This window comes from Chiroxiphia lanceolata, chromosome 3 (genome assembly GCF_009829145.1).
Source record: "Chiroxiphia lanceolata isolate bChiLan1 chromosome 3, bChiLan1.pri, whole genome shotgun sequence".
In the NCBI taxonomy this organism is placed as follows: Eukaryota; Metazoa; Chordata; class Aves; order Passeriformes; family Pipridae; genus Chiroxiphia; species Chiroxiphia lanceolata.
Genome location: NC_045639.1, coordinates 18,015,218 through 18,159,396, shown reverse-complemented (window position 1 = coordinate 18,159,396; position 144,179 = coordinate 18,015,218). Strand labels below are relative to the sequence as shown.

The 144,179-nt window shown below is 42.7% G+C and overlaps 3 protein-coding genes across 6 annotated transcripts; 1 reads left to right on the top strand and 2 right to left on the bottom strand.

Moving 5' to 3' along the window:
* Positions 1–29,093: 29,093 nt before the first annotated feature.
* Positions 29,094–58,867, bottom strand: CAPN8 (calpain 8). Of its 2 annotated transcripts, XM_032682589.1 has the most exons (21): positions 58,615–58,867; positions 55,861–55,930; positions 47,954–48,072; positions 46,726–46,859; positions 46,258–46,426; positions 45,277–45,360; positions 44,391–44,476; positions 42,961–43,035; positions 41,798–41,958; positions 40,941–41,116; positions 39,176–39,187; positions 37,339–37,550; positions 36,723–36,759; positions 36,001–36,066; positions 35,042–35,099; positions 34,490–34,554; positions 33,245–33,313; positions 31,880–31,958; positions 30,852–30,968; positions 30,201–30,259; positions 29,094–29,274 (listed from the first exon to the last, which is right to left on the bottom strand). In XM_032682589.1, the coding sequence occupies exons 1-21, from the start codon at positions 58,849–58,851 to the stop codon at positions 29,251–29,253; spliced, it is 2,109 nt and encodes a 702-aa protein (XP_032538480.1). In that variant the 5' UTR covers positions 58,852–58,867; the 3' UTR covers positions 29,094–29,250. The 2 variants fall into 2 exon arrangements, with proteins under 2 accessions (XP_032538480.1, XP_032538481.1); XM_032682590.1 differs by lacking the exons at positions 29,094–29,274; positions 30,201–30,259; positions 30,852–30,968 and adding an exon at positions 31,162–31,237.
* A 6,670-nt stretch (positions 58,868–65,537) lies between these two features.
* Positions 65,538–91,604, top strand: CAPN2 (calpain 2). Of its 2 annotated transcripts, XM_032682102.1 has the most exons (21): positions 66,063–66,299; positions 67,115–67,184; positions 73,381–73,499; positions 73,873–74,006; positions 74,882–75,050; positions 76,977–77,060; positions 78,564–78,649; positions 79,326–79,400; positions 79,624–79,784; positions 80,101–80,270; positions 81,459–81,470; positions 83,003–83,214; positions 84,470–84,506; positions 85,120–85,185; positions 85,698–85,755; positions 86,768–86,832; positions 87,973–88,041; positions 88,557–88,635; positions 89,620–89,736; positions 90,161–90,219; positions 90,864–91,604. In XM_032682102.1, exons 1-21 carry the CDS (start codon positions 66,063–66,065, stop codon positions 90,885–90,887), a joined length of 2,103 nt encoding a protein of 700 aa, XP_032537993.1. In that variant the 3' UTR covers positions 90,888–91,604. The 2 variants fall into 2 exon arrangements, with proteins under 2 accessions (XP_032537994.1, XP_032537993.1); XM_032682103.1 differs by lacking the exons at positions 66,063–66,299; positions 67,115–67,184 and adding an exon at positions 65,538–65,610.
* Positions 91,605–92,107: 503 nt separating this feature from the next.
* Positions 92,108–141,603, bottom strand: TP53BP2 (tumor protein p53 binding protein 2). 2 transcript variants are annotated; one of them, XM_032682100.1, is made up of 18 exons: positions 141,453–141,603; positions 122,070–122,217; positions 116,412–116,525; positions 114,774–114,853; positions 113,734–113,835; positions 110,723–110,897; positions 109,103–109,284; positions 108,574–108,738; positions 107,920–108,157; positions 106,093–106,221; positions 105,593–105,729; positions 104,334–104,823; positions 103,169–103,950; positions 101,128–101,265; positions 100,389–100,522; positions 99,193–99,359; positions 95,919–96,118; positions 92,108–93,174 (listed from the first exon to the last, which is right to left on the bottom strand). In XM_032682100.1, exons 1-18 carry the CDS (start codon positions 141,477–141,479, stop codon positions 93,133–93,135), a joined length of 3,450 nt encoding a protein of 1,149 aa, XP_032537991.1. In that variant the 5' UTR covers positions 141,480–141,603; the 3' UTR covers positions 92,108–93,132. The 2 variants fall into 2 exon arrangements, with proteins under 2 accessions (XP_032537991.1, XP_032537992.1); XM_032682101.1 differs by lacking the exon at positions 141,453–141,603 and adding an exon at positions 128,478–128,621 and having other exon boundaries at positions 93,085–93,174.
* Positions 141,604–144,179: the final 2,576 nt, after the last annotated feature.

The following is a 144,179-nucleotide window of genomic DNA, read 5'->3' as shown; positions in this document are numbered from 1 at the left end:
GAATTGTTCTGTGAGCAGGGGGATTAATGTTGCATCCATGTCCTTCAAGCCCCCTCCCATCCCAGGCATCCCATCTCTCTGCTTCCTTTAGCAGCCCATGGCTTGGCTGGGGAAGAGCTGCAAACATTCCAGCCATTGCTGCTGGTTCCAGACAAAACCTGCAATGGACTGATTCTACAGCTAAAACCAGCATGCACAAAAGAAGAAACAACTGGTTAACTGTCCTGGTAGAGAGAGGCTTTCTTTTCCTGAAACCTTCTCTAGTTAATCTATTCTCATTGCTATCCAAGCAAAGGCAGGATTGCCAGGATGGCTTTAGGCATCTGCAGGAAACCAAGATCACAGGTCCTTTATAATTCATGGGGATTTGCCTCTGGCCTCAGTAGTTAGAGGATTGTTATTGAAATCTTCCCAAAGTCTGTTTGCTCCTGGTTGTACTAGCACAGGTTATCTTTTTTGTACCTCCTATGCTTGATCACAGGTAAGTACACATTCCAGCATTACAAACAGAAAAGTCCTTGGGAATATGCAATTCTGAGAATATACAATTTACAGTTTCACCTTATCTGTGCTCTGCTGTGACTACAAGGAAACGAATCATAAAGAAAAAGGCAACAACAAAAAGGAGTACAGTGGGGTGAAATTCTGTTTTCTCACCCTGGAATCACTCTCTGGGGCTATGAAGCTAAAGTAAGTGGATTTACACTCAAGTAGATTAGAGCAGATTTAATTCCTAGACTGTCACCCATATCTGTCTCTTATCTCATCATTGTCATGGTTGCACTACACTGTTAAAACTGTTGAGGAATGATACCTTCATTTAACATTGTCTACAGATCTGTAATTTCAACTGTACTGTTTTATCTGCTGCCAAATTAGGTCTCTACTTTGGTTCTTTAAGAAAAAAAGATGTTTGTAGCCCTAACATTTTGCCTAAGCATGATTCATAGTGCTTCTCGCTCATATCAGTACTACTTTGACTCTGATCAAGCAACATCTTGGATGGCTTTAGAAAAGGAGAAATACGAAGTGGCTTCTGATCTTTCTAGTAGCAGAGCAAATTAGGAACCTCCCTGGAAGTGATTAGAGTTACTGCAACGGAAACTACCATTAAGCCAACTCCTAAGACAGGAAATAGTGTCTAATTACACACCACTGATGGGAAAGAGAATGATCTCACACACTTGCACCTTGCTTCTAGCAATCATAGAAAACAGGATTGGAAAGAACCTGAAGAGGTTCTCTGTGACTTTCTGCATCATTGGTATGTGATTCTGTGGTATCCCTCAGAAGTATGTGACATTCACTGTGGATATGGAAACCAGATCATTCCCACCATCTTTGTAACTTCTCCCTAGGCAGTAGCTGAAGACTTAGTCGTAACTAACCTATATCATACTTCAGTCTTCTCCAGTGTAACCTCCGCCACTCCTTCAGTATTTTCTTACATGTCTTTTTTTCCTAGATCTTTCATCATTGTCTTTACCTTCTTCCAAATTCTCACCAGTTGGTTTAGATCTGTTTGCACTATGGTACAAGGAGCTGAGCACAGAAACTTGAAATCAAAATGACAGTGTACCCCACTAGGTGTGGCTGCCTTTTTAGGGAGCATGGTCCAAGGCACACGTCTGGAAGACAGCATCATAGGTCTTCTAAACTATGTGACTTTCTTTCCAGCCTCTGCAGTATCTTTATCAGCTCTGGTTGTTACACTGCCTATCCACCTGTGATAATAATTGTGGCATCATTGTAAGCTCTTATTTCTTGATGTTCAGGTGCAATTTTTGTCAATAATTCTAAAATAGGAGAGTTCCTGCACTCTGAGAGAAGCTGGACTAGTTAATGCCCTGAGACTGAGTATCTCCCTCTGGCTGAATTCTCTTGGTATTTAGATTGGCCCTGCCTGCTCTTCACTGAAAAGTTTGCTGCCAGCTTTGTTTATCAGACTGCAAGAATTAATTTCCTTTTACTTTCCTGTGATGATGGATTAACCTTTTTAAGGATCTGAGGGAAAACTCCAGCTGTGAAAAGCACAGCTAATGAGGGCATTGTCATTTGCAGGCACCAAGGAAGTCTGAGAGTCTGCTGCCTGCTCAGAGAATCCCTGAGTGGGCATTCCCATGTAAAGTGCTTCACATCATTCTCAATTGCCTAGAATTGGAGATTGGAAAGTTATCAATTGCCTAGAATTGCAGATTGGAAAGTTAAACGCTGTGCATAGACAGCAGTAAAATAAAAGTTTTTTACACACAACAGAAGAAATACCTGACCACCTTACAGTACAGTATTTAGTATTTGAATTAGTATTTGAATTAACCCCGTTCAAACTGCAAGAGGAGGAAACCCATTAAAATCAAATCACATTATAGTGTTTATGCTTATATCTTGCATAAATGTCTTGCTCTCTATAAAGTTTGACTCTGATGAGAAGGAAAGATGTGCTAGGAATGATTATGTGCTTATTTCCATAGAAATGATCCACCAGTTTCTGATCAAAACAATAGAGAAGCATGCTTTAAAGATACCAGCTCTTATATCAGCTTGCCACACTCATTTTCTTCTACAAAGTCTTGGGATAAATCTGAAAGTTCTTTAATATCTCAGAAAAAATATATGTTCTCAACTGTGGAATGGTAAGTTTGATACTGAAAACTCAAGAAGCTATGGAACAACATCCTTTTGTGGCAATATTTAGGTTTATGTCTTGTTTGGGGTGCAGTTACTAAAGAATCTGATCTATGACAGCAAAGTGGATATAATACCCTCTATGAAGCAGTCAGACATGAATTCATTTTGACAGAGAAGCCAACAAGCTGCTGATTCTCTCTCTTTATTCTCTCCCCACTGTCTAAAACACATATAGCAAATAAACCCAACCCAAGCCCCAAAGCTAAACAAAATACAAATGTAGTTCTACATTTAATTTAAATAACCATTTGTATGAAACCTTACAAGCCTTCATATCCAGCAGCATTAGAAAGCCTAAAGCAGAAAACATAAAAAGCAATCATAGCTCATATCCAGGTAAAAAAGGCTGCTATCCATGTGCAGTTCACCAAGACTTATTCAAATAACTTCTGAAAACACTGCCCAACATTCTACTGCAAATCCCATAAAAAAGAATAAAAATGTAACTTCGCATATATCTCAACAATCTCATTTAGTTGGACTTGAAGAGAATAAGGTATTTTCTAAGTGTCTTGGACAAGATATTCAAAATTTAAATCCATATAGGGTCATTAGACATCTTGGAAAATTTTAACATTTTCCCTCTTCATCTGTAGTATTGCATTTACAGTAAACAGTGAAGATCTCATACTTCTAGTGCTGAGATCTTGGTCTTCTCCTAGATAATGCCCTGCAGATTTGCTGGACAGGGACATAATCTGCAGTTTCTTCTGAGGTGTATCATAGCTCCCACTGCTATGAGGATACTCACTGAGTACATCAATGCTCTTCTGTGTTGTTGCAGAGAATTTGAATAGCTCAGTACTCAGATCATTTATTTCCTTTCAAAGTCTATATGGCTGAATTATACAGCACAGAACAAATATCTTACATTTAAATAAACGGGGAATACCACAGTGGTATGATGACATGAATTTGTTTGTTTAGCAGGAACGTTGTTTGCTACAACCATTTCAATAGAAAGATAACTAGATGAGTTTGCATGTTATTAATTCCTTTTCACTGTGAAAAAAACTAGTGATAATGTATTTTACTTTGCCTTTTTTAAAATGAGCTTGAGTTTTCTTTAGTTGAATCCCTAAACATCAGGGGAACTTAGTTCAGCTGAACTGGTCATGATGAGTCATAACAATTCAAAAATTGAACAGACAAAAATCTAGTTATCCCCTGGCTCTCACAGTAGATCAAGTCTCTCTGGGCAAAGGTTGGTGAATATGACTAAATGACATCTGAAATCTTATCCATCCAGATCCTTCTACCTAGTTATTTTACTAGGATCAAGTAATTGTCCCAAACTCCAGTTTTCACGTTGCCTCCTGCGCTTTCAAAGTAACTGGGTGTAATCTGATCATACAGATGAATCTGTATCCTTTTTAAATGGCATTTGCAAATTATGTCTGCTTTATCTAAAACAATTGCAGCCAAGAAGAGGCGTGTACTTAAAGCTATCAAAGTAGCGTGGCTGCATCTTCAAGGGATGTGTTGCTGATATGCAAGGCAGGTTACATCAGTGGAGCAGTTCTCTGTAAATCAAGTACTCCAAAGTGCCCATGCCTCCTTGTGGCTGTTCACCAGGTGAGATCAGGCTTGTTTGCAGAAATCCTCTCCTCTTTCTTCAGTATTGATCACCACAGCTGGCGTGCAACCCAGCGCTTAAGAGTAAGACTGAGGTACTCCCAGTGTTTTCCCTGTGTCCTGGACACTTCTATAAGCAAAACCCTAAGAAAAAGGATCACTGACCTTGAGAAACTTCAGACTCTGGGGTTGACATGTCTGGAGGATACAGAGCAAGGCAGTTTTGAATAGAATCTGGGAAAAGAATCAACCAAAGCACCCTCTGAACCTATTCAAGAAGACACATGGCTATTTCTAAAAGTGGGAGTCTTGGCTCATGTCACTCAGCCCAGCAGCCTGGATGCTGCCTCTGTCACACAGAAGAGCAGAGTGGAGGTCTGTACACTACATCTTTGCAGTCCTTGCTTAGATAGAAGTGAACCCACTCTATTCATGCTAACATAGAGACCTGGTGTTATCTCGCAGCAGAATTTGATAATACAGGTCTATTTCATTAATCCAGACTTACAGACAGGTCTGGACACAAAACAAGTTATCTCCTAACCACCCCCACAAGAACAAGGGCTCTGGCCACATCAAACATGAACAAGGACCTTGAGCCAATGCACTTATTTACCACAGAAACTAGTGGCAATTTCCTTGGCATCTGGGGTTCACTCGGAGTCTGACTCGAGCAGTAGCCATGAACTACCCTGGAAAAGAAGTATTTTCCATCACTTCAGCAGTTTCCTAAGATATCTATGATGTCTGACACAGCACACAGATCACAATGTGATGTCTCACTATGTGATGTCTCACTCCTAAAGGTCATTGACCGTTAATTATTATTTTACTGTACATCCATCTTTTGAGGGATATCTCCTCAGCTTGCCATCTGGAAGGTTAATAACAGACAGATTTACAGACCGTGCTGCAACACTCAGATCCAAAGATGAATTTCAGACACTACTGATTGCTGCAGCTGATCAGAACTGCATTTTGTATGGTTTGCAGAGAAAGGGCCCCTTCTGAAAGTTGGGTTCAGTGTCAAGGCTTTAACAGGGTCCGATTCCAGTGCTGGAGACGCTAATGTTGATGACTCTAATGCTAGGCATGTCAATAATAAGAAAGGGTCATGTGAAAAGATAACAAGGGATTCCCTGTGGCCATCTGAGTGGAGAGAGGAACTGGGTCTCCTGGATGGACACCACTTGAGGCTGCTTTGACAAGCAAACAGCTTCAGCCAGTATTTGTTATCGTCTTCCCTTACATGATGTTGAGCCTCAGGGTTGGAATTCATGTGCAGATAATAACACAGGCAGGTTACATCTTCTCTTTTATCATCAGAGAGAGAAAGATTAGCAAAAGCTTCCTGAACAGTGGACTATTATAGCTCCTCAGTGACTGTTTGGAATGTTTTGGGGGAGTTGCTGGCTATGGCGCTGGAAACACATAATCCCTGGGATGGCATTCGTAAGCATGTGTAACCCAAACTCCTTCCATGGTCTCAGCCCCCTCCTTTCCAAAGAACATCTCACTTCATTATATCTCTTAGCATTAAAGAACTGGTGTTTGTTTGTGCCTGGCATTTGTAAAGGTCTCTGAATCAACAAACCCTATGCTTCAATATTGGTTTGTTGCTTTGGCTGTGTCTTACAACCTCAACTGATTTAACCATTTTTTGCATCCAAGCTATTGTCTAAGCAGTACAGAGGAGCACAATGACATATAACCCAGGAATGCTGTTCATACCTGGAAAATGATGTTGCACACTTCACCCTACAACCCATGTAGACCTACAGTCTTTTACCACACACAGATTATCAGCCACTGAAGGGCAAAGATGCTTGATCATGCTGAATTGTCCCATGCGCATGGACTCTTGTTTCCTCGTAACATGTTACAGCCCATATAATAGAAAAAAAGCACTGTAGGCAGAGTTCCCCTGAGAGGAAAAATTTGCAGCTGGAGAAAAGGCTGCTATTTGGTACATTATTCTGGCACTGCTTAGCATTCTACTCTATTTCTGCTTGCAAAGACAGCTCACGATGAAGAAGGTCTCACCTTATCAGCAACGGACAGCAGCTGCTGCACAGGGAAGGGAGGTCTTTAGGTGATCAGCTGCACTGGGAATAACTTGAAGAGATGAGAGTTAATTAGTCCAGGATAAACCAAGAAGAGATCTGATTAGCCAGAGTACTAAAAGCCAATTACTTACAGAACATAGCTAAATGGCTTTACAAAGCTAAGAAAAGACAACATCTGATAGCTTTTCCAACACGTGAGCTCCGATCACTAAAAAACCTACCTCTTCTTGCCCTCCACCAGAAAATTTAGTTCTGGATGAGGGCAGATTTGGGAAGGGGTTTGCTTTTTTTTAGTAAGTAATTTCTACAGGGGTTTGTAAGATACCCAGCTATTCGTTGGCGGGCTTTAATGTAGAGAAAAACTCATCACCACAAAGCATGATTTTTTGGAGAACCACTATTATGAGCAAACTGATCTCCACTGTGAACCCAAGTTGTCCCTTCTTCAACTGGAGTCGGCACTCAGGCAATCTGGCCACCCTGGTAACTGCATCAGGTCAGCCTCCTACCAGCTGACCTCTTCTCTGACAAGAAGAAAATGTCCTGTGTGTAACTAATGACCTGATGATTTCCTTCCCATGGGTTGTGCATTAATATATCTACTAACTCTGCCTCTGGTCTTAGCCCATAGCTGAAGTGCTAAGGAATGCATTTATGCACATTTGTACACATTCAGTAACTTGCATAGCATTTATATAAAAAACAAAGGATGATCAGGGCAGGCAAAGCTAAAAATGTGAGCAAGAAGCAGACCATCTGTGGGCTGGTGTGTGGCTGCCTCTGCGGCTGCTAACACTCAATTCCAGCTGGACTGTCAGCTCCTTTCGTGTAAGCATAGTGTCAATGTAAATTGACAGGAATCCCCGGGATCTGAGCCTCAGAATGTACTCTCTTATGAAACACTAATTGTTCACAACAGGACAGATACCACAGGAGAGGATGTTTGACTAATTGCATATCAAATTGCACCGAAGCCAAAAAGCAGTCACAGAAGAGGCAGTATGCAATTTCAGATAGGGTGAAATGGGATCATGTGAATGTATGAACTCAGCCACTTAGGTTCTGCTTAAATTTTTACTGTAAATACCCAGCAGAATTTGCAAGGCCATAAACTGCTGCTCTGCGTGAATGTGGATTGCATCCATAGCATGTATGAACCATGTCTTGTATAATTCATGAGAATAGCCACACGGGGTCATACCACAGGTTCATTTAGCTCAGCATCCTCTCCCTGAGTCTAAGTCTGAACAGTGAAAGGTATGTAGGAAAAGAGCATAAAAAATGGGATAAGCATAGCATGCGCTTTCCTCTGGTGTACTCTCTATTTGCTGATAGTCACTAGTTCAGGGACTTCTGGAGGCTGTTACTGCTTCCAGGAGCTTAATGGCCCATGAGAGACCTTTCTTACTGATTCTGTCTAATTGCTTCTTCTGCCCATTCCTGCTTATATCCAAAACATCCGCTGGCAAGGAGGTGCACAATTTAATTATATATTGTGTGCAGATGTTCTTCTTTTCATTTATTGTGATTAATAATTTAATGTGTTTCTCACTAATTCCTGTGTTATAAGAAAGAGTGGACGATGTTTCCTTACTTATTTTTTCAATTTCCACCTCTTCCCATAGATTGCTCTATGTTATTTGGAGAAAATTAAACCTTGAACTGTCTGATCTCAGATATTAAGGTGATAAGACATTACACCTTTTTGTTAACTTCCAGCTGTATACAGTGGACCTGCTCTGAATTCCAGGTACTACAAATGGTCTCTCTTTAGTGTTCAGCCTTTGAATACAAATTACAGCATAAACCTGCCTCCAGCATTATTATCCATTGGGCTATTGGGATTTAGAAACTCTTTGTATCTTGTCTGGTTACTATGACCATTCTCAAAGTCTGCTGAGTCTGTACGTTGTATCAGATGTACAAGTGTAAGGCTGGGCTTTTTGTTGCCTTAAAAGGTACAGCAATGAAAGTCTCTCTATGTTCAGACACAGAAGTTTCAGCAGGCCCCTGGATGTGAAGACCATAAAGAACCCAAAAATCTTGGATCTAAAAGAAAAACAATCCTGTTTCCCCTTTTTTCTCATCTTCATACGTAACATTGTGCAAAACGCTGCTATAAAGGTCTCCCACTGCAACTGCTCCACCCACCATTGGCTTATCCATCCTATTCAAAGTTTCAAATGTATCTAGTCTCATTTTATGCAATGTACCCATCTACTAATACTGTACAGATGCATCTTCCTGATTGCTTGCCATGGGCAACCTTTTTCCTCAGGGGAAAGCCATATTCATACATCAATTCTCCACCTTCATGCCAGAGACTCTCTCCCTTACTTCTTGTTTTCAAAGCCCCTCATATGAAATGCACAATAGGTAAGAAATGACAGAAAATCAGAGTACTTGCATTTTGTATTCATCTGGCACTAGTTTTGAGTGGCTGAGCAAAAACACAAGCTTGGAGGTTTTAGGCCCCCAGCTCTCATCACCCTCATAGCTCTGTTTCTGTTACACGTTTTTTCCCTTTACCCTATCTGAATTTGACTCACAAAGGCAGGAAAAAGTGATATTTACAGTGCTTCGTTTCTTACTACCAGTGTCTGGAAATATTAACATGTCAGTAAACTCTGACAACGGTTTGCTTCAAGTGTGGAGCATTACCATTCTCATCAAGGGCAAAGAACTTAATGCAGTTCCCAAGAGCTCGGGTTTTTTAAGCTCCTTTGTAAAATTACATTTCTGCAGACAACAGAACATTTAGTTGAGTCATTTTGTGCAACTGAATGAAATCTTCCAGTTGCAGTTCTGTGTGATCAGTGGGGGGTGCATAATCTGAGGGGAATATTTAAACTACCCCACATGGAAGTTTATGTCTGGCAGTGGCCTGGCAGGAACCTGGGCAGCAGCAGATGGGCTCCACCACAGAGCAAAGGGTTAGGGCAGGCTACTCCTTCTCCTCCTGCTATCCCTCCAGCTGCAAAGGAAAAGAGAGAAAGATCCCATCAGTGGAGACCACCAGACAAGTACTTCCAGGGCTTGCCTTGCCCTGTCTTCAGCACAGGGCTGAGCCGTGCAGCAGGACAGGCCCGGAGCTGGCAGCTGGAACCATGGCTCTGGCTCGGAGGCTCCTGAGAGATGACACACTACCAGGACAGCCTGTCCCAGCCCTTGCCTGCCCTCCTCAAAGTCGTGTGTCTCCAAGAACCACAACCAGCAGCCACTGCCCAGCAGCTGTCCTTGCTTTTCTGGGTGACATCCTCCATTGAGGTGCCGCACCTGCATGGCAACATGCAGGGGACAAGTGAACTCACCTCCTCACGGATTCAGCTGATGAACAGGGACCCGTCCACCTGAATCTGGGGACAGAGCTGAGGCAGGCAGCACTTTGCTCAACTTTATTGAAGGGTCCTGAGGGTTCATCTCTCTCCTGCTGCAGCATGATGAGCACTGACTTCCTCCAGGTGAAGGGCAGCAGCAACAGCAGCATCCTCCTCAGTCCTGCAGACATGCTGGTTCAGGAGAAAAAAAGAACCATCCTGCCTTTTTTTCCAAAATTGACCTAGTGAGCAGCAAAGTCCCCTGCCATTTCCAGATGGGACCATTGGAAACCCTCACTTGGAATCATCCTGCGAGAACCAGGCTGTGTTTAGAGAGCAGCCCTGTGGCACAAAGGATCACTGGCAAGCTGTCACCCAGCACCAGCAGCCTGAGTGTGGCACAGCTGGGACCTTCTGCCCTCTCGGGCTTTCAGACCCACATGTCAGGTTTCCTCCCAACGCCACTAGGAAGGCTGTACCAGTGAGTCCAGCAGCTCCCCAACCCTCTATGTTTCCTAAATGCCACTGCAGAACCCTCTCTCTCTCCTTCCTGCACAAGCCCACCCCACTGGCCACACATCGCTGGCACCCTGGCAAAGCCAGAGGCAGATGAGAGACAGCCATTCTCACCTCTCCTCCAGGCTCCTGGCACAGAATGTCCTCCACTGGGCAAGAGAAATAGTGGGAGAAGATGAGCAGTGATGCCTCTGCTGCTTGGTTGGAGCAGCAATGCTCAGGGACAGAGCCCAGAGCAGAGACACTCACAGCATAGTGGCAGCTCATCTCCTTCTCCACAAATTTGATATAGGTGGGGGAGATGGATCACTCAGGCTTTCTTCACTCCTGAGAGTGTACTGTGCACCAGGAAGGGACAGGGAGAGAGCTGACTGAGCCTCAAGCTGTTTCTCCTCTCTTGTCAGGCAGCTCTGCCCAAGAGCTGTCCGCAGCCACAGGGGCACCTTTCCCAAGCTGGGCACCTGTGCTCCCACCTCCAGCTGCTCCTCAAGCATCCCCCTGGATGGCTTACTCCAGCAATGTGCCCACCCACAGCTGCAGAAAGAGAGGAGAACCAGCATCAGGTCCCACTGCCTCCCCCCCGAATGTAGGCATGCATGTGCCTGCACAGTCCTGCTCCATGGGGAAGAACACAGGAGCAGGACAAAGCCTGATAGTGAGGGCTGACAGAGGCACTGCCCAAGCCCTAGATCCCTCTGTTCTGCTTTTCGTGTTCCCTTCTGGGGACCAAAATGTGACCAGGGACTGTAGGATGTGGAAATGTACTCATTCCTCCCTGCTGGCATGCTGCCCACTCCCTGTTCAGGGTCTGCACAGAGGGCAGAGCTCATTCACAAGGTGGTGTGGACATGGCTTGGAGCCTCTCCTGACTGCAGCTGCCAAAGCCCAGACAGGACAGGGGCCACCACTGCACTGCATCACCCAACCCTGCTGTGGGACATATTACCCTGACTCACTTGAAAATGTCAAGGCAGAAGCCAGTGGGCCAGACAAGGATGAGGAAATTGCTATCCTTGCTGCTGCCATCATCCATTTCTTCTTCCTTCCCCACCTCCTCCTTTCCACTGCTCAGCAACCACAGTTCTCAGGGCAGAGCTCAGACCAGAGAGACACAGCCTGGTGGCATCTCATCTCCTTCTCAAGGAATGTGATGGATGGCAGACACACCAGAGGGGAATCAGGACACAGAAAAAGGGGAAAGTTCACCTCCCTCCACCTGTTGGCAATGCCCCTTGCCTTGGGCTTCACTGCTGGTTCCTTTGGGCCACCACCCTTTGGACCCTGCCACTCAGATTGTTTTCCACCCACCTCCCAGTCTGCTGAAGCAGCCCATGAGATTTCTCCATGAGGCTGTTCTGGCAGACAGTTAGAAAGTCTTCCTGCAGTGGACAATGGCCACTGCACTCCCCTCATGTCCAAGGCCAGTCATTTCACCACAGGAGTTTATTAGGTTGGGCAAGCAGGGTTTCCCTTGCTGAATCCATGCTGACACCTAGTAGAAATCATCTTCATGTCCTTCATATCTCCAGGATGTGCTGTGCTATTCCCAGCACCTCCCTGAACATAGGAACCCCTTTTCTTATAAAATACAATAATAAGTTCAGGGTGAGCTTGGTCTTTTTTTTTTTTTTTTTTTAAAGCCTCTCCAACAATGTGGCTGTGAACACTACAGTAAACATTTAACAAGAAGTGTGGGCTGTGTCCTCATTAGTCTAAACAACAGAGAAGAAGCAGCAGATGCATGCAGAGCAGGCATTGCTGAATGTCATGAAGGTAATTTGAGTTTGGATGAAGGGAGCCTTTGACTGGCAGACAGCCCTACATACTAAAGAGCAGTGATGTGAACCAACACATGTGAGCCCTCAGCCACATTTCACTGCCTATTGCTCCAGGGCCTTTCACTGGAATCTGATTTGGAAATACCCAAAAAAGCCAACAGCAACTGGAAAAGAAATTTTAGATCAGCTTGTCATCAAAGTAATTTTAAACCTGAATTTACCTTGTGTTTGAGAGTGTATTTCCTTAAGTAGTGTTCACAGAGCTCATTATGATAACGTACAATCAAGGCATTTTTTCCTTGAAGGCTTGCTGTAATATCACCCACATTCTACAGAAAGAAAACAGAGATACAGGGGGAGACTTGCTCAAGGTCGGAGCAGGCTGGCGTGGTGGAAATGAAAAAAGCATAGAAACAATGAGGAAAAGATGGGTCTGATATGTACAGGAGGCACTTGAATGACAGTGATTTATACAAGTATTTATATCAAGTCTGAAATGAAAACACAGTATCAAGACTATTTACATTATCTTTATTCTTAATAATGGCAATGATGTGGCTTGAAAATAGAATTAGTTTGACCTTAAACATTGAGTTGATATTTTCCTTAGGGATTTTTAACTTCTGATTATCATTCCTTACACTTCTCATCCTCTTTCCCCGTCTCAAATTAACTGCCATTTATTTATGACACTATCCATGTCTGAGCTGCCAGGATGTCTCCTCTGAGCAATATTCCCAAAGCATTTTCCACCAAGGTTTAGGAGCACACTTCTTCCCTAAGTTGAGCCACAACTGCCTCCCTTTATTACAAGAAGATCCAGATTCAGTCACTATTTTCAGAGAAGTTCATGAACCCTAAGCAATTGCATGTAGTATTTTGTACAAGACCACTAAAACAGACTCCTCCACCTGCATGCCATTTAGCTTGGGGGTAGGTTGAAGTCAGTCCCATACACAAGGTGACACACCACAGTTCTCTCCAGCTGAATGGGATTTCCCAAGGAGCACCTGGGGCTAGCTAGCACTGTTGCATGTAACAGTCTAATACACAGTGGGGAAAGAAAATCCATTTTGTTGAAAAGAACCAAAGATACAGGCATCAACTCTGAGGTGCTTTAAGTCCTGCTGAGAGGCATTATGCCACCAGCAACAGTCCGGAGCCAACAGTGATGTACATCTTGCCCTCAGATCCATCATAAGACCACAGAGATTTGAATACAGACTCCAGATCCAAGTGACAAGACTAAAACTCTCTCTGCTTCCTTGGGTAGATCTGTCTCAAATGAGGGTGATATGACAACAATACCATATGAAGAAAAAGATGTGAAAACTATGTAGCCCAGGGAGGAGAAAAATGAGAAAGACCCTAATGCTGCAGAGAAGACCACTGTGCCTGTGTGAAGTGAATGAGAAAAACCATCCATTTTAGATTAGTCCCTTGTCAAATGTATAGTTGTTGTTCAGTCCTATTGCACAGAACATAAAGCATCTGCCTGGACTCTGTAGTCCTTCAATGTGCTCTGTAAAAGAGCCATTTAGCTAGTGTCCCTAACCTATGTTAGCAGCTAGAGAGAAGAAGTCAGCGCTGAAGGTCATGACATCTCTCTGTTTCACTTCTATTCCTGATGCAGAAAGACAGCATGATAACTTGAGCTAGAACACAAATTACAGCAGCTCCTACCACCATTTTGGTTTCCAATTAGGAGCATTCAGGCCTCCCATAAACTCAAAAATTAATAGATAGAAGTGTTGAGAGTTTGTTGATTTGCATAACTTTGGCTTGTTGTGGGTAAAATGGGAGCTTCAGACAAAGTTATTATCGGAGAAGCCCTCCTGTTGAGTCACAAGATACAGAAAGGACCCTCTTGCTTTCTATACTCCTTTTGGGAGAGGAGTCTAGCTGTGATTGGTCTAATCTCAGCCCCAGACTTTGTCAGTGGTTTATGACTAAAGGATTATGTAGGTGCAATTGAACCTTTATACAGTTTTGTCCCACAGGATTAAGTATGACAAACCAAATATATTAATATAAAAATAAATAATTATAATTAGACTAAAAGATCTTAATCAGAATTACTTGCTACACAGTATAGGTAGCTATAACTATTAGTATAGTGCAATATTGAAGGAATTGTATTGCAGCTAGCAAAACCAGTTATTAAGTAGAGATTAATGTTACTCTCCCCATACCAACAACCATGGGCAAATCTCTTTTGCTCAGCCTTGAGGAGTAACCCTGAGGGGCATCCCCACTCAAGGGAGGAATCTCCCTTGTTTCAAGAAGGATTATATTAGAAGACATGAGCACTGGCACAGTTTGCCCAGAGAAGTTGTAGATGCCTCATCCCTGGCAGTGTTCAAGGCCAGGTTGTACAGGGCTATGAGAAAAGTGGTCTAGTGGAAGTGTCCCTGCCCATGTCAGGGCGGTTGGAACTAGATGATCTTTAAGGTCCCTTCTAGCCTAAGTTATTCTATGACTCTAAGAAGACCATACCGTTAAAAAGTGGGTCTGGGCTTTTATATTACAGAGTGATTATCTTCAGTCATGTCTCCAGGCTGGCTGTGTCAGCCCAGCATCTTTAGATAAGTTATCAGTAGTATCACTTGCTTGTACTGTATCAGGAACTTTATCAGGTCTGCCACATCTTCACTTCACTATCAGGATGTTTAACTTTGGGATTGATGAGTCAGGCTGGCTTCGCATTATTCAACACCAAAAGCAGCATGATGCCCCCTTCTGCATTCACTACTGATACCTTCACGCATAGGGTATTGTTCGAGTTGTTTTACCCCAGATTCCAGGCAGAGCATCCTGCTACAACTGCCCTTCTGAGCAGACGCTAAAACTCATTTACTTTGCCTAGAGACCCAAGTCTATAATTCATTCCTATCACTTCTATCAACCTTGAATTCAGATCAAACTTTTTGAAAACATCTAATAGCAGTTGCCAGTTAAGTCATTAGGCTCAGTTATCTTAAACAGATGCAAATTTTACTGCAAAAACTATAAACAGCTGTTGAGAGAGGAGATCTCTTATACTACAAGTGATAAAATACTGCTAACTGGGCAATGTTTCATTTTCTTAGGGTGAAAATGTGACTGCTGGGAGGATACTAATCCCAAGGAACTTGATCTGATTCCTGCAGCTTCTTCTGAACTCCTGTGCCTCTTGAACTTTTCTACTCTCTCTCTTCAGAGAAAAACTTCTGCAAAAGGGAAGAACATTAGTTAACCTTGTTCTTCTTTTAGACCTCATCAGCAAGAGTGGTTACTGGTCTGAAGGGAGGAAATCCTTCTTAGAATGACTCCAGAGAGTGACCTGAAGGATTGCTGTAATGTAGCATCTCGTACACAGTTTGTGATGGCAGCTGCTTGCCCCCCTTTGTACTTAATTGCAATTGAAATTTCTGTCCAGCTTGTAGCATACCAGGCCATAATTGGTGGGGAATATTTTGCTGCCCCGAGAGAGTTACCATTACTTTGATTATCCCTGCTTGTCCTTTATTCTAAATCAAGGTTTAAAAGGCAAAACCACGAGGGGCTTTTGCTTGAAGATTATATTAAAAGTATGTCAATATTTTGATTTCAAACACTTTTCCTGTAAATTAAAATTTTGAGGAAAAAAAATTACATTGATTCATTGATATTCCCATTCTACTTCAGCTCTCCTCTGAGACTGAAAATGCAGTAAAACTGATTTGTTTCAACACAGAGGCGCTTTCTGACAAAAAGAGCATTTTGAAGAATCATTTCTCAAGTAGCTGTTACACAGGCAGGCTGAAAGCCTTCCAAGTTCTCCCTCTGCCCACTCTGCTACATGACTATTACTGAAACCCTCCTCTCTCCAAGTTGTCAGTGCCATTCATATTATCGGGATATCAAAATAAAGGGACTACTTTATCAGCCAGCAGACTCTGGGCTTATCAAAATGGTCAAGGGAGCTGCTTTGAAAGAGTTGTATATAGGAGACCTGAGTCACAAACTCCATTTGGGTTGCACTCTCGTATGCCTATATAGTCTGGAATAGCTGAGGTGCCCGTGACAACCTCAATGGGAGGCATGTGCAATTGTGGGATGGCATCAGGCAGCGCTAAATGAGAACAAAAGTGTTCTCTGGCTTTCCCTGCACAGTGAGTCTTGTTCATCAGGATTTCAGGAGGTCAGAGAGGTACCAATAGCAGGTGACACAAAGAGACAGTCAGCATCAGCTGGTGCTCAAGCACACATAGCTTTATCTGTAATATATTCAGTCCTGATAGAGTAATCCAAGATAAGATAGGAGAAAATCAGAGCTGGTCTTATTAGGATGTCATATAATTAATTTAAAATTATTTATTTAGTGAGATTGTGATGATCAGTGTTGTGTTTTCTCTCCAGATGATGGGGTTATTAGCTTCAGGCTGCCTGAGCACATGAAGCAGGAAGGAACTGTAGTTAAATAACAGACACGTACATGTCACACATAGTACATTAATACACCTTCCCTTTTTATTTCCTTTCATGCCCTTTGGCCATATCTCCTTGGTCTTTTACTTGTTTGACCTCTTACATATAGTAAAAAACCACTGACAATCAAGGGGTGATACAGCCGCTTACTACTGCTTGTGAACAATATTAATCAGAATTTAATTTCAGCTGCTGCAACACAGTGTGAAATAGAAGCATTTTCTTCAAACGTGTCCTGAGTGTTCTCTCCCAACCTCTAAATTTCATTAAAACTACCCAACTGAACTTCATCTTGCAGTGTTCAGGTCACATACACAAAATGTGTAACAAATAAGAAAAAATTAAAAAAGCCCCAAACTAACCCCAAATAAAAACAGGCTAAGAAATTAATACAATAAAGACATGAAATGTCAGCATTGGTGTACAGTAAAGGCATAGAAAGGGATTCAAATCAGCAATAAAAAAGATTCTATTTATTCTCCAAAATGTAAACATTTTTTTCATAGTAACATTCAACTGCTCATAAAAAACAATAATGCAGTCCTAAGAGTTAGTCTAATGGAACTCCTTTGTATTCCCTCACCCTGAACTACTTAATTACTTATGGTTCATCCATCTCCATGCCCCATGGTACCTTTCCCCACAAGATGACAAGTCTTCCAGGAAGGACTGTGGCTGACAGGTCTCTCAGACTCTGGCTCCCTGTCATGGGGTGCAGAGCTGGAGGACCCAGACAGGGGACCAGTGTTGCCCGCACTCCAGGTGTACGTGCTGGGGCCAACTTGCTGGGAAGCAGCTCCACAGAGAAGGACCTGGGGGGTCCTGGTGCACAAGTTGTCCATGAGTCAACAGTGTGCCCCGTGGCCAAGTAGGCCAATGGCATCCTGGGGTGCATTAGGAAGAGTATTGCCAGCAGTTCGAGGGAGGTGATCCTGCCCCTCTACTCAGCCCTACTGAGGTTGAGTGCTGTGGAGTGCTGGAGTGCTGTGTCCAGTTCTGGGCTCCTGGAGTGAGTTCAGTGGAGGGGAACAAAGATCTTTAAGGGACTGAAGCAACTCCTTTATAAGGAAAGGTTGAGGGAGATGGGCCAGTTCAGTCTTGAGAAGAGACGACTGAGAGGGAACCTCACTGATGTCTGTAAGTATCTGAAAGTGGGTATCAAGATCCAGGCTCTTCTCAGTGGTGCCAAGCAATAGGACAAGAGGCAATGGGCAGAAACTGATGCACAGGAAGTTCCACCTGAATATGAGGAAGAACTTCCTTACTGTGGGAGTGACAGCACACTGGAACAGATTGTCCAGAGACATTTATATCCGCCCTCACTTGGAATATTCCAGAACTGTCTAGACACAATCCCGTACCATGTGCTCTGGGATGATCCCACTTGAGCAGGGAGGTTGGACCAGATGACCCACTGTGGTCCCTCCCAACCTGACCCATTCTGTGATTCTGTGACAGGACACTCAGAGTCAGACCTTGCTTCCTCTCCCCCAGCCATGTGCCAGGGCTCACCCAAAACCTGTGCCTCGGTAGAGGTTTGCTTCAAAGCAGTTGATGCAAGTCAGGATTGGGGTCATGCTTGGGATCCATCCTGTGCTAATAGTTTAATTCTGCACTCACATCTCTAAGACAGTTCCAGTACTGGTGGAGTCAGTGGCAGCGTGGTTGTATTGAATACAAAGTTAGGGGCACTGCTTTCTAGCTGGAAATAAAGGATACAGCAACCTGGAAAGCTGGGGGCAATGCTTTATTCTAACTGACTTGTCAGACATCATTGAGCCCCCTGTCATATCACTTCTTTTTTTTCTAAAGACAAAAAGATATGTGTCTCTATAATGTTCAAATTTGGTTATCATAAGGTTTATGTTATATTTTAAATGGTACCTACCAAATTTAACATGTTTCAATGGAGTTCTTTTTTAGAACAAATTCAAAATCTTCTTTACATGTGCTCAGAAATTATCTCTAATTTAAAGTTCAGTGTCAACAAAATCAATACCTAGTAGCTTTTGCAATCTTTCCATGTCTCTTTAAAGACAGAAAATACTACATAGAGGATAGAAATGGACATAATGAATTCCACAAGTAAAAAACCACTCAAACCAAAACCAAGCAAACCAACCCAACAAAAACAAAAAACCAACCAACCAAACAAAAAACCAAAACCCCAAACCCACTAGAATGTCAACCATTAAAATGAGACCATTTCAGCAAGGATAGATCAGACTATGTCACTCAAATCTCAAGTATCTCTGGGAGAGGAGATGTTTACAACACCTCTCCATCATTTATACATATTTGGCTAATTCTGGCCATGTTTCTAAATCAGGTTTCTCAGTAGAGGAGCTTTAAAATTGGGTGGACGTTTCTGTGAGGGTCTTTGACCTTTATTTTCCTCTGATACAGCTTGTTCTGAACTCCAAGGCAGCTCATATCTCTTCAGTAGCACCACGCACCAGCTGAACAAGAGCACCCAGCACCACATTATGGCAGAGCCCATGGGGAGCTAAAGTTCTCTTCTATTTGTGAGTAAAACTTCCAGAAAAGTTCTGCTTAAAAATATCTGGGCCCTGCCAAAAGGAGCTGACACATCATCTTTTCAATAGTCCTGCCATGAACAAGTACTCATTGAATCTCTGCAGTTAAACAGTTCCAGCTTTGAAATTGCTTTTGAAAACAAGTGATACTAACTCGTTCATCTGAGTATGTACCGGTGACATCCCCTTGACTCTTCCCTGTGTAGTGAGTCATGATCCTCATAGTTCAACTCATGTCCAAAACTAAAATGAATCATGCTTATTATTTTTAGAGCTAGCCATGGGCACTGGCATATGTGAGTATATTCAACAAGGTTGTTTTGAGGATTAAAGCACCCTCCTAATCTGCACTGGAAAGAATGAACTCTTTTATTAGCTGATCTGACCTTTGCTTGTATTAGAGTCAAGCTTGTGACTCCAGTGATAACTCATGTTTTATTGCTCTTTATTCCTGTTACTCCTATAAACCCTGAAAAGTGTGGTCCAGATTTTATTTCCCTTCTTTATCACCAGGGAAATCGTGTACTGAGTACCCAAACACTTCTACTCTCTAAATTCACTTAAAGTAAAGATGTCACTCAGGGTCCAGGCTGAAAAAAGCATCAGGGCCTATTTTGTTTTGTGGAACTTGTATTCATCATGATGGTCTTAGACACCTGCCCAGGTTGATGAGTGTCACTGAGAAAGTTAACAACTCACTTGTTTGGAAACTGAGCATATAATTCTATATGGGTGACAAAAGACACAGGGCTCTGCCAGCCTGCATGCAGAAGAGCTTTCTCCTTTTAAAAGAGGACTCTTTTCTAAAACTCGACACCAAGAGGCATGGTATTGCACTTCCAGTATAGCAGACTGTCACACACCAAGAGATCCCAACCTGATGATTGAATCACAGTGTTTGCAGACATGTGGGCTGAGCAGCATTTTATGTCTAGTTCATGTAGACGGGAGACCCAACCTGCTGAAGAAAGACAGCAAATATGAGAGAACTGGGGACCCCAACAGAGATGAAATGACTTTCCCAAAATCAAGCCAGTCAAATGTGGCACAATTGAGGGTTCAACCCAAATGTCCCAAGTCCTATTCTAATAGCAACCTCGTAACCAGCCTTTGCTTTCACAGCCTGCCATCCTCCATCCATGCGCTCAGAAAGCACAGTGGTGGGAAAGCCACTGGCAGTGCTCTCTGAAGTGCATTGCAGAGGGCAAGCAATAAGATGGATCTCGAGGCCCAGGCAGCCCTTGCTGCTGTTTTATACTGGTTTTAATCAGGCTGTGCTGAAAGGCAATTTTTGGATTTCACTGTTTGCTCAGTGCTCATGGATGTGGCACCTGGTACATGTCTTATCCAATTTGAAAGCAGATCTGTCTCACAGATCTTGGTTGCTGGAATGGATGACAGGGAAAATCTCGGGCCGAAGCCATGTGTTGCTGTGTTTGTGTTAAAAGGGCTAGATGAAAAGGAAGCATTACAGCTTGTATATCATCACTAAAAAACATGTTTGCAGACAGATATATTTATCTCTTTGGGCACCCAGGTGCTTCCCCTTTGGGGATTGATCCCTGTCAGGATAGCTATTTAAATTCTAACGGGTTTTCTTTCAATCCTACAAGTAATTTTCTAGAGCTGTTAGAAAACAGGAGTTAGGAAGGGATATTTTCGGGTGATGTGGGGACTATAGTCACCATTATCATATCTGAAAATCAGAGCCATGAGCTATCCCCATGCTGTGCTTCCTGAGGGAGCCCTAGGGACCCAGGGAGGTTTTGCTCAGTTGGCAGAGAGCATGATTATGTGAAATATTTTTAATATATGTCTTAGTGTCCTCAAGCACTAATTACACTTCTATAAGTTGTCTTCTGCTTTAGAGTGATTGTTACTTGTCAAACATTATTTCAGCCAATTCAGTAATTGGCCAGAACTGGGCTTTGCAAATACCTTTCACGGTTTCCATTGCCATATAAATCTATAAACAAAGAATAAACAGCTGACTTAGCACTCAGTTGTGTTTATTTAGGATGCAGTAAAAGCACCAAAGGAAGGAGGAAGAAAAGTGAAATCTTTTTGAGAGGGAACACGTTCCTTCTTCTCTGTGTGACAGTAAAGCAGAAGCTTTAAAAAGACATGTGACTACTGTCAACACAGAGTGATAAAGTACAAAGCACTGGTGGTGCCTGAACAGCAGATGGGTACAAGTCTATTTGACACAATGTGAAGCAAGCACTGGTTTCCTGGAAGTGATCTGTGGTCAGTCCAGTGGACCATCCTATTTCAAAATGTCCAGGATTGAGTATTTCAGAGTAAGCACACAGATGGAAGGTTATTTTAAACTTCACAGCAGGTTTGCTTTCAATCTCTAATATTAGTGGGCAGCTTAGAGTCGGAAATCAGGATGTTTCATAATTTTCCAAAAGATGTTTTAGCAATAATTATTTAAACAAAAACACTGATTGCCCTTTTTGTCCATACAGATGTCTGATCCCTTTTCTCATCTTGCCAAATACTGTAGACCAACAATATCCAGTGACCATAAGCTCTGCATTTTAGTTAGCATTTTGTAAAATATATTTCCTATGATCAGGTTTAAGTGTGTTGCTTCAATATTATATTGAACAACTTCTTCTCCCAGAGTGAAGCGGATGTTTTTTGGGAGAGCTCCTGCTAACCCATTGGCTAAGAAGTCAGGTTTTACAAAATTTGAAAACAGGAGGAGGAGAGATACCAAGCATCAGTATGAAATTTTTGGTTGGTTTCAGCAAAGTATGGGGATAGGGCAAAAAGGACACAGACTCCAGCTATCCCCTAGTAGTGCTGAAAACCCAGAGGCACCAATGCTGTGAAAAAGCACATCGGTGCCGGTGAAAAACGTGGAATAAACTTCAGGTATTTAACCTCAGTCAAGTGCATAGCCAAGTGAAACAGAAAGTGCACCGCTACCTAGCAGATATATTTGGCAGCACTGGGATGAGTGTTCCTTCAAAACCAGACTCCTCACACTGGGATTTTGGTTTGCCTGTCTTTTTGAATGGTCTCACTAGGTACCTGCTGTGGTGGTGCCACACTGTAGCGTATTCCGGTTACAACAGTGGGATGAGTGGAGGTGGCTGGAGGTATGGTGTTTATGTCAGCATCAAGTGAAAATGGCTAATTTAGGGGCTGATTGTGCTCCTTGTTTCAGGAGTGTGCTATCTTCTGACAAGGATTTAGTTATTCCCCAAATTAGGTGGTACTCAGGACCACACAGTCTATCTCCTGGGTATTGTAGGACCAATAAAACTGTGGATGTGCACTGCCAATGGCTTCCTCTGGCTGTTGTTTATAGGAGATCTTAACAACACCCTTATATCACGCAGTAAGTGTCTCCACATTGATAGCAATGGCACTACTCAGCTAGTAACTCAGTGTGAATAAGGGTATCCATCTGGTCCTCGGAGATGTAGCTGCATCAGTTGAAGGATCTGCCAAGCATTCCCCAAGCAGTCTGTGTGCATAGACATACGGGCTAGCACAAAATTAGGCTGGGGAATATGCTGATACAGAGACAACCAGAATAATCTGAGCAATAGATAAAGACCCTGTTACAATCTGAGAGTGGTTCCCCAGTGTAACTAGGAAGTGCACTGTTATGCAATTAAGAAAATTAATTAGATGTAGACATAGGGAATGCAGGTTGAAGGCATGTTACAGCACAGGCTTGTCTAGCTCTGTGGTACTTCTAAGAACTGTTGGTGTTATAATTGGTTTTACAGTGTCTCTGAATGAGCTGTGTTCCCAGATTTCTCTATTGACCACTCCAGTGATATTGAGAATAATTTACCACATACAACTGAATATTTCCACCTATCAAAACCAATATCAAAACTTGTTGAGCACTTTTTGTTCAGTGCAGTGAACCTCTTCACTTTAGCCAGGTTCACTCATCTTCTAGCTAAGTTCTGATTTAGCTGTCTCCATCCCTCCACGTAATGATCTTTTACTTAGGGATGGAAACATCAAGTGTCCTCAAACCAGTTATCACTATCTTGCCAGCCACTTTCAAATGAAATGAAGGAGACCTGACTAACAGTATTTTACTTACCTTTTTCTCCCAGGAATCCCAAACCAGAAGTATTTATTCAGAGGAAACCAAAACAACAAAAAAAAATCATCTGAGGAAATTTTATCTGTTCTATGTGTAGGAATTCAGAGAAGCAATACCATGATTTGACAAACGCCATGTTTTTCAAGACATTCTCATGTATACACTGTTCCCAAAATGTACCTTGTGTTAAAAAAGATGTACCTCTCTAGAGACAATAGGATATCGTCATTACACAGCTCCGTTTTATCACAAAATGTGATAGGACATCAGGTACTGAAGAGAGATGTCCCTTAGATTAGAACAGTATTTGTAGTCCTGTGGACAGAGATGGCTCAAAGATTCTTATGAGGACAGGCAAAATTAAATCAGTCAGTACTAGGGTCATCTATTACTTGGTACCTGGTTAGCCTTGAGTCTGAGCCAAAATCTGAACTGAAATCTGAGCCAAGTCTGAGTATTTATGCCAAAATCTGAAAATTGTCAAATGTGAGTATTTTTCCCCATTTAGAGAGACACAGTTTTAGGGGACCTCAGCAGCTCCAATACAAAATCTATGGCACCTCTGAATGGAGGCAGGCAGCATCTGAACACAAGCAAATCTAAGCAGTGCAGCTTTGGAGTTGGGGTCTAAATGGAGATGGGGGACAGCTTAAGTGAATACCCCAAAGATAATCTGGAAGTCACTAGTGAAGAGAAATGAACGTCAAGTTCCTAATTCGTAAAGCTGCACTTAGCCTTTCTACTAACTTGACAGAACACACAGGAAATCTCTGGTGTGAACCACATAATTTTAAAGATCATGATTTTTTTCTTGTTACTCACATTACCAATATCACCATACAATGCAAGGTATAAACTGTGAAATTAATTTTATTTTCTCTCTCCAAAAATCTTGTTCATTGTTTGTTCTCTAGTCAGCTTGGACATTAAAATTTGGTTAGGTAATTTCTCATTCAAGCTTTCATGCACCAGACCAGCATGTCTGAAATTCAAACATAATCAGCACGTATAAAAGCACACACAGACACAAAAATCCCAACCCAAAACTGAGACGAGTTCAAATTAAATTAACATGTAGAAGGCTGGCACTCTCTGCTGGAATCGACTTCATTATTATTAAGTTCACCACTGCTGTTTCAGATGGCTCCCTCTCTCAGGGTTTTGGCTAAAGGTGCTTTACAAATTAGAGGTCAGGTTGGTACTCCATAATTTTCTCATTTTTCCTTCAATCTCCTTTTTTTTTTTTTCTGTTTAATAAATTCTACAGTGATTCTTACTGAAACTGAATACATTTTCCTAGTTTTCAGTATTCACAGTTGCCCTCTCCCAGGCAAGGCTTCTTCAGCAGAAGATTCTTTCACCCAAGGCAGAGGGGAGCATCCTTCATGTGACACAACCTGCACATCGGAACATTCCCTGGCAATGCCACTGCCCTCCATCCCAGGGATCCTATGGGATGCCCCACTGTCTCCCACAACACCCACCACCAGCAGTAATCAATCCTGTGTTTGACAAGCACCACTTTTCCTGCAAATTAATGAGCAAATATGATGAGCTTTTAAATAAAATGTAGCAAAACACAATTTGCCATAAACTGTGTTGGTCACAAAGCCCCTTAAAATCCCAAGAGATCATACCTACTTCAGCATGTGTACTGGGTAAATTTACACAGCAGTCTAAGAGTGTGATTACAGCTTCAGAAAACATACACAGTTTTACAAACACACAGAGTTTTAATCTACCTGGCTTAGTGACAGCACCAGATATCTTGCTCGTATCAGTTACCAAATAGATCTCTTCAAATAAAAGGAAATATTTTCTTTTCTGATCAAGCATATATGGATGACATTAAAGACAGATATCATTGAATTCCATGTATCCAGAGAGCTATGCCCAAGAACTGGCCTAGGAGTGCTGGCTAATTAAGCAGTTAAGATGTGTAGAGAAAATCAGACACAGAAACGAAAAATCTCTGGATATGTCAAATTCTGCACTGTCTCTAACTAAGCTGTGGCAAAAGGATTCCATTCATTACTAAAGAGAGCACCGATGATTTTACCACTAAAAGCAATGCCTCACTGCCTCAGTCTACTCTCTTTCTTCAAGCTTCATCAGACAAACAAGTAACCTGACTTCTTTCAGAGGTGTTAAAGGCAATTTGAGCTACAAGTACCTAGCAATAAATCAGCTTTTTTGCTTTTCTGTCTAAATACATGTCCTTAATGGCAAGACTATGAATTTTCTCTTCATAGTCTGTGATGCTACTGCCAGGGCACCAGCATTTGTAGTGGGAAGTGGTGTTCAAGTAAAGACACAGAGGAAACACCCACTTATACTGAAATGTGTTTAATGTACTCATGTGTCTATGATGCAATGAAGACACATCTTTGGAAAGATCTGTGGTGATTTCTACACGGACAGACTAAAAGTTTTCATTGTGACTCTGTGCCCCACGTACCTGTGTTATGTGAGCTGCTTCAAAGTGGCTTGTGGCCTCAGCAGAGCACCTGGATGATGTTTGCCAGTAATTGTAGCTATTCCTGCTGCTCCACCTCAGCAACCGATGGTGATATGCCAGGTCTGGAGCAGTATAGACCCCGTGATCTGGGTGTGGCTTGTGTCCTGACTGGCAGGGAGTGAACAACTGAGGACGATAATGAAAATTCCCCTTCAAAACCTCAGTTAATGAGTGGCCAACAGTAACAAGTGAAGTAATTTGCTCTATTAAAGAAAGAGGATTTTATGCTGTACGTGCCAGTTATAGAGAGAGAGACAGACACCATGGCAACAAGCTTGTCACGCAGTAGCAGGGCACTACTTTAAGATTAACTATCACTGGGGACATCATTAGTGGTAGAGAAACTTTGAAAGCCTTGGAATTTGGGTTCCTTTTGCACCCAGGATCTCACTTGCTTTTATGGAATTTGAATCCCCAGTCTATAGACTTAGCCTGGGATAGCGACAATAGGAGGCTGGGATGATGGATGCATCCTGAAAAACAGGGAAAGGAAAATTGTGACTACAGTATCTCAGTGCTTCCAGGCCTGCCAGTTTGTCTGAACTGTATGGAAATGAAGAACGAAAATGTACCATTGAGTCAGATTTAGCAGGTTTTTCTGAAGTAAAGAATGAAAAAGAGTTTGAAAAGGACTGCTCCTTCTGTGCTTACTCATATGCCATGTATCTGGTCATTAGCCTGCAGCCATGGAAAGGAGAGATCCCTCTGTAAATCTCCCATTCTGGGAGGGCAAGCAGGTGATACATAATTGCACATACAATGTTGATTCTTTTTTTCTCGTAGCTCATAGGCAGAATCCCAAATACTCGTGATTGTCTTGTACCTGATGCAGACATTTACTCTGGTGCAAAGCTGGTGTCAGATGCTGATGGGGTAGGATTTATACCCATGGGGAGTTCCTCTGTAGACAACCACAAGGCAATTAGTGTACAAGGCATTTGGAACTCCGAATGTGGTCTAATTTGAATCTCATTTTACAGGAGCAACATACAGAGTTCAAGTTTCCAGTTCATGAGGCTGCAGGGGAAAGTGGAGAGACAAAGGAAAGATTGAAGAACTGTAGCAGAGTTTCTGTGGGATTCTCTTTTGCCCCACCATATCTATAAAGTGCTGAGGATGCCATGCAGTACGGTTTTCATAGTGACAGGGAACATATCACAAATTCATGAACCTTTGTGACTTGCCTGCATTATAATTCCCCATGACTGAGCTACTCAAATCTAAAGAGAGCTGCAGTGCTTCACAGCTCCAAAAATGAAGCAGAGCCAACATGCAGGGTATAAGAGTGCAGAGGCAAGATGGCCAAACCCTGGCTCAGCCCACCGTGCCCCACTACTTCCACGGGAGCTGCTGCAGGCATTATAGTGAACAGCTATTTTAGCCCCATCAGGACTAACTGGGAGAACTGACGAGTGCAGACATTTGCTCAGCTTGCAGCATAAGGAAGGAAAATCAGGTGGACATTAATCATCTTTTTGCAGATGCGTCAAGTAAAAAGGAGGAGCGCGTTCAATCCCATGAAAAGGCTTATTTTTGAGCAGTTGTTCCCTCAGACCTGATAGCCAAGTGCTGTGCTCAAAGAACAAATGAAAGAGGACGTGGCTCCTCTGGAGCTGCCTGCTTCCCAAAGATAAAGGAAGATGGAGTGCAGCACTCTGCCCATCCTGTACAGGAGGGTGAGAGTCATTGAGATAACTGTGAGAATTATTTGGGGGGGGGCATCTGGTTTGATGTAAAGGGAGAAAAAGTGGGAGCATGTAGTGGATTTCTGCATATGTTTGCGTTTCCCAGTCCTATGGAGAGAGGCCTCTCTGACCGTAATTGGAATGAACTCAAGAATAGCACATGTGAGCAGAAAGCAAATCTGAAGCTGCAAGCAGTCAGCTCACCCTGCTGCATGGTTAGTAAGGAGACGTGTTGCATACTCAAGGTATAGGGCAGGGAAGGACACGTTCGTTTTGCTGAACAGGCAGAGCATTCACCAGAAAATTCTCAAGGTTTTGGAGACCTCAGCTTGCCCCAGGTAGCTCTCTCTTCCAGGTAGGTGGAGGTACATAGATGTCTGTTGTTGGTCTGCAGGCAAATATCTGCCTTGAAAAACTGATGGCAACCTATGACAGCTGCATGTATGTCATGGTCAGTGACACAGGCAGAGGGACAGCATGGGGAAAGTGGTTCCTACACTGGCTGCTTTTATCCTGCAACCTGAACTGAGAGAGGACCTCTAAATGAGCAGTAAATACCATCTATTAGAAAGGCAGAGGCGTGCACTGAAACAGGTCACACATCCCTTTTAGTCAGACAGCTGTAGCCAGCAGCAAAAAAAGGGCTGGGAGATGTCAAGTGGAGATTTGGGGTTTCTCATGAGGAATTCTGCATTCAGAGATTGGAACCAAACAACAGCTTTCTTCCTGCTCAAAGAAAGAGCTTAGGAATAAGCAGGTATGGAGGATCCTGTATCCAGAATTCTTGAACACTGCCTCTTTCAAACACAGCACTGAAGAGAAAAGGGAACAGTCTTGTCTCCATATCTGCCTTGGGGACACAGATTTCTGCCTCCACTCCTTCCACTCCCAGGTAGAAGTGTCAAATACATATCATGACCATGACATGCATGGTTTCATCAGATCATTACTGCAAGTTACAGAGATATTTTCTGATTGCTAATAAAGACTGCTAGATTGTCTTGCCAGCATTACTATGCTATTACTCTTTATAATGCTGTGAAATTCAATGTAGAGAGGGTTTTTTAAAGGACAAATGTTTTACAAGCTCTTAGAAGAGCATAGCACTGTTAGCCAGTGTAAAGTTTAAGGCAGTTGAAGCCAGTTAGCTTCAGTTTCTTCTTTAAATAATGACCCACATTAGCACATCCCTCACACACTCAAGCTCCTAGACCCCCTACATTTAAATTTTATGGTCCTCCCCTCGCCCTTGTCTTCTTGAGATTCTGAGCTCCAGTCACTCACAAAACTAAAACTCCAAATCCCATCTTCAGGCATGCATATGGACAAGTATTCACAGGAAAAGATCTCAGCTGAAATAATTGCAGAAAATTGTACATGATCTACCATCCTCTCTCCTCCTCCTGGAAGACTGAGCCAAGACTCGTGCAGGAGTGCCACCACATTTTGCTGATTCCCAGTTCACGCTCAGGGCTGTGTCTATGCTCAATTCCTCTGTGTGCTCAGCAGCTCATCATCTGCCTCCGAGCTCCTCACCCCCAGCTTCTGCAGACGCCTGGCAGAGCCACAGAGGACAATCGTCTGCTGCCAGAGCAGCAACACAAATTTGCCCACACTCTTGAGCATGGGTTTCTCTCTGTAATGCATATGCTGGATATTGCAGGCAGTGGAGACCCCTTCTAGGATTTTGAACACTGCTGAACTTTGATGCACAGTCAGAAGTCAAATGAAAGCCCCCTGGGTCCATCTGTGCTAAGTCAAAATTTAGGAGATTTCAGCATAACACAGAGCAGTAGTCTTTAGGTAGAAAAAGTAAAAGAGGTCAGTTTGGGGGTTGTTTGTTTATTTGTTTATCTTTCTATGTTTAAGAGTGCATTTATTTTGTAGCTGACAGGAGGTCATTTTTAGTGGCTTAAAATAACTTGTCAGTAGTAAAAAAAAAAGTTTCTCTCTCATTTTTTCATAACAAAGAGATGCCAAACAAATGGTTCCATGTTCAGAAGAGCCTCAGAGGTCTCTGCTGAATTGATCAACCGTGGTTCAAACCAGTGTGCAGCACAGCCACTGAGGGAGAAACAGAACAAGGAGTCAGGCCATCTGGAAGGTCTACAGAATCCCACTGGGGCACTCTACCATGGCTATGGGAGAACAAACTGGGAAAGTCTAGAGTTGCATTTTAATCTCTTATACGTGAAGGATCCATCTGCTCTGGAACTTTAGGGAAATCTATTGCCAGGATCAGTCTCAGACATTGCAAATGAGGTCTCTTCCAAAGGAAGACCAGTTCTCCAGGGCAAGCTGGAGAAACCTTCAACTTTCAACCTTGAAAAATTCTAAGATGGGTGTATGGAATGTACAATGTCAGCTAGATTTCACTAACTGTGACTGAGGGTCAGAGGGCTTCCTGGCCATCCTCCTCCTTTCGAGCCAGTCTTCAGCTGAGAGGACTAATTGGATGGACCACTTGGGGCTCCTTCCAGCTGTTTCCTGAGATATATTTGTATTCTGCAAAGGGAAGACTCAAGCTGATGCCTTTTATAACAGCTTCAACAGGAGTAATTTGCATTAAAAACCATGTGGGGAAAAAAAGACCTGGCATCTTAAAAGGTTTCTTCTAATTCTGGCAGGTTGATCAGTACATTTTCTTCCAGACAAGAATAGTTCCCTGCTGTGTGTTTTCTAATGAACTGACCACTGGTCTCTAAAAGAAGATAGTGAAATGCACTGTGTAAGCATCTTTTCAATCAGCCTTAGGAGCTCTGAATGTGTCTTTACTTTTTTGCTCATATAAGGTAAATGTTCATTCTATTAATTCAGACAGGCCTTCTGAGCTAAGAACCTTTTCACATAAACTTGCCCTTTGAATCGCTATCACATTTACCTTATAATAGTGATTAAAGCACTTATAATAGTGATTTTGAATAAATGTATTTTAGTGTGATCCACTGCTGCAGCTTGAAAAGGTGGTATTTCAATCTGACCAGCCTTACCTCAGCCAGAGAGAGCTGGATGACTCCATTCTTGTCTTTATCCAGGAGATGGAATACTTCTGAAATGCAGGATAGGGAAGAAAAAACTTGGAAATAAACCACAGAGTTTGGCATATAGAGAATCACTGTCTGACAAAATGTAAAGGTCTGGATTTTTGCCATGACCTGCTGGAAATCTAGACTGCTTCTGTAAGATTACAGCTGTTCTTCTTTTCTAAGCTGCTTCATGGGGAAGAATAGATCTACAGCAGCAAACTAAGAGTTGGTAGCAGGACAACTATAAAATCTGATGTGGTAGCACCTGGTATGGTCTGGTAACAAACCTGTAAATCTGGTCTGAGTAAGGACTGTAAACAATAGGTGGTACCATTTATAGGAGCTGGGACAATGTGGGAGCCAGAGCACTGACCACAAGTTACTGATGATTCCAAAGCAGACGAAAATGATATTGTATGTTATGGAAACATGTCCATGGTCATTCAGACAGAAAGGCTTTTGCTGTTTCTCTGCTGATTTCTCCAACAGATGGACCCAGATACAATTTTGCTGGCATCCTGACATTTCCATTCAATTTGCTACATTCGCAGTTAAAAGACACCAAAGCCCAAAGTTTTCAGGAATTCCCCTTGGCTGATGAACAGAGGCACTTACTGAACAGGGTCTCCAAGCGGATCATACAGGCCACAAAGCCATCAAAGTCGATGGTCAACTTGCTGCAGGCGTAGCGGGTGACGATGCTGTGCTGCACCTGATCGTTGAGCATGAAACCTGAAGGCAGGAAAGCACAGGAATCTCTGACACAGCACATTAATATGCTGTCTTTGATGTGACTTATCCCTGGGCTGCTGCAGCTGCAGGCAGACCTGGTTGAAGGTCAGAACTATTCCTTTCAAAAGGCCTGTTGGACTCCATCACCCACCTCTGTGGTCCTTTCCAAAAGGAATTATGCCATTGTGCTGGGTGAAGAGAGGCATAAAGTTCTCCCACAGCATTTTGTCAGACTGCATATTTCACATTGTTTCACAGCATAACCAGTCCTATGTTCCCCAGATAAACCCCTAATTAGTGAGTCTTGGCACTGCAGCTGAATAGCAGTGATTGCAGCAGAGCCAATTGCTCACATAACACATTGGGCTCTATTCAGGCCCATATTAGTGCTATTTCTGTCTCTGGATCATTCACATAAACTCCACTGAGCACAAGACAAATCAAAAAAACAGTGCTCCTCTCGATGCCCCCGAGCTGGCAAGCACTGCTACAAAAGTTAATAGTACACATCACAGAGGACATCGTTGGGGCATGCCTTGATCAGGCTTGCACCTTCTCTAGTGTAGAGAAAGGTGGTGGGAGGAAATGATGGAAAAAGAGAGTTTGGGCATAGCTCTGAAAGAGGACAATTAGGATTAGGAAATAATGAGGCCAAAAATAGAGCAAGTAATAATCAGATGGATAAGCAACGGTCACAGCATGGACAAAAGTATCAGTGGTTCATAATGCAGAACAGAGGACAGGGTTTGATGTATATAACAGCAAAAGATACAGCAGTACGTGACTCTCAGGAAGGGAGAATGGCACTGGCAGTGCTGTGATCTAGGTGACCGGAGAAAAGAAAAGCCATTAAAAGTCTCCACTGTTCTTCCAATGTTTGGTGATCTGGCAGTGTTCCCAAGCACACTCACCTGCCTCTCTGAGGGCATTTCGCATCTCATGGGAGTCCATGGTACCAGAGTAGTCCCTGTCCACTTTCTTATAGATTGCCTGCAGCAGAGGGGAAGGAGGGAATACAGAGAGGGCACTTCAGTGTGTGCCCACGCAGCAACGTGACGGTGTGGGCACAGGGAGGCAGGCTTGGGCTTTCCCAGCTGGGTCACCGCAGCAGTGAAGACATGTTAACACAAGGCTTATCAGGGGTTAGAAACCAAAATGGACTAACCAGAGGGCTCCTCTAAGGTTTAACCTTGGTTTGCTAGTCCCCTCTGCAGTCCGTGCCGTGCCATCCTCCCTGCTCGTGTAGCTAGATTAATGCCAGGTTAACGCCAGGACAATCATGCCCACCTCTGCTGTGTCCACAGTCACTGTTGTGCAGACACAGCCTTGGGTTTCTGATGCCTGGGACAGGGGTTGCCCCTACCAGCCCAAGCTCCTACTCTTTGAAACATTAATGAGGAAGGGAAACATTTCAAGTAGCTGGCAAGCAAGGCAGACTGGGAAACATGTTCCCATGGGCTGGCAGCCTGCCTGCCTTCATATTATATGGTGGCAGACAGGCCATTGAGGAAAATACCTATCATTTGGCAAACACTGCAAGAGAGAAAGTCCATTTTGCTTCATATTTTGGACACAATGACAGATGCTTCCTACTGCCACTGTGTTTATTATCCAGAATTAGATGCCACCTAGACCTACAGATAATACTTGATTTGGGTCTCAAGGCTTGCTTTGCTGACAATCCCTAGGACAGAGCTAGGGCTTCATCAAACTCAGGACAGATGCTCTGTGATGGCCAGCATCAAGTATGGTGGCTGCAGGCTTGTCTGAAAGGGATGTCACACAAAGAAGGTCCAAAATTGACCTTCCTTTAAACTGCTTGATTCTAGGTGAACTTCTTGGGATATTAAATGCTCTGCCAGAAAAATCATTCAGCATTTCTACAAGATTTAAAAAATAAAAAAAACAGGCTTTTGTAGGTCCTAAAAATATGTTTCCTGTGTTTGCTTATGCCCAGCCAGCAATCCAACATATTGCAACAGCAGAGATATGTTCATATGAGCTTTAATAGAGCAGGCAGCAGAGAGAGCTGTCTTTGCCAACAATGAAAGAGGGTTAATCTGTCTTTCCATAAGGAGAGTGGTGGGGCCAAGGAGAAAGAGAATTTTCTTGTGCACTGTTGAATGACTGGTGTTTCAGAGGCCTGGAGCAAACTCCAGCCGGGAGAAGGAGGGCTTCAAAATATTTCTGCCTGTGATGGTTTAACCCTATCTCAGTTTTGGATCTGTTCTTCAGAGCTAAGAGGGAAGGTGAAACAGTCAGAAATGTTATGTTACCAAATACTTTTGAATCTTCATCCAAAGTGTCTTGAATTCTAGAAGTCCCAAGGTGCCGGTCCCATCAGTCTGGGCCATGTTAAGGCATGGTTCAAAAATCAGGATTCCTCTATCCTTAACAAAACTGGAGAACAATCAGTTCTGATAAAAACATATCACCATCACAGTGTCATCTTAATGCCAGTTTAGTTCTAATTTGTAATGCATCTCCATCTCCCACAGACATGCCCACAGCTTTACATTTGCTTAGCTAGAGGCATGCCAAGAATTTCTAGGCTATCTGCACTCTCAAGGAATGATATATGGGATTGCTAAATATATAAGCATGATTAGATCCACTCACATTTTGTACAGTTAACAGTAGATTAGAGTCCTCAGGGAAAAAAGAGACTGGCCTCACCACGGACAATTTTTAGAAACCAGAGGCAGGCACTGCAGGGGAAGAGTCAATAGGAGGCTAAAGTCTTCCTCCACATCCTTCAGGGCCTTGAACATCCCTTCCAGTGGGAAATTATGCAGAAACAGGGATCTGGAGTCCATGACACTGTACTTACTGAGTTTCCCATTAGCTTGGGGAGCCTGTGGAGTGTAGGGAATGGCATCACTTCTCCTAACAGCCAGTTATCCACAAGATCCACAGCTAATCCCTACTGGCCTCAATATGACCATGCCATGAGACCAACATCACCATGATCCTGGCAGCATGGCTTTTGACTCTCCCAGTGCACCTTCTCAGCATATCAAAGGAGTACGAGCACATGTGTTTGACCTCTCCTTTTCCCTTGGCTACTTAAACCTTATAAGCTCCCATGTGTCCTCCCAGATGAGCAGAAGGGAGGGAGGCTCAGCATGTCCTTGTGGAAGGCTCCCCAGGCTGTCTCTGCTGCTGCAAGCTCAGTGCTCCATAGGCTGGACCTGACTTTGAGATGGCAGATAAAGATGTGCTTAAAACCTGTGTCCTGACAAGCATCAGGTGCATCCAGCCAGAAAGTCTCTGTTTCTTCTCCCTCCTTTTTTTAGGAAAAAGTTTGAGCAATGAGACATGCAGAGAAGGTGAGAGAAGCAGCTGACTGTTAAATGGTTCAGATTTCTGCCACCCTGAGCTGATAGAGCTGCTTGGCTGAATTTTTTGCCTTCAGCCATGTGGCTGGACAATTGAAGTGTAAACTTAGCCCATCTTGTCAGGGAGTTTTGCAAAGGAGATCCAGAAACCTTAGAGGTGGTGAAATGACCTTCAAAGGATACATCTAAAAGGCTGATCATCTCCCTGCAAGTGCTAATGTTGAATCCATCACTTTTAACATCCGTTCCTGTACAAAAAGGAAGTAAAAGTCCAAGTCCGAAATACTTTTAGAGAGGTATTTTTCTGCAGTCAACCTTAAAATCTTGGCAGCAAAGCAAATGCTTTGCCATTTCTTCCCCTATTTCCCTTCAGTTGATTAATATGGCTTCTCTTTTTTTTTATTTTTTTTGCATAGGGGGAGGGAATGCTATTGGGTTTGGTGATGCTGAGCCTTTATCTGTCCACATCTCCCATGGTGGTTCTCCAAAGAAAGTACAGGGAACATTGTGCCTCTGCAGAACATCTTCTGGCAGCACTCTGAAGGGGAGCGCCAGGTAGTATTACCTCCACTGCCCCCCCAACCCCGTATTTAGATGTTCTACAAGCCAGGAGAAACTCAGCTGGGGGCAGACACAAACTCAGTTTTTCATCATCCTTAGCTGATAGAGCTGGGATTTGACAGCAGAGATCCCGTTCCCAGCTCCATCCAATGGGAACTACATAACGTTACTTACTCTTTGCCAAAACCCGGTTTAGGATAGTTTGAAGTTCAACTGCAGTCACTTCACAGTCCTGGACAGAAAGCAAGACATACTTTAGGTATTAACACAAAAATTACTTGAAACAAGTTATATTCATTTGCTGTCAGACATTCAGAGACTATTTCCCTTCCATATCTAGGGCATGTAAACCCTTTAAGCTTTTTCTAACACTATATATTTACCCTCAGATATCAAAGGGAGAAGATCTTCAAAAACAATTAATATTTTCTAGGCATTTAAGTGGGAAATAAGTGGTTTGTTAGTGACATGACCCAGTAAATGGCAACTTTTTAACAGGTTTTGACTGAATAAAGAGGTTCAGGAGAACATTTGAGATTTTCCATGTATGAAAACTACAACCAAACAATACTAAAATTGCCCTCTCAAAATTCAAAAAGGTCTTTTAAACTAACTAGATGTTTTCCCTCTCTGATACCAGTGTCCACCTGTTCATTAAGAGAAAATCTGACGTGACAGCCACAGGCTAGCTCAGCAAGGCTTTGTAGATACTATTTTTCAAATACAATAAATAGAGAAAAAGCTCAGCTAACAGTTTTCTGATTCCTGGGGCTAAAGAAAAAGGAAGGAATTGGCCAGCTAGGCAATTGTCAGAATTATATGATAACTCCACAGGTAATTTATTTCACCATGGGATAATATTTTTACAGTCCTCACTTCTATCACCCCTGTTTTCAAAGTTATTCCCTGCCCTGTATTACTGAGGGGAAAAATCACATTTTGCACCAATAAGAGGAACAATGTAGAAAATCTTCTCTGTTGTAAAATAAATTGAACTGAAGCTGTGAATTAATAAAAGGGGAGAAATACTTGGTTTTTTGAAGACCAGTCAGCAAAAGGAATTGGCAAGTCAAATATTTGCCTAATCTTAACAGACAGGTCTTCGTCTTTTTTGTTCACCTTAATCCACTTACCTCTCCGGAGAGCTTTTGGAACAGAGTCTTGAACTCATCATCTATATCTTTGTTATCAACACGAGGCTAGAGGACAGAGATGACCAAGAGCGTGGTTAACAAGGTGGTTCTTGAAAGCAAGCTGTGGATATCGTACAGACACTGTACAGGGGCCTATTCACAGCAACAGCAAAGGAGCACTTGCTCTGCAGTCCTGGCAAAACAGAGGCACTACTTAAATCATGAGCAGCCAGGGGCTGGCTTCATTTGAGGGTAAATACTTCCTAAGGCTGATGAAAAAGTTTTCTCCTTCTACCAAGATAGTTTTATAAAATAGCCACAGGGAAAACATTGCTGCACTCGGCCACAGTAATTCTTTGGAAGTCTGCTTCTGCAGTTTCTCTCAGGCTTCAGGAAGATTTTGTTTTTATAGGAAGGATCGTTCTGTGCCCTTCCTGCCTTCTCCTACCTGTGCTAGAGGGAAAGACAATCTAATGTGTTCCAGCTCAGTCTACAAGGGTGCAGTTTCTGTGCTACGTGACCCACGTACATGAATGCGAAACTAAGACCTGGATATATGAAAAGAACCTCCACAAATAAAAAAGTATTTCTCCTGAGCATAAAAACATACTGTAACCCTGGGTCAGGTAAGAAATTAAAGTCTTGATCCTGTTTTACCCCCCCTTATGAAGGAAAAGTTTGCCAAGAAAAAAAAAGAGATCTGCCCAGTTAAGTCATCTAACCTCATATGGTTTTGCAGACACCACATCACCCACCATCCTAAGGAAAAAAAAAAAAAAAAGACAAAAATAAAACAACTAGAAATTATGAGTCTACTATAATTAGCAAAACAAGTTGTTTGACTATAAGGTGTTAACAAATGCACAGAACAAGCCCCCAAGTTTCCTGCTTCCCATGCTCCCTATCCCCCACCTCTGTTTGCCCCAATTCTGTGAAGATATTTCCCTTTGGAAATCCAGCCTTGTTGTTCTTGTCTTGCATTCAGACTCCTGTTTTTTCCTTCAATGGCTGCTATTGATACAAACATTTTTCAAACCATCTCCTCATCATCATGCTCCCAAATCCTGCACTCTTTAACTGTGGTAATTTCTACTTCACAAACCTGAGGGACCTAGTTACCACCTCAGTGCTTTGTAGAGGCCATCTGAAGAGCCATCACTCTCTTCCATGGGTGTGTGTGTCACATATGGTAGATTAGGTAAGAAGATTAGTCCTAGAAATGGGCCTATTTTGCTGGTTAAGAGCAAAGATTTAGCACAGAGTGTGGGTGCAACACCCAAGCTTTTCCTTCATGCGCCTCACCAGGAAAAGAGAAGGCTTTACAGAGAAGGTACCCACTGTGTTTTAGCCTGTTTCTCAGCAAAAACTCGTAGGCAGAACTCTCCATTTTTGTAAGGCTCAAAAGTGGATGGCACAATGAGATACTCTCCCCGGGGCAACTTCATGCGACAGGAGACTTCACGCAGGTTCATATAAGGATCAGTCCGGGCTGCTGGTTGGTGCCTTGCAAAGAATGCACGGCTTGCATGAATATCTGTGTCGTTCTCCAGCTGTGAGAAATGTGTTTTTGTTAGGAACCATTTGGCAATTCCCTGGTAAGCCAGCCACCATATTTAGATTTCAGTGCTTGAAAGCCAGCTCAAGTTTTTCTTCACGTAAAACAATAAATCTGTGAGTGACGGCACAAAGATAACCACCAGGGTTCTGTCATGGGAAACAGGCAGATAATTAGAAAGGGCAAGGATCTTTCTCTATAAAGATTATCTTTTCACATGCCTTGTTACAACTGGTAATATAAAATAAATAGAAATATCATAATGTGTGCTCATATCTGATCAAATTAGTACACTGTAAGTTGTCTATGTCTTGAGCATTTTTTGCTTTCATAGCCTGTTTGTTTCAGAATATTTTTGAGCAATTTGTGGTATGTAATAAATCTCCTAATTGCACAGGAATTGTAGTCCCTGATTTCTTTAAACAGACAGAAAAAAATAGCAAACAGGATGGAGTAGTAGTCACAAGAGTGAGACTTTTGAGGCCACAATACCCAACTTCTATTAGTTTTGCAGAAAACAGTACTTAATTTTTCCTTAATACCAATATTCTCTTAAGGAAGTGAAATGTTGCACAGCTCATAAAATAAAACACTGACATAAGAAGAAACAGTAGTGTAAGAATAACATCTCTGCTATAAAACTCCTATTCATGACTTTTGCTGCACAAAGATGTCTTTCAAAAAGTGATTCAATGACACAAGAAGAGTGCTATGTGGGATACAGGGTGGGAAGCATCGCGTAGGCATAAGGTTTCTGTCTAAGACCAAAGCATACAAAGATGTTACTAAACATTGTATTATCATCAGTTTTTCCACTGTAAACTGTAGAAAAATATGAATTTTTTCCTCTTTTGTTCTGAAGGTAAGATCAAATTTGGTATTTATTTAACAGCCCCATCCTTTCCCCTCAGTCAATATTAAGCTAAGTGGAGCTGCAAAGATTAAGAAGACAGATCCATATCTTTTTCAATATATAAAGTTGATTTTTCCTTTGCATTTGCAAGGTTGCTAAAAGAACACACTTAATTGCTACATGGCCACACATTCATTTACTGAGAGAGGAAAAGGGCTGAAAAGACAAAGAAAAATTGGCAGCATAGGCTGCTGGACCTCAGTAATGAGTATAGGCTATTCCTGCTGCCAGACACCCCTGGGGTCTCTTTCTTCAGCAATGAAAAGTCTCTTTGCCTCAGTATTGACATCTGGGAGGATTAGAGAAGGTTGAGCAGGGTTTGTTCATTACCAAGAGCCCCCAGCTCAGAACTGTAAAAGAAATGGATCCACAGAGTTTGGTATTTCTTCTAAACAACATCGGCTACATTTTAGAGTGCAGAGATCCTGTTCTGCCTTCACCTGAACTAAACAGACAAATTCTGACCTCTGTTATACAAACTTAGTGGAAACCAAATTTCAACAAGTATAAATGAGGTAAAGATTGGGAGTCAGATATCTGTAATAAATCCTTGTGCCCCAGTCCCTTGAACATGGTTATTCAGAACTTGAGACATTGGTACAGTGAGATGTCATTAGTAAGGAAGAAGTCTTCCCAGCAGCTAAACTCTCCAGTGCAAGAGGAGGTGCCCATCTGGAGGCTAGAAGTCTTCAGCAGAAATTACATACCTCTTGAGGAATCTGAAAGGAAAGGAAAGAGCCAGTGTTAAAGGGCTGTTATACCCTTGCATCTAAAAGTAGGGGAAAAAAGTTGGCTAAAGCCTCCCTCAGACACATTTTTTTAATTTTCATTTACAACCACATATTATAATATCAGATATGCTGGAAGTTCTATCTTGTCCTAGAGCTGTTCCAAAAGAAAACCAGAATTTTCATCCAGAGGAATCTATAGAATATTTAATTGTTTTTCTCCAGACATGGTGGTGAATTACACTGATGGTTGGAAATATTTGAGTAAGCCTTTAAATGCTCAGTCAGGAAGGTCAACATGTTAGCCCCACTTAGTTAACAAAAACCAGAGAATTTATTACAGCAGACCTAAAAGCTACTAGCCTACTGTTACTGGAATATGATACTGGAATCAGCCTGAGGATGATGAGATTGTTGTGAGGCAATTATAACAAGTAGCAGTTTTCAAGATTTAGCCCTTCTTAAATTAACTAAATTGCTATGTTAACTTGTATCTCCAAAAATAAGGTAGCATTTTGAAACTAATTAAGTCATCATGAGAGCACAGATTCCAGTGAGAGCCAAAGAGAATGTCCTACCAAGACCTGAAAGAGCCTTTAAAAATATCACCCATACAATGATTGTGGGGCCTGAGTGGCCCCTAGAGACCTCAGGTGTTGTCCCCTATAATCAGCAGGATTATCAGAAGGAAGGAGCTGGATGACAGGAACACTTACAGTTATTGTCGGTAGGCATTTTGAGCTACATGACTTAAAAAAGCATCTTAAGAGTCACTTAAGTGACTTAAGAGTCTACTATGGATAGGATCACAGAGGATGCAGATGGAACATATTAGATGCAAAGCACAAAAGGTTCTTCAGCATTGTATTCAGTGAAACAAGCAAACAGACATCCATAATGTGCAAATTCAAATGCCAATAGGTGAGAGTGGTTGGCACCATGGAGGTGGCAGCCCCATATGCTCAGTGAGAACCATGTGTGCATGAAGACACTTAGGCACCAGGGAAAACCTTTCCTAGTTTTGAACCATCTTACACAAGATCTATTAGCAGAAGTCAGCCATTCCCATCTGCTCCAACCTGTGCTGGCAACCAATCTTCATCCAATGGAATCTATACAACATCTAATTGCTTTTCTCCACATATGATATTGGGAATGATAGTACTGGTTGGAAATTTTTATGTTTGCTTCTCCCCTCTCATATCACAGAAATTAGAGGTTACACTGTAGACTTTTTTCCCCTACATTATATTTTCAGAGACAGAAGCAACACTGGGAAAATCGGGAAAAAAAGCCCCAAAATTACTGAATCAGAGCAATAGCATATGGTAGACAATGAATCAAAAAAAATTAATAATAAATTTAATAAAAATATTAATGAAAAAGAAAGTGACTACTGAGTGGTAGTGATAGACTGTAATCAGAAACATTTATCTGGAATTGTCAGGCACCCTGAACATGCCCCCATTCAGATTTTGTAAGAGAAGACTCTCAACAAGACTGCAGCTAAATTATTGGCTATAGTTTTTACATTGTCATCCTGTTAAAGTGGGACAAAAATTGAACCCAGATTTATTTGAATCTTCCCATATTGCGTGGATCAGGAAGGCAGGGGAGAAGAATTTTGCAAAATCCAGTTCTTATTGAAGTTTGGTGCTGAATGTCAAGATGTAACACATTGCTGATTCTTTTCCAACGTAACACAACAGGGAATAAAGTCTTTAAAATCAGGAACAGACTTTACCTGATAGAGTGAATAACCAATACTAAGCAGATCTTCTCCCATTCTCTTCTGTCTCCTGCGGTTCTTCTGCATCAAGCCCACCAGTATAGTACAGCATGGCTCATTCAAACTCCCTTCATGGTCATCATCTGGTTCATCCAACCGGATTTTAAACTGGGGATTGGTCCAGTATGTTGCTAAGAATTCCCAAGGCAAGACAAAAAGGAGAAGATTTTGTTGTCATTGTAGCCAAGATGGCTGTCACTAGATCTACAGAGAACCTCTCTTTGGAAGGCCTTTTTCCTGGAGTTTCTCCAGTTCTTTCCATTGAGGTATATGGGGTTATGTTTTCACATCTATGCTGAGTATCCATTGGAGCCATGGGAAATCAAAGCACCAAAGTATTTCCTGGGAACTAATGACCGGCTGGGAGGAGCCGTTAATTTCAGACAGTCATTTATCTCCAGGAAATGTCCTTGGCTGAGGGTGTTATTGTTGCAAGAGGGCCAAATGCCAGACAGCCTCTCCAGAGGTCTAACCTGAAAATGAATGGGAAACAACACTGCCACTGAACTGTGTTACTTTCCTGGCCTGCCCAACCCTTCAGAGGATTGCTCCAGCCAGTAGCAAAAGCCATGTAAGCAGGAAGAGCAGGTAGAGGAAAAAAGAAGAATATAGCCACAAATTAACTGCTTAGTGGGTTGGTAATCCCTGATGAGGAAATAAGCGTGAATTAGGTCTCCATTTAGACTGCCAAGCTTTTGCTTACAGAAATTGCTGCTGCCCTTCCCACCAAAGCTCCCTTCAGCTCACAAGCATTTATTTTTCAAATGTTTTGTTTGGGATTTCATCAAATGCCCATTTGGCTGGGTCTTCACCTTGGTAGTTCTGGCAGCCCCCAGCAGTTGAACCCCGTCTCCACTGTCCATTAAACAGGGTCAGGTCCCATTTATTGACCGCGTTGCTTGTCAGTGTGTCAGGAGTCAAGTTGCAGATCTCAAGGCGGGAGAACTGTCTTTGAAAATCTGCGAACGCCATCCTGGCACACAAAAAGACCAGGGTTAGTCCATCAACCTGCAACAGATGAGGCAACTGCAACTGGGCACCTCTCCGAACAGGGCAGCAAAGGTTGGTACTACAGAGCTGCCCAAAGCCACATTTAATAGAACTCTGGAACTCAGAACTGGCTTTTGGGAAACAAAATTACCCACTCCCTAAATGAGGTGTATCTTCTGGAGACAGTCTTTCTCAATGGCTGTTACACATTATGGGCTCAGTCATACCATTTTGTCATCCCCAGTTGGGGGAATCCCTCATGGATCATGTTTCATAAGTAAATTCACTGAAACTGCTGAAACAATATGTGCGAGGAGATTCCATTTAAAGGGAGTAAGACTTGGCCCTTGTGAAAGCATCACTCTATAGGAAAGCAGTCTCAGTTTGGTGTTTTGCTTTAGTCCTATCTTTGGTGTTTGTTTTCACCATTCCTAGTAGGTTTGTATGAGTGACAGACCTTGATTGCTTCATGCTGCCAGCAGAGGTCTGTTCTCATTTCCCAGTGCCTTATGGCCCACAACGCTGATTGCACTGGAAAACAGTGGCCATTTATCTTTCAAGTCTAGGACAGAGTGATATAGGTTCAGTACTGATCCATATAATCAAATAACCGGGGTAGGATAGGCTTTCTACTAGTTCTGAGTAAACAGACTCTTCCCAAGCTAGTAATCTGACCTTTTTCATTAGTGTGTTGCATTTAGGCAAAAAAAAAAACAAACCTCAAAATGTAGAGCAGCTGAGGTTCATTCTTGCCACCTCATTAATTTTATTACCATCTGGTCTCTATATTTTGGATAAGCACCGAGTTATGCAAGCTCTAATAAAAGGTAATATTTGAATAAAAAGGGAGATAAATAAGAGTCTAACAATGCACACATGTCATTATTAACCCCCTTGCTGCTGACAGTTTTTCTCCATCCAACTGAAAGGACTGCCTAAAGCACAAAAAATGTCCAAAACAGTAAGCTAAATGAACAATTCTCACCAAAACTCTCCGTCATCTACTTGCTTATCCAGAGCCTGTTTTTGTTTGGGATCAACATAATTCCATTCAGGAGCGCTGCACACAAAGCACAAAAGCAAGCTGTTCAGTTGTTGCATTTTATTCTACAATGAGATCAGAGTAAGATTCTTTCTTAGGCTGATAAAGGAGTATATATTTCTTCAACAAATACGCTTTGTGCCCCTCCAAATAACAGTACACACTGCAAACTGACTATGTTGAGCTGGAATCAGACTGCAACCACATTTGCAACAAATAAGCATTAAATTGAATCATCCCTGCCAGATGCCAGAAACATTGCAGACGGGCTGGATTAGGAAATTCACAACCTGAAAGTCAGTCAGAGCTTCTCCACTGAAAGATATATTGGGGTGCCTGATATTCTCCCTAGGGAAAAGATAAAAGGTCCATTTTGGGGTCACAAAAGAACTGGAAAGCAAAAAGGTGGAATTAGAAAATATACTGCAGAACACAGCATTGCTCTCTTCCCATTCTGATGTTAATTTGCTCAAGATGGATTCTGCTCTGATCTGCTTCCACGTGACAATGCAGTTCTGCACCTGCCTCAGCAGAGTTGTCCCATGGTAAAACAGGTGTGACAAAATCAGGATATGGCATGTGTGTGTGCCTGAGGCACCTTATCTTGGGGCTGAGCAAAGCAGCTCTGATAAAAGTAAGACTAATTGTAATGTTTATCTCTATATTCTGTCCTTAATTATGATACATCAGCACCCAGGCTGCAGTCAGTCAGGACAGGAAACTGAAATCTCAGAGTGTTGCAGAAAAAAATATATCGTGGCCCAAAAGAAAGTAAAATTTATGTCATTCTAAATACAAAAATAAAGGAGGTGTTGTCACTGTCACACTCCTGAGATTCCAAGATAGTTGAAGCCCAGGCAGCTTCAGAGGGATTTTCAAACTTCTGTGTCCTTAGGTTAGTCAACCTCCCTATTTTTTCAAGATTCTGAAGTAGATACCAAATACAGGTCTGATTTAGAACCAAGCAACCTTAGAGTTGAAGCAGAGGCACAATGGTTTAACCTTGCTGTAACTCCCAGGAATAGGACTGGTTTGTATATTTTACTAAGGTCCTGGTACCATCGGTAGGATCAATTTGAGAAAAGTTGTCCTGAAAAATGAGATGTGTATGGTTTGCATTGGGCTGCTCACAAGTAAAAGAAGGCCTGTTCTCTCTTATTAGAAAGCTCAGCCTGAGGCAGGTAATAATGCCCACTGGACAGAATGGATCAATAGCTAACCCTGGTAATAAATTAATAGTGTTTTATTCCAACTGATTTAGTATCTCTCCTAAATGTGCTTTGTGATTGGATTAACTGCATAGTCCCAATTTAATTTTTAATAGATTCCAAAATACACCACAGACAGAGAAGTAGGGACATATAAAAACCTACTTATCACTCCAAGCTCCAGTCCATTCTACTTCACCCCAGGGATTTCTAAGCCTCACTAGTTTCTCTGGCCGTCCTCGGTAATATACCTAAAAGATCCACAACAAACAGAGCCTGAGCACTTCCATTATTCCAATCATCACAGGGCAATTGCTTTTCACACAGGATAAAACATGATTTGTACTTGAGTGATGCAGTCCATTACAATTTGCAACAGTTAAAAGACACCTAGATGCCTTCCACCCTTATTTTACATTATCCTGTGCCACCAAGTGAGCCATTAGCTGCAGCACTCACCATTTCATACCATGACAGCAAACTGCAAGGAAAAACATGAGCTAGAAAACAGCAGAATATCTATATCCTCAAAAGCAGAAGACATTGCACAACACAGTAAGGTTGGAAAGAGGTTATCTGCATGGACATCTCTGTAATGATTCCAGTTTCAGAGGAGCAGGAATATCTGGGGCTCACTGCGAAGGTGAGACCAACAGCAGAGTTTATGAAAGAGACTTTTACTCCTTTCCTATCAATGCTGACTGGTAAAGTATTTGCTCCCACACACAGTATAAACACGTGGGAAATGGCTGCCTACTCTCCTGCTTCTCCTTTCTGTACCTTCCATTTTGGTAACAGCTTGGCACACCTTTACATGTTGTATCCTAGCCGTTGGTACAATACAGGTTGCTGACTGCACATTGTACTACAAGCACAGAGCTTCTGACCCAGCTAAGTACTGTAGGTACTTCCTTTTTTTCTCTGTAAGAGGGTGCACAAGACAGCAACATTTTTATTTGGTCAGTCACAGCAAGACATCAGAAAGTTGAAGGCACTGCAGTATTGCACCCCCAAGCTGTTTTGCACGATGGCCCCAGAGAGGCTGGCTTACCTCCTCTGCTCCAGTGATAGAATAAGCATGTCCTTTTACCAGCTTCAGACTTGTGATTGCTTCTATTTCAGCTGCAGCAGTTATCTGAGGCAATAAAAGTGTGCACATTTATGACTATATATTGTGTATGAATTCAACTTTCATGAACAACTTAATATGGGGGAAGACATCCAAAGTGGTATGCACAATGAATACCAACATTCTTGATGCAAAGTATATTAAATAAAGGTGAGATCTACAGCAAAAACTCAACTCTACAGTTTCATGCCCCTTAATATGCAGCCCTAGCACAGAAGAAATTCAAAAATGTACAATGAAATCTAAATCTAAATCCAACTCCCAGATCAGGCTACAGACCCAGTCATCTGCAAAGACATGTTCATATGAACGTAGGCCTAGCCTGCCTCAGTCAAGATCTAATATACCAAACTTTGAACTCTAGTAATTCTATATGCCATATACCAGGATTTCAAACAAGATAATGAAACAGGATGTGAAAGATGTGAAATTTCCAAAACATGTTCAAACATCCTCTGTAACTTGAGAGTGTTTGTAGTACAGGTGTTAATAATCTTTAGGACTGAAAAACAAAGCCAGAATCAGCTACAGGCTCCAACAAAGTGTCTCAAAGAGTTTGTCTGTGGTAGTTGAGTGTCTGGAGCTGAAATTACACAAAATTTGAACGTGAAAAGATAGAGAATGAAAATGGAGTTCAAGAAGACCAGTACAGAAGAGCAGTTGGTGGTTCTAGGTATTATCCTACGCTGTCTTGTAAATAGGGAGTCACGACAAGAGATGGCTATTTAGAACCTCATCCGAAAGTTTTGTTACTGAAATCAATAAAGGGCTGACATTAGTTGTGGTTTGCTTTTATATCAGACCTTCCTACCTACATCTAACACTGATCTGAGCTTTTGTTACAGTATGGACCAGAGTCCTGAGAAGAGGAGGAAGGAGAGTAAAGCTTTGTCAGTCTCTTACATCGATGGAGCAGCCAAGCAGCGACCCAGCTCTCAGAGCCTTCTGGATGATTTGGTACAGGTTTGAAGGAGCCCTCCGCAGCTCATAGGACTCAGAGATGCCTCCAGTAAAATCCTCAAAGCCCTCCATAGTGGACCCTCCTGTGAGAGCTTCATAAGAGCCATTCAACCTGTGGGAGAGATGACAAGACCTATTCAAGGGATCATCTCCACCTGTAAGCACAAGGCACCGCAGAAAGAAGGATTTATCATTTAGTATCTCTCAGTCTGGGTGATCATCAGGGGCACCAGAATTAAAGCCCCTTGAAACAGACAGTTGGCAACACGCTTTATGGACCTAGAGGGAATTGTAAATAATGGGTGGAATGGGGGCTGCATTTGAATGAAGTGTGTGGTGACTAACATCACAATGCCTGGCCCACCAACAGCTGCACACCCAGGAGTGCTGCCTCCTGCTTAGCCACCATACTTGGCATAGGCCTTCTCCAGCAGCGCGCTCCAGAACTCGTTGCCTTCCTCGGAGTGCACGAAGACCAGCTTCCCATTCTTGGTGGGCAGCCTGTCGTCCACCACGACGTCCACCCACTCCCCGTACTGCCAGAACTGACAAAAAGAAGAAAGGAAAAGGTGGTGAGTGTTGGTGTGCCCATAATAGCTCCACACTACCATCCTCCTACCCCTTCACCGGTCATCAGTTCCTCCTGCATAAGTCACTGTAAGGTTTCATTCCCATGTTGGATTCCCCTCCTTTGTAATAGAGGCAAACTCCTCCCAGCCCTGTGGAGCATTCAGCAGGCTTCTTAATGCTATATTAAATTTTGCTGATAGACAATATTAACAGCATCTTGTTGCACATAACATCAAAAACACTCACTATGCTCCATGCAGAGTTTACATGGTGGAGAGTCCAGAAAGCTAGTGTGTAGACAGGTTACTCTAAACTGTCTTAAGGCTCAATTCTTAAGAAGAAAAAACAATTCCCCTGCAAAAATGCTGCAAGGAGGGGTCATCTGAAGGGGAAGCACTCAATAGCATTAATCCCTTCTGTAAATACTGAGAAACATGTGAAACGTTGCTAATGCTAAGTTTTGGCCTCAAAGCTAGCAATATTTATTCCAGAATTTGATGCAGTACTGAAAGGAGAGAAGATAATTCACACCGTAACACTCTAAGGTGAGCTGGTAAAAGGTGTGTGTTTTATAAATCCTTTCCTCACCAGACCAGCTCCTTTCACTTTGCAGGTTGAATCCACACTGCTCACACTTGAGCCTAACCTCTACTCGAAGCAGGCTGGCTAAATCCCAACACACTGGGTCTGCAGGCAAGGAAATACAGGCATAACCACAGGGAGGGGAGGAGAAGGAATCACATTAACCTGAATTCACTCTCAACATTTGGCAGCAACAGAGTTTGGTTTGGGCTCACACAGCCTGATGGTTCAGCTGAGTTTACAAAAACTGTTTAATTCCCCAGAGCCCTATCAGCTGTAAGACAGCAGAACCTAGCCAGTGAGCAGGTCTCATTTCATATTATTTAACTCTGTTCTTCTTTTCTTTCTCTCTCCTCCATCAATTTCACTTACACACTGTAATTCTTGACTGTTTTGCTTGTTACAACAAAAACCCCAAAACAATCTGCTTCTGGCTAAAGACTAGAATTTTCCTCTTTTATTCTCAATACCTTGTTCATATAGATACCTGGAAATGAAAGATTCCAGCATAGTCCTTCTGGAAACTCTGATCCTTGGGAACAACACGGTACAGAACATCTGGATTCAAAGTGAGAGATGCAATGGCAGCTAGGAGCCAGCAATCACCTAAAAACACACACGTTACAAGGCAGAAAAGTTCACTAATAAATAGGGGGTTTGCTAAGCTGATCCCCACACCATTAAGTCATGCTCTCACCTAGACTAAAATGCCAGCATTAAGAGCTATGTATGGTCCTGCCAGACTCAGTATTGGTTCAGCAATCCATTATTTTCGTTTTTATCTCTTTTCCTCGTTTTCCACTCACCCAAACCACACAGGTACCTTGGGCCTCTGAGGTTGACCATGGTGGTAATTTTGATGGTCTAGTTCGTGCTTTGCTATTTTGATTTTTTAATAAAGTTGTGAAAACAAGCTGCTTTGCTAAGCTTGTTAATGCCCTCAGGAGATCAAGAATGCAGCCAGAGGGGGAAGACATTTGGGGTACGTGGGTTGCAAAGCGTGGCTGGGCAGGACACAGTTAATCACCTGCAGTACTTTGACTAAACTCAAGCCAGCAGACCCGGGGGAGACAAGGACTTAGAAGATGTCTGGAAGAGGGCAAAAGCTCCTTGTTTATAGAAGGACGGTGTGACTTCCACTCCTATCTTTTGGAGAATATTCAATGGACAGCAGGAACATTTGGGGGCCTATTTCTTCTTAACCCTTTCTTTGAAGGCCTGAACTTGAACCAGCACAGCAGGGCTACTACCAGAGATTTGCTCAGGAGTGTAATGGAAGCTGAAGTCTCCTGGGACCTTTGCAAGGAGGTGAGTGCTTTCTCTGGCCCACTCCTTATCCTGGAAAGGCTGGCCATGCCCAGCCCTCTCTGGAACCTGCGTCTCACAGCTGGAGCTGTTTGCTGGGTTGGTTGCCCGGTAAGCAGAAGGTGGTGCCCCTGGGAAACTCAGTGACTCACAGGTTTCTCGTAGTGTTTGCATACTGCAAACAGCAGGAGGAACTTTTGTGATTCTGTATTATTCTGAGGCATGCAGAAAGTCTAGGAAAACAAAACTGCTCTGAAGGTACTAACATTTTCCTGGTTCCCTGTGGATTATCTGTGCCAAGACATAGTTTCTTTGTGCAGGTGCATATTCTGCAGAAGGAATTGGCATAAGAGCTCTTGCATCAGAGGAAATAAGCTAATTGAGAAACCAAGGAAAGAGTTTAATCTGTAGCATGATGGAATACCCTAGAGCAGCAGTTAATTCTTTATATTGACCCAGACTTTACGATTTAGTGTCATGATGAATACAACTGCAAAAGTAAGATATGGGAGCTGGGTGCTCTCTGCTACCTGTACCGCACTGGAGGGCACCCAGATGCCTCCTGTGAGCTGAGCAAGAAGCAGCTGTTTTGAGTTAGGTAAGCAGGGACTTTGGAAACACCTGTGAAGAAGCGCCCCTGGTATGACGACCTGTAACCATCTGAGCTGGCTGATGGCATTATGGATCCAAAACTGTGACCCACCCACTGTGCCAGCTCAAGCATTTCCAAAGAGGAGGGAAAACCCAGGATTAGTATGTGAAATGCTGCTTGAGCCTTCACCCAGGTTTGCTCTGCCTTATCTTGGCTGCCACGTTCAGGAAAGAGCATTCAAGCTGGAAGGGGGCAGAAAATGGCTGGATTACCCCTTTCTCCCCATCCACCTGCATTTCTTATGAGAAGAGGTTAAAAAAAATTGTCCTGCTCATCCTACACAAGTGGTGTTTGAAGAAGTGTGAAGCAGGTTAAATGCTCCTTTGCAGAAAAGCTCTTTTAGGCAAGACCTCTTAGTTGAAAGATAATATTTCCTTTGCAGAAGAGAAGATAAAATAAAAGGGTTGTGACATGTTTAAAGTGGAAATTGAGAAAAATTGGTACTGTGCATAAAGAAAGTCCAGAAGAGTCAGCCTCTAGAACAACTATGAGCAAAAAACCTTCTCAAGCTCATCTTCAAACTAATTATTTTACGAGCTATTTTTCATTCTGTGGGAGAGGAAGCTGGCCTGGAAGTTTCCTCCCACCCTTAGGTACCTATGTATAAAATAAGAAAAATTATGAGAGCACAAGGTGTGAGGGAAAAAAGGCTTTAAGGACCTCCTCTGCCAAGGAAATGTAGATGTAGGGAAAAATGAGTCTAAGATAGATCTGCTTTGTGTTTATTTCTTTGAGGTTTTCCTTGGTACAGGTGTATGCCTTAAGCTGTTATAATTTTGTTTTCCTTGGAGAGGTAGAAATAATGGTGATAAGTGTGGGGAAAGGATTTTCAGGGGAGGAAGATGAAAAGCCTTATCAAGTTAGAACTGAAATCCTCATTTTCTCAATTACTCCAAATTTTCTTGCTGCTCTGGCTGTTCCTGGTATGCTGTGAAGCGCAGAACATTATTTCTGAGAAGGTGGCAAGATGGGGGACCCTGGTGTCCCTGTCATGTCCCTCCACCCCCGCAGAGGCCAGAGAAGGCCTGTAGCAGTGACAAGTTGGTGCTCTCCCAATGTGTAACACGTGGAAGGGTTTCCCCTTCCTGGTCCAGGCCAAGATTTTATAGTCAGTGAACAAGAAACTACTGCAGGCTTTGCTGAAGATGGTGTATGTTTGATGCGCAATTAGGCAGAAGATTCAGTGAAATGAGGGGGGTTTCCTTAAATACGTTATTTACTTCCCTGACTCAGAACTGAACAATTTCAGAATCTCAACCCCATAAGATGCCAAATGCAGCGTGAAATCCTTTACAGCTATCTTACAGCATGAATTAACTTCTCATAGTCTGGGAGAGTGAGTGATGTGGGTGCTCCTGCCTCTCTCAAACACACCATGCAGTCCAACCTCCCAGGGAAGCATTTAGGGGCAAGTCTGCTCAAAGCAAGCCTGGAAAGAATTGTGCTGGAAGAACTGCAGCGGTGAACTTGGCCTTAAAAGTAGCTATGCCTGCCTTAAGCAATGCAGAGTCCTGTCTCTAAACCTTACTTTGGGGCCTAATATCTTTGACTAAGCTTGTGCCTGAACAAATATCAACCGTGCCTTCTGAAAGGAACTAACTGGGAATTGGCTGCTGTGCAGTAACTTGATAAAAATGAAGGTTTGCATGGGGTGTCTGAATGTAGATGGTTTGGGGGCATCTTTATGTAGCAGTGATGCGTGACATTCAAGCTCCTGTGATATTTACTTTAAGACAAATTAAAGAGGATGTAGAAATCTGTCCATATCAAGGAGCTTCCATGATGGAGCCTAAACTGCACAGTTTGCCTCTTACTTTCTTATACACCACAATGGGATCATGACCTATTAATAAGCCTTCTCAGCCCCACTGGATAATAGATTACTAGTTTTAAAAAAGTACAACTTGACAGTCCATGTTCCTTTTTTCGAAGTTTAACATAATTTTGTGGGCAATAAATTTTGGAGTTTTGTTTGTGATTATGACAAAAGGACAGTGCAACAGCACAAGTTCCCTAGATAGACAAATTTTATAGGACCACGCAAACTTGCCCTGATTCAGCTAAAGGTTATGAGTAATCTTTCAAACTGTAAGGAAATTATTTTTATTCCTTTCAAAAAAAGTGATTTTTTTGAGGGAAAGGAAAAGAGGCCAATTGACCAATTAATTAAATTAATTATTTAGAATGTATTTCCAATAAACATATAGTCTGAAAAATGACAATATCAAAAAGCATGTCTGCTCACCCTATGTGTTTGAAGTTGTAGCCTTTTAGCTTATAAAAAGAATTATTTTTCTAAAAAAACCTCTCAACATTAGCCCTGTGAAGCTATATCACCTATGGGCATATAGCTGCTTCTGCTCAGTCTCATAGATCATGAGCAGAAGTTTCAGACAAGTGCCAATTACAGTGTTTGCTGTTGCTGCTGAATGTCCGAAAAAGAAGCCAGCTCATTGCATGGATATGAAGTTATTTGAAATGGTCGTAAAGGGTAATTTATTTATTTATTTTTTATTAAGCAATTCTGACCTTGAGTTTGTAGTGAAAAGGGTAAACATGAATCTTAGCTGTGCCTAGCTCCTGTGTCTGTGTCCATATACAGAGAATTACTTTGACTGTTAGTGCACTTGAAATAAAATCACTTGCTGCTCACAGATGTACTGAGATGGTTCGTGTTCTCAGTGCTACTCAGTCACCTCCCGGTTTAGAGAGATAATCGAATTGCTGCAGAGAATACTGAATCCTTAGTGACCTGGGAGCTGAGCGACTGCTCTGTATTGATGATGTTTACCCAAGCATGCTGCACTTGCAGAGGCCATAAAATAAATGAGAAATTTGATTAGTTTCAGTTGCTACAGAGCAGTGCTCGGTTTTTGTTTAGCTACCATTGAAGTGTCTAGACGCAGAATATCTGAACTCTTCTTTGACCTAGAGATGGTGAGTTTTAGCCAAAAGTCCAAGTGTTTGGTTCCAAGACCTAACTGGACAGCACAAAGGCATTTCTGTCCTGACTGTATTCTGGCTTATTGCTATTTCAGCGATGCCTGGTGTTCAGAAGGGATCCAAATACAATGCTCTGGCTCTTGCCTCCCGGATTGTCAAGCAGCATTGACTCTCAGCTTTAGTCTCTGCTGGAAGCCCTTCTTCAGAGCTCATAGTACCTGGGGCATCATACCAGACATCAAGGAAGCACTGACCCACTAGCTTATCATTTATAGCAATGCAGACTGCCTCTGCTTTGAGATTTCTAAAGGTTTCCTGAGGTTTTCTGTGGAAATGAATTATGCTCTGCAGCTGTGTACAGAAAGGCAAAGGAGAACCCAGCAAAGAAACAGGCTTTCTTCTCTTTGAGGTCTCAGAGTTCTCAGTGAATGTATTTTTTGACAGCTACAAGATATATCTGCTAAAACTCCAATGCCCCTTAGCCATGGCACTGAACGTCAGAAGGGCCATACATTAACGTCTAACAGCAAAATAAGTGAACAAACCCAATATTATTAAGTACTGTCCTACCTACACCCGCTTCATAGGTTCCCTCAACAGGTATCAGATCTGTCTCAGAGCTGTCAGGCTTTGGTTTGTTCTGTACCTGTAATCTCTCTAAATCTGCCTGTAGGACAAGACATGCACAAAGCATGCATGGGGTGGGCTCCTCAGCTGGTGTGAACTCGTGCATCTGCCTTGGCTTCAGGGGACTCCTCCAGCTGACAGCCCGGGCCAAAGGAGCTGCAGTGCCTGGAGTAGCCTCTGAGCATTCAGAACAAAAGGCAGCTCATGAATATAAATAGTGTGGATCTGGAAAGCTAATATTAAACTGAGGGGTTTTCAGTATGTTTTATATTATTAAAATTAAATTTATGCCACTTGCTTCTTAAGAACTTCTGCAAACAGTTCTAATGTTAACTTATTCAGATAGCTGCAAGAAAACTTCATAAGTCACCTTTAATAACTAAGACTATGTGACTGCATTTCAAGTTGTTACTAGGCTATCAAAAAGATACGGTTCAAAGAACGTTTAAAATATTTCAGGTCTTTCAAGTTCCCATCAAACTTCCCAAGCTGATATTCATCTAGCTTACTCTGTTGTCAAAGAAATAAGTTTATTGGAGTGAGACTAACTCTGTTTTTTCTTGTTCCTTTTGTTCATATAAACCCAGACCTGCAGTTTTATTTTTAAAAGAAAAGAAACATGTCAGAAAAGATTATTGAAAATAGGCTCTTTTTCCCTCAAGGACTTGTTAACCGGTCACATACGTGGCTTATGTAAATATGTACTAAGGGTCTGTTTCAATTGAAGTGTTTTACATGAGGGTTTTAGTAACAAGGACTTTGATATTCAAGGTATTGGATCAAATACCAAAAAAGCTTAGTATGCCTTGGAGATGTAAAGCAAACACCTGAATGCTAGAAGGGAAGTCCCATGCCTGAAGTTTGTTTTTGTTAAGGGTCAGTTGTGTAGAAGCAATTGTAAGCAGCCTTACAGAAACAAATTGGATTATCTTTTTTTTTTTCTTGGTGAGAGAGTAAGAGAGAGAAAAGCAAGCTCCTAATAAAAGCAGAATTAAATTTCGGTACTTTTCTTCTAGGTTTGGAGCAGCTTTCAGAACTAGCACTTGGGGTACTGCCCACCAAAAGCTGGCCTCAGAAAACCCAGAGCCAGACACTAACCCCAGATTCACAGGAGGAGTTTGGGTCCAGTTCTGTTGTTACCACTATTTGATGGATTTTGGCAGCAGTCTCTAATGAAAGCCCATTGAACATAAAGAACTGGAACTCCACAGAGACATTCAGCAGGTGACAGAAGTAGAAAAGGACTCAGAGTATTTGTATTCAGTTTCCAGACTAAACACAAATAACACACTGACCTCTTCTAGTTTAAGAATAGGTAATATTCTTCACTCCTATAGCTTGTACACTGTCAAGGAAAATGAGGTTTTATGTCAGGCATGTGATCTCTTTTTTTTGTTTTAATGCTATTATAGAAACTTCCCAAATAGAAGGTGACAAGAAATGTCTCTTTTATTACTTATCTGAACCATTTTCCTAAAGTAGAGTAAGTGATCTCCCCAGCATCCACCAAATAAATATCCTGGAGCAAGTATATGATTGGGCATCTTATTTTTAGCATTTGGAGTATAAGCCCACACACCAGGGAATTTTTCAGCAATTGCTTTAATGGTGCTGTGTTCACAAGACCAGCATTGGTATTATTTATTGCCAATGACTTGCAGAAATTGTTTGAATCTCATTTGCACAATGGATGGGCTGGAAAACCAGTGAGGTCAGGAGTACTGCAGTTAGCAGCACAGGAGGGAGAAAGGCTGATTTCTCTGTGTCTAATCTATCAAATTCTCATTACAAGAGCTTCAGCCTTCCCGCCTCTATATGTAGTCAGGAGAGGTTGCTGCTGCTGTCTTCTGCAGCTGGATCTTATCAGTGAGGCAGGCAGGGAAGGCAGCTGCTGCAGCAGCTATTTGAGGGGGGAATCAAGTCCCTTTGCAGCTCCCTTCTGGCCGCTTGCACAGCAGCTCTGTTAAGCCAACGGCAAGCACTGGAGAAAAACGTGTAAGAAAGTTTTTCTGTGATGGATCTCCAGGAGAGGATGAGTGCTACCTGAGAGACATCTCCTCTGCATCAGGCCTTAATTTGGGGAGCTGAGCAACACTGTCTTTTCTATCTGAGCTTGCATGGTGTGGCTGGTGCCCAGTTGCTCCTGTCCCCACTTGCAGCTCTGTGCCAAATGCTGTACAAGCAGAAAGAGCATTCAGCATGAAGGCCTTGGAACATTTTGCCGTTGTGGATCATATTATGAGGTTTATGTGCTCTGTTCATTTTTTATTATGTGGTCTTTGTTTCTAACTCCTGCCTGGACCACCCTGCTCGGCACAAAATGATCATAGACCCAGCCTCTCTACTAAACCAGTTCCTGCTCTATTCCTTGGTTGTTGTGTATTTGTTTTGTGTGAAACTGAGGCTGGAACTTGCTCTGCCTCCCAGATAAAAACCTCTAGGGACTAGGCTACAGGGTGTAGCCCTGGTGTCCCTTGTCCCCAGAGTCTTTGAAGCTGCTCTTGCTGGGATGGGCACAAAGCCCACTCTCTTGCTTCAAGGCAAGTGTTCTCATGATTAGGTTGGTGTCCAACTCTATCTTAAGATGTCAAGAGCAAGCCAGTCTTCTGCTCCACATAATTAGCTTCCCTCCTCCAGGAGACAGTCTGCTGTCTTCCAACTTTGACATAGCTCTTACAAGCCCATGTATATACCCTGTCTCAGGCAGCAATGCTGGTACATTGGTCCCCTTCTTGGGTATCTGCTTCTCTCCATACTACATCTGGGAGATAGCCAATAAAATAAAATGGTCCGTGTACGAGGAACTTTTAAATGAATCTGCATTTTTTTTCTTCTTACAAACCAAAATTCAGAAGCGCTGCACATACCCAGCTCTCCTTGGCAGACATCTGTTCGAGTAGCTCCTCCAACTATAAACTGAGGGTTGGCACATAATTCCTGAAAAGACATAATTTCAGAGTTTGCATCACCCCTTCTGGTCTGAGAAGTTCCCTTTTCTTGTTCCTTGTTTCAATATTCAAAAAATATTAAACACTTTCAACATTTCTTATAAAATATATCTTTTCTCTTCTCTCTGATTAACGTGGTCCCAGAACAACGTTTCTGTAAAAAAATGAGGACTGCTTGTATTTTTTGAGGCAAATCCTGCTACTTGAGACTGTCAGTGATATTAGTGAGAATTTTTGCTACTGTGGAGACAGGCAAAAATTCAACCTCGGTGTTTACAACTTACTTTATCTTGCTGAGATTTTGGTTCAAGCAGTGCAAGTGAGTTTGTGACTGTTGCTGCTGCGTGTGCCACTGGAGCTCTGCTGAGTTTCCACTGCCAACAGCGTGGAGGATGTTCCCCAACCCTGACCCCGCTTCCTGGGAGGCCAACCACGCAAATGCTTTTATTAGCAACAACCCTCCTTTCTTCCTGGCCCTTTGGGGACAGCCAAGTAGGTTATGGCAATGACTGTCACTCCTGTCCCAACTCTGAGCTCTCCAACAATTCATGGCCTATATTAGGAAGTTAATATTGTCTCTCTAGAGACAAAAGCCTTCTCTGTTTTCTTGAGCATTTTCCACGAGCTTCTGGATGGCAGCAAGGGGCAGTTTATAGGAAGGCTAACTTGGCAAGCAGGGCTGAGGACAGTTTAGGCAGTCACTGGCTCTCACAGAGAGCAGAAGTTGTCAGCTTTGGGCATCCTGCGGAGAGACAGGGGCAACCCAGGACTACTTGTCTGCATGTGTGTGACAAAGAGCCAATTTCCTCTTGCAATAGGTGGCATCTCAGCTACCTCTTTTTGCTTCTGTTCAGTGGATAGGAGTCAGGAGCAGGTTACCCACCACACAGAAATAGGGGTTTTGTAGGTTTTTCTCTCCTCCCTCCAAAGCAGTGCACCTGGTGTCAGTCAGCTGCATATGACTTATTACTCACCTAGACACCTGCCCTTTCTGAGCCACTCCTAAGTGCCACATACACCTTTCACACAGCTGACTTTCCATCTTTTCTCTTTCTATAAACCCACTGTTGAAATCAGAAAATAAGTCTGTGGTGGCAGTATCTGACACTCGCTGTCCACAAAGCAGCAGTCACAGTGTGACGGGGGTTGATATTAGCAGATATTTGGGTTGCAGGGGGCACTTCTCCAGCAGGTTTCCTCCCAGTTACCCACTGGTTCTGGTTTGGATGCAGACAGGGGAGTGGTGATCCTGTCAGTCTGCAATCACAGGCAGAGTTTGCAGATGGAAACCTGCTGACCAGTAGAAAAAGTCTGAGAAATGAGCAGGGTGTGGCCTCCAAGAGGAGTCACCCACAACACATAAAAACAGATTAGATCCAGGTCCCTCCAAAGAGAGCAAAGCAGAGAGTTTGTGTCACCTTGCAGCAGAGTTGGGCTTTGACTCCTGCATAGGGATAAACCAGTGGGTCCCAGTACTTGTGGATTAAGTGTCCATAAATTGCTTGTGTCTCTGCTGAGTGCCGGGAAGGCAGAGGGGTCCCATGAGGGCAGGTCTCTAGCAGGCAGGACTGGAACATTTAACCCTGTTGGATCTCAGACCTCAGTTATTCCTTACCTTGATACGTTTGTGGGGGTGTCTGCCTGCAGCAGGCTCAGTGTTGTAGCCCAAGTCTAATTTAATGAGTTTCCTGAGGCTGACCTTCTCCAGAAGGAGAGGCAAAGCCAAGAGACACATCCATGGTACTTGTTTCTGTAACACCTGGGTGCCAGAGTAAGGTGCTTATGGACAAATGGGATTGCCAGGGTTATTAGGCCTGGAGTTATTAAACCTGCAAATTTCTGTTTCTCACTTTTCAGGTGAAAAAAACCAATAAAAATCAAAGTCTTGAAATCTATTGTTCTTCTCATTTTCCTTGCCCCCATCAGAGGGAGGTAAGTAGTTTGGAGATTTTTCCTTCCTTCCTCAGTTTTTTAATATTTCTTGATGTTACAAGAAGGGCCAAAATGACAAAGGAGGAGCAAAGTAGAGACAGAAACAAATGACTGAAAAAATGAAAGTGCAGAAAAATCTCTGAAGCCCTGATTTTGCAGTTTTAAAAAAAAAATCATCATCTAATCTTTCCTAATGAAAATTACTTTCTTAAAATCAGAGACCATTTGTAGGATATACGTATTTGGGTAATAGCAATTCCAGTCAATTGCTATTTAACTGTTATATGTAGCTGGAAGTGAGACAGAGGATTTTATTTACATATTAGCCTGATTTCCTGAGGTGCACAGTGGCAAGACGCTGGTGTGGGTACTTTTACAATTGACGGTTGATGGCTCCAGGGGTGCCCCATGGTCTGTCTGGATACACATGGAGCTTTTCAATCCATCTCTGGATTGCACCCTGGACCTGGAGCTCTGAGGATCTGGGATGGACAGAGAGGAAGCCTGTTCCCATGAAGTAGGTTCCCACAGTCTCCTTGCTTTATAACGGGCCTAGAAGACGATGATTTTTTTCCCCACCCCCTTTCCAGCCTTGCTTCTGCCAACCATGGAGGTAATGCAAGATAGAATTAAAGAAGAAAACATACAGGAATAGAGGATATTCAGGCTCACCACTGATTTAGCATGCATGTTCAGGTGGGCTTTGATTAGATTTGAACCCAGTAAAATAGACACTCTTACCATGGGGCGCTTCCAGATTATCCCCTGGGTTTTGAAAGAGTATGGTCCCAGGTCCCGGTAGCCCAGAGCAGAAGGACAGGCTGGGAACTCCTCATCCTTGAACAGGGTGCCAGTCTGCAGGCATTGCTGCTTCAGGGCTTCATAGTCCTGCTTCAAATACTTGATGGCATTCTTGTTGGATCCGAGCCCATCCGCCACTGCTCTTTCTTGGCACAGCCTTGCCGCGACCCTGGACATGCCTGCCCACCCTCCCAGTGTGTGGTGCAGCTCTGTCTTTGCCTCCTGGGAGAGGAGGTCAGTATAGGCAGGTAGCAGGCTCGGGTGGAGCCAAGGACTGCTCTAAGTGCTCCAGCAGCCCTGGAGGGAGGAGGCACCAGAAGTGCAAATATGTACCTGAGAGACACAGGCAGGAGCTGGCGGGAGCCACAGCCAGCGTGGCTGGGATTGTGGGCACTGACTGGTGCTACTCCCATGCTATTTGCTTGTTTTGCAGTCCCTTTTTAAAGTACTCTTTTAACAAGGAGCAAGGGAAAACAATGTTTTTGCAGACACACCTGTTTACACACGGAAAATGATTGTGTGAGTTTAGTGTGCTGAAAGTCAGGTTTGAGGATCAGTACATTAAAAATCCAGGTGAAGATGGTTTAAAACTCCTTTCCTCCTTCTGAGGTTGGACTCTGTGCTGTTGGAGGGTTGCACAGCCACAAAACCTGGAGCTGGGCATCTATTGCTACAGCTTACATGGCTATGGAGATGCCATGGAGCTTTAAAGGTAGGGAAAAGTTGAACACACTTTTGGCTTAAGTGATGGGTATTTTCAAAAGGTCCCCTCTCTTTAGTACTCTCAAAGCAGTAGGAATTTTTAATTTAATTTATTATCAATAAAAGGTGTGAACTTGACAGAATTAAAGCTGACCTACTTGACTATATGATCTGCAGAGGGCAAGGATACAATCCAGGAGCCAAAAATGGGAAATTGTTTCACCAGATAGAACGTAAGCCCTGCTATTCATGCCCAGTGTGACCTTGGGCAGAAATTATACCTTCCTCATCTCAGCAAGTGAGAAGTCAGCCATCCTATTTACAGTTTTTTGGTGGTATTTCCTGCATATAAAATATTTACAAGCAGAAAAATATTATGGTGTAAAAGGCAGTATAAAACCTTTAAAAATAGTGGTTCCTGTTCTCATAGTAGAAAAACTCCAGGTTTCTACCTCAGAAACCCCATTTTGTACTGACACAGGGGTGCACACCTTCCCGGAAAGGTGGCTGAAAATGTCTGTAGGTTCAAGAACTGAAGGAAGAAATATTTTACGTGGAGCACAGCTGCTCTCTGCTGTCTTCCTATATAATGGCCAGGATTCCCCAGCAAAGCCCACTGCATGTCCAGCAAACAGCTGGGTAAACAGTGACTTTGTTTGCCAAAGAGCATGTTTGATGACTACCCCTTGGTAAATTTAGACAGAAGGTGTGGGGAAGGGAAGAGAGAATTTTTAAGGACTGAAACCTGTTGAGATAAGGTGTTCAAACAGAGGCTAGCCGGGTTGCTTGTCTGCAAATATTTGAAGAGAGGGAATGCAAAGGAGGAAACAAAATTACTTGGTCAGTTCCAGGTGGGCACAGGTAGTGAAGGCTGGGATGAGGGAATTAATATGTCAGCTACCCCAAAATTAAACTAGTACTGTTGAAATCGAGTAAAGGAGAAGGATGGCCAGCTTTTTATCCCTGTTACATTTCAATACTTCTATGCATGTCTGTGTACTGAACCAGAGTGAGGAGCAGAATAATAAAGCATTGAGGTGACGGTTTTTTTCTTTACAGGGTGCAATTTTTTTTCCTGATAAATAGACCCACCCTGAGGTACCCACTTTCTTTGCTGTAAGCACAAGCTTTGGCAAGATTCTTCATGGAAAAGTATGGCGCTCCAGCAATTGGAAAAGGCCATTTTGATCAGGAATCTTCTGTTCTTCCATGTATTTTTTGAGAAGTACAGTTGAAACGCTGTGTGCTCTGTAACTCTAGTTGCCACCAGACACGAGTAGGCACAGCAGAGGTGAACATCATCAGGGTATTACAGTGTAAGGTAGAGAAATTTTAGGAGCACCTCTCCTATGAAGACAGGCTGAGAGAGTTGGGGTTGTTCAGACTGGAAAAAAGAAGGCTCCAGGGAGACCTTATAGCACTTTCCAGTACCTAAAGGGGGCCTAGAAGAATGCTGGAGAGTGACTTTTTACAAGTGCATGTAGTGATAGAACAACGGGGAATGGCTTTAAAGTGACAGAGAGGAGGTTAAGATTAAATATTAGTTAGAAATTCTTGACTGTGAGGGTGGTGAGGCACTGGAACAGGTTGCCCAGAGAAGCTGTGGATGCCCCATCCCTGACAGTGTTGAAGGCCAGGTCGAATCGGCCTTTGAGCAACCTGGTCTAGTGAAACATGTCCCTGCCCACAGCCCCGGAGCTGGAACAAGATGACATTTAAGGTTCCTTCCAATCCAAACTATTCTATGATTCTTTGAAATACAATCAGATTTTAATCATAAATTTCAGTATATGTGCCATAGAAATTTTTCTGTCCTGTACCTCACATCTGGAAAGCGGCTGAGGACAACCATTTTCTCTGAGGAGTGTTGGACCAGATAACCACCCACTGTGTCCACCACTACCCTCTGCTCCTAGTGATCTGTAGCACAACAGTTCAAATCCATTTTCCAAGCTTGATAAACAGCAGCATGAGTTGTTTTGTGTAGAAAGTGATACACAAGCACCATCTAGAGGATATAAAGAAGAGGAAAAGATGAGACTATAGTTGACTACAGCAACAGCTGTAGATAATAGTATAGAGGGAAAAGCTTTCAGGTTCCCCATGACTCTCCAAAACTGCTGATGAAGTGACATTAACCTCTAGAGAAACATGAACCAGAAAAAAAATAGGTTTAACAATTAACCTGATCTTTCTTGCTTCTGGGACTTGCAGAATATTTTTGCCTGGCTCTTCCTGCTTTCCTTCCCCTTTCTTGACAATAGCAAGAGGGTGAGAAAAATAGAGAAGAACAAAATAAATCAGGAAAATGCATCATCTAGGTTTCAAAGAAAAGTCTGCAAATTCTATGCAGTCAAGACTGTTCTGTATCTTTATAGACAAATGTGGAAATTTTTAGAAGAAAATAACTGCCAATTACCTAGCAGTTCTAGATATATTTCTGATATAGTGCATTAGAGAGAACTGAAATGGCTCTCCTGTACTGCAGCACTTTACTAATGAGGATTAAAGCTGCTTAGCTGTATTGTAGACCCTGCAGCATGAAAATGGATTAGTTCAATTTAGAGAGCTTGGCTTCTCCTATTCTGGATGTATGGGCTCCTACCCACCCTATTACTGTGAAAATGGAGAGACTATTAATAGTCAACCTAGTAGGAGCTGTGAAAGGTCCTAAATGTTGTCTATAAGGTTATTGTCTTAGAGGTTGCAATATTTTACCTAAGTGTTTGAGGAGGGGAGAGAAGGCTTGCTACAAGCTGAAGCCTAGTGGGTTCCCTATAGGGAAACACACTGAAATTAGCTGTGATCCTGCCTGACTGTTTTATAAATGCCAGAAAATTGTTAGTGCCTGAAGAGGAGGAACATGACATACTACAGTGGTAATGCCTGCATACCAGGTGTGAAGCTCCACAGCACAAGTGAGCTGCTCCAGGAGTGATGGTTCAGCACTGTAAGGAGCTGGAAAAGACACATGCACTTTTCAGGGTGATCCAGGTCTTTCTGACACCTCACACTGTGTTAGCTGGGGCTACAGCCAGTCTTGTGATGTTGAGGAAAGATCAATACCTCTCCAGATCCCAGATCCAGACAGGAAAGCAATTGCCTTGTGAAACATCATCACTGCTGCTGCAAGCCTGGAAAACCATCCTCATCCTAGTGAGGACAGGGCAGTTCCTGTAAAGAAGAACAGAACCCCTGCAGGTACATGGCCCCATCTCTTCCTTCCTGAGCTGTTGGCAAGTTGCTCCCCATTGTTCCCCAATATCTGAGTATAGTGGAGGGCAGATGAACAGGAGAGAGGACAGATATTGCAAGGCAGAGCAGCTCTGAGCTACTCACAACTGCTGAGTGTGGACATACAGGGAAGCAGAAACCCATCCTGCCTGGAAATCCATGCTGCAAGTGGCAACTGGATGCTTCTTATCAGGCACCAGCATGAGCTGCAGCAGTAACAGCTGAAACCACTTTACTTGTGAAATGTGAGAGTTGGTGACTCTTTTGAAGAGCTGCAGGTGTGCAGGGAGATTAAGAAAAAGTCAGATTTCTTTTTCCTTCTGAAGTTGCCTGGTTTTAGGGAGACAGGAGTGGGTAACTACTCTTGGCACTGCTATTTTATCTCAGAGCATTACACTAGTCTCACAGTCAAATGGAAATCACACCTTTCTTTAAAGAAAATGGGCATATTGTGTGAGTATGTAGAAGATCAAGGAACTGGCTCCTGTAGTCCTCAAAAGAACTTCCCTCCCTCTAACTGTGGAGTCATCCACATCTGCTGCTGGGCTGGAAGTAGGTGACTTGTTGATTTAACTGCAAAGGTCTTTGTGGGTAGGCTGTTCAGGTGGCTGCTGGGACAACCAACTTCCCATATAGTAAGAGAATTTCTGTATTACACCAACATGTCCTTGTCCGTCCTTAAACCACCGGGGCCACTACAGTCCCCATATGTTTGGGACCAGTCTAACAATCATCACGGCTGGGCTTCGCAAAGGGAGATTTGGGGAGGGCTCTACTCACGTTTGTCACAAGCGCATTGGTGGCTAAAAAGGCCAGTAAGAGACAGGCATATCCAGTTGCAAAAGGCACAGCAGAAAGACTCCTTAGGTGGTAAATTCTACAAGACACGATTCTTTCTGCACTGTCTTTTCTCCTCAAGAGTGATCCTGCGTGCTTTCTCAAAAGCATCAGCAGCGTTATAGATGGTGTGTCTCTAGACCTCCCTGTTGGAGGCCAGACTAGACCAGTTATGTTGATCAATATGGCCAAGGCTGAGATGTTGTTTCAGGGAGTCCTTGTATCTCCTCTTTGGGGCTCCTCTCATGCGGCAGCCAGTGGCAAGTTTGGGACCAGTCTAACAAGCCATGACGTCAAATATACCTCTTCCCTGCATTGCCCCAGGTACCTCTCCCACTGCCTAATTGAATCCTTGCTTGTTCAATTTCTGTCTTTGCTGTCATCTGTTCATCTCCTTTTCTGTTTGGCTCAGTCTCAAGTCCCATTGCACCACAGAGACCCTAAGAAAACTCAGGTAACTCTGAACAGAGCGACCACATAACATGTTTGTATACACTTGATCTTCTTGACTGTTGTCCAAGCAGAGGCTGTTGACATGCAGCCACCAGACCCCAGAGTGGTCTGTGAATATCGTCTATGGGACGCAAGGGAGACGACTAAGAAAAGCAAAGTAATTACATTACAAACTTCAACCCAGCTTAAACTTCTGCATCTGCTGGAAAATGGCTCCAGTAGAGGAGTTCACAAACCAAACTTGGTTTTGTGGGTCATTGCTTTGAACTGACACTGTTTTGCTTTTACCCTGACTCTTGAAAAACCAGAGAAGTCTGACCTGTGGCAGCTGTACAGAATTGAACCACTGCGTGGAGCCAAATAAACACTTTTTGAGCAGCTCTACAGCTCCCAGATCTGTCTGGGATGTTGGGATACAACACTAGTGAGTTACACTCCTGCATAGTGAGGTGCTGTTATCTTCCAGTCTCCTGGTTCAGTAGAAAGCCTTGCCTGTGAGATAATTCAGCAGTGCCTAGTGAATATAAGCAGTTTAGCAAAACCATCCTCCAGTGTCATACTGTGTCCTGGTTGAGCTTCAGCACAGCCATGCTGGAGACCTTGGCTAACGATGTACCAGTAATTGGGTGCACACAGCATGTCCCAGCTCCACTCAGAGAGCACTTACAGCACATAACATTAATTGATCTGCTGCCAGTTCTCCATGTGTTATTGATTTGCCACGTGCCTCAATATGCTGCCAAAAATACCATTATCCTCTTTATTCAGAGAGCCCTTCTGACCATGGGAGGAGGAGACACCTTCAAAGCACAGCAACGTTTGTCTGTGCCTGGCCAGTTTTGGACAAACAGATGATATCAGGGCTGCTTCCTTGCATGGCCATGATCTACAGAGACATAGCTGGCTGGTGCATCTCTCACCACTCAGATCTAACTTCAAAAAGATTTTAGGGACCTCCTCTGCTACACTAGGAACTGAATGAACAATGCTTAGCTTTTTTTCTTGTTTAATGGCAATGGCTTCCCATGAATTGTGCTAGTAGGATCCATGTTGAGTCTAGGAAGAGGAATCATAAGTGATTGAAGTCCAAAACTACTAAGCAACCAGACAGTGTTTCACAGTGCATTGGAGCACTGTGTATCAGCAATGAAGAAAAACTTCTGATTTATAATTTTCAAGGAAAATGTCCCACCACATCTCAGCAAATGGTACAGCTGGGTAATTTATGATTCTTTGAACATTTTTGAAACAGTAATGTTCTTTTTTTTTCCAGATAGGATGGATCCAAACGATTGTTTTGGGCATCCAGTGCTTGGGATACAATGTGCAAAAAGAGGTGCCTGTCCTTCCAAGGCAGCTGGGCAGCCAGCACGGGCAGTGGGTGCAGCACAAAGGGCTCTCAGCCTCTGCATGCTGCCCGGGACCGCTGCCTGGTGCCCAGCATGTCTTGAGTCAGATCTAAAATATGAAACAAATGGTTTGAAATCTCCCTTGGAGGGCTGCTGTGCTATGCGGGTGCCAGCAGCAGCATTTCAGCCATTCTTGGCAGCAGCTCGCTGCCAAAACAGAGACACTCCTTTTCCCTGCAGTGTATGCCGGGGGTGCGTGTTGGGGGGGAACTCGTTGTGTGCGGTTTAGGCTGTGCAGGGTGTGTACATTGTTCCATGCCGGCAGTGACACGTGCTTTGGTTACCACCAGCAAATCAAGCTGTAAGTGAACATTATTGTGTGCAGTGTTCAAGGCTGTAACAGGGTGACAATACGGGGTACATAGTCATATTAGTTTTTTCCCCTTCGTCTTTCTTTCTAAACGTACAGATTTGGAGAGGGCTGGCTCTGGTTTTTACACAGGAAATATCAGTGTTTTTAAATGGATGAGTACGTGTGGCAATACGGGAGCCAGGGCTGACGCAGGTGTGGAGCTGATGAGGCGCCCAGCTGCGTGACAGGGATGTTCTCTGTGGCACCACGAAGATGGAGAGAGGGAGGGGAAGTCTCTTCGTCAGTGACTCCTGGCGTGGAGGGACTGGAGCAAAGCAGGGGATGCCGTGAGCAGTGGCGTGGCCCCCGCTGGAGGTGGGGGGATGACAGAGCGGCCCGGGCGGGGCCGGGCTGTGCCGTGCCGTGCCGCGCCGGGGCGGGGCGGTGGCAGTGGTGGGGCGATGGCGGGGATGGCGGAGGCCGTGGCGAAGGAGCGGGCGGCGGCGGCGGGCGCGGGGCGGCACGGCCACGCCGTGCCCTACCTGGGGCAGCACTTCGGGGCGCTGCGCCGGGAGTGCCTGGAAGAGAGGCGGCTCTTCCAGGACCCCTCCTTCCCCGCTGGCCCCGCCGCCCTCGGCTACCGAGAGCTGGGACCCCGCTCCGCCAAGACGCAGGGCGTCGTCTGGCGCAGACCCACGGTAAGGCGGTGGAGGGTGGAGGGATCCCGAGAGCATCGTTCCGCGGCACCGCCGTGTCGCCCGACTTTTCTTCCTCCCCCCCACCCTGTAAATTTGGGTTGATTTAATTGTGCGGGGGCGGCGGGTCGGGGCGCGGCTGCCGAGCGCTGTGCGGGCAGTCCCGGGCTCAGACCCGCTCCCGCAGCCTCCCCGGGCTGCAGAATCCCGGGATTGTGAAGGTGCGGATGCTCAGAGCACTGGAGGCTTCCCTTTGCGAGGGTACAGGCTGGCAGAGTGACGTGCTCTGTCTGGAAAACAAACAAAGCAGAAAAGCCTTTTTCCTCTCCATCCTGAACTCTCCGTGTGGAGAAACTGCTTGCCTTGGGCAGCGTTCGGAGCTGTCGCTTCGGGTTAACTCTTTCCCTTAGCAGCAGAGCGTTGAGCTGACCACCGTGTGGTTTCCTGCCGAAGCAGCCCTGCCAGCCACGGGAGCCGTGGGGTCAGGTGGACTCCGGGGTGCCTAGGTGCTGCTGAAAGACTTTGACCTAGTCAGTGGCTGGGAGGTAATAGTAGAGTGGTGTGTGCACGTGTGTGAAAATGCAGTGGACACCCTAGCACGTACTGTGAATTGAGATGGCTGCCCACAAGCTTTGGTCACCAGCTCCTGTTCTCACTGTGCTTAGTGTGTCTGGTGCTCACACTCTCATTCCTGACCTGCTCCATCTCTGTGATGTTCGTCTGCTGTGGTCAGTGGCTTGTTTAATTTGCTGCAGGTGGGACTTTGTTGCCTCCCTTACCTGTGGCTATATGTAACGCAAGGCTTGTTTTGTTCCCAGGAGCTGTGTTCCAGCCCCCAGTTCATAGCAGGTGGAGCCACTCGCACTGACATCTGCCAAGGGGCCTTAGGTAAGGTGGAGCCGGGAAGCCGAGTTTTCCGTGCAGGTGTTGCCCCAGGACACCGTGGTTTATACTAGGCTGTACATGTCCTTTTGCATCCTACCACCTCTCTGCACATCAACTCAGACCCTTCTTGCCTTTCCTTGGCATTTGCAGGTAGGGACCATGTGCATTTGGCCACTGAGCACAGCCTTTCTGCATGCACCAAGCAGGAATGACACAGACTGTTTTCCTGATGGCTTTTCTGATCATGACCAGTTCCTTTCATGTTCACATCTGTGTGCCTGAAAGCAGAGTGACTAATTTCTGCCTTGAACAATCTGCTTAGAAGAGCAGTTACATGCGTAGTGGGGCGTTTCTGCAGTGGAAGAGAGTGTTGCAGAGCAGGGGGGGACCCCCTGAAATCTGGAAAGATGCAGTACAGAGAAAACAAGTTGTGTAGGGGATTCCCTGCTGGTCATCAACTCTCAAGGAAAACAAAACCAGGGTGTTTCAGGAGGGATGGGCCAGCCTGTGAGCTGAAGCTTTTGCCATGGCTTCTGCTCAGTTTGTGCAATGGCAGCCTCAGTCAGGCTCTTTTGGAGGACCCCTGGGAGCTGCAGGGAAGCCCCAGGGGACAGCTGGGAGTGAGTGGCTTAGCCTGGCTATTTGTGCACAGATATCCCAGTCTGGAAGCCTCTCTCCTGCCTTGCCTGCCAGAGAGGGTTTTAGGTGAGTGCCATTGTGGCTGTCCACCCAGAAGGCAGCGTGGAGGCTGGCAAGAAGGATATCTGTATAAACATGAGAAGAAATAAAGTGAAGTGAAAGCAGTAGACTCCTATTTATTCCTATTATAGCGGTAGTGAGAGGGTTTCAGATTAGACAGCACAGTTGAGGGAAAGCTCTTGGTGTAGGGAAACATGGCTAATACGTGCTGTGTGTTCTGTTTGTTTGCTTTCAAACAGCATATTAGCCACATTGTGGCTTCTTAGTTTCTAGTCCTGCTGCTATTTGTGTTTTCATGTCCAAAAATACAACAGACGGGGAAGCTTATATTTTGTGCTTCTGTTTTCATTCATAAGTTTTTAGGTTAGTGCTTTGACAACTAGGTACAATTTGTGTAAAAAGCCCTGACAATAAAAATACTTAGATTATTTACTTAGTTCTCCTCGTGCCCCAATACCATCTGTGGCATGGGTTAGGCTCTGTTGTGTCATGGTTTGTTGTCATGTCACCAGCTTCTTTTCTGTGCCCTCTCCACCCAATATCATGTCTCCCACCATGACTGTTTTGGCACAAAACATGTCCTAGTGCTTAACACACGTGCCAGACATCTGTCTTCTCTTTTTATTGTGAAACTTTGCAGCTACGGAGTTCTTCAACTAGAAATGACAGTTTATTGTAATGCCATTTCAATATCTGGCATTTTGTAGAGATGCTGGTTTCTGAAGGCGCTTAGTTGCTTCCTGCCGTCTGCAGGCTTCCAACTTCTATGTCAAGATGCTGTGACAGCAAGAGCATGGGAATGAAAGATTTGTAACTTCATTTTCAAGTTGTGAAGTTGCTGTTGCTAATGCCAAACCCTGTTTTAGACTGATAAAAGCATTTGTTGCCTTAATGGTCTTTGGACCAGTCAGATGTTCCCATGAGGTTGTATGGTATCACCAAAGGATGTGAACTCACTCACAGCTGGTATTATTTTACCTCCTCAAACTATATTTCAGTTGGATGTTGTTAGCGCTCTTGTTTGTCTTAATGTTTTCACCATGACTAAGTACTGTGATGACTCACCCCACTATCTTTCCATGAATCTGGGCAGGATTTTGGTATTGTGTGACAGTCCCGTGGTTGATTAAAAATTAGATGCTATTGATCTTATCTCTGTATTGCCATTGAGTTACTAAGAGCCTGTATGGAATCCCTGCTTTTTACACAGTGAGGATAGCAGATGTGCTGTGCACATGCTTTTTTTTAAGCAGATGCTTTTTTTTAATTATTTTTGTCACTGCCTCACCTGACACCAGCATTTATATCAATACAATGTAAAGCCTCCATTTACTTGAATTTTGTGTGCTGACATTGATGTCCCATGGCATTTTAGGATGTTACAGAGAAGATTGCACTGGAAGATGTCAGGTGCTTTGGAAAACCTGTACTTTTCATTATGCTGGGGTTTTTTCCATAGGAAGCTTTTGTAGCCTTATTTATCTCCCAAAAGGCTTGATCACAAAGGAACAGGCTTATACCCATGTGGAGCTTCACTGCGGTTGCTAAGCCCTTCAGAACATCTGGGAGTACTGCAGGGACAGATGAGGCATCCAAAACACATGTACCCATCAGTGCTGCAACAGGCTTCTTGGCAGGGGAAACTTTTAAAGGCAAGTATTTGACGTTAGTTTTGCAGTATCAGATCTGAAGTCAGTGATGGTTTTTGGCTCCAAATGGCAGCACATGGGATGTGGTGACTCATTACAGCAGAGGGGAGGATCCAAAGCCAGAGAAACTGTGTTCACCCTTAACCGCCTTTTTTGGAGGGGGTGTCACCATGATATCACAACACTGGAGAGTAAACAGTACAGTGTCTCTCATCTGCTGTTTGGATGCAAGTGTCTCCTCCTTACATAAAAATCTGTGAAAAAAGAACTAATTGAATAGGACGAATTTAGGAAATTAGATCCATGGTTTTCTCATGCTGACAACCCCTCCGCTGTCAGTGGGTTGCCACAACCTCATGTTTTTAACCAGAAAGCTTCCTGGATTCATGTGGTGTTAATATAAATACATTCAGCAGCTGTTAATCTATAGCTATGAATGTTTTAACAGTGACTAGTCTGTGATTGGCAGAATGTACATTACAATGTACTTTTTTTTTTTACTCCATATTTTTACATGGGCTGTGCAGAGACCAGAGGAACTGCCTTTTGCTTACAGCCCTTCAGGCACTTCCTGAGTGTGTTTTGCCTGCCTTTTCTTTCCAGAATGGCCAATTTTAAGCCCTTAAGGCTATTTATGTGTACCTTGCAGTTACTTTTTTTTTTTCTAACATTCTGGTTGTAGCTGGAGATTAGGTAAATGCAGAGATAAGGGTATAGAAATAAGAAGTAAAACATTGAAAATGGCAAAAAGGAAGCAGGACAGGAAAAAAATAGTACTTCTTGTCCATATAAATACACTACAAATAAACTCACAGCCTGTGAGTTTTTTATTCCCTCTTCTTTTTCTACCTATTGTTCATTTATAAAAATTCTCTATGATTAACGTAGCCTTGCTAACACTGCTTTCAAAGTCTTTTTATAAGTAACCTGTCTGTCAGCCTCTTCTTAATTTTCCTTCTCTATCAAAGGAAAGTCACTGCCAAAACCTTACAGAAGTACAAGTTCTGATAGTTTAGACTATTTGGTAAGGACCCTGCTCATTCTTACTTAGCGCGGGCTAAATTTCCAGATCTATTCTCATCTAGGCTTTGAATTATCAAGTTTACTTTTTGTGATGGCTGTTCAGAAAGGAAGAGATGATATATTGGCTGTTGAGCACTTTTAAATGTGAAAACCAAAGGATGAGGTGTCTCCCATATATGCTGCATCTGCCTTTAAACCTCAAGAAGACCTTGCCCAGAGTTGTCCGAGTTAAGATTTGTGTTTGTCAGACTCTAAACCAAGAGATTTTACAAGAGTCTGACTTGATGAAACAGCCAGAAAGTAAAGGAAATTCTTTATAGACTCTGCTTATTGGCATAGAGGTCCTCTGGGGGGAGTTTCTCCTTGAATTCCTGTGCTTCTTACCTACAGGGGAAATATGACCCAAAGATATGTTATATCATTGAAGGGTGTATGCTCTTAATCTAGATGCCTGATCATCTTCTTGACCCAGGCTTCCTGAGCTACTGTGGTCATGTTGAATTGTTCATTTATTCTTTCTGTGCTGCTCTCTGCCTGCCCAGCCCCTGCCTTGTGTATGGAATAGAAATGCTAATATTTCTTGGGAAGAATAGTGGGACAGCTGCCCTCTGAGCCAGACTTGCTACTAATTTAAATCAACACAGTTTTTCTGAGGTTAGTAACACCAATGTCAAATATTTTGGGGTTCTCTTGGAGCATAGGTCTGAGATGCCAGAGAACTGCTTTACCTCTGAGTTGCATGAATCTGTCTATAAAAGCCTTGTAGAGCATGGGGTGCGTGCTGGGGTTGTTCAGATGCTCAGACAGGCACCTCTCTATGGGTTCTCTGTTATTTGGCCTCTGTGCTGAGATGAGACAGGTTAAACTATCAGTTTGTCTATTTGTGACTTGTCTCATGCCTTATGGGTTCCTTCCAACTTAAGATACTCTGTGAGAACTGCTGTAAAGGGTAGCTGCTGAATCCCTTGCATGACTGGAGGAGAGAGGATCCATAACTGTAGATTAGCCCATCTCAAAATGCCTCTTAATATCTTCTCACCCCAGTCTCTTTCCTGGCAAGCACCTCTGCGGTGTGTGGCAATACCTGTGGATGCACTACAGCACCAGAGGATGCACAGTTCCCAGAGAAGAGGGTTTCAGCACCTTGAAGGAGGCTGTAAGAGGAGTTCCTATTTTGCAGGGTGACATGGACATGCTGTTGCAGAGGAGGGAGGGGAACATCCTTGTTGCTTCATAACCTGTCACAGCAGAATACCAAGGTGACTTTCCTGTTTGAAAACTCTGACACAATGATTTTTCCATTGCAGTACAAGCAGCCAGAGGCAAGGCTGAAGGGAAAGTTTTATATTCAGTTCTTCCCATCTAGGTAATGAAACAGTAAAAGCACCATGGGTTTTGAAATTGTTCTGTAATTTCATATCTCCCCCCTTTCATGAACTGTGAAAAGGGCCATGGGACAGATGTCATTCATGTGGCTGCTGCTGGGGGTCAGCTATGAAAAGCAAGGGGCAGCCTGGAGGGAGCTGCAGGTTGCCTGTGTTCCTGCTAGTGCTGTCTGACCAGTGATGGATTTGGGCCCGAGGGTGGACCTCGAGGGTTGCTTTAGAGTTAACTTGCCCTGAGACTTTCTCCCATTTGGATCTCAAGTTCTCACCTGTAAGCTTTGAGCCTTTTCCTATGGGAGAGAGAAGACTGTATAGGGACTTCTGCTTTGCTGGCCTCTGGCTTGCTGGCAGCTGCAGCTGGTTCATGCTTCTTCAACCTACAATCCTCCAGTATCGTTCTGTGGGATCTGATGTGTAATACCAGCTACACTGTTCACAAAGGAACAGTGGATCTGGTAATGCTAACAAGGGGTTTTGTGTTGGGCTGTGGCAGTCAGGGGATCATCTGGGTCTGTAAATCTCTGCCTTGCTAACAGGCTGCAGGAAGCCCATAGCTGAGCAGAAGGGTAACTGCCCTGTTAAAGTAACACTGGGTTCTGAAAATAATTACAGAAAATAGAGGTGTAGTGTTTATAGAGCTGTGGTCTCTTCCTCCCTCTGCGTGGCAGGAGATGGTGTGGAAAAACACTGTCCAGGCAGCCTGTGCCCTGGAGCTGTGGTGTGCAGGCTCGGTGTATGTTGGCTCCATCCCAGGCAGGGTGAAGAGGTGTGTGGGACTGGGAAACAGTGCCTGCCTTCAGGCCTTTCCTGTCTCTCTGGTGACTAGAGCCAGAGACGAAATGTGGGACTAGACAGAGAGGCCTCAAGCAAGAGCCTCTGGGAATGTCTAAGGTGAAAGGAGCTCCTGTTTGGAGGGAGGCTGGCAAGAGACCTTAAAGGGAGCTTGTCCAGAGGACAGGTCTCTGGATGGCAAAGCAACAGGCATTTATTAAACATGGAGGAGAGAAAGGAATGTAGCCTATGCTTGAGAAAACACTGTCCTTTTGAAGAGAAACTGCACCCCTAATACCTGCCTGTGACCACAGGCTCTTTGCCTTTTCCCCATGCTGCTTCCAAACGTGTAAGCACTCAGTTGAATATTAAGTTTTCTTTCAAATAATCCCAGAGTGGGTGATAACTTTGGTGGTAGATCAGAAGAAGCCTGCTTTGGGTTTTTTTTTTTAATGACTTTGGTCTTGAGGAAGCACTTGCCTGCAACTGGAGGGTGTTTGTGTTCATACATTTGATCTGTCTTAGAGGTAAGGTGATGTTAGGGATCATCATATCCCAGCTGAGGGGCTTATTGGTTATAATACACAATCCCTATGCAGTACAAAAACTAAAGAATAAAGTTTGAATATTGAACTTAATTCTTATTTTTTTTCTTTTCTTTTGTTTTTACAGGGGACTGTTGGCTCTTGGCTGCCATTGCTTCTCTCACCCTAAATGAAGAAATTTTGGCCCGTGTTGTTCCCAAAGACCAGAGCTTCCAGGATAAATATGCAGGAATTTTCCATTTCCAGGTATGTGGAAAACAGCCTTCTCCCCCCAGTACTGTTGGCCAGGAGCCGGTGACTGGCTGTGTCTCTGTGGGGGGGTTTCCTGGAATGGTTTTGTGGGATGTCAAAGAGCCAGACAGAAAAAGGGAGACAGCTAAGGAGGGTGATGGTGGTGGAAGGAATAAGACCATTAACCAAAGAGCTGGGAACAGGCTCAACCTTTGTGGTCCTTCCTCCATCAGCACAGCCAGCTGGGTACTTGCATCCCTGAACAGGACGGATGAAGGGAGATTGCTTTTTCTCTAGGAAATTTGCCGCTAGCAGATAAAGCTCCTGGTGACCGGAGTGCACAGTGTGATCACTGTGTGGTGACAAGGTGTCTGTACTCTCTTTTCAGTTCTGGCAGTACGGGGAGTGGGTGGATGTGGTGGTGGACGACAGGCTGCCCACCAAGAACGGGGAGCTGCTCTTCGTGCACTCGGTGGAGGGCAGCGAGTTCTGGAGCGCGCTGCTGGAGAAGGCCTATGCCAAGTGAGTCGAGGCCAGGCTTTCACCCCATTCAAATCGCTGCTTCCCCATAGCATCCTCAATTGTATGAATAATATGCATTTAAAGTGTCAGCCTATTATTAGCCTTTACAGCTTCTGGGGTATCCCACAATGGCTGCTTTAATGAAGCTTTGTTGATAGGTGCCTAAGACAAGTAGACAAAGTATTGGCTATGTTGCTAGCCAAAAGAAGCAGCTCTTGCATCTCGTGGTGAGGCTGTTCCTAGAGTGGTCTCCTGTCACCGGGGCCTGGGAAACTCCGTTTCTTGTGTTCTGTGCACCTGTGAGAGCTTGCAGCTGCAGTGCTTCAGTGTGCAAAGCGCATCAGTCCGCATGCTCAGGTCTGTGTTAGAGGCAAAGACATTCATATCTGAATCTCAATTTTTGGGTTGACCAGAGAGGAATTCTTCCCTCTGACATTACAGTTTTGAATTTACTTAAGAAATTTAGATCAGCTGAGAATCAGACCCATAATTGTTAAGGGGATTAAAAGACTGTGGAACTCGAGAGACTGTGGAACTCGAATGCTGGGTCTTGATTCTTTTTTTTTATTATATTTTTTTTTCTTCAAATGGCATTCATGAATTTTGTCATTGATATGACTGAACTTGCAACCTGTATCCATGATTGTATAAGATTTTATGCTGGGCTTTCCAAGTACAAGATGCAAAGCTGAAGGGAGAGCGCATTTGTAATTCATAGCTGCTGTAGCGCTGTTGAAAGCAGAAATGCCGTCACAGTTGGCACATTGAGTGCCTCTACTGAAGAGAAGAGGAGAACAGGGAAACCTGATGGCTGTGTGTGTGAGAAGAGGAAAACAAGCAGCATGATGGTTGTGTGTGTCCCTCGTTTTGTGCAGGCTGAATGGATCGTATGAGGCTCTTTCTGGTGGCACCACCACCGAAGGTTTCGAGGACTTCACCGGTGGAATTGCAGAATGGTATGAGCTGCGGACGGCACCTCCCAACCTCTTCAAAATCATTCAGAAGGCCCTTCAGAAAGGCTCTCTCCTTGGCTGCTCCATTGATGTGAGTTAGCAGGCTTATTGCTGGGCACTCAGCTCTTGCTGTGCACACAGGCAGCTGGGGGGTGGACCATCCACAGGAACTGCACACAGGATGCAGCTCCCCTCTACTGTGGTTCTCTGCTCTACTTGTGCCTAGAGAGTTTGACCCGCAAACGTGACTCAGGCACATGCTTTCATGGGGGTTAGATTGAAACATAGACTTCATTAGTAAAAACCCTTTGCCTCCTTCATGTTTCTTCCTTGAGACTTAGAGCTTTTGGTGTTTTGTAAGTTCATGGTAATGAATCATACAGGGAACTCATTAGGGATCCTGAGGTACATCTTTGTTCCTAAGAAAGCTGGTAGCTTGGCAGCAGGATGGTACGGGGTGCGTAGATTTGGACAGAAAACTGCTGCTAATGGCTCCTGCAGATTCTCAGAGGCAACCTCCACCCTTGCTGCAGCATTTTTGACACACAAGTTGCACCTAATATGTTCCCAAAAAATCTGGACAGATCTGAATGTTCCCAGAAAATCTGAAGTAGAGAGACTCAGACTGTTGCCAGGTCTTTAAAAAGATTTATGAGAAAACACATTGTCAAAAGCTGGACCTGCATGAGAAGGAAAAGAGGAGCTTTGGCCCTGCCTGCAAGGATTCAGCATGGCTTTTAGCCTTACTGAAATGAATCTAGGTATTGTTATTGTGTTAATCACCCTCCTCCCAAATGAGATTGCATCTTAGTTATGTCTAAAGGAAATGTAAATTGTTTACAAGAACTCCATTCATAATATAAATGTAAATGTTTCCTCCCATTTTTCAAGTTAAATCAGAGTCCCAGGAGAGGGAAGCTTCACAGCAGGAAAAGTACTTGGTTAATATCAGTGTTTGACTTCATGGTACTTTGGAGGCCTGTTTTACTTGTTTGCATTTAGATAAGAATCTGACATCTGGATTTTTGTCCCACAGTACAAATGTCTTGTTGAAGGTGGAGGAGAGTAAATATATTGTGTTGTTAAGTACTGGCAATTTCTGTAGTGTAAATTTTTTGTTACTGAGTTTAGCCTTTGGAAAAAATCTTTTAAAATCATCTGTGAGAGAAATAGGGACACAGAGATTAAGCATTACATGGAGAATGTATTGCAGGGCAGTAATAGGGCGTGAATTGACAGTAGGAATCTGCCTGCTCAATCCCATCCTCTCTGTTTTCTTAAGGTTCCAATGTGCTTGTTTAGAGATCGCACACTTTCTGAAATGGTGGGAAGACAATGATAGCCTTGTGTTTCATAGGTGGTTAAACATTCGCTGTCTAGCAAGAAGTGACTTTTCTCTGCAGTGTTTAAAGGCCAGACTGCCCAAGTATTCTAATGGCTATGAAAAAGTGAGAGGGTGATGTGCCTTCAGCTTCCAGTGGCATCTAAAATTCAGCCTTGCTGTCCTGCATGGCAGGTTCCAGGGTGGCAGTGCTAGGGAAAACAAAGACAACCTCCCACCCTGCTGTGGAGCTGAAGGGAGTGTTTTATCCCTGAAGGAAAGCACTGGGGCTTGCTGGACCTGGGTGTGATCCCTGGTGATGCCTAGGTAGCCTCAGGCCAGTCACTCCCTGTTTTTTCCTGGTTACCTTGACAATATGGAGTTTATTGTGTGTATCCCCACTGGAGATGCACAAGAGGGGATGCACCACACCAAGTGTTTTGGAGCCAAGAGGGAGCTGCCCTGTGGTGCAGAGCTTCTGGTGTGCACCCTTTGCCATGAACATGGCATCTGGAGCTCCAGCACCACCACCCATGCTCCTGTTCCCTCACCCCACTCTTGTTGCCTCTGTGCAGCAGCTAAACCACCCCTGCAGCCTGCCAGAGAGATTAAAGCTCCATTGAAGGGGGAAGTTTTCCTTTGCTGGATCCCCTCCACATGGGAAGCCACGCTCACCGACGTTCTTTGCTCCTCCAGATCACCAGCGCAGCAGAGACAGAGGCAGTCACTTCCCAGAAGCTGGTGAAGGGACACGCGTACTCGGTCACCGGGGCAGAGGAGGTAGGTGTGCCACCCCAAAGGGGGTTTGTGTGTGGCAGCCACAAATCCATCTTCAACACTGCAAATTCTTGAGTGTCACTCATTTTACTGAATCGGGTTTTGAGTCCCCTCTTTCTGAAGGAATGCTGAATGAGTTGGTGTGTTTTGGACAAACAGAAATTTGTCTTCTTGGTGGTCTGACTGAAAAAAACCCTATTTTTCCATAAACATTGCTTTTTCCCCGTGAGCGGGGCAGTGGGCAGCTCTGTGCAGAGGGCACACTACCCTCTGCTGGTGACCAGGCCCTTCAACTCGGTTCTGCATAATAGGCAGCACTGTAACTTAAATGCACAAGATGAGAGATGTGCACCAAGCAAGCAAAATATCTATTATTGTCTTTTAAGTGCCTGCCAAACCACTTTTCAGCAGGACATGGTATTTGAATGCAAGGTGCCTACTGAAGAGTGGGTGATTGCTGAGGGTAAGACAAGTGAAAACAAAAGAAGAGCTTGTGGTGTCCTTAGACATGTCTAGGGAGTTTTTAGGGTTACTTCACCAATAATTGGTTCTGAAATAATTTCTGAAACTTGAGTGAGATGTAGAGAGCTGCTGACATGCTGTGCTGAGGTGGACACTGCTAACAGGGAGGTTTGTGGGTGTTCATTTGGTCCTCTTCTCACAGCAAAAGCAGTAAAGAGGGAGTTTGTTGTCCTCAATCCGCAAACAGGCATGACTTAGCCAGGCTTTTCCGTTGAAGATCTGTGTGGACTTTGTAAGGATAGTTCATCTTGGGGTGTCTGTCATCTCTGGACTCTGTGTTGCTGCTGCTCTGCAGTTTTCTTGGCTTCCGGCTCTAGAGGTGCACCAGCTCCTTCCTCACATGGGTGCTGTGTGTTCCCCGGAAAGAGTGGGTGTTTCCACTGAAATTTGAACAGCTGTGCTTGGCCTGGCCTCAGTGTGTGCAGAGACAGCAGATGACAAGCCACAGCCTTGGCACAGTGTGAGGAGGGGCCGATGCTGCTGCGCTGCAGGGCATTAGTGCAGCCAGAGGGGTTGTGGCCAGTCTGAGAATCCCGTCTCTTGTAACAGGTTCATCTAATATATAAGGAGGGGAGAAAAAGGCATTTGAATGTAAAAAGACAGTTTATACATAAATGATGACTTAGAGAAATATCTCTTTGTACCTGCTTTTTGGCAGTCCTGTAGCAGTTTTACATTCCCTTTGCTTGGAATCTTATCAGAGATAATTTTTTAGTGGCACAAAACAGACATTTTTGTTATCATGAGCTTTGGTTTGTGCATGTTATAAAGCTTCTCTGGACAAACTTGGGTGCATGAAGCATATTCAGAATCAGTTTGACTTGTGTCTTTTGGACAAGATGTGTGCATGTTTGTGTGTATACTTTGTCATGCAGAACACCAAGATACTTGCTTTGTCATGTTTTTTAATTACTGTAGAAGAGGGAGGAGGGAGCACAGTACTGTGTCCCTGAGTAACTCTCCATATACTTCTGATCACATCAGGTGAACTTCCGAGGAACAGTGCAGAAGCTGATCAGAATCCGAAATCCCTGGGGGGAAGTGGAGTGGACTGGGAAATGGAACGACAAGTGAGTTGATGGCTTACACACTGCCAATAGGCTTTTACTGCAGGGGTGCAGTCATGTTTCTGCTGTTGTCTGTCTTTTCCATACCTCAGATTCCTCTGTAAGTCACACCTGGATGTGATGTTCACTCTGAACTGTTTCAGAGAGAAGCATCCCATCACTGTTTTCTCCCTTGTGGGTGTCACAATATGTCGTGCCTTTCATGCAAACACCTGCCTTTACATAAGATGCAGTGATTTGGTTGGTGATTTCTATAAACCTCACTATAGTTTCTGCTTATTTAAAAGCCTGTATTCAGTCGTGACCCTCTGAAAACTTACTTTCTAAAGGGGCTTTAAAAATCTGTTTCTGTTGTTAACAATGAAAATTGGAGTTTACTCACTTGTGTGGCTGAGACTTTCTTTTGCTAATACAAAGCTCTGCCTCAGTCAGGGCATTAGCACTTTCTGAAAATAGAACTCTGCTCCTCATCCTTACCTTGGATATTTGAGAAGCAAGATATCTTATAGGCCAGGTCCATCTATTTTTAATTCTACAGTGGTTTGAGAGTTCTGGAGCTGCTATTATTTAGATCTTGTGGAATATTGCAATTATGGAAAGTGAAATCATTGTGCCAGAACAGCCAAATTAGGATTTAACCTGTACCATATGCTGTAGCTGATGCGGGGTTCTCTTTCAGCTGCCCAAACTGGAGTGGCGTTGACCCTGAGGTGCGGGAGCGGCTGACCAGGAGGCATGAAGATGGGGAATTTTGGTAAATACCACTAGGTTTCCATTTTGGCAGCAGGGAATGTCATCTGCCCAGCTTTTTTTCACACAAAGTAACCTCTCCAAGTATGGTCTCCAAGATGAGTCTACAAAATCACCCCAAATCCTAGTGCTAAATCACAGTAAGTGAGAGGGAGGATAGGCAGGTTGGTTGTATGGAAAACCTGTCCATCCTGAGGAGACGTTGCCAGTGGCATTGCCTCCCACAGGATGGCGTTCAACGACTTCTTGAGGCATTACTCCCGCCTGGAGATCTGCAACCTGACTCCAGACACCCTGGCAAGTGACAGGTACAAGAAGTGGAGCCTGCTGAAGCTGGATGGGAACTGGAGGCGAGGAGCCACTGCAGGGGGTTGCAGGAATTACCCAAGTAAGAAAAACTGGAGAAATGTTTTACTTGTCCTCTTGTACTTTCTGTGAGAGCTTCTGGGAGATGGGTTGGGGTGGCTTATGGAGGAGGAGAATGTACCCGGGATATCTAGGACTAATATCCAAAAAATGCAGGGATTTGGGAGATGCGACCCCCTGATGAGGGTCAAGTTGTGGTTGTAAAGGTGAGGGGAGGAGTTTTTCCTTCTCACAGATGATTTTTGAAGTCAGAGCCATGTCTGTCCTAGCTGACATGTACATCAACACACTTTCTTTCAAAGAAGTCTCTGAGCAGTTTGCATAAATCCACTTCCCAGACACTTTCTGGACAAATCCGCAATATTTAATCAAGCTGGAGGAAGAAGATGAGGATCCTGATGATCCAGAGGGGGGCTGCACTTTCCTCATTGGGCTGATTCAAAAGCACCGGCGGAAGCAGAGGAAGATGGGAGAGGACATGCACACCATTGGCTTTGCAATTTATGAGGCAAGTAAGGCTGTACAGATGCACCTGTAAACAGGGTAGTGCAGTTCTCAGACTGGGCTTTCTATCAAAACTCAGATGACGAGTCAGCAGCTGCAGCAAGGCAAATTCCATTTAGATGTTTAGAAAATTATCCTCCATAAAAATAGCAGTCAAGCATGGGCACAGGTACCTAGAGAGACAATGGAATCTATGATTCTGGAGATATTCAGACCTAGGCTGGAAAAGGTACTGAGCAAAATAATTAACTTTGATATCAGCCTTGCTTTGAGTAGGGGGTTGGACCAGATTACCTACAGAGGCCACTTCCCACCTTCTAAATGGAAGAGCAGAAAAACTGTTTAAAAAACAAGAAGTGCAGAAATCCAGTCTCCCTTTCACTTGTCAGGCTATGGTGAAAGCAACAGAATGGGAGCATCTGTAGTAGAGTTGTGACCTTAGCTGGGACACCTGCGCTACCTTGGGAAGTGTGAAACCAGCAGCAGAACCAACAAAAACACCTGTAAAGCTCCTTCTGCTGAGTGAAGGGTCAGAGATGTGTCTATGGTAGCTCCTGAAGCAGGACAGATCTGCAAAGCAGCGGCGCTTACGTGGCAGTGAAAATAGGAATGATGATCTTGTCTACGAGTTGCTCTGTAACCACAGGCAATACGTGCAACTGCTTGTTTTGTCAGTATCCCAGCTTTGAAAAGCTTATCAAAGGATCTGGTCCCCACAGGATAATAAGGTCTAAAGCCCTGAAGCCCTAAGTCCCCTGAAGCCTTAAAGAAACAGAAAGTTGCATTATTTCCTTGCTCAGTCACTGCCTCCTCTCCTGATGGTGGAGAGGTCAGAGGGGGAGGAAGGTGAAAGAAGAGGTGGGAAGAAATAGTAGAGAAATTGAGCCTACAAAAAAAAATCACAATGGGCTGCAGGGAGGAGAGTCAGCAGGAAGCCATGACCAGCCTGTCTGTGTCTGTGTCAGGCTGTGCCCACGCTGCCCCAGGTGAGCCTCACCTGCCTCCAGGATGGAGCTGGGAGCTGAGCCAACACTCAGCATTGTGTGGCATGGGCTCAGCATTCACCTTCCCCTCAAGCCTTTTTTTTTTTTTTCTTTTTTCAAGTGTGGATGTACCTGCTAAGTAACTGAAAAGAAATAGCCCTGGAGCTGCCGTTCAACAAGCAAATAACTCTCTCCTTTTCTCCTTGCAGGTGCCCCCAGAGGTATGTAGTGTTTATTGATGGAGTTGAGGCTGAAGGGCTTGTGGGAAGAAAAGGTTCAGAGGATCCTCCTGTCCACAGGACAACACGACTGCACAGAGCCTAAACTTAGAGGCCATTTATTCTGAAAGGGGCCTTGAGCCCATGTTGCATTTTCAGAGTGCCTTGGATTGGGATAAGAGTGCTCTGTACTGCAGAAACTCACCAAAGCAGCTCTTCCACTGCTCTTATCCCAGCCCAGCCCCACATCTGCTCCCCCAGAGCACAGCTGCTTTTCCCAGCTCTGCACAGAGTTCATGTTTGACACATGAATAATATTCCAAGGAAGTGTTTATATTCATTTCCCCAAGCACCACCTTCATTAGTTTCTCCCTGTTTCTACCTGCAGATAGCTAATAGTACACCCTGGGGAGTCAGAGAGGAGTGGCAATGCAGCACTGCCTATGCAGTATGAGGAGGGCTGCAGGTACCTCTGAGCTGTTGCTCCTCAGAGGAATGACTGAAGTTGAGCAAAATGCCGAGGTGACCCCATTACTGTTTTTGCTGTACCTGCGAGGGTGCAAGCAAAGCCACTAGGGTACCCCATGGTGCCTGAAACTATGCTCAAACCAGCTACTTTTGTGTAAAATGTGGTTTCATCAGGGAAAAATATGGTGCTACCGGTTAATTAAATTTCTTATGTACCTTTTAGCAGTACTGTCAGCCACTCAGCTCTCACCCTTGTGGCTGAAAAATCTCATTTCCTTAAAAAAAGAGGTTCTAGCTACCAGTGCCCATGACTTTTCCTTTGCCCAAAGGGTGGAATTTTATCTCCCACTACAGCAGCAGGTCTGACAGGTTTTGCATTCTTAAAAACCTGGCAGGACAGGAAGGAGGAGGATTCTGAAACATCCACATTCCTGATGTTGGAATCATCAAGGATTTCCTAGAGCTGAAATAGCCCACCTGTAAGACCCTGCACAGAAAAGTTTTATCTGGACAATCATAGAATTATAGAACGGTTTGGGTTGAAAGGGACCTTAAAGATCATCTACTTCCAATGCCCCTGCCATGGGCAGGGATACCTTTCACTAGGTGTTACACTCAAAATATTTTATTTTATTCTGGAGCCCTCCATAAGTGAGGTCTCTGCCTTAAGGCAGCCTGACCTCAGAGGCAGATCCAAGCTGTGGTCTCCAGGTGGCACCAGCTCCGGGGACCAGATGGACAAGGCTCCTATGCCATATCACTCTAAAGAGAAACGGTGGAAGAATTTGCAAATGTCTTCAGACACCCTTCCTCATCTGCAAAACAAAAGCAGGACCTGAATGATTTATTGTGATGATCTGCAAAATACATTTGCGGCCGCATCTCAGGAGTCCTGTGGTGGGGTGCACCCACCCCCTTTCTCTTCTCTTTCAGTTCTGTAGAGCTGACAATTTTTTCTTCCCCTTCCCCTCCATACATAGCTAATTGATATATCTATTATATTTTTAATTTCTGAATGCAAGTGCATGCAGACTGTGAGTTTTTCCACTTTCTTTGCTTGGCATAAGTTTTCTGGCCAGACAAATATTCATCTGAGCAAAAACTTCTTCCTGACCAACAAAGCAAGAGAAAAATCAAACACCTTTATCAACCTCCGGGAAGTGCTCAACCGGTTCAAGCTCCCTGCAGGAGAATATATCGTTGTGCCCTCCACCTTTGAACCCAACAAGAACGGGGATTTCTGTCTGCGGGTCTTCTCTGAAAAAAACGCAAACTCCATGTACGTACCCCTTTTTCTGTGAGAGTGGTACGAGCACATGGGCAATCTCTGGTCCCTCTTGCAGGCATGGAAGGATGGAACAGCCCAGGGATGGGGTACATCCACTTCCCAGGAAGGAAGGGGGGATGCACAGTGACCCTGTGTGGATGGCATCATGGCGGTTCTTGTTTGTCCCCAGTTTCCTCATGGGCAACTAAGGAAAATTTGAGTAAATTTAGCAGGAAGAAATGGTGGAAGAAAAGTAATAATATTTAGTACAACTTTTTATTACTGTTGTTGTCATAGTTATCCCTGCCTGAGCAGACATTTGTAGTTACGGGGCCTTGGGCAGGTGGGTGCTACAACACAGTTAAGTCTGTGGCGAGAAGAAAGCCCCGGGGGGGGGGGGGGGGGGCAGGTTGGGCTGTCCCCTTGGGAGACAGAAATGCCGGTGCTTTCAGTTGCCTGGGAACACACAGATCGCCACAACTGATCTCACACCATTGAGATCAGACTGGAAAAATTTCAAGATACTTGCTCAACCAAATGATACCTTTGATGAAGTTAAAATGGGTTTTAACAGAACTGGCTCAAACCACACTGTTAGCTGTAAAACCATGAAAAAATTTAGATCTTAAAGAGCACATCTTAAAGAGCAGCTGGGCTAAAGCCTCAGGAAAGGATGTGACATCTTTTGTATTAAGTTCCCTGATTCAAAGCAAGCAAAATCCTTTTTCTATCCTGTAATATTTTGCCGCATGTTTCTGCTGTGGTGAGAAAGCTGGGATGTCTGTTGTGTGAGAACACATTCAGCTTTGGTTGGGCCCTTAGCAGTGCTTAAGTAGGTGTGGTGCTCCCACAGCACCTGGGGGACAGCATGAAACACATCACAGTTTAGGGCTCTCACTTTTTTCTGTTTTAAAGGAAAAAGCAAGAAAAAAAAAGGGACTAGATAAAGTTTGATTTGCACCCAAGAGCCTGGTCCTGGGCTAAGGTCTCTAGGCAGTGACACTGAGTGACCCAAAGAGTTATGTGTGGCCCAAAATCCTACCTGTGGCTCTGCAGGACATTGCACAGCTTGTAATGTGTTGCCATAGCTGGCAAAATACTGCTTTCCCTGTGTTATGCAGTGTCTGTCACTGATTAATCCAGTAACTTTTGAATACTAATTATTATTTCCATATTTTAAAGAATCTCTCTTTAACTGAAGCTTGAAGGAAAAGCATCATAAAGGTGATTTGTTTTGATTTTAATATTGATTTCTTTATCTTTCTAGGGTGATAGACGATGAAATTGAGGCCAATTTTGAAGAGGTATCAAATGTTTTAAATTGAGGTAGTTTTGTTGTCAATAAGCAGGGGTTGGAGTGCCTGTTCCTTTTGCAGAACAATATTTTTCAATAGGCATTATCAAGAACTTTGGGAAAAGATCTTTCAGTATCCATAACTGAGTGTCAAGCAAGTGGAAATATCATAAGCAGTGTAATGGAAACGTGCTTTATCCAGATTTTGGACTTCCTAGGTGGAGGAGGTCAGGTACACTCTGAAGGGTTAACTGGAGCCACAGGAAATTCCCTTTGCTCTCCAGGAATCCGAGAGCAAGCGAAGCTTTCAGCCCTAGGGGTGTTTTTGCAGGTGATGTTGTTTCCACAAGTAACTAGTAGCTCACCATATGTTTAGTCCTGCTGGAGCTGGGGATGTTTTGCCTACTAATGCATGTACCCCATGTGTGATATTTTTTTCCAGCGTTTGCAATGCTGGCATTTTGAGGTGTCCCTGAAAATAAAACTGATTAAAATCATAGCAAAAACACTCTACCTTCAACTTTGCCATTTTAATTGTGTTTTCCTAGGGGCAAGGAAATGCACAACGTCTTTCTCAGGCAGAAAATTTCCTCCTTTCCACATTCTCTATTTCTGTCTTTTAGACCGAGATCAGTGAAGATGACATCGAACCCAACTTTAAAAGGCTTTTTGGACAGCTAGCAGGAAGTGTGAGTATTTTTCTGGTAATATCTTAATGGCATCATGGGTGAGTGGGTAAGAGAGACACCTCCCCCAGGACAGAGTTTAGTTCTTGGGCTGAGTCAGATTTCAAGTGCGTGCATAATTGTGCGTGCTGTGATTTGTGAGCACTCCTGGTGAACAGTCTTTAGCTCTCTTTGAACTGCAGGCTCGACTTTTATCTCTGCAGGGCCCTAATTCTGTCCTTGGGCAGAGCACATGGTGCAGGCACAGGGGTGCCTCGAGGGCTGGGCTGTGCCTTCTCTCCCAGCTGCCCTTGGCTGCCTGGGGGCTCGGGCACAGCTTGCTGGGTGTGCTAATGTCTGGGAATTGGTAGTGCTCCTGGGAATGGGAGGTTGGGAGAGCTTAGTGCTTGCGTTTCCACCCAAGGGAAATGAACTCGAAGGGATGTTTGAACTTGGCCAGCTCACGCAAAGGAGACAGAGGCTGCAGGTGGTGTCTGCAGCTCACAGTGAAAAATTTGTTTTCCTCTTCTCCACAGGATGCAGAGATCTCAGCCTTTGAACTGCGCAGCATCTTGAATAAAATCATGGCTAAACGTAAGTACTTTCCTCCAACAGCAGCTTCAGTTGGCCACCAGTGGGTTTCCAGCGTGGCTGTGGGAGTACAGAGTGCACCACCAGCCTGGGCAGACTCAAAGCCCAGGGCTCTACCCCAGACCTGCCCTTGGCTCTCCGTGTGGCCACAGCCACATGCTCTCTCTGCTGCTTCAGGGGGCTGCAGAAACGCTGGGGCTGTGCCAGCCCAGAAGGTGTTTCACAGGATGTGTGCTTTGGCAGGGTACGTAAGGGTGTCTTTTATCCCAGCATCTGCCACTGGGAATTGGCAACCAGGAAGATGGACAGATGTGATTAGTGCTTGATAATAATCAAGAGAGGTATGGCTGCTACTTCAGTATTGAACCACTCCTGAGTGGTTCAAACAGTAGCCCAGCCAATGGTCTGCAGTGTCCCTAAGGAGGAGGAGAAACTTTGAAGCTCTGGGCTGCTTTTTCTGTAAAGCGACTCCTAGCTTGGCTCTGCATTATTTTCCTTTCCATTAAACAGTGCTCAAGAAATAAGTGCTTACAGAAATGTGTCTCTTTAATTTCCAAAGTGAAATCCTATCCAGATGGTCAGGACTGTGTTGTATGTCTGTGTACCCCAGCCAGTTAGCAATGGGGTATTGCTGGTTACCAAGCTTGATTTGATATTCAGCCCTTGCATGAAGCTACGGACTGCTCACCTCTGTAAGTTAAAAGTCCATGTTGTCCACAGAAGTCTACACTTGTCTTTGAAGGCAGACAGTAAGGGCAGGAAAGCTTTTATCTCTGTCTCTTGCTTCTGTAGCACAACTTCTGACTAGACTAACTGGGCTGTTTGCTTGGGGAAACATCCCAGCTGACTCTCACCCAAAGCCTCTTCATCAGCTGCAAAGGAAGCCACCAATCTCACGGAAGCAAATAAGGGCTGGTGTGTGTGTCTACACTGGTTAGAGAGCTCGTGAGCTATTTAGGAAGGTGCTGTGGTACAGCATGCAATGATAATCCTGTCTTTTGCTCTTTCTTTACAGGCCAAGATATTAAATCAGATGGCTTTAGTGTTGAGACATGCAAAATAATGGTTGACCTGTTAGATGTATCCTTTAAGGCCATTCCTAGGTGATATTCCTCTACCTGTGCTGAAGTAGGTGAGCTGCCTTTGCTGCCTGGTCGGTCCATCCTTATGTAGTAATGACACCTGAGGTAGAGAAGCTGGTTTTACCCTGGTTCCTCTGAAAAAGCAGGCCCTTGCTATTAATGCTCAACACGTGCATTCTCCCAGGCAGCAGGGAAAATCCATTATCAGATGTTACGATCTGCTTTGAAACCTTCCCAGCTCTTGCGTGTTCTGGTTTAGCTGTGGACAAAGTGGTGTTTGTGCTGGGAAAAGTCACCTGGCTCTCAGCATGGAGTGGATGGCCTTGGCTGTAGAGTTGTACGTGCATATCTAGGTGCACTTCACCTCTCTGCTATCTGGCTGGAGTTGGTAAGAGCATCATAAAGCCATGAGGACCTAGCAAATGGAAAATGAGGGAAACATACAGGAAGCTGAGACTACACAAGATTTTAGGAGCTTTTATTCCTCAGAATATAGGAAAAAGTGTAGGATGAAGGTTCAAGTCTAAGAATAGTTGTGTTCAGCTTCTCTGTGCAGTGGGAGTTGAATTGCAGAGTTAGAAAAAGGGAAAATTACCAACACAAGGTGATGCTCTGCTATAATTTGGTGTAAAATATGGCAGTCCCTAAGGACTCCTTAGCAGATTTTGGGAGCGATGCCACAACCGGGTTCTTTTGTTAGCTGTTTGCACAAGAACTTAAGTTCTGCAAATAGCAGGCTTGGTTGTGGCTTTTCCTGTTTATAATCCAGACTTAGGACTTGTGCTCCTGTAACTGCAGGTGTTGAACGAACTACACAGAACAAAATGGCATCACCTCAGCTCTTTTATACTTGTAGAGGAAAGATAGAGAGCTGCAAAGGGGAGCAGAAAGATCTTGTGAACTGGTCACAGTTTAAATTAATCAGCTTACTGATTGAGACAGACATCTTGGATGACAATTGTGTATGCAACAGGACAAATCCTGCAGAGAGGACAAGTCCTTCAGAGAAGACTTGCATCCTTCTTTTACTTGCAAATTTTTTTTTTTAAAGTCACAACTGTCCATGTAAGGAAATTTGGCACAGGGAGAGAAAACCCCTTTTTCTTCCCTCCAAAGAAATTTCCTTAACTCAGAGAAGAATGATGGGAGTGGTAAACTGGGACTGAAGGAGTTCTACACCCTCTGGACAAAGATTCAGAAATACCAGGTGAGATGCAATCTCTTTGGGAGAAACATGTAGAGGTGGCTTTAGATTGATTTGCCTCATACAGTGTGCACAGTCTCATTTCCCAAAGCAGCGGTTTGTGTCCTCAGTCCCTCGGGTTTTGTCCGTTGGAGTCCAAAGGTGTGAATGCTTGTCCTTCAGGTGCTGGGGTGAAGGGCTGAAGGAGGGGCTGCTTCTCTTCCTGCCATACTCTGGGGGGGGCTTTCTGTTTTAATTCTCATCCAGATATTTAACTCGCCTACTTAAGAGTGTGAGTTTGGTGTCAGCCTTTCCACTTTGGTAGTGATAGTGCCATAGGTGTTCAAGGAATTCTCCAGAGTAAAGGACTTACTTTCTGAAGCTGCTTTTAGATGAAATCGACACCAAGTCCTTCAGACCAACATTGTAAATGCTCCTAAGTTACACACAGGCTGCATTTCAAAATGTTTCACTTCTGACAAAAGCCAAACCACGCTGAATTATTGTCAAGGTTTGACTTTGGATTCTGTGTTTTGCAGAAAATTTACAGGGAAATTGATGTGGATCGATCTGGTACCATGAACTCCTACGAGATGAGGAGGGCGCTGGAAGCAGCAGGTATTTATATTGATCTGTCTCTTTATAGGATTATATCAGTTTCAAGCTGGGTTGATAGATGCTCACTAGTCTCCTGTATATCACTTGTAAGCAGAAAAATCCTGTGTTCCCAGACCTGAAGGCCTCCATGTGATTGAGATGCTCAGCTTGGGCTCTTGTCTTGCCAGGCAGGCTCACTAAAAGCATCTCAAAGTAGTGGCAGGTTTGCACTTATTTTCTTTAGTGATCAGCTTTTGGAGAGGCACAAATAATTGCAACAATCTGGTCTTGTAACAGCATACTCTTGTCTTTCAGTGAGTCTCTCTGAGTATATTTATGTGGGTTTGGCATAAGCTGGTAGAACTGGGATGTGTGACCTAGGGAATGGAAGTGGCTTGACCAAGGGGTGATGCTTACAAAGGTGTTAGGAGTCAGTTTGCTACTGCAAACACTGAAAAATCAAATCTGAGTTATGAGGGAGATGCCACCAACCCATACAATCCTAAATTAACTTATCATGTGGGGCCATCCTAATGTCCATTTTGGGCACTCTGAAACTTTCCCCTTTCGTCACCATGTAAGATGAGGCAGCATTTCAGTTTGTACCAATGTTTAGACACTCTTTGGAAAGAGAGACCCATTTGCCCACAGAAAGGCACTGCTTCATCTCAGCAGGTTGAATCTGGAGCCCCCTTGGCACCCAGGGAAGGACCATGAGCTGGAGCAATTGGCCATATCCCCTGGGAAACAGGAGTCCAGGTGTGGGAGCACACACAGCAGGAAGAACACATGTGGCCTAGTCACAGCTCTAAATCACTCCAAGTACAGAAGTGGTTGTTGGGAGTTTCCAAAATGAAGTAAATACTCTTAAAATTTGTGAATTTAACCAAAAGAGGGCAATTGAATTTCTGGTAGTGTGTAAGGTTGTTTGGGGTTTTTTGTTAGTTGGAGGTTTTTGCAATTTTTTCTTTCTCTCTTTTTAAACCTTCAACGTTGTATTTTTAGGGTTCAAATTGAACTGCCAGTTACATCAGATCATTGTGGCTCGTTTTGCTGACGAAGACCTCATCATTGACTTTGATAACTTTGTCCGGTGTTTGATTCGGCTCGAAACCTTGTTCAGTGAGTACATGCTCAATAACCAGACAGACTCTGTTACTTTGTGTTTGCAGCACGATAACTGTCCAGAAGTCCAGGATAAAGTATTCAGACAAATTCAAAACTGAGATATAAATCTGGCAACCCAGTTTGCATGCTTCTCCTAGATCTAGGAATCAGCCCTTAAGCCCAGGCTGCTGAACCACAGCCAGTCTTTCATGCAAACAATGGTATGTTGATTAAAAAATACTAGACAGCTATTAAAAGTGTTCAGTCTTGGTTTTGCACAATGACTTTAGATTGGCCCTTTCTGGTTTGGGGTGTAGGTCACTGTCAAGTTTTAGATTCTGGGACTAAATTCCTTTTCAGTCCTGAAGCACAAGGAAGGGGAAGGCTTTCCAATTAGTTCCTATATTCATCCTTATCTGTCATCTCTTTCCCACCACAGAAATGTTTAAAAAACTGGATACTGAGAAAACTGGAACGATAGAGTTGAACCTTGTTAATGTAAGTTAATTTGGCTCTAAAACATTTTTTTTCATCATTTGGGGGAAGGGAGGGAGGAATGTAAACAGTAGGGTCTGTCCTGCTCCATTTTGATTATGGCTGGTTATATGTATTCACATATATGCTGGACTTATCTGGCTTGTGTATTTGTAAGCAGCCTTAAGAGAGGTTACCTTTTAAAAGTGTACCTACATCACAACATATTCTCTAACAGACAGACAAGATTCTTTGCATCAGAAGCCCCTTATCCCTGTACTGGCTGTAATTTTGGCTTCTTCCCTGCTTTTTCTGTTGTCAGAGTAAAATGTAGGTGCAGTAGTGACTCATGCTCTTATCCATGTCTGCTTCTTTCTGCACCATGTGTGCCCTGCAGAAAGGACTAAGTTTGGTGAAAAGTACCCTCCTACTTGTGTTTGACTTGCTTATGACCTGAACATAACTTATTTCTGCAACTAAAGGAGGAATGTGCAAATCATACCAACACTCTTTTGACCTAAAGGAGATATAAATTTAAATCATTCAGGAAAGATCCTAAAATTACTTCTGTAACAACAGGCTGACTTTATTCTAGAAATGGTAATATGCGTACTTGCTACAAGTCTTTTTACTAAATTTAACCTTGGGCCCTTTTCTTCTTGTTACAGTGGCTGTGCTTTACTGTCATTTGAGCCATCAGCTTGAGACCTCGAAAAGAGCATGACCAGATGATCAAGCTACATACAAGTAATATCCTAACATGAATGTGCCTTAACTTACACATAGCAAATTTTGCACGCTATTGCAAGAAGGAAAGCATTCTACTTCAACAAGAAGAATTTGGAACCTCATTTTTATGGGTCTGACAGTCTTTATGTACTCTTACATACCCTCTGGACAAGGGCCTTAATTTAATATTAATCCTCAGTGCAACTTCTGAAAATACTGCTTTGCTAATATATTTGTCTTTAAGATGTTTTACAGGACTCCTGGAAGAAAGCTCATTATAGCTTGACAGTGGTTTAATAAGTGCTTTTTGAATAACAGCTCCCCTCCATCCTCCATATCTGAAATTAGAAAAGGGATAGTATTGCATATCTTACCTAAACACCTGTAATCAGAGGCAGAGGGTCCCTTGTATGCCTTCTGTCAAGCCCCAGCATTATTCTAGTTAAATATTCTTTGAAGAATTTGAATAGCAAGTACAGGTTTGACCAAACAGAAAGACAAGTCTTTTCCTCCTCACCACTGTTGTGCCTGAAACAGGAGGCTGTTGGCAACAAGACTCTTCCAAGAGAAAGCCCATCCTCTCAGGTGGAATCTTAGAGTTCCTGTATCTTATTTATCTTCCTTTGAAATGCAAGAAAGTATTTAAATAAAAAGAGTATAAATAAAGTTTGCAAGACTTACTTCTGCTGCAACTAAGCACTTTTTTTTTCTTAGATATAGATCATCACAGCACATACACAGAGCTTTTGCTTTCAGGAACAGAGCTTTCTTGTTGCCTCTTAAAGGGGAAAAACAGCATTCTGGAGCTGACTCTAGATGTCTGTTAGTTCATGAAATGTTACAATCTGATACTTTAAAAGAGTAATGCTTGAGAAACTAGAGGCTTCTAAGATAGGTATTTGATACTATATACCCCCTACCCAGCCTATTAACACCCTGAGGCTGTGATCCTGCACAGGCTGCTGCTGACTTCAGTTTACCCTGAAGAATTGTGTCCTCTTTCCTATAAACCATTTCTTTTACTTACAGGCGCCTTCTCAGAAAGCAGTAAGGACTTATCTAGCAGAAAAACGTGAGCCTGCAGGGTGAGGCACTCTATAAATACCCTTAAGGAAATATTTGATCCTCTGTTAAACAGTGTTCATTATCAAATTATTCCCAAATAGAGAGATATAAAGGATAGTTCCATAGGAAAGGCTTTATTTGGAAAACACCTGTACCAAATCTTTTTTCTTAAGTATGTCCCTTAGCTTTTAAGATAAACAAAGTCTATGTGCAACTAACAGATTCAACTTAATTTTAAACGCAAAAGACTATCTTGAATGCATGGGGGAGTAGGGGTTCAATTTAGTACAGAAAGTAGTTGAATAGTAGTGTAATGTAAAACAGCACTGTTTTGTACTGGTAACATTTTCACATGGTCTAATAAAAATTGCCATTAAAATACCCAGAGTTAAAGCTGAAGAGGAGACAAAAGTTTAATGGTATCACAGTGGAGTAAAAACAAGTAAGTTGTCAAGGACTACAGAAAGTTTCTACACTTAGTCTTCAAAGTACAAAATACAATAAATACATGAGACTCTTTGTAAAAAGAGGAATCTAAAACTACATTTTCTGTTACAGCACATAATAGTTTGAATACATAGAATCTAAGATGCTACAGCTTTTTTAAAAGTTATTGCTTAATGGATCGGTCAGGTGGGTGTCACTGTTCAGATGCACTTCAGTTAAGCTTCTTTAACAAACATTCTCCTTCCAGCAATAAGCAGTTGGGTGCTGTGCACGTACTTGAATTTCTCCCATCTGGAAAAAGCCTTAGGATAAATTTGGACAAAGCCAAGTTTTCTGTTTCACGATGATTCCTTCAATGGTAAATTGAAAAAGGTCCTTGTACTTAATACAGAAAAAATGTGAAATTCTCTTCTGCCATGTTTGAAGAAACCCAAGTAGGTACTTGAACATAATGGCTTGCTTCGACCAAAGGCAGCAGAATTTCATTTGCTTGCAAGCATTATTTCATCTTGTACAATGCCCTCATCCATTTGCTAATGCATCAATCCTTCATTTGTTTTCAAAGCACATTCTTCATAGCTTTCAAATTACATTGTCATTGAAATAAGTCTCATGATATTGGAACCAACACAAAATGAATTTTTTTTCATAAGTCATCCATGATTAGTACTTCAAGAATCTGGCTTCTGTACTATTTCATGCCAAGCTTCTTTGTCTAGGTTTAATCCTTGGATACAGCTGAGGGTAAAACAGAAATGAGGTTTAAAATTTTATTGCTTTAAAAGGTTACTTTTTTAAAAGAAAAATAAAGGAACAAAAAATTTCTTTTTGGTGCTACAATGCTAATGTAATCTGAAGTAGTAAAAGCATGGTTATAAAAACACCCAGGTCACTAACAAATATAAATTTAGCATTCCTAGGCAAGCTTAAAAAAAACAAAAACCAACCATGTCAGTTCAAAAGGAAGGTATTGAACAGCACACAATACATTACTTTCAGCTCTACCCAGGTGGGTGGGCCAGGAAAAGCACATGGCTTTGTAGGTCAAGAGACTTTAGCGTTCAGTGAACTGTAGGATTGTTCCCTGTTTACAACAGGGACTGGAGAGGTAGCAAAATCTGGTTTGCTTTCTCTCTCTCAATGCATATCAACTTTTACATGCGTATCTTCGGGCAAGTTGGAAACATCTGGCTGCAGAAGGACCATGGAACTGTCAGAGCTGTGCTTTACTTAGCAGAGAATATGTGACCAGTGCAATTAATTTTACTGCCCAGCCATAAATTGGTACCTGCCACCCTATGGCCCTTGAGCCACATGCTGTTCACACATTCTGGCCACACACACAAGGGTAGGGGGTGGCAACTGACGGTGCCAAGATGCTTGGGAAGCTCTTGGCTCCCACTTGCAAGGGCTTTGGGAACAACTACTGTTCTGAAAAGCATGGCTACTGGCATATGAAACATAGAGGGACACACTTCATACAATTAGGGGAAATGAATTCTCCATGCTCTAAATGGCAAAGCATGTCTACATTGTATCTTGGGTTTTTTAGTTCTCCTTAAAGGTGCTCTCTTTTCCCCTTCAACCAGACCCTGGTTTCTTCTTTTTTCATAGTCAACTAATCATTAAAAGAAAGCCAACAACTCTACCCACAAGGTCTGTCTCAGCCTGCTATGATTTCACCACTAGCAGAGATGAAATTAGTCAGTTATCATCACACCTGACAATGTTCAAAAGATTTCGTTTCCCAGTATTATCTTGCCAGCTTAGGGAGCTAGGGCATCAGCAGGCAGGGTAGAGTACTGATGCAGATAATTTAATCCTTGTTTTTATTCAGAACACCTAACTGCAAAAGGATAAAACAACCATGATAAAAATACAACTTAAGAATATATTAAACTACCAAACGTTTTCCTCTGTGCTGAACATCATAGCCTGGATTTCAGCTGCTATATTAAGAGTCCAGTAATTGCTTTTGAGAATAACCACAGAATATTTCAGTGGAAGTACTAGAACAACTGAACAGTCACAAGAGTGTAACAGTTAATACTGTGCTTGGGTAGTTTTCCCCCAAGATTCTGTTTGTCGTGCTTAAAAGGACAAGTTGTGATTGCTAGATTAAGCTGTTTTGCCCTGGGCTTTTGGGTTTTTTTACAGAAGCACAGATGCTCCTTGTGTTCTTACACACCTGTGCTCAGCTGAGTGCACAAGCTTATGAACAAGTAGCACACGCACAATTCACACTGGGGCAGGTAAAAAATAAAAAAGCTGCTATTTTAACCTCACTGTGGAGGGCTGATGGCTGCTCTCAATTTAGAAATGTTTACTTTGGAGAGGAAAACACTGAGCAGAAGTACTACGTTAAGGAGAATTTTACAGTACATTGTGGGCAGGCCTGACCTGAAAGTGATACAGAAATGAAAACTGATTTTGCATTAGATGCAGTTGCTCTGCAAAATCTAACCAGTTTAAGAGTAAGGATTATCTGCATGAGGAAGGAGGTTCAGCCTCTTTCAAGCATCATAAATCAATCAGCTAAAATTCAGAGTGGTTAATCTTGGAGAACCTTTTATCTCCAGCAGCAGGGCAACTGGATATGTAGAAAAAAGCTTAATGGAATTTTTATACATTTGTCCATCTGCCAGGGTTTTCTAGCAACTCAGCCATGAGGAGAAATATGGGGACATAATTGAAAATATCTTATTTGTACACAGTTGTTTTTAATAAGAGGTCAGTACAGAAGGTGATGAGAAAAGGAGAGGCCATTCATTTAAATATTATTGTTAAATATTACTTTAAAAGCATAGGAGAAAACAAAAATCTGCCTTTACTTGGCAATGTAATTTCTTTTTCAACGCTAGGAGAAAAGATAACCTAGAATTTTGCAGTGTTTATATCTGTGAAACATCCTCAGATGACAAGGTGCACTGTGTATACCCAGACAGGGAAAGACTCATGACTCACTCTTCATGCAAGCCCCAGTTCTTAAGGCCTTTTGTGTCAGTACAGCACTTTCTGAAAGATGGGGAAAACAGGTTCACAAAGAATCATAGAATAGTTGGGAGGGACCCACAAGGATCATTGAGTCCAACTCCTGGCCCTTTACAGGACGGCCTCAAAAACCACACCATGTGCCTGAGAACACGCTCAACAAACCCTTACGCGCACCTCATGTTTGAATAAAAGGATTTTTTTCTCTAAGATGGTGAGACAAGGTTAGTATGAGAGCCTGCTGTGTACAGCAGGGTGATGACATATGCTGTTCTTTTATGCACTCATCAATATAATCTGTGTTAGGTATCTTAAAGGGTGTTAAGCCAATCTGTTCCCCACATGAATACACGGAGAATGTAAACTCCTTCCTCTTGACTTTTAAAATGGCACCTCACCTACATGCAAGAGATATGACGAGTATTCAGTGCTTTGTATACTCTACATATTGGGGTGGGGTCTTTTTGACTCTGGAAGTATCAAGGACTCACCCCCAGCAGGTTACGGGGAACGTAGCCTTCCTTGTCGTTCAGCCGTGCCCACCACCACTCGATTTCATCTTCATCTTCCCGGCGCAGGATCGTCATGCAGTCTCCTTCTTTCATCGAGAGCTCGTCATCATTCTGAGCCTCATAATCCCAGAGTCCATAAATCACTCCTTTGTTCATTATACCCATTTTCTCCTGCACTCCTGCAACATTGAAAATACAGAGCTGCTAAATTAAAAAATAAAAGAAATAAATAAAAAAGGAAAGAAAAAGAACAACAAGTGGAAAGACTGGTTTACTGGAGAGCAGTCCAGGAAAAAAATAAAAAAAACAATCCAACATCACGCTTGCCATCTTGTTGCCATCAGCTTACTCAAAGTCAGTCCTGGAAGAGGTGACATTGTGGAGCCTTACACACAGCAGACAGAATCTTTTCTTGCGTGTGTTCAAAAAGTACAAGGTAAATGGGGAGAGCAGCATTGACTGAGAAAAGGTTATGGTTTTGTGTTCACACTTTCTAGACCGAAGTGATGAGCAAAAAAATACTTGTTTGTACTCTTAGTCCATCAGTAATCTTTTTGTCATTTTGATGCTTGTCATGTCATTTGCCACTCGTGTCACTTTATTTCAGAACCTTACGACGAGATGCATCTCAGACCTGTACCTGAAAGATTTGTCTGCTACCCTCCAGCTGCTTTTGGTTAACTCAAACACTTCTCATCAGTTCTTAACTTCTGACACTATTTTGATTATTTTTTTTTAAACACTGACTTCAGAAACACAATTCTCTTAAATTACTTCTACACCAAGGTGTCTTGGAGTACCCACATGTCCGGCAGATGTTATTTAAAACTAGCTCATTTTACAGCTGTAGCCAAAAATGAGATACTATTCTTTCTGAACACATTCCTCAGCCTCTCAGCAGCAAACTGAAAAGGTATCTTAATTGTTATACAAACTTTCTCTTATGTAATTATTTTATTTTAAAATACTGAATCCAACTGAGTTTTTTGGTCTGGCTTTGGTATTTCCAGGAGCAAAGAGTGCTGCACACTGTGTAAAAACAACTTGTCATTTCCCTTTTCATCGCTTACCTATTACAACCTATTGTACAGGATTTTTAGCTACATCTGCTAAAGGAAGCATCTGCTCAAATCAAGTTCTTTATTTCTGCATACCAGATCATCACATAAAATTAAGATTACTTCCACTCCATGATAAGCTCTGCCCAGAGAAACTCTTCTCTTGCTTTGCATTTGGTATAATTACAGGTTTGGCAAAAGTTGTGTTCTGCACCCACGTGGAAGGTAAGACTGAGCATTAAACATCAAAGCAGACAAACAGGAGAGTCACTCAATGGATCTGGTCTCCTAAGGAGGTATTAAGGGTCACAGGAGGGTAGCAGGGCAAACATGCTCTTAAGAGACAGCACAGGCATTACATCTCAAGCAGCAACAGACTTATCATTTAATCAACACTGAAGGATTAATGGTTTTATTTAAACCTACCTGTACTCGATGTTATTCAACATTGGGCACAATTTACAACAAAAAGGGATTAGGTGGATTAATGAATTACAGCAAGGCTTCTCACCTTACAACTGAGTTTAGAGGGCCAGGTTTTAATGTCATATCTGTTCTGGAAACAGACAGATACACATTCCCAAACTTCTTTTACAGCAAGAAACAGATTTAGCTAGTGAATGAATTTCTTACTATAATTATAGGCAACCAGAACCAGTCTTAGCAATAGGATTAATTCCTAATGGAACAATATGGAACTTTGACAGCTGAACAACCAATATATCAAGAGATACCCTAGTTTCAGTGGTTTCAATTTGGAAAAAACTGGCAATAGGCCCAAGCCTTAGTCCTTTCATGACCCATTGAAAAGTATCTCATAACACACACAAAAAATCCCAAATCCAACAAAAAACAGAGTATCAAGTGAGACCACCAGATGGTAGGCCCAGAAAGAAAAACACAAACAAAAAGAATGCATTTCTTTATGCTGTATCTAATGAAACCATGGACTTCCTTTCCACAGGAAGATGTGGATTGTTTAGCTGAATTTAAGAATTAAACAAATTCCTGAAAGAACTCCCTCAAGGGCTGTTCACCACAAAGATATCATCTCTTAACTCACATCAGAGTTAATGCCAGTACAAAATATTGGAAAAGTATTATTAATTTTTTATCTAGTCCTACAATCTTCCTTGGATATTTGCTCTTGATGATCACCCTTAGAGAGTCTAAATACAAAACTAAATGGAATTTTGCTTCACCCACAGACTTTGATGCTAGTTAAAAAGGTTTCCTCCCTTCATAGAGAAAACTATATATTTGGCACTGAGAGATACAGTTTTCAAGCTTAGTGAGGACAGCTGGACAGACTGTTTTGAAATATGCTGGCTGAGCAGCTTATAGAAACTCAAATCTCGCTTGTTCCACAAAACCAGAGAGGCAGTATTACAGCTTTTTATGCTGTGTTACATTGCTGTTACACTAACATCTTAGAGAGGGATGACACACCAGCTGGTAGGTGCCTACGGGACAAGAACAACATACAAAACAGAGAAAAGTAATTTAAAACCCCATTACACACAAAACATGCAGTAAAGTAATTTAAAACCTCATTGACTAATACTCATCACACCCTAGGGGGAATTCATTCTCTCCATTAAAAGATAGTATCTCTGTAGTCTTATTATTTTAATAAAAAGAAATCCCATATTTAATTTAGATTTTAAATGCACGTGAAGAAAATAAGCCAGAAAGCTGAAGTCAAATTCAGTGCTTACTAATCTCCATCAAGGCAGAAACTTGGCAACACCTTTCCTGGTTCTAAAGTGCACATTAGGAAACACTCTTCATTCAAAGACACTAGGTAACAGGTATGAACCACCTACTGAGGTATCTGTATACTATATATATATATATCTTTGTTTTTATGTAAAAGAAGTACTTATGTGACAAGATTCACCTGACTGCCACCTCACACCAGTGTATCTGTCAATGCACATGCTTAACTCAAAGTTTTTGATGTAGGGAAACCTTTTTTCCCCTCAGATCTCCTCTGTAGGTTGGATGTTATGAAGCTAGTCTCGATGGAACTTGTTCTGTGACAGCAAGCTGGCTAAAACCTCTCTCCTTCCAAGAGGAACCTGAAGCATGGGCACACAACCCAAGCGTGCAACTTACCCCTCCTCATGCAAAAATGTACTGAAAAGTGCCAGGTGAGCCCCTAGCACCTGCCAAAACTCAGTGATGGCACCTACCATATAAGAACTGGGAGCACTGTGTGTAGCCTTCCTCCATCTCCTCACACTTGTCCGCAGCCGTCTGCATGTCACTGTAGGTCATGGCGAACACAGCCGCACCCGACTCCACCAGGAACTTGCACACCTGCACGTTATTGCAAGAGGCTGCACAGTGCAACGGGGTCCTGCAAGGCAAGAAGAGAAGATGACACTTGGCTTATACTGCTCAGGGCAGTGCTCAGAGACCCCTGGGAGCAAACCACGTTCACGTGTGACCTCTGGCAGTCAGTAATGCAGCACTGAGGGCTTCCCACCAAAGCACTTAACCCAGGATGTCAAGAGCAATTGCTTTTCACAGATAACGGGAGCCATCAAGAGCTGCTTAAGCCCTAGAGCTAGGTTTCCATACAAATCTCTAGTTATGCTACCTTTCATAGTCCATTAACATTCTAAGAACATTCATTAAGGCAATAACAATTAAAAAAATTAATCAATATTAAAAAAGCCACTCAGAAATCTTCCTGACATCATGCCTCTTACAACCTAGACAATTACTTCAAGATTTGACTTTGTGCAGGTAATTGGGGTAACCACTAAGGTTGAATAAAGATGTTAGTTGTCCCTCAATCTTAGGCCTCAGACACTTTTGTTATATGCACAAATAATAGTAAAATCACTGCCTCCTGCAGCAGCCTTTTGTAAATAATCTCCTCAGCAACCTGTCAGAAGGATTTGTAGCCCATTATGAGTTGCAAGCCTCGTTTGCAGGCTGTAGTTTTCCACTTTGTTTTGTTTTGTCTGAGTATTGGACAAAGAACTGAGAAGAGTTTGCCGGGGTAGATACTGCCCAGAGCACATATAAGTTATGGGCTATCTCACAGAGAGGACCATTGGGAATTTCAGCATAAGGCTCATTATGCATAAGCTGTCTTAAGTATCTCAAACTCAGCAGTTTCCTAACAACTGTATCCATCCTACTGGGTCTCAGACACAGTTTTATCATATGGGAAATATCAATATAAATCTCCCTATTTTCCCCTCTGCACAGTCTCATGTGATGCCCCACAGAGAACTGCTGTTGCTCTGCTGTGAAGAAGTCACTGCCAGCTCCACAGGAGCAAAATGAGGGACATTGTGAGGGACCTGCAGCAGACCCCAAGCCATGGCTCTCTTGTGGAGAGCATCTTCAAGGAGCCACTCAAGGAACTCATTACCATCCATCGCTATCTGCAGCATTCACGTTCACCCCAAACTGCACCAAGAACTTCACGATTTCCGTGTGCCCAGCACACACAGCATTGTGCAGCGCAGTAATCCCTTCATCATTGGGCATGCTAGGATCTTCAACCTGCTCAGACAGAAAGGAACCAGTCACATTCTAGTGCAACTCTCTAGAATAAACACCTCTTCACATATAAAAGTGAGTTGTCCTATTCTGAAATATGAATTTGAGACATTTCTAGGAAGGACATAAGCAATAGGCAGAAGACTACAACAACTGCCAGTTTTGCAACAAGACTCATATAAAAGTTTGCAGTGCCCTTTTAACAGTGAAAACCTAGAGTGGTTCAGAGAAACAGTATCTTGACAACTTAGAAAAAGTACTTTTAACAGATTTCTGACACTTGCCCATTTAAGTATGAGCAAAGTTCACATGGATTTTGCTTATCAAATTATCTAATACCACACCACGTGAAGATGAAACACTACATAAGAAACGAGAAAAAAGTTGCCCTGCAAAATTATAGTCTTGATGCTAAATGCCCATTGTGGATTTAACTCACTTAAAGTCAGCCTCCAGGTATGATCACTTATGACCTATTAGGACTTATGTCCTCAAGGACAGATCTAGGTTGTGTACTATTCTTTTAGCTTCCCCAGTCCAGGAAAGCTGCAACTTCCTAGTTTTGAACCAAGATTGCTATTCCCTGTCTTGCAAGTTAGCATTTGTACCTCATAAATTATTCTCTGCACAAGGTCAAACTCCCCCTCCAAAGATGAATCCAGAAGCAATGCAAGGGGATTGAATTTCACTCTCATTCCATGCCCAATTCTCTCAGAGCCAGTCTTACGCAAGTTCGTCCTCTTCCCCTGCGAAAAGATAACAAGTTATAGGCATTTTTTTCCCTGGGAAAAACAAGAATACAAAACTGCTTATTTTTATTTGGGAATGACAGCAGAAATAATCAATTAAAGCACTGTTTAATATGAAATTTATACTGTTTTCTACCAATTTCTGATACATTATGAATATATTAGGTTAGACATTCTACAAAAGACCTCTGCCTTTATCTCCGGACAAGGTCACTGTTCAGCTTTAAATACAGAAGTCACCTTGATCAAACATTAACAAAATAAGAAAACTCCCAAATTCCTGAAGATCAGGGAAAAATGCCTCTTTCTTTCTTTTTCTTTTTTTTTTTTTTGTTTGGACAATTTTAGCATCAACTCTCACAGCTGTTACACAAACCAAGCAGCACACTCCATGAAGTACTCTAACTACTGATGTTAAGCTCCTAACGCTTCTGTAAGTTCAGCAAAGGTTAGCAGAAGAAAACAGTTACGGAAAGTGGTTTTGCAAAGAATATAGAACCAAGTGCAGAAACGGTTTAGATGCTCCCATTGATACTGGAAACCAAGTATTTCTATAGCTGAGCTTGTACTCTTTCCTTCAGAGAACATGCACCCAGCATTAGCTCAGCGCTCGCCCCAGCTGGCTGTGCAGCAGCAATAAACACTATTCATGAGGGTATGTAAATTTCTGACAGATGTCCAAGCAAAGATGAATAGAAATTACTCACATTTTGCAAGAGCAAACACGTGAAGATAAGAGATATAAGAAGAGATTCCCAGAAAATACTCTTCTGCTTGTTGATTTATACATAATATCAAAAGTACGGGCTTTTTAAAGAAACAGCCTGTCAGCACAACCCAAGTATTTAAATATGAAATCAAGAAGTTGGGCCTGTTTCTTCTCATCATTGCAGAATTATTAGAAAGCCAACTAGAAATGAGTTCTCACAATTTAGGAAATCCTATCACTCAAGTTTCCTTGTACAAGGGAACAAGAACAAAATCTTTAAAGCATGGAAACATGCCATGTCTATTCTATGCAGAAATTACAAGGTTAAAAAGCACATTTAAAGCTTTTAACTTCCCTGCACTGAAGATAGTGGAAAAAACCACTTCCATGCATCAAGTTGTTAAAATTGTATTCGTGATAGGTTTTTAAAGAAAGTCTTTGAAAAACCAAAAACATAAAACATTTCTGTTATACAGCACTAAGATAACATCACACCACACACAGAGAAGGAAATTTCCAAGATAAGCAAGACAGTAAAAATGCTGCCCACCCTTAGCCCCAAGAGACTCCATTTTGATGCAACTTGAGAAAAGACTGATGTTAAATTAGGTTCCAAAGAAATTCAGAAAGCATTCATGAGAAGAAAGGCAAACAGCTGATGTCTAAAATGAGTTTTAAAAGCAAAACCAAAAGAGGTTGGTTTTTCCACATTTTTCAAGCAAGGTACTTTTCAGATAAACAAATGCAATCCAGGATTAAGATAATTAGTTTCCAGCTCTTAGCAATAGTGGGGGAAATGCCTGTGAAATCTGTATCTGTACCTCAAGGAAAAAAATCAACTTCAATTTCTCTTAAAAATGAAGTAAAAATTGGATGTAGTAGACAGATTTCTATAAGGAATATTCTTTACAGCTCTGAAAAATTTTACTATTTGTATATCAGATTCCATTTGAAACGTGTCATTATGTCATTAATTCTAGAGACAACAGAGGTTTTTCATTACTGTCATTCAGTCTGGAGATAAGACCATCACACAAATAGAAGAGATATCCACAGAGAGACTTCTAGACCATTTGTGTGACTGTTGCCCTGTATCTGCTTAAGATCTACAACACAATGCACAGAGTTTATTGCAGAGCTTGAAATGACTTATTGACAGGGCACCCAAGTTATAAGCTAATTAATACTTACAGGAGGCAAGGAAAACTGTCCAGTAACTTCAGGAGGCCTCATATTGAATGAGTCCTCTCCCAAACTCTCTGGTTCCCCTGATGGATAGGGAGGTGGTGGGTATGGAGGATATTCTTCCATGTATACCTCCAGTGGCAGTGGAGCTTCTAGGCTTGGTTCTTCTGTTTTCGGCTGAGTGAGTTCATCACTGTCTGATACAGCCTCAGGAACAGGATCCAAAGGTACGGAGGGAAGAACAGCTTCACTCTGATCTGATGGTGTGTTTTCTGTTTCCTCAGCAATAGCTGGTTCTGGCATAGAAGCAGATGTTTCTTTTTCTGTTTCTGTGCTTAGATAAGGATTTGGGATTTCTGTTGGGCTTTCAGGACTGGCAGCTGATGCCGTCTGTTTGGAGGGATGCGATGGAGTTGAGATAGTCTCCATTGCAGCCAGAGTGGTCCTCTGATACAACAGCTTCTGAATGTTGGGGCCATTAGGTCCCTCTGGTTCAGTAATAGAGCTACGTTTCTTCAGTGGTCTGGGTGCATTGGACAGCTTTTTCCGTAGTGCTTCCAGATCGGCATCGCTCTGGTTGCGGTACGGATTGGATAAGAAAGGCAGCAATTTAGTCGGGCTAAGAGGACGGGGAATTCGCTCTGGTTCGTGATTCTCATGAGCAGAGGCTGTTGTTTCTGTCTCAGGCTCTGGGCTGCCTGGTTTGCCTTGGAGGTTTGAGTAGACATTCTCCGTCTGCGGCAGCTGATTCTGTACACCAGCTCCTGCCATCACCGGCTTGCCATACACTGTGTAGCAGTTCAGAGAGGGGCAGGGGGGAAAAAAAAAATCAAGTTTGAATGTTTTATCAGCAAGAAAAGAACAAAGAAAAAAGGTGAATCAGGTTGTGTATTCTTTATGTAGGGCAAAGAAGTAGAATAATACAATCAACTGAACAGAACTAATCTGGCAACCAGGTTTACCATTAGTTATCTTGCAAATGCAAGGCAGACAATTTACACCTTTTGTTAACACTGACATACAGCACTGCAAGATCCACTTAACATTCTTACAGAGGGGTGCTCACCCACTTAATTCCCCTGAGGAATAGCTTTACACCCACAGACCAGGTGAAAAGTACATGTATCTGAGGTTTATCAGATAGAAGAGAGGTAGAGAGCCACATGCTTACCACTTGGGAAGTGTGGTCCCCTGGTCTGCGCCCTCGTCAGAGCACTCTGCACTGCCTGCTGGAAGTTCTTCCCAGGAGTCTGCTGCTGTGTGTACATGCTATAAATTGAACTTGCAGCCACAGTCTGAGGCTTTCGAAATGGTGGCTGCGAAGTCTCTTTGGCCGGCTGAGGAGTAAAAGGCCTCACAGCTGCTGCTGGGGGACTCTCCTGTTTGGAGGAAGGAAGAATTTGATCCTGGCTAGAGGAAGAACCTGCAGGAGGTACTGAAATTCTTTGCTGTATCTGCTGAGAAGGATGGGAAGACTGCTGTGTCACTGGTTTTTGCTTGTTCCCCATAGCTACAATAGCCAAAGGCAGCTTCTGCAGGTTTCCATCCAGCTTTGCATCAGAAGGTTGCAAATGACTGGTTTGACCAAAGTAAGGCAAGTTTATCTGTTTTGGTTTAGTGGGGACAGGTGGTGGCACCTTTGTTACATTTTTAGTGGTTGTCTGAAAGACAAAAAAAATTCATTAAGATAATACAGTAAAACATAGTTCATAATTCTGCCGTGAAGGATCAAAGAGCCTCAAAGAACACTGTATCTAGTATTTCTACTGTTGCTGTAATACTGTTTACAACATCATTGGAAACAGGAAGAGACTGCTTGAAACATTTTATCATCACTGTTGTTTATATAATAGTTTGAACCCATTTTCTTTAATTCTTTCTGTAACAGCTATGTTTAAAACACCAAGCAATGGCAGGGCACAGTATTTTCTCTCTAGAGATATCAGAGACACTTAGTAGCATCTGTAGGCAAGAGGTTGTTTTCCAGTAAAGTACTTGTCATCCCCCAGTTCTGTTACTTCTCCCCTACCTCATCAAATTGTGCTCTTGTGTCAAAATTTAAGTGGGAAGTCTTGCTGTAATCAAACATTTGAAGGACACTGTCGCGTTAAACAGTGAAACAAGTGTGTGATTTTAAAAAACCCACGCAGATGCTTCTGCACATCCATTCTTTGGGGGGAAAAAATACACTCTAGTACAAGCAATACAGCCATTTTTATGTATTAAGCCAAAATGTAGATTTCCATCACAGTGACTGTAGAGAATGATTTTTGAGTTACCAATTGCCAATAAAAGCCTAAAAAAAAAAAAAGACTTTTTTCCTTAGAAGCAGTCTTTGAAAAGATGACTTAGGTACTTCTGAGAGAGCTTTCTGACAGCAACGTTTGAAAAGCTGCGTAATCCCTGTTGGATGGAAAGTTTCCTGCATACCTGTGCTTCTCGCAGGAGATCTTCACTGCTCTGGTTCTTCCTCAGAGTGCCGAGCCCGGCAGACTGGTCCACAGAATCAAACATGGAGAACGGACGCACTTTCTTCTCTTTGTCTCGTAAAAAGGTTTCTCCTTCAGCTGTTAGAGAGAAGACGACTTTCAAAAGTCATCTTTGCAATATTCACCACCGTGTACACAAGGGATGTTTTTTGCATCCATCTTTCCCCTGCACTAAGAACCCCGTGGGCCTGCCAAATGCTGTATCACACAAATTGAACAGGAGCACGTAGGGAAGGCATTAGTATCTACTTCACCTGTAGTGAGTGGTGGGTTTGGTTTCTTTTTAAAGTCCCTGCAACACCATATTAAGGACTATATGGCAATATGGTTTCTTTGTGCTTTCAAATGGATTCTCAGTATTTACGGAAGCATTTAGAAGAGACAGATATCATCAGCTAGATTCTCCATATTTTAAGATTAGCCAAGCACATAAGAACATACCTTGTCCTTCACTGGTCACAATTCCTTTTCCTGAAGTCAAGGCTGATCCTTGACTAATATGATTGTCTGCATTTGAACTATTCCAGTCAGGGGCAGACAGGGAAGGTTTTGCACTGGGGACCACAGAAACTAGAAGAGAACAAGCGGAACAGATTAAGCTAAAATAGTAGTTTTTATTGACTTATTTATTATAGGTAGGCGGGCTTTTTTAGAGTCAGGTCTAGACAGTATGCAAGTATCCCACACAGTCTAACTGCTGTAAATCCTGTTACTACAGATTTTCATTTGTTTGTTTTAAAAAGAAAATGCAAACCAAGCTCAGAAACAACTATCAAAGCACCAGCAAAACTATTTGTCCTAGAACACACATGCAGCTAGAGCATTCAAAAAAGAAGCTTCTCTAGATTGCCTTCTTTCCAGTTGGTAGGAAACTTTCTTTGAATATTTACAGTAAGTTAAAAGTGACACAGTGGTTAAGGAAGTATGAAAAACCCATACTGTGCGAGAAAAACATGATGCTTTAAAGCACAGAGAGGCCCTGCCAGTGACATCCAAAACAGCAGAAAAATCATCTGTGTCTTTATTGCAGAGGTACTGCAATAAAGGTGATCTTTACATTCACTGGAGCAGACATACAGCTCTGCAAAAATCACTAAGAAAATGTTTCAACTTGCTATTTAATACTCCAAATTCTCTCTACTAAATTCTAAATAATGTAATACAATAAGTAATGTTAAATTCAAACAGTAAAGATAAGCAGCAGCATAAAATTCCATTCTGAAAAAGTACCAAAAATTCTAAGAATGCAGTCATTTTGTCTAAATGCTAAAAAATAAGAAGTGATGTTTCAGTTCAAATAGCTCACCACCACACATTCCTCTAGAAAAAATTCTGTATGATCTAGAGCTAAAATTCCACTCCAGTTGTTTTAGGATCAGTAAACCAGATAAAATTAAACAATCCTCCATTCTCCAATACAGCAAGAGACACCCGTACTGCTTTTGTGCAATGGTTACTTTAATAATACCTGCCAAAACTGGAGATGGAGGGAGGCAGAAAAAAAAAACAACAAACCAGAACTATTTTAAAAGCTCAGTCTATTTTTTCCTTTTCAGAAAATCAGAGTTTCTCTTCTCTCCCAGGTGAAAAGTGAGTCTTCTCCCAAGATAGCACAGAAGAGATATTTGCAACTCTCTAGTTTCTCACACTTCTCTCATGGAACTGAACTGTCTCCCATAGGAGAAACCCAGAGAGAAGCCAAGCAAATCCCCATTAATTCTCCAAGTAGGAGAGGCCAAGCCTCACATCATCATCAAGTCAATAACTTTATTGCTATTTCTGTGCTACAATCAACTGCCTGCTTTGTAATATTTCTTGTAATGCTGGTTAATGCTTTACATATGTCATTTCCAAAATGCATGATCAAAAACTTGGCTTTACTAGTTTTTAAATCCAAGCACCAGGTTGTTACAGGTATGTCTTAAACTGCCTCTAGAAATTCAAACACAGACTGGTGTATAGGTTTTAGGAGAACTTCCAAATAAATAAAAAAATAATTAGTTTGCAGAAAAATCCTCCTACATTCCACAATGTAAAACAAAACAAATTGCTCACTAAGAGAATTACTTCATTATAACACTTATAACGATATAAATCGTATATCCTCAGTGCTTATAAAATGTATTCACTGGTGCAAAAAAAAAAAAAAATTGCAAATAGTAAGACTGACATCTCAAATAACACTTTCCTCTAAAACAAACACCAAAACAGAGCTGTTAGGTAAAACAAAACATGTCTGGATAAGAACTATTAATCATAAGCCATTACCTGCAGGAGCTTTAGCTTGTGAACTGTTCCCAGCTCTCATGTTGGGCAGAGTTTGTGTTTTTAGTGGACCATCAGGTACCTGCAAAGCTTGTGTCCCATCTGAAAATGCTGGTTTCACCAAAAGTTCAGGTCTGGAAGCAATACGTGGCATAGTAGAGGACTGGATATAAGGACCTACTGCTGCCACTCGACTTGGAGCAGAAGATACTGGCTGGGGCAAATTCCCATCTGAAGAAACCTTTGGGAAAATAAAAGAAGAAAATGTAAAGAATTTTATGCTGCAGTATCCATACATCAGAGCTTAAAACAAAAGTCAAAAAGGATAAAACAAGTAGCAAACGATACTCCAATATTAAAAATGCTTTTTTGAAAAAGCTTTAAGAATTATAAACCTGAGGTAGTAACACCAAAAAAAAAAAAAAACCTAAAAAAAAATTCATGATAGCATAAGAAGATTTCTTGTCTGTAAAGAGTAAGTAGGTTAACACTAATGTACCATGAAAAGGACTTTAATAATACAAGACTTCCTCTACATATGGATAAAGATGACAAGTCTAGCGTCTGGACAGCCCTCCCCACAAGCAAGTTTTTACTTCAGACTGTACAGACAACAAATAAAATTAATGTTTTTGTTATTACATATCCCACACTTACTGGTACATTCTCTTTCTGTTGCAGAGCTGCCTTTTTCTTCCACAGACGCTCTCGCAGCTCATTAACACGCTTATCCATGACCGCCACCTCCAAGTTGCGCTTGTTCAAACACTCCCTCTGTTGCTGCAGCTTGGCATTCTGCTCCTGGTTCAGTTTGTTCCTCAACTGAATAAATTCACAAAGCAGTGGGGGAGGAGGAGAAAACAACAAAAATAAAAACAAATTAACTTTCAGGATAGGGGACAGGGATCTGTTACAAAGAGAAAAGCCTTTTAAAAAGTCATGTTTCCTCTCCAGAGAAAACGTTAGTTAGTCTCCAAAACTGCAGAAAGGAAAGGTATATACACAGTGTGCTCCTTCCTCTCTTTACATTGAACTCAGCACAACTAATCCTCCATCCTCAGCACTCAGCCACACAAAAGTCTGTCAGGAACAGGAGCAATAGGATTTCTTTCCAATAGGGTAAGAAACAACCCAACCAACTTTTAAGCCCTTAAGAATTGTGGGTCACGAGCTGGCTTTCCATTACCTGCAGCTCCTTGTAGAGGCGGTCGAGCTCAGCTACAGCCGACTGGTTGTCGTGGTAACCATCAATTCGGCCGTTCTTCAGCATCTCCAGTTGCCTGGTGAGCTCCTCCACTTTTGACACGGCCAGCACCAGCTCGCGCTGCTTTTGCTGGAACAGGCTGTTCATCTGTTCAATCTCCTCCACTGGAAAGAACGAGGGAGCACAATAGCTGCCCTGAGAAACAGCCGAGCGTGGGCCGCTTCCAAGGCAGCGGTTAAGGGGACAGAGAGCGCCCTGCCGGCCTCCAGAGCAGGGCTGCACAGAGCCAAACCAGCCCTTCCTCCGAGCGTTTGCAAAAGAAAACTCACTAGCATGATTATGTAAATTTGGTCTACTTAGAGCACTGATGGGGAGGGAAAAAGAACACTTCTTTTACTTTCTGAAGTATGGAAACAAACAAAACCACAATCCCAGACTGAATTAATCTGTAGAAGCCTAAATTCACTGAATGCTGAATTCAGCAGGAAGACGCTCACTCAGCCACAAGGCATATGAAGACGCTCACTCAACCACAAGGCGTATTTATGATATTTAAAACTCTGAATTTAAGTCATAAGAAGTCAGTGACAAAACATTCAAGCTGTTTTATTAAACAAAGACTCAGAGGGCTTCTTAGGGTCTACTACAAATATCTGTCATCAGCTGCTCCCACTGCCAAAACTGTTCTGTTATACAACAAAGTTTTAAAAAAAATCAGTAAGAATTCAAAGTACCACCAAGACTAGACCTGTTGGGGATGGTGCAGAAAAACAGATTCACACGCTCCAATATCTTGTACTACTCTACCATCCTTCTATGCCTTTAAACTCATGTTTATTTTGTGCAACAGAACCCAAACAGAAAGTGGATTCTCCCCATAGAAAACCACTTTTGCTTTATCTGTAAACCACAACGCCTCCTACTAAAACAACATATTTATATTTTACCTTAACAAACCAATATATGTTCATTTGAGTCAGGCTGGAAATAACAAGTTCTGCACAATATGTATGTATAGAGGATGAAAAGGTAGGCAGAAGAATATGTGTCAATATTAAGTCTGAAATAAATATTTAACGTTGCATCAACATGCTGAACTACAAGCACTCAGCTAGTACTGTAGCAAGCCAAACTGTGGTCAGACTCACATAATTAAAAAGGAAATATGCTGCCAATTTGGCTATTAAATTACCTCTCACATAAAAGGCAACATAGGTACCAGGCAAAGCTTTGTTATAGGCCAAGAAAATAACACTCTAGATGTGTAGGGTATTGACATGAAGGATGGAAAAAGTTACTGTGGTACACAAAGGTATCCAAGTAAGGAAAAAACCTACACTGTAATTAAAGAGCAGACATGCTAGGTTTGAAAATATAGGGTGCTCTTACGGGATATTTTAAAATGCAGTAAGAAAATAGATTTTATTCTACATCATTCATGAGTTTTCTTGGTAACTACAATATGTGAAATTGTTAAGATCAATATTTCCTGGAATGCTGTAAATAACTCATTTGAATCACTGAAATCACCAGAAATTTTAGAGTTTCAAGAACTGCACTTCCTGAAAAATCATAGGCTGCTTTCCCCAAGCAGCAACTCACCTAATTTCCCATTGCTGAGTCTTTTCTGCTCCACGTGGCCTTTCAGTGCTCTCACTTTTTTAAGTTTGGCTTCTTGATTCTCAGCAATTTCCTTTAATCGCTTCAGTTTTTCCTGTTCAGCAGCTTGCTGTTGCTGTCGCTGATCTTGTTGCTTCAGGAATTTCAGACGTTGTTCCTGCAGTCAAGACAAGGATTTTTTAATTTATTTTTTTTTAGATGATGTCAGTGCTTACAGTAAGGCACTGACAAAAAAAAAAAAAAAAAAAAAGAACAGTCACCACAGCAGTTCAGATCAGCTTCAGCCAAGTATCCCAACTTCCCAAAATGTCAAAGGAAGTCTGAGAGAACAGAGCAAACATGAACCTGTTCACATACTGAACACAAATATGTCCCAACGGTTATAAGTGGAGAACTGCATGCTGTAGTACAAGAACCCACTGAAACAGAGGTGGCATCCATGTCTAACAGCTCCCAGTAATTTTTTCATCCATAAAATTGCTCAAAACCCTTTGAGGTTTAAGAAAAATTTTAGCATTCACATTCCATGACATTTGCCTATTTCATTTAACCACTACTTGGCTCTTAAGTTGCAAGAGCTAGTGACTATTTCCTCTCTACCTTCTCCATGCTACTTGTACTTTACAGACCTTTGGAATACGTCACATTTAAAAAACTGTAAGTCATGCTGGAGAATATTAGACATTATTTACAAATACCTTTATATAAGGTGTTCCATAAATTATTGGTATTTTTCATCACTAGTCGTCATTTTACTAGTTCTGCTAAAACCTCTGTGAGATGGGGAATGACTGCACACTAAAGCTCTGAAAATATACTGTCTCCTGATAATGATCACCACTATCACAACACAGTTAATTCAGGACATGGGAAAACCTTCATAGTGACCTGGCCCCCACTTATACAACAGATATCATCTTAGTGGAGAGGATCCTTTTGCCTCTCCAAGAGTATAAATGTGTTATCACTTTCTATATACACATGTATCTAATTTAGATCTAAAAGAAACCATTAGACCACCAGATCACCTATAGAGAATTCCTTTAAATCGCTGGCCATTATTCATGGCTTCCAGTTCTGGAGATGATATGTTTTTCCAAGATAGCAGAACTATTAAGACTTTCCCAAGCACCCAGTAACAGCCAAGACTACCACTGCTTACTAATCTTAGAACTCCACAGTTCCTCAAAAAAAAAAAAAACAACCCAACCAAAAAAACCAAACCCAACAACCCACAAAAAAAAAAAATCACCAGTCATATTTAGAAAACAGGGACTTTGAATAAAAACAGTGCACTTTGAATAAAAAAGGCTGAGCAAAAAGTGAGCTCGTCTTCCGGAGAAAACTAGGCAGCACCTACAGTGTATGTACTACTTTAGAGTTACTCCCACACAGGAATATGTCAAAAAAAAAAAAAATGTTACAGCTCATGTCTAAAAAGAAAGTGTATATTTCCTCCCTCGGGATCTATTTTTAATATTGCATCTGATTTCAGAAGGCAGGAAAGAGGCAATGGAAAGTCTCTCTGAAGAGGCGTCCAGGAAAGCAGGTTTATTCCAGAGAGTGACATTAAATGAAAAATTCTACCACTGGGACACCCACAAGGCTACTCTTCTTCAAACCACAGGCAGCAGCCACCTACCTGATGGGTAGCTATCCAGACTCAACTCTTTTTTTTTTTTTAAGTCTTGTACAACTCCCTTTACAGTAAATACATATCATGTTCCTATTTCTTGTTTCATATATATAGTGGCTATAAGTGTTATTTATAAGGCCAAGGTGTATTGCCATCACCTTGTGAGTGAAACAGACAGTTGTGAAAGTTTAGGCTTCTCCTACATTTAATACATCTCAGCTGAAACTGAGAAGAGGACAACTATTCTGCCTTGGCAAAATAAACAAAGTAGAATGGGTATTAACTGTGCTGCTGAATTTCAAGTGAAAACTCTAATCACTTGGTTGATTGACCACTTTCTTACATGACAGTTGCACCTTTGTCATACCTGTTCTTACCATAAAGCAGAAATAAAGTTTTTTTGGTTATTTTGATAGGCCGTAACATCACTTAGGTGCTGCAGAACCATTGGAAAGCCACAGCATTTCCCCAAGATAAAAGCTATTGAAGGCCAAAGGAACTGAACAAGATGCTAAAGATTGGGACACACACACAGCTGATGTCAAAACGAGAGGGAGATGGAGCGTGTGACAGAGGAAGAGGAGTGAGACCAGATCCTCAAACCAGCCTTCTTCCCCAGTAAAGCACATTCTGAAATGCATAGGAACTCATCCACCCAGACAGACAAACCCTCTTCAGGACAGACTCACATTCAATGATTCTCTGCCAAAAGCAGCATTTTCTGTTATATTTTCAAGAGTAGTGTGTACCAACAACACTAAAGTCAAATATGAACTCTATTGCACTATTCTGCAGATGCATTCAGAGTATTTCTCTCTCTACACAGATCAGGAGCACCCTGTGTGCTTTCATTAGCTTTTCTGTTATTGTTCTGCAAGTATTCTATAAATCAGTGTCCTAGTTACTTTTATCACATACATGCCATCTTTTCCAGACAGCCGCCCCAGGAAACCAGGCACATTGAACTCTATCAGGAGAAGGCGAGATATCATTGCAGGACAGCATTGCATTATATCCTGAGACAAAAGCCTTGTTCAGTGATCAAACTGGTGAATTGCTGGTCACCACATGGAGCACAAATAGAGCTGACAGAGCCACCAGATGAATGACAACACATTAATGTTATGTGCTCTATCCTTTTAGGAAGCTATATGGTCACTTCTATCACTGGCATTATTTTAATGTTTTACTACTAGGTATTTGCATAGACTGACTTTCAAATTTAAAAACAGGCAGCCAAAGAAAGGGCTCTGGTTATAAGAGGTGAAAAAACACAAATTCCCAACCCTCTCTCTACTTCACGGGACTCTTACTACACCTTTGTTCCTGGTTGTAAACAATCTAATTCCAAACTCACCTTGTTAGCCAGCATTTGCTGTTGAGCCTCAATTTGTTGCTGCTGGCGGGATGCCATTTCCTGAAGTTCAGCCAGTGTCATGTCCATCCTTGGAGCACTCACCTGTCAAAGAAAACCCAAAGCATTTTAGGTCTAGAATTTTTAATTTGGCTAGTATGTAACTCAATAGAGCTACCGCAGAAAAGTAAGATAAAAGTCTTTAAAAATAAAACCCACCGAATATCCAACAAAATAATTAGAAATGCCATCTTTTAATAGTAAAAGAATAAATACTTTGAAGCTCTTATGCATGCGTAGCCCAATTCAGCAACTCACAAAGGATGACATCTCTTGGAACATTAATATTTCTAGCAAAATCCCAGCAGCACTTTAAGGAGGCATTTCAGAGCCCTTTATAATTAAGCTCAGCATGAATCAGCTTTGATTGACTGAGCCCAGAATGCTCAGCGCATGGCAGGATAGATCTGTGGTAGTAGGTTGATCACTGCAATTCAACGTAAGTCAAAGAAAATGGAAAGTTTAAATATAGTTGGGCAAGGGGGAAACACCACTCTAAGACAGAACTATTATTAGTTATCCGTTCACATGTTTTTGAAATCAAGATTCAATCTCATATCCATAATTATATCTTTCGGAGTGAGAATAAATGTCAGACAAGGAATTCAATGTTGAAACACTAAATGGTCTCATCTTGAAATCTGGAACTAGGAATCTCTGACACAAAACAGAGAGACAGAAAAATTAAACTTAAGTAGGGTGAAAGAAACTTTTTGATGGGAGTAGAGGAGGGGAAGTATGCTGAATTTGCTGCTCTGGCATCACCTGTACAAGCAGAGATAGGGTAGTCTACAGATCTCAGTGACATCTTAAAAACAGAAAGCCAGGACGAAAACTGCTAGAGGCTTTGTGTCAATTTTAGAGCAGTCATTAGCAACCTTTCCAAAATAGTCTCTTAGTTTCCACAGGAGGATTTGCACCATTATCTCCAAAGAGGGGAAGCCTCCAGTGTCACTATACTGGCCAGTGCATCAAGTACTTACTCCATTCTCTATTCTTCGATCACCAGGCACTTTCACACCATTTCTTTTGAAGGCTGGATCCTGAGACCTTTGTCCAGTCCCTAGATAGAAATAGTCAAAGATGGTAAGGTTACTTTAAGATTTTTCTTATCCTTTTAGACATAGCATTCACTACAAAAGGAGAACAATCATTATGGTTCAGAATCCGAACACCTGTTCTTCTCGTGTCTTTACCCCTAAGATAAACTTAACTCATGACGCAAAACATTTTTTGAAAAGGTTGCTGTTTGATGACAACATTTTAAACTATAATTCTGTTCAAAAAAACCAGACAGACAAAGAAAAACAGCTTAGCCAACAAGCAGGTTATTTCAGTATTTATCCTAGGGGCAGTCAGCCCCTAGTAAGTGTGTATTATAGATACACAGTTTAAAAGCACATTTTTTTTTCCTCTTCTTAGCAGTCATTGTGTCAGTAAAGATGCTACTTAACTAGACTCCTACTTTAATGCTTCTATCAAATTACATACAAACAGTGCTCAGATACCAAATACCAAACTCATTTCCCTGTAAGACATACATGTACTACAGGATGAAGCCATGACTGCTACCTTCTTGCCCATTTGATACCTATTTAAAGACCATCTTTCTGTGAGACTAACTGCAGAGCTCAAATATATTGCTTAGCAATGCTATGGCCAATAAAATGACAATAATCCTAATACTTCAAGCACCCTGCACTTGAAAAAAAATACATCTTGACAACTAAACCGCTCTGTAAGATCCTTAGGAAGTAGAAATGGCACAGTTTTAGCTTTTCATGCACTCATTCTATCATCAGTACACATTTCAAACATCAAGATATGTTTAGTCACTTAAAATATGCTGGATATAAAGCCACTTAACACAAATGCAGTATTTTCAACACTGAGGAAGATTACTAAGGATGAAAATAGGAAAAGAGGAGGAAGAAGAAGAATCCAGTAGACTGTTTTAAAAGTCTTCAAGATTCTAATGAAAAGATAAACGTAGGATGCACAGAAAACCCTTGAAAAGCAGAAAGTAACTTCCTTTATAGGTTTTACATTTAAATTTATAACACACAGATATTACATTCTCAGAGAATATGACCAGGCCATTCATTTAACACTATTCCTGAAAGTAATACAAATGTGTAGACTGTAGGAGAAACTTTGAAGAACTCTATCTTTTACCAAGTATGCTAAGTTTATAACCCTAGTAAAGTATTAGCCAGGTGAAACATCCTGAGCCTGAATTATAGATTACATCACTAGCTAACAGTTTGGTTACTAGATTTAAAAGAAGAGACCATCACACATCTCTAGATGTTTTGCTGCAGAAAATATATTTAACACAGGATGCCCTCAGACAATGCAGGGATAACCAACTCTAGAAAACCTGCAGGAATTTCAATCTGGATTTAATATTCCCAGATATGGCAAGTAAGGATGAAGTCTTTACAAAATTAGCCAGTTTTCTGTTGTAAGCCTTCTTGGTTCATAGGAAAATAATGGTCATACCAAGAGAGACTGTAACACTGTACTATGAACATTAATAAGTAACATATGCAAGCTGTTTCCTTAACTCCAAGGAATGAAATGAGAGTTGAACAAATGACCCAGCTGAGACCAACACATACCTGCTTCCCGGCAGGGAGAGCGTTCATGCCGCAGAAAGAAGCGAACCTCACTTCTCTGCATCCCAAAGCGCTGCAGGATATCCAGCATCCGTTCATTATCGGCTATGGGACGCTCTGAAAAGGTAAAAAAAACAGCTGACTGCTGCATCCCATCATAGCTTGGGCACATACCAAAACAAAAATATCCATCCATCATCTTTCACTTGAACACCTGTTATTACACAGGTGCAGTGGGTGCACGTAATCCTTGCCCTCACCCACGGCATTTCTACTTTTCCCTTAAGAAGCCACTCCTTGCTTCTGGAACTAAACCAACACCTCTGAATAGCAGCCCTTTAAAAGTCCACCCCTGAAGGGAAAAGCTGAGGAACTGTCAAAGCCTGAGGGAAAACAAACAGGGAATTTAGACCTTTCAGCTCTAGTGCCTTTCTTTTGTATTTGCAAATCATCTTGCCCACTCACCACCACAGGAAATGTGCTGGTGCACCTTTTGCTTCACTTCTTCAGTACCTCAGACAAACTTATTCCTGTCATTCCCACACCCTCCTCAAGGGCACTGCTGCTTTGATTCCTACAGGGACTCATTTACTTCCTAATTCCAACAAGAATTAGGAGAGATGCAAAGATAAACTCTAAGGGAAGAGGGAATTCTTCCTTTAACTTCCTAGGGATCGCAATCCAACGCTGGATGGCAGCCCTTGCGCTCAAGCTCGGGCAGCAGCACTCAGTACCCCGAAAAGGCTCCCAGGCAGTTCCCAACAGGCCTGATCCTCAGCGTGCCAGCACAGCTCCTGTCACTTCAACTGTTCTCCTACAGCTCCTGTCAGACATAGATCTGGTTCATTCTCTTGGACAGCAAATTTCATAAAGTTCAGACCAGATGCATTTTGAAAGCCCTATTTCTGATAAACCTTGAAAGGCTGAACTACTTTGGATTCACAGCTCAAAGTAAAAAAATGATCAGACAGTGAAAAGTGAGTCCAATAAGAACTTGCCATTGTCTTTCAGACAACTGAGATGAAAAAGTTACATGCACAAGTTCCACCAAATATCCTTTCCTGCTCTTATTCCCACATTCAGGATTCAGTCATATATCCTATTTTTAAGCCATACTCATTGCTTTTGATAATACAAAAATCCAGTGTGAGTCTATATCTACCAACTCCATTTAGCAGTACTGCTATCTTTTTGCATTATCATTCTTTCAAAATTGACATACTTCATAGCTGGGCATTCACAGACAGGATATAATTAGAATTACTTATTGGTCTCTAAATCTTAACATAAAAGCAATTTCTTTTGCTATTCTAGACATTTTACCATAATTTTTTCTGCCTATTTGAAATATGATGGTGATGGTGTGGTCAATGTATCGTAGTAGTGAACTTTACATAGTCAAGATACTGTCATAATATCTTCTAACAGCATTGAGGCTCATGATCAGGTTGGACCCATTTGTGCTGAATGTCAGACAACCAGAAGACATTATTCCTGGCCTGAGAAATCAGACCAAGAGTGAAATTAAATACCACCATTTTTGCACTAGTTTCATTTTTCCTGACATGGCTTTTGTTGCAAGTTTCCTTTCATTATTTATGCAAGAGGAGGAAAAGAAAAAAAGAAATCAGAGAGTAGTTCATTCACATTCAATGGAGTCTTTCAAAGTCACTATCTTAATATGAAATAATCTTTTCAGCAGGAAAAATTGTTGGCATAAAGCATAAATGTTTTCAGTTTCATAAAAAAAGGAGCTACTAACATGTTTTCAGCATGTGAAAAGCTCTTTTTAACATAAAAGCATTTCTTTAAATGAAAATGCTGCAGCTGTGCTCAAGCAATCTAGGAAGGAAAATTTCTGGAGTCACTGTCAAAAGAGATTAGCTTTACAGAATAAGCAAGTAGGTCACTGTTACAGAAAAAGCAGTCTCTTGGCGGTTACTTGTCTAGACAGCTAAAAAAGCTCCTCATCTGCTAAACCTTAATTCAAGAAAAAAAAGGCAAAACCAAAACAAAACAAAAAAAATCAACAGTACCACTGTCAGATTTCTGACTTAGATGATATATAGCAGGCTTATGAGACAGATTTCTAGCAGCTCAGCAATACCTCAACTGAAACTCCATAATCAAAGGAGATGCCCTTTACACAAGGATTTTGTCAATACCACTCACTGACTTCAAAGGAAGGTCAGAGAGACTGTCAAATACCAAACAAATGTACATTTGAAAAGCTCAAGAAGAAAGAATAATCAGTTTTCTTTTTTAATTCCCTATCTGTCTCAAAGACAAAAAACTTTTATACACGCACACACCTTTTGACTGCTTTCCACAGTGGCCAAGGTAGTCACCTAACAGAATTCCGACAAAAATAGGAAGGTCAAGAAATTTGAAGAATATCAGGGCAAAATTTCAAGCAAAACTGGCAGGACAGGGAGAGTAGTAAACTTGCCCCCTTCAGGGAGCAGAGTGCCTCAAGCACACTTGCAGCAATCTTTCAAAGTACGCTTAATAAGGTCTGACAACAGAAGCTAAAATTCCTTCGCGAGAGTCAGAAAGGAGAGGAACGATGTAAGAAGGATCCCAGTAATCTGAAGTCTGAGAAGTTGTTTTCCAACATAAATCTTTTGTTTCTACTCCAGAAGGTTAGCTGTCCTGCACCGTGTTTGTTTTAAAGCAGTTTCATCTGTTCAGTGTAATATGCAAACAAAACAGAAGTCATGGCTTATCTTAGTAAAACAAAACAGCAAACTTCGCTGACATCTAAAATAAGATTATCTAAAAGTATTTCTCTTCCTCACTGCCCCTCCCTCCAAAAAAAAAAATCCAAGACATACATGGAAACACACCTTGTAAATGGTTGTTCCTGGATGTTATAGAGATGCTTAAGATATATTTTATCCAAAACAACTTGCACGTATCCAGTACTAAAGTATTTAACGTTACTGATTTGCAACTACTGCATTTTTCGTTAACAAGTACAACTTGAAACTGTATTTGAAACTTCAATAAAAGTCTCACACTTTGGTCACAACAACCACACACAGCGCTACAGGCCGGGGCAGAGTGACTGGAAAGTGGCCCAGGAGAAAAGGACCTTGGAGTGCTGTAGCTGACAGTAGTTGAACATGAGCCAGCAGTGTGCCCAGGTTGCCAAGAAGGCCAAAGGCATCCTGGCCTGTATCAGCAACAGTGTGGCCAGCAGGACCAGGGCAGTGACTGCCCCCCTGTACTCAGCACTGGTGAGTCCATATCTCAAATCCTGTGTCCAATTCTGGGCCCCCCAATACAAGAAAGACACCGAGGTGCTGGAGCGAGTCCAGAGAAGGGCAACGGAGCCGGTGAAGGGTCAAGAGCATAAGTCCTATGAGGAGCAGTTGAGGGAGTTGGGGGTGTTTAGCATGGAGAAGAGAAGGCTCAAGGATGACCTTATCACCCTCTACAACTACCTGAAAGGAGGTTGTAGCCAGGTGGGGGTCAGCCTCTTCTCCAGGCAACCAGCAACAGGACAAGAGGACATAGCCTCAAAATGCACCAGGGGAGGTTCGGGTTGGACATCAGGAAGCACTTCCTCACTGAAAGGATAGTTAGGCATTGGAATGGGCTGCCCAGGGAGGTTGTAGAGTCACCATCCCTGGAAGTGTTCGAAAAACAACTAGTTGACACGGTGGTATTCAGTCAAACGTTGAATTTTATGATCTTGGAGGTCTTTTCCAATCTTAATAACTCTGTATTCAGTTTTACACACACTGCCCTTCTGTATATTTCTATATACAGAAGTAAATAACTAGCAAATATGATAGAATCAGTGCAGGTAACTAGAATAACTTGATTTCTAAAACAATTGTCAATGTTTTCACTGTAGAAATGGATGAAACGTTGACTTATGACAATAGCTGTGCAAGTAACGTTTAGATATCTGTTCTCATGTATCTCATGACGTCTTTGCAAAGACTAATCTCAAAAAAATTCTCTGCTTCCCGTTATGTTTCTGTATCCAGATTATTTTCTTACATCTTGACTAGCAGAGAAGCCGATTACTTCACCATATGAATAAACCTATTATAAGGTCCCACTCACCTAGAAGTTTACTTTTCAGCTTAACATGACCATTTGGACACTGAGTACTGGCAGACTTCACTTTTCTTTTACTATAGATGCTATCCTTTGATTTCAGGACAATCTCACTGCCCTTTCTAGCATACTCTACATCAACATCTCCAAAGCCAGTCAAGAATGCAGGTTCAAGAAACACAAGGAGAGGAGCTGCCTACTCTAGCAGGGCTCCAACTTTAGTAAGGACAGGAAAACCCTGTCCCTCATGACAACCACCTGTAGTCTTTAACAAGATGTGGGCACTAAGGCTAACTATAAATTCAGTAGTTTTATCTAAACCTTTATTTTACTTTTCTTTCACTGTAGACTTTGGTATTGTGTTGATTTAGACAAAGATGTCTGATAAAAATACATTCCTAAAAGAACTCTTTCCATGCTGAATTGACAATTTTACTTTACTATTATTTATGAAAAAAAGATACTCTATTTCCTAAGGAAAAGAAAAATTCTGTTCCATTTTTTCAACTTAGAAATATCAGAAACATCTCTGTCAGAAGCAGCTAAATATCAAGAGACAACCCAGGTATCTCACACTATTAAACAAACATCTATCACACCAGAGACTTCTTTGAACAGATGTGAGCCTGAGCCAGCAGCAGAGGAAGACAGGAATATAAGCCTTTATTATCTGATTCTTTTACAATCTTGTCAAAGTATCTCAAAAAAGTTGGCTCAAGCGTAGTGATTTTTCATGACTTAAAACCCTGTCCAGGATTCATCTATCTTATGCCTCTGGATGGCTACCAGCATCTAAGTAGTACCATGGAGACAGGAGATAGTCCAGAGTCCTTTCCCATTTAAGCCATGAGACTTCAGCCATACTGTAGCTTTTCATTTTTTTGTTGACATGTTCTCCAGTTCCAGTGGAGCACTGCAAGCTAGGGAGATTTGAACTTCCAAGACAAAAATCAGCAAGAACACAGAAAAACAAAAATGACCAAACACAAGCTGCTTTTTCCACAGGCTTAAAAGGATAGGGGTTAGTCAAAAGTATGTCCTCCCTGCCACCCACTTTCTTTAGAGCACGTCAACATCAGGTCACTCCTACTAATTCTGCCAACGCACCCCTTCCCATCCAATCTCAATTAACACAACTGGTAACAACGAAGGTGTCATCTCAAAAAGGAAGTTTTCTTTTGCCACTGCAAGTGAAAATAGTTGTGAGGTTAAAGAAATGATTCTGAACTGGTCACATAACTACTAATACTTCGTACTTCAAAACCCCCACATAGGCCACTGGGACCCCACTGCAGGGAGAAGGAGGAAGAGAAAACTTTCTCAAACCCATCAGAGATTCATTTAAGGCAGAAAAGGGTTGCATGGACAAAAACATCTGCATGCTTGAGTCGCCTCCTTTTGCTTTGAACTCATTTTTGCAGAGTGGGCCTTTCTGCAGGTGCATTATCACACAGCCGGTCTGATGGACAAATTAAAAAAATGGTAATGCCGAAACCCTCTGGGGACAGGATCACTTCTGTCAGGTCTCTGTGTGCTACCTTATCAGAAGCACTGAACACCCAGTAATTCACCAAGTACCAGCTGACCTACCTGAGCCACACCACACTTCAGCCAGGTGGCACTCGCTCTCACCAGGCTCCTTGCACAGCTCCACCACATCTCTGCAGGTTGTTTCAGGGGTGACCGGCACCTCGGTGAAGTGCTGCTCATTGTTACTGAGGTACACGGTCAGAAACATCTAGAAAAGACAAAGGCAACAGCACACGGTTACTTTATAACACAAAGGCAGACTGCAGCTTGGAGTCACAACCCTCTCAGTAAATGAATTCTTTCCAACACAATTACGTAATTTGTTATCAACTACCACGCATACAGATTTCAAAACAAAACAAATTTCTTTTTAAGGTAGAAGCGAGAGACATTAAAGAAGTAATCCTGTTTAACAAAATTACATTGCTGGAGGATTAGCTGGTTTTAAATCTGGACCTATTGGTCCTTGCTTCTCTCAAGGTGATGTGCCGGAGCTCCTTCCACCTCACTATGTGTATATACTGCACCCATTTGACACAGCAAAAGGAGAAACAGTCATCTAGAGTTCAGAAGTACTCCTTCTAGTGAAAAACAATGGTAATTAGGTCTGGTATTTCAAAAAAAAAAAAAAAAAAAGAAGACCAGAGCTTACTACACAGGCAGTGAAGTGGAAACATAACTTGCATTTCTGTAACACATTTCATCAGGTTTCTTAGGAACACAAGTCAAGTTGCTATTCCCTAAGTCTAAGTCTTAATACAAGGTCCCCCCAAAGGCCATTCACAGGAAAGCAAGGATATTCACTTGGCTTCCTCTTCACAGCTGTAGAAGGATCCTTGATTTTTGGTTATTCTGTTTAAACATACCACACAGCTAGATGTTATTCTTGCTCACGTCTTTCCTGCCACAACTACAAAACAACCACTCTAAAATATTTGTTGCCATATTTGATAGAAAATATTGATGATTACTGCCACTGAACACCATCTTGCTGTACACTATTAATATTAAACTGCTATCAAAGTTGAGCTGCTAGCTAAAAATTCACATCAATTCTCTTCTGAGACCTGTTCTCAACTTCAGTATCAACTGGTTGCTAGTTACATGAATTCCAGTAACACAAAAAAATCAGTCAAATATCTCCAGAAAGCAATTGCTCCACTAAGCATTACAAGCAAAAGAAACCTACACAATTCAGTCTTTCATACAGCTGGGAAAGGTGTTCTCAGGAAAAGACAAATTCTTGCTGGTCCTCATTTTTTAGAGAGTGAAAGGGGTACACATCATTACAAACAATAGTCCAAAAGTCAAAAAAGAGGGGGGAAAAAAGGAATCAAAATCAAACAGGGCAAGACAGGTATAAATTTCCATCTAAATAAATTTAAGCAATGAAAAGTCCCACACAAAACCACTACCAGAAGCATTATTTCTGTGATTTTGTGTAAATACACTGGAGCAAGTACTCTTTATGCCACTGCAAAGTGAAATTTAGCTTCATGGTTTTAAGAATCCACTCTGGGGAATTCTTCTGGAATACAACCATGCACACATACATTCCTGACATCTCCAAAGCCTTTCCAGGGCTCTTTTGAGTGCCAAGAGCCCCCCTTCACCCCAATGAGAGAAGCTGCCTTTACTCTTAAAAACGTCTGTGAAAACACTCCACACGCAGCATGTCTTGTTACACAGAGCACAAGTATTTGGCCCACTTCTGGCAGTATAAACACTTGCAAACAGTGCTTCGGGCCCTGGCACTGCACCAGACTTAGCATGCAGAATTTCTGACCTCTGGTTTTGCCCAGCTCCCCCAGACAAGGGTTTCTGATAAATTCCTAAACACCTTTCTTCAGAAAGGAAAAAGCCTGCAGAGAACGAGCTCAAAGCTGCCTGTAATCCTTAGGAAAATAGCTGAATTCCCCCCAACCCTTTCCTTGTCACATTATTGGGGGGAGCAGAAACAAAAACAAACAAAGAAAAAAACCAAACTTGGAGCTTGTAAGGAGGGAAATTAGGAGAGAGGATGTGGAAAACGCAAAGGCAGCAACAAAATTCTGGTTACTGCCCTGACGACAGAAGCCAGTGAACTCTTTAACCCTGTGGAGAGCAGGCAGGCAGATGGAGCAGGACACCCAGTGCTTGAGGATTTTTAGCTTGAACCAAGGCTGCTGCTCCCTCCACAGTCCTGCTCTTGGAGGGGAGCATCCTGCCTGCCACCCGGGGTCACAGTTGCTCAACCACTGGCAGCAGGGAATTTGTTTTAGCACTGCTCCCCTCTCCAGGATGCTTTGTGTGGGCCAGAGCTGCGGTAGGCAGGCAGGTAGGATCAGTTTACCACACACACTTATTATATAGTAGAGACAGGCACAACCATTCTGCTGTTTACAGCACAATGAGGTACTGACCTAAATTAAGACAAAGCTTTTCGAGCAGGAACTCTGACACTTGGCTTTAATCTTTTGTCACTGAACATGCTACCTTCTAGATGCAGTGTTTCTAGAGGAGGCTGACAGGGAAGGATGCCAGGTACAGCCAGGTAAGAATATCTCCTAATCACAAAAACTGAGGCAGAGGAATATAAAATAAAAGAGGCACCCAAATAGCTTTAGAGCAGGGTTATATAGGTGTGTAAAGCACGTCAGCCCTTCACATTTAATGCTGTACAACCTCACATTCAGAACACCACTAAATCACGCGGGCTGTGTATCTGCAATAACATTTGTTAGTTTTAAAAGACGAGCTCACAGATGGGAATTAAGAGAAAATTATAAAAACCACGGTATTATACACAAAGCAGACCTAATTTGACCCTAGCACGGCTGTTCACTCTTCAGTGTGCCTGTCTATATCCAGTTGTTAATCCTTAGGATTTAGCAATACAGACAACTACACAGGAAGGATCACGAGTTGCCATTTCTATCCACAATGCTCAGGATAATTACTAATACATTAAGCCAAGAGCACTCAAACCTGCTGTGTGGGGGCCATTTCTGGGACTTTGTAGTGTCTGCATTACCTCTATCCCACATATTCTAGGAACTGGGGTGGGGGGAAGCAATCAAACCCTGCAAATTCCCTGAAAACATACCTCGAAGTCCTTAGAGTCTAAAGCAACTAAAAGGTTATGATATTGGTGTTACCTCATTCTGCTTCCCTTTAGCTCCAGGGACAATGTTGAGATGACTAAACTGTCTAAGTAGTTGTGTTCCTCCTCTCACACCAAAACAGTTGTCACATTTATCACCATTGTCTGCACATCTGCAAGGTCTCCTGGGGTACCCTGCTCCCCACCCGGCCACATCGGAGCTCTGACCAGGGAGTATCCATCACAGAGATGTCTCTCCTCAGAGAGGAGTGGAAAAGGTAAAGAAACTGATGCGAACCAAAAGCCTACTGTGGCTTCTGGGTGCTGTTCATCACCCTTGGTGGCCGCTGTGGCTTGCACCACCTCACACCAAGATCCCAAGAACTCACCCTCCTCCTGGGAATGGTTCAACTGTGACATGCATTAACCACCCTAACATATTATATTGCAGCTTTATTGCTGTGTGGCAAAGAAAAACAACGGAAATAAGAATATTCTCACGACACCCTTTTCACAAGTTGGAATCCTGTAGATTTCACCAAGCTAGAGCACAAAGCAGTCTCTTGCTCCTCTGCAAAACCAAAGTGGTTAAGACAGTTGTATACAGGCATCCAAGAATTCAGGAAAAAAAAAAAGAAAAAGATTCAGTTTCAAGCTAGATATAAGTGAAGGACTTGACAAAAGAAATGAGAAGAAGACAAATCACAGTCAGACCATGAACTTCTTTCAAAGACAGTATCAAGGCAAATACTGAAATAGCTGACAATTTCATATAACCTTGGATCAGGGCTTTTTTCCTCTATAGACTTATAAAGAATGAGTTTTAGGAATGCCAAGCATATAAACTGAGCATTTTTAAACCAAACTCAGGTCCCGAAGTAAGTTCTAAAGATTTCCCCCTCATTCCCCACCTCAAAGACAAACTCATTATTTATAGGTACTGGAAAACTTTAACATGTGAAAGCACTGCAGTACTGTGGCATACCTGGGAGAAATCAGGGATGTGTTGTGTACCTACTGAAGCACTTTCTTTTAAAAATCACATCACAGATTTCAGCTGACTCTGCTACAGCTTAGAAAATAAAAGTTTGCAGTTATGGAGCCACTGAACGAGGCAGTTCGATCGGCTGCACCAAGGGCAAAGAGATCACCAAGGTCACATGAGCTAAAGCAAGAGAGCTTTTGCACAGAATGACTGCAGTGTATGACTTACAAACAACTGGACGGCAGAATACTGAAGATAAAGGAGGACTTCAGGTCCCAAAAAAGCCTGTCACTTAAGACACAAATATAATAAAATCCAAATCGGTATGCATTGCAAATTTGAGTCTCCTCAGCATGAAATTTTGTTTCAGCTCATATTACTCATGCATCACCTCCAACTACAGCCTCCAAGTCTGGATTGTAGTACACCCAGGAACAGGAATAGAATATAACAAGAAAGGAACCAAGCAGGAGGACAGAAGAGGGCATCAAATCAAGCAAGTCACACCCCATTTTATAATCCTCCATCTCTCTTCTGCACCGCAGTCCCAAATAGCCTTACATTTGCCTGCAAATCTGACCTATTCATTGCTAAGCTCATCAACAGGAATTATACCAGTATTAAACATAACAGATCTCAACATCTGCAAATACATTTTCAACTGAAAGTAAAAATTTAGGAATGGTTAACTCTACAGAAGTGTAAGGCTATAGCCACACCACATTTTGGCTCCTGCTTTGTTGCAATGCACACACACATACACAAAAAAAAAAAAAAAAGAAGCCAAAACCAGCAGAAATAGCTTCCAAACACATCTGGAATACTAACCTGAGCAAACACATGCCTTATAATTTACATCCATCCAATGAGATATTCATTTCATATCAAAGGCCTCACATCACTCTTCTTAGATCAGAAGGCCTCAATTATTGATTAAAGGGGGAAAAACAGAAATGCCATTTACTTTTCAGCTTTGATGGTGTTTCTGTAAGGATAAGATTTCTCTTACTCCTTAGTTATTATAAAGCTGATGTCACACATCTTAGGTATTAAACGATGTTAGACTGGACATTTTCTAACTAAAATACTAATAACGTTCAATTATTCGGGATGCAAGTATTCAGGGGAACGCTATTATGGTGCATGGTCCAAATTAAAATACAAGCACTTCATTAATTCCTGAAGCTACCTGAGTTTAAAGGCACATACTTTCCTCCTCCCCCAGGTTTCTATTGAAAGATCTAACTCAGAACATAAAATGTCAGCAATGGACAGCAATCAGCAAAACTCAGTCCCTTTTAAGATATTATAACCAAGTAGAGAATATATTTTAAAAAACAACAACCCTGGTTTTCAGTATTTGCTGAATTCCTAACTTTATGCAGTCTTCCTGCACAGCATGTAATATACAATACAAACTGTGGCATCTATTCACATCTTCATCTTCAAAGCATCTTGTGGCCAGGAAGTCATGACACAAGCAAGCAGTTTCCTACTTTACAGGCAGGGAAACTGAGGTGTACAAGGCAGCAAAAACAGAGACAATCACATTATTTGATAGCCAAACAAGCATACTGCCTTATGGATTCATTTCATTACCTTGCATTAGAGCTAATAACATAATTCTGTACCACATTCCATATTAGCTGCATTTTAGACTGAAACCCAATACCCTTGAACCACTCATTACTAGTGTTCAAGGTTTTTATATTTCCCTAGCACAGCTAAATAGTGGTCTTAGCTTGCATAACAAATTTTCTTAGCTCTCATTTTTAAGGAGGCATTAAAAGTCACTCTTTAGGTATTTTCGAACCTAAACAATTCTAAGATTCTATGAATTTACATTGTGAACTAAAATGTATTTTAGAAGTTAGTTTTAGTTAGCTGAAAAACTAGCAATATTGAAATTTTATAATTAATAGAATAACTATCATATTTCAAGTAGAGACAAATAAGAAATAACTGCTTTCACCCACAGTTTCGACCATAAATGAGTCTTCCCTGATAAACAGAAAACCCCTTCAAATAAAGAGTTTTAAATGGAAGTCTTGCATCTTACCTAGTGGGTACACTGATGCTGCACCTTCCCAGATGGCCACAAAGAAATCAGCAGCTAAAATAGGTATTTTTGCTGACCTGATGCAACTTTCTAAACAACAGAAGACAGCCTGCACAACAGCACATTTGCCTGATCTGATAAGCAGCATTCAGAGCTGGTGCAGTTACAGCTCTCCATTCAATGCAAAATATACTACCATAATAAAGTAATTCAGCGATTCTTCTGCATGAAGTTCCTCAGAGCCTGAAAACAGTCCTTCAGGAGGCAACATCCTCACTTATTGTGCCTAAAGATTAAGGTAAGCGAAAGATTAAGGTAAGCAAAAGATAATAATAGACTTACTAGAAGACAGGCACACAGGATGACTGCTATCCCTGATCCTTTTCATATTCAGCTGTTCAACAAAGGTTCAACAGAAATGCAGAGTAAAGTTTAACATTTGTCTACAGCCACACCCAAACGCTTGGAGTTCAGTCCTTGCCATCTCACCCGCCGCATACACTACTCCGTTTATATTGTACTGGCTTCTGGCCATAAATACGAGAAAGGAAGTTATGATGCAAGGTAGGTGGAGTACAGTAGGAAGCACCATGGGATTGTTCAGATTATTCCCAGTCTATATAAAGCACAGCCCTTTTCCCTTTCAATTGTATCACAGCAGAAAACAAGATTGAGCTTTTACTCTCAATAGCACGGCAGTTTCTGCTTGTGTAGATTATTTTAAAGATAAGTTTATCATGCATTTGTATTCTGCCTTTGGTAAAAATGTCAGTTTTTTCCAGGACTTAAAATACAACATAGATCTACGTGCACTTTGGGGGAATGGGGAAAATAAGCTGGAAACAGCAAAGAAGAAGCTTCCTTTTATTTCTCCCTCTTATCCTTAATGTAGCGAGAACAGAATCAAAGCCATCTGCTTTTGGTACAGGCTAGTTAAACTGGGAAAACACTACAGCACAAATGCCACATTACATCTCACTATCAGGCATGCATCTGAATCATCATTAGGGGAATCTGAAGAGCTGCAAGGAAAACAGCCTGAGTTCTGGTCAAGTATTGTTACTGCCTGAAATTAATGGATGTAGGTTTGCAATCCTACTTCATGGACTTCAACCTCAAAGACAGAGCTCAGCGCTTCAGTTCAGACTTACTAACGAGGAAGATGCAGTTACAATCTTCATGCCAAACCTTGTAGGAAATCATCATCTTAGTTTAGCCATTTTGATTTTGTGAAATCTATCAGGCAAAGCTCAGGACTGGTAAATACAGGATTCCTGACCTACATACCCCCTCTTTCAGTCGATTATTACGCACAAGGTCATTAAGAGAGCTTTCCCAACAAAGACTTACTTTGAACCTAAGTTAAGTTCTTCAACTTGACATTTTTCTTCAGGCATTTTCACACACAGGAAAGTAAAAGCCCTCCCATAAGCCCGACACCAGAAGGGTCTACGCAAATGAAGCTCACTATTTTGGATGAACGCTGAGCACAGCAGCAACATAACTCCCCTCTCCTTAGCTGAGATACCACATAGCACACAAGGTAAGAATGTTTCAAGCAAACTCAGCTTTTAAAGCCACCTATACTTTTGCAAGTAATTTTTGCAACATCAGCATTTAGTAGGAAAAAACACTATCTAAAAGATACAAACCAAACAAACTGGCCTGTAAGATATATAAACTAAGTTGGTTTCAGTAACACATGTAGGAAACCACAGCCTTTTACTGAGCACCCACATTTGCCAACACATCACATAGAGCTCATTCTGCTCAGACCTGAATCCACACTTGGATTTGCACCAATGTAGTTAAACAACTGCAAGAATTCAGGGTAAACAAACCCTGAATATATTCTTCATATTATACCACATGGCAGCACATTGACAGATCCCTTACCACTGCCATCTGTGAAGTTCCTCTCCTACAATAAAATTGCCTCCTACCCCACTGTACTCTTTCCCTTTCTCCCCAAATCCTTCCTCGTGGTTCCTTACAGACACTCCTTTTGCACTGTTGTACACTTCACTGCTGCAAGCTGACAGTCAGAAAAGCAAGCCTACACATGGTGTTTGGGCTTGTACTGTTGGTGTCCTACTTGGAGCCTGCTCCTCCTCCTCTTGGAGAATTGGATCTTTGGAGGCCTGCTCCTTCAGGCAGACTCTGCCTCAGCCTCTGCGTTCAGCACCAAGCTACAGATACTTGGTACACAAGGAGAAAGAAATTAATATTATTTTCAGGCAGATAAAAAACCAATACCATGCAATTCTTACAACAGATACCGTGGTGTGGAAAACAGTCCAACTCATTCAACATAACCACAGGGGGTTATAGTTCCTCCTCCTCTCATTCTTCAGTATCGCAACACGCATTGTGCCCAACAAGAGCCTAAAGCCAAGGCAACATCCAAGCATAATGAGTGGGGTTATGAACTCAGGCTTAAGCCTGAATCATCCCAATTTTCTGTACTTGCGTCAAACCCAGAGGCAGTCTTTGTACTAGAAAAAAAAAAAAAAGAAAAAAAGCAATAACTAAATAAAGGAAAATAAAGAAACTAAGCTCCTCTCGCTGCTCTAGAGCTTTGCATCCATCCCCCCCTTATTGGGAATAAGCATGAGGTTCTCCTGGCCTCCTAGACGGTCAGAGGCCAATAAAAGGGCACACAAAGTGTGCCCTGTTGGGACTCCATGAGAATCACACCTCTCAAAACAGTCCCTTAAAACACATGACACTTTCACAGTGAAAAGAAAGCCTAGTGTTTTTACTGGTAATAAAAAAAGATTTAGTACGAGACGAGACCTTTCATGGAGAAAAGCAAAACCAGATCAACGTCAGGGATGAAAGCATATTTAACACAACCTACACAAACACAGGCTATCACAGTAATTCTGGTACCTGTGCCACCCACACCACACCACCCACTGCCTAAGACACCAACTCTTCCTGGGTTTAAAAATACTCATTTTCCCCTTTTCCAGCCAACACATAATAATCTCACCAATAAAAAGACAATCAACCTTCACACCAGGAAGCACTCCAACCTCAGCCCATCAGTATGTGCAAGGCTAATGCAAATTTGTCATACAAGTGTCTACCCATACATCAGGCTAATTTATTACCTTCTATTTACTGGTACCAGGGTGCTGTGCTGGTGGGAGCACCCATGGGGGAGGTGGGGTACTGAAGCAGAAAAGAGGATTTATTTTTTTTTTGCGAGTCGAGGTCCATCTAAAACAGTTCAAAAAAAAAGAACAAGAAAGCAGATGGTTTGCGATATAACAGCAGCACAAATCACATAGCAAGTCAGTAAAAAAAGAAGCAGAGAACACTCATTTACTCCAAATCCAGCAACTTCATAGAGCTCAGTGCCAAACACTTTTTAAAATACATCATGTCAGTCACTCCCCCAAGAAAATAGCTGCCAAAATCTGTGTCCCACCTCCACGAAACAGATCTACAACCAAACCAAAACACTCATGACGTGCACAGGTAGATCAGAGGACACACCATTTCAGGCACCTGAAACAATGACACATTTAACCACACAGGCAATTCCAATGTGGAAAAAGTCACAGGACACACTGTTTGGGCTGTTCTGTGACACAGCCTGATCAGTTTGGTGTCCTAAGGTGCATTACTACAACATGAAATTCAGAGGCATTTTAACACACCACAGGTTGACATCTCCTTCATGCTGTAACCTCAGAACACGCTATTCAGCCACCCACCTTCAGGACAAACAAAAACCAAACCAATGCAAACCAGGAATTTCAGACCACACAGCACAACAGTGTGCATGCTTTACTGCTTCCAAAATCAGATCTGACTTCCTATATATTTGCTGCTACGATGGAGAGGCTTCCTGTTACGTGAGCTCCTCGGCCTCACCAGAATAAGTTATATGTATGTTAGTCCAACTTAATCCCTGCAGTGAGAGACGACACAGAGATGGTGGAGAAATTCCCCTCTATTACCAGCTCTCAAGATGACATGGAGGTTAAGGAAAGCATAAAGTACCATTTGACTGCTACAGCTCAGCTAACCTAAATGGTGAGCTGAGAGAGGCACATTGTGGTCTTCTCAAATCTGCCCCCTTATGTATGAATATGCAGCCACACGGCAAATCACTTCCACTGTATAACTCTTTTAGTTGCTTGTTGCCTTTAGTGCAGGCAGCATTTCCACTCAACCATCACCGAACTCCTTACTAAATTCAAGGGGAAACTACAAGAGACACGTGGCTTTGGGTGTGGATGGAAACCAAAGGAACAAGACCATCCATTTCAGCAGCATCCTACTATTAAATTAATTAGGTGTAATGTCACACCACACCTTCACAGAAGGGCAGCTCTTTCCAACTCACCACCAGCTCTGGGTGGGTACACTCCTGTTGCAGTGAAGTGCACCTTGAAGAATGACCTTCACTTGTCAGATCCAGATGACTGCCAGCACACATGGCATTGCAGGCAACCAACATGGGCACCAGCCATGCCAAAGATGACCAGCATGAAATGCCTACGCTTGGTGATCATATCTATTTGACAACAGCTGATGTTATTATGCAAAGCCATAAAGGGGTTTTGTCCTACTACTTCTGGGCTGCAAACAGACAGGAAGCCATTAGTGACTGAAACAGCACACATTCAGCTGCACAGGGGACACATCGAGCTTTTGCACCAAAACAGACCGATTCTTTTCATTATTTTGCAAGTTAAAAGAGGTTGGTAGGGCTATTCCAACCCTGAAAACGATGGATTGCCAGATGGTCTTAAGTCGACTATAATGGGATAAGTACAACCATAGCAGAACTGGGAAGGAGAAACCTTGCCCCTTCAACCAGCACATTAGCTCAAGCACCCTGCTTGATCTAACCTTTGCTCCTGTAATGTGGAGCTCTACATACTTTAACTTCTATCGAAAACATTCAGCTACTGTAACAGAAGCTGCAGAAGGGTGGCAGATTGTAGAGTTGATCACTGTCTGACAGGTTTTATTTAAGTGCCGCTCACTCCCCAGAGCTCTTTCCAGGCAATACCAGGCTCTACACAGACATGCCAGATGAGAAGCGAAGGGAGAGCAGTTCATCAGGGCAAGGCAGCAGGCCTGCCTGGGTGGCTTTTGGCTTTACATGTTGTCACACCAAAGTCACACAAAACGAGCTTTGCAGATGGACTTGTATGAAATGGTGGTTGCTTAGGTGGCGTCACACTTATTTCAAATGAATTAAACAGAGTTTAGTCAAATCACATTTAGATTATGCCAGGCTCCTCTTGCCTGAAGAACTTCAGAAATTGCCTCTCTCAGTCTGTCACTATTTGGCTGCTCATTCAGCTTCCCTGGAGGTAGAAAACTTCTCTAACCCAACATCACTAAATGCTATTTGCAAGACAAGCACTCTAAATAACAATGGGTTTTGTACAACACAGGTAAACCACTCTGCAGAAGGGTCTCTTGGACAAGACCTACATACAATAGCAGAGGAATAACAATGCAGAAGCAAGAAGCATGGAGTGCTGTTTCCATAGCTTCCCTGTACAAACCTTTACTTGGAGTAAAACACATTCTCAAAAGGCTGAAAGATACAGCAGGGGTAATGCTGATAAAGTGGCTATGGGGCAGCATGACAAGCAAGCAACGTTCTTCAGGAAGACAGCTTATACGTGACCTTTACAGCTTTTGGTATTTCACAGGAAAGCTTCATGGCATTCTCCAAGGAGGTCTGGAGCATTTGGCCTGGCCCCTACACATTCTGCCTTTCACAACTCAGCAACGCCTCCCTCTCTTCCCTCTGTTACAGTCAGAAATCCATCATTCCCTGCTATGTCAGCTTTTCCTGAACACTTGATTATGTTGAGAGACACACACAGTTTTATTACAGTTGAGATCAAGAAGTTCTAACAAATTCTAGGAATACCATCCTTTAGAGGGTCTACCCTGCCCTAGGATACCCAAAGATGGCAAGAATGAGTTTCACTTTCCTGAAGAAGTCTGGCAGGAGTTGTCAATCACTACTCTCCATGGCTCAGATACTGATCTGGGTAAGATTCTGCATTCAGGGCAGCACACACTTATATAGGATGGAGAGTAGGGTAAAGAAAGGTCTTTGCACACACTTGAAAAAAAGGAAAAAGCAAACCAGACAAGCCACCACTCTCAGGCAGCAAGGAAAATAGCAAGTTATAACTGTGCAGAGGTATGACAGAAACAGCTGAATGAGAGACCCAGCTACAGGGACTAAGAGCCTTCCTGTAGATTTCTGTGTGATTCACTAGCCCAGCCAATTTCCACAACTTCAACTTTGTCCAGCAAAACTAATGAACAGGGGTTGAGATCCCTGTGTGTCTTGCTAAAGAGTCTTGTGGCTAATTAAACCCGAGAAGGGGACAATCATCTTGCAGAAGACCAAGCCTCCACACTTTTGAGAATGCAAGAGGGATACTCTACACCTGTGCTTATGTGTAGTCTACCACCTCCTTGTTCACACACAGCATGTCTGCAAACTGTTCACACAACTCACAGGTTGCTGCTACACTGGAGTTATTGAGCACACTGGTGGTTTGGTGCAGAATAGAGCTCAAATGGGGTAAAAATTACAGCATTAAAAAAGTACCCACTGAAGAAGACAAAAAAAAATGGAATTTTCTCTTCTAAACGACAGAAGGAAAATGAAGGTAAGAAAAACGCACACTTTCAGAGACTCTTCCTCAGCTTTCAATTTAAAGAAACAATGGGATTTAACACTCTTAATGCAATAGAGGAAAATTAGTAATCTAAGCTTAGATCTAAATTACTTCTTAAGCAGTTAAGCCTCACAAAAAAAAGTATCAAAAGACAAGGGAAATCTCACTTATTCAACAACAACAAAAAAGCCCAAACCAAAACCCTTACGCTGCCTCATATCCAAGATATGCCTTAAACAATGAAATGGGAACATTTACATGTGTGTGAAGTCAACTCTTTTGAGGACTGTTCTCAAATGTGGAACGGAACAAACTACCACCAAGGTTCTCTCCCCATTTGTGATTAACCCTATAGAAACAGAGGTGCAGGTGATGCAATTCCTGTAAGATCATTTTAAAACTTACACTGGATACAACAGACTTGTATTCCAGATGCACCACAATGTACCAGTTGGTTTGACTCAGTGGGTCTCCCAAATCCCAGGCTGAACTCACCACATGACCTTTAACAAGGAGCTTGAGCTCCCTGCAGCTTCTGCTCACTTTATTAAATGTTATAATCACATCAGTCAGTATTTTACAGACCAAATGTTTGATATGGAATAACTCAACGTCAGGAGCTTTCAAGTCAGCTTTCAGTCAATTCCATGTAAATGTGCCCATGATTTTGCACGAGTTTGGGTATTATAACCCAGATATACTGCAGACAAAGGTTTTTAAGAATCAATTTTATAATAAAGAGAACCACATAGAACGAGGGATAACTGCAGTACATGCTTGATTTTAAAATATCTATACTTTACTTTGCAAAAGGATGAAATAAAGACATAAGAGTAGGCTTTAAAAAAAAAAAATTAGAGAAAAGCAAAGTTTGCCCCAATCCTCCTTTTTAAAACATACACCAATAAAAGCTAGGGCACTGCACACAGTCATCTATCAAAAAGACCATATCATATGATATGGAAGCACCACGGCAGCAGAGAAGAAATTGGTACAGGATCAACACAACCAGCTCAGTTAAAAAAAATCCTTGGTATTAACACCACAGCAACAAACCCCAAAAGGTTCATCTTCAGACAGCCCTGGGTTCAACATCCACACAATACCACTGCTGTGGTTAAACAACAGATGAGGACACATGCATGACTAACTCTAAACAGCAGCAGCAAGATCCTGAATATTAATGATTAACAAAATGCAAACAGCAAAAGCGGAAGACTAGTTTCTGCCCTGTAACATGCCAGAGTCACAGTTGCTGTTCTGTCCCTAATTCACTCCCTGTTCCCTCTCCCATGAACATTTATCCCAAACTACAGCAAGTTATCTTACACTGTTTTAAACAACATTTCAGATCTTTCATGTTTCACAGAAAAGTCTGAAACCTCTAAAACAGTTAAGCCGGAGTGACTAAGGTAATTAAGTATACTTCACGTGAGGTCCAGAATTTCCAGTGACCTTTATACACAGTATCATCCAACTGTTTGGGAACTGAAGATCAAAAAGACTTTGCCTGACTCACAAGTGACCAAGCTGAGAGAAACCAGGCCTGAAGATAATAAAACTGTGAGCAAAGAGAACAGTTTTATCTGCTCTTTACCTCACGAATAGGAGCATCCTTCAGTTTCCAGAGCACTGAGTTAGTTTTTACACTTCAGCGGATGGTGAAAGCCCACAGATTAAAAGGATCTGGTGGTTCCTTTGTTATCAGCGGGCACGTGCAAAAGGAAGCAAGAAGTCCTTCTCCAACGGTGCCACCAAGCCACAGGAGGCAGCTTGAGTCCGTTTCCTCAGGGTTATCCAACTCCTTCTTCAGAGAGGCTGTACGGCAGCAAGGCACAGCTCTGCCCATAATTAAACAAGCTCAATAACATGCACAGTGGGAGAGAAAGGAGAGTCCCCAAGGCAGACTACTAACAAGGACAGAGGCTAGACAAATGGAGCACTTTCAGCACTGTTTCTTAATCAATACTTTGAAAGGAATGCCAGGCACATTGCCATTCCGCTAGTTTATTTTGCTGAAATAACCTTTATACCTGCCTCTTTTAAAGTCCAACTGACTTGCATGTAAATTAATCCCACAAAGCAGAGATCCCATCTGACAACACTCGGAAGGAGAAAACAAAACAAAACTCCATGAATTATCCACCCCTCCCAAAGCTCATGACTGCACACTAGCCCTTGAAACTGTAAATGCAAGAGCCCCACAAGGCACTCACACCCCGAACTGTTGAATAGATCAGAAGCAGCATACTTAGCTATTCCCACGGCCTCCACAGCTTGATCTGGTATGAATTTGTAATATTGCCCTTCCCCCATTTCTGATAAAAGCCACACAAAGAAACAAAGATATTTAACACACTGTTGCATAATATAACACAAATTGCAGATGGAGGGCTAAGGTATTAAAAAAGTCATATGAGAAATTAAATGCGATTAAAACTATCCCTGAAAATATTTTTAACGGGATGGGGGGGAAAAAAAAGTAAAAAAGATCTTGTAACAACATGAAGGGAGGGGAGGGGAGAAAGAAAAAGCACTGTGGGAACCTCAAGGCAGAGTTCTCTATTGAGAACAGGTCACAATCTGTAAGGAAAGTGCAAGAGGTTTGATAAGTTTAAAGCTAAGAAAGCTCAACAAAACAATCACCTAAGCTTTATTTAGCATTCTAGACAAGATATTTAAGCACTAAGTACCACATTAAACTGTTTTAATACAGTATTAAAACTTTCAAATTATTAAGGGAAATTCAGTTAAAAGAAAACACAAGCTAAATCCTCCAATCAGATGAAGATACAAGGCATATTCTCAGAACAGTTCACAGTCTGAAATCCCATTCATGCATTGAAATCCATGAAAGGGGACAAGAAAAACAGTACTAATGACTGATAAACCTGATCAGAGATTAAATAATTCAAAGACCACAGGAAACAGGCCTGAGATCCTACAGTTCACTTACTGTTATCATAACAAACTCTACCAGGGGTCAGTTTGTTTATAAACTTATAGCTGCTCATCTTACAAAGGGCAAGAGATTCATTTCTGCTAAAAGTTCTTTAGTTAAACTGCCAGAAAAGTGTTTCCTAAGAAAATTGCCAAAGATGAGCTACTACTGTACTCTTTCAGTAATTCAGAATCCATATGGCAGTTCCAATTAACAACCTAACGGAATGAGTAAAAAACCACTACAATTAAAGCTGTTTTGAAGGTAAAAAATACACATATCCACCGAGTAGTGAGCATTCTGCAATGAAAAGATGTACTTTAAGTGCAGTGCTCACTGGACATAGCAACTCTGAGAGGATCACTTGGGACAAGATGTTCAACAGACCTTAGGAGGAAAGCATAACTCCTTGTGATATCAAAGTTGCAGTGTTACACTTAAAAGCGCAGCTTAACCTTTTTAGAAAAGAACACATCATTGTCAGGAAACTTCAGATTCAGAAATTTCAGCCATTTCTGATGATAGAAGGCAAAACTTCAGGAATTTAAGTGCTCTCCAGTCTGCCAAGTTACTCCCTAACAATACAGCTGTATGTCTGGATCCATCCTGGTCTCAAGGAGGCCCTCCAGTAACTACTGCACATAATTCAAATTGCAAACTGGACTGTTATCTAGATCAAGGGGGGTTGATCCAAAAACTTCTCTGGGCTTTAAAGGGTAGCTCAATCTGTTTTACCTCCCACTATCTGACAAAAACAAAAAAAGCCCCAAACATTTATCCAGCATGCATAATGACGCAAATTATTTCTATATGCTCATTTTAGGGTAATAATGTAAAATAAGGGAGAGAGATCAATTATGTTGCAGAAAAATATGCTATTTTAGAAAATGTTTCCAGCTCCTTTTCACTACTTAACAGTACTAGTCACACTCCCACAAGCCTTCACAGATGAAAGGTGAGACAACTTCACACAGCTTGCCAGCATTAACCCTGTTATTACCTTCATCAGTACAGCTACACACAAATTACTTCATAGTACACCCTCATGCAGAATTTCAATCACTGTCCTGCCATATGGTTACAGCAGCAGTTGAGCTCCTATCTGTCATTACCACAAGGAAAACATTCCCATTTCAGGGTAGTCTCCCAAGAGCACGAGTAGTTATGCTGCTACAGCAGTTTCCCAGCTTTGCCCTGGCAGCTACTCAGAGGTGAATTCCTGGCTGGGCTCACATTGCCTGTATTCCCCAGTTGGGGTCACAAACTGTTGTTTAATCCCTCGCCCACGCTATTCTCCTAGAACACAGGAGACGGACCTGGAGCTGAGAGTTAAAAAAAATCTTATACAGACGATTTTATTTGCAGGTGGGAAAAAGAAAGAGACATCGTAAGAAACATTAAGAAAGAAACAAAACATTTTGTAGATGGCTTAAGGCCAGCCTACTACTCATTCAGACAATGCAGATAAAGATACTCAAGTCCATGAACACCTCATTATCACATAAATACAAGAGGACTTACTCCTTGTTCCCTTCCTACTTTCTTCAAAACCCTCATTCTCTCCCACCTCAAACTCTTTTAATTTCTTTGTTAAAAGAGGAATGAGGTTTTATTATTATTAAAGATGAGGAAATCTGCAGAAATACTTACAAAAAAAAAGATAATGATTTCTGACACTGCATTTTCCACACTTTCATATTCACATTCATGTAAGAATACTTGATATAAAATGCTTTCAAGGTGGCAAGTGACTGTTTATGTGTCCTGCAGTCAATGGACCAGTGCACTTCTGTAACACCCTTAGGTACTTTTGGAAATCTTATCCCTCTGAAGACTATAACAAAACTGACTTTTTTTGTTTTGGGCTGCTGTTGATTTGGGGGTTTGGGTTGGGTTTTTTTTAGTTGAATTAAAGTTCTAATACTCATGATACTTATATTTTTAATTCCTTAAGCCACTTTCAACCTTCACATATCTTTCATTATTCACAGTAAACAAAGTGAAAAGGCTGCATTCATCCCTTTATTTATGTGCTAAAAAACAGAATCACTAATGAGTTGAGTCATGAGCCAAAGAGAAGTCTGAGCCACCAGGGCAATGCATATTCTGGAACTTGTCACCTGCAAATGCTGATGGGGTAAGACTGCTCCTGCTTGTTTTCTCTTTTATTTGAACTCAGTGACAAGGAACTCACCAGCAACAGGAGACTTCACTGTTATATGAGGGCGCTTACCTAGCTCAGTTTTGACAGGGATTGAATTAACACCTTATTACATTTACTGCTTGTTTTCCCAAGTTTTCATAGGCAGACACCACCACTGTTGCACAACACATTAGCTATTTAATCTGTAGTTGGGCTCATATTCTGTCTGTTCCTCTCTCATTAGCTACAGCAATAGTCACCCTACTCAAGTGTTCTGCGAGATCAAATTATCGCTCATTATTTCTGCCTAATTGCAGAGGAAGAACCTCACACCTATAGCAAAACAAGCTTCCCTGAAACACCCATACCCTTTCAGCGTGGATTCCCAGTTTCACCTTTCAGTACAGTTCCTTCCTCGCTTGATTCACCCCGTTCCTGAAGAGTTAAACTGGAAATAATCTTCAATAGAAGAGTGCTGCTGAAAGAACTACCTATGCGTGCAAAGTTACTCCTATCGAGCTCGGTAGGACAGGTCGTATTGCCCGGGGGAAGATGGCACAGAGAAGACTTTAAAGCACCCTCAACTCGGACTAAACAGGTATTAAGCTTGTCAGAATTTTCTGTAAATACTCCAGTTTCTCTGAACAACAGACTACGGATTTCATGCGGCATCCCTGCTGGTAAAACCAGGTATTCAGTGGCAGGTGTACTTTCAAAGGAAATTATTTTACGCCACCACCTTCGCATATATCGTGCTGGAAACTAAGCAAAGCTTCTGTGCTTTGCTTTCATCCAACCCCAGCTGACAAAAACGGTGTAGGTTTAAAATTCATGTTAAAACTCTCAGAGGAGGTGGTGCTCCCTGTGCCTTTTGAAAGTGCTAAAACAAGAGACACCTCCCAGAGCAGGGCAGGTTTAACACACACAGCCGCCAACAGCTCCCGAAACTCTCCCGGCCGAGGTTGGGAATACCTGCCCCCGAGAGCTCCTAATCACTTTGAACCGTAAACAACATGGACACCATCTTCCTCTGGGAGTGCGGGCACTACAAAACAAAACCACCCCCAGCCCACAGGAGCGGCAGAGGCGGCTCAAACCAACTTTAAGAACTTCGTACTAATAAAAAAAAAAAAAAGGCAAGCAGGATCCAGACTCAGTGCCCGTTTACCTCTCCGGGCAAGAAGCCTTATCCCGCCGGGAGCGGGGCGAAGGGAAAAGCCCCCGGGCGCTGTGGGCCCCCCTGCAGCGCCGGGGCCCCGCCGCCCCCCCCCCGCCCTGGCCCGGCTCCAGCGGGCCCGTCTAACAAGTTGATCCCGGCGTGAAAGAGGAAGAAAAGGAAAAGCTGCGGGGGGGGAAAAAAAGCCGGGAGGGGGAGGGGAAGCCCCCGCGAGGCCGCGGAGCCCCGTCGGGTGGGAGGGACGCGGGTAGGGAATGCCGGCGGGAAGGAGGGTCGCCTCCCGCCCCCCTCCACGTCCGCAGGATCCATTTTCCCTCCCGCCGCCCCGCTCCAACTTTCCGCGCCCCGGGCAGCCCCCTACCCGCGCCCCGGGACTCACCGGCATCATCTTGGAGCCGAACCGCATGGGGGCGGCCGGTCCGGCCCCGCCGCGGGAGTCCGGCGGTGCGGGGGGAGGAGGGGCTGCGCTGCCGCCGGCACGACCTGTTGCGGGAGGCACCGTGCCCGGCCCGATCGCGCCGCCCGCCCGTCCTCCGCTTTGTTCCCACCGGGAGCCGCTCTCCCGCCGCCCCCGGCTCCGCTCCGAAACTAACCCCGGCCCGGCGAGGAGGAGCCGCCGCGCCCCGCCCGCCGCCCACCCCCGGGAGGGGCCGGCCCGCCCCCCGCGCCCGCCGGGGGCGCCGGCCCGCAGCTACACGAGGGAGGTCGATGCTCCCGGGACTCGGGACAACACCAGAGACGTGAGAGTCCCCACAGGTCACCTCCTCCTGCACATCCCGCCGAAACGCGCCGGTTTCAGATCCCCACGCGGGGCACGGGCACGGGCACGGGCACACACAGCACCACTCTTCCGCAGACCGGCAGCGGAGAAGCGAGGGTGGGAAGCCATCGGCCAACGTCGGGCTTCAAGAACAGAGCCTCCCCTAGTCTGATCTGCGAGTCCCTGCCTTCCCTGCTGCCTCAGACGGACGGTCCTACCGATAATCCCCTTTTAGCTCCTCGTGTACCCTGCCAATGGAGCATCCCTGCCCAAGGCACGTTTTGTTTTATTGCTGGTTTTAGTTGGACCCGGCAGTCGAACTACGGTGGTCAAGTCAGACCTCGCTGAGATGCCAAAAGAGTCTTTAAGAGACCCATATTAGGTTGGGCTGTCCAAAAAAATATCCCCGCAAATCCTTTACACCCACTTAAGAGTGGGGGAAAGAAAGTTTTCTCTTCCCTGGACCAGTGTGCAGGACACCCGTTTCCAACCCAGGCACTTTGCTACACCACTTCAAAAGCTCAAGGAAGGCTTGGAAGAAAAGTATGTTCAATCAGCACCGTTACAGGGCTCTCTCGGCAGGAAAACCAGCTCCATCTGTTTTTCCTATTCGCATTAGAATCTTCGCAGTAATTAGAAAGGATAAAAGCGGAGAGGATTAGAAGTTCCCAGATGAAGGAAGAACAAAACTAGGACCTAATTTGTGTACAAACATCTCTTTTTCTAAAGCAGTAAAGAAACTTTGAGAGCGCTGACAAGCCCCCCAGGGACTCCTGGGCGATAACCAAGCACTGTTAAATGCAGTGCTGCTGCAGCGGGGGGGAACGGGGCAAAAAGCCAGCGCGGCCCGGCCCGGCCGTGTCCCGGGACCGTGACCGGGACTGTGACCGGCACCGGGACCCTCCTTCCCTCCTCGCCCCCGCGCCGCCGCCGGCCAATGAGGAGGCGCGGCTGCCGGCATGACGTCACCTCCCCCGGCGCCCATTGGCCAGCCGGCGAACACAGCGCGGTGTCTCCCGGCAACGCCGTGACGTCACGGCTCCGCCCTGTCACCCTTCGCGTCCCGGGCGGCGGATCCCTGTTTTCCAGGGGGAAAACCCGCCGCTGCCTTGTTTCCACGCGGTTGTTTGACCCAAAGACTGCAATCACCCAACCTGAACCGCGAGCAAAGCCCCGCATTGCTCCCCCGTCCACGGCAGAGCCTATCTCTGAATTCCAGCTCTTTCCCGTGGCCCCGATTTGCAGCTGTTACGATTCACTTCTCCGCACACGGGGGCCAACCTGCCCACAGAAGGTTTATAAGCCCAGTTTCCATTTGGTAGTTTGGGTCTGATTTTTTTTAAACTTTTGCTTTAAATTTATTTTACGAGATAAAAATGTTACAGGCCAGAGTACATGGCAACGGAGAACCAAAAGTCTTAGAATCATAGAATCATTAAGGTTGGAAAAGACCTCGAAGATCGTTGAGTTCTCAACCATTAACCCAACACAGCCACGTCTTTCACTAAACCATGTCCTCAAGCACCACACCTACACATTTCCTGAACATCTCCAGGGACGGTGACTCCACCACTTCCCTGAGCAGCCTGTTCCAATGCTTGGCCACTCTTTCAGTGAAGAAATTTTTCCTAATATCCAATCTAAACCTCCTCTGGTGCAACCTGAGGCTATTACTTCTTGTCTTATTGTTTGTTACCTGGGAGAAAAGACCAACCCCCATGTTGGTACAACCTCCTTTCAGGTAATTATAGAGCGTGATAAGGTCCCTCTGATCATCCTTTTCTCCAGGCTGAACGACTCCAACTCCCTCAGCTGCTCCTCATAAGACTTATGCTCCAGACCTTTCACCAGCTTCACTGCCCTCCTCTGGACACACTCCAGCCAATGATTCTGCAAATCTCTGCTGAATTTTTAGAAGCATCTAGCTGGTAAGGCGTAAAATAAGGAGTATGATCTTAAGTACAGACACAAATAATTTCTAATAATAGTTAGAATACTAAAACATCAATTTCTAAGCCTGTAAAATAAACCTGGAAATGGTTAGGCAAAAATCAACTAGAAAGGATATTTCAGATGATGTATGTGGTAGCTACATCTTGCTAGTGCATGCCTTTTGCAGGTCAATCCACAGAAGACTCTTCTGGCTCAAGTTCTAATTTTGACATCTTCCACACAAAACTACAACCCCATCCCTGCTACGGAAATGAAGCTCCGAGGGGTGCACCTATTTATTTCCAGTTTTTGTCCAGGCTCTGTGACTCATACACTGTGATGAAAGCTCACAGTGCCATCTGGTCTCTCCCTTTAAATCCCAGCTCCTCTCCAGCAGAGGGGCCAGTGCTTGCC

Bases quoted from the DNA above. Each gene is read 5' to 3' on its own strand.
- CAPN8 (XM_032682589.1), bottom strand. From the start codon at position 58,851: ATGTCCAGGGTCGCGGCAAGGCTGTGCCAAGAAAGAGCAGTGGCGGAT. The intron at 44,477-45,276 runs GTAAGCCAGCCT...TGGATCTTTTAG, and splicing joins CTATCACTGGAGCAGAGGAG to GTATATTACCGAGGACGGCC. The intron at 36,760-37,338 runs GTGGGTACCTTC...TTTTTTCCTTAG, and splicing joins GAGAAACAGGCTAAAACACA to GATGGTGGGTGATGTGGTGT.
- CAPN2 (XM_032682102.1), top strand. From the start codon at position 66,063: ATGGCGGGGATGGCGGAGGCCGTGGCGAAGGAGCGGGCGGCGGCGGCG. The intron at 77,061-78,563 runs GTAGGTGTGCCA...TGATCACATCAG, and splicing joins CGGTCACCGGGGCAGAGGAG to GTGAACTTCCGAGGAACAGT. The intron at 78,650-79,325 runs GTGAGTTGATGG...GTTCTCTTTCAG, and splicing joins ACTGGGAAATGGAACGACAA to CTGCCCAAACTGGAGTGGCG.
- TP53BP2 (XM_032682100.1), bottom strand. From the start codon at position 141,479: ATGCGGTTCGGCTCCAAGATGATGCCG. The intron at 108,739-109,102 runs GTAATGGAAAGC...GAATTTATTCAG, and splicing joins GCCTCTACAAGGAGCTGCAG to TTGAGGAACAAACTGAACCA. The intron at 100,523-101,127 runs GTACAAATGCTA...CTGTCTGAGCAG, and splicing joins TGCAGAGAATAATTTATGAG to GTTGAAGATCCTAGCATGCC.